The sequence below is a fragment of the Hyla sarda genome, chromosome 4, assembly GCF_029499605.1.
Source record: "Hyla sarda isolate aHylSar1 chromosome 4, aHylSar1.hap1, whole genome shotgun sequence".
NCBI classification, from domain to species: domain Eukaryota; kingdom Metazoa; phylum Chordata; class Amphibia; order Anura; family Hylidae; genus Hyla; species Hyla sarda.
The window spans coordinates 275,390,016-275,534,194 of record NC_079192.1 but is presented as its reverse complement, the minus strand read 5'-3'; the positions used below and the strand labels follow the sequence as shown (position 1 = coordinate 275,534,194).

The window sequence follows — 144,179 nt, the reverse complement described above, 5'->3', positions numbered from 1 at the left end:
GGACGTCTTTCCAGGCGGGGAGGACGGATAGGACAATCCTTCAGGAAGTGTTCGGTACTAGCACAGTACAGGCAGAGATTCTCCATGCGGCGTCGTGTCCTCTCTTGGGGTGTCAGGCGAGACCGGTCGACCTGCATAGCCTCCACGGCGGGAGGCACAGGAACAGATTGCAGGGGACCAGAGGAGAGAGGAGCCGGGGAGAAGAAACGCCTCGTGCGAACAGAGTCCATATCCTGGCGGAGCTCCTGACGCCGTTCGGAAAAACGCATGTCAATGCGAGTGGCAAGATGGATAAGTTCATGTAGGTTAGCAGGGATTTCTCGTGCGGCCAGAACATCTTTAATGTTGCTGGATAGGCCTTTTTTAAAGGTCGCGCAGAGTGCCTCATTATTCCAGGATAATTCTGAAGCAAGGGTACGGAACTGTACGGCATACTCGCCAACGGAAGAATTACCCTGGACCAGGTTCAACAGGGCAGTCTCAGCAGAAGAGGCTCGGGCAGGTTCCTCAAAGACACTTCGAATTTCCGAGAAGAAGGAGTGTACAGAGGCAGTGACGGGGTCATTGCGGTCCCAGAGCGGTGTGGCCCAAGCCAGGGCTTTTCCAGACAGCAGGCTGACTACGAAAGCCACCTTAGACCTTTCAGTGGGGAACTGGTCCGACATCATCTCCAAGTGTAATGAACATTGGGAAAGAAAGCCACGGCAAAACTTAGAGTCCCCATCAAATTTATCCGGCAAGGATAGTCGTATTCCAGAAGCGGCCACTCGCTGCGGAGGAGGTACAGGAGCTGGCGGAGGAGATGATTGCTGGAGCTGTGGTAGTAACTGTTGTAGCATAACAGTCAGTTGAGACAGCTGTTGGCCTTGTTGCGCAATCTGTTGTGACTGCTGGGCGACCACCGTGGTGAGGTCAGCGACAACTGGCAGAGGAACTTCAGCGGGATCCATGGCCGGATCTACTGTCACGATGCCGGCTGGCAGGTGGTGGATCCTCTGTGCCAGAGAGGGATTGGCGTGGACCGTGCTAGAGGATCGGTTCTAAGTCACTACTGGTTTTCACCAGAGCCCGCCGCAAAGCGGGATGGTCTTGCTGCGGCGGTAGTGACCAGGTCGTATCCCCTAGCAACGGCTCAACCTCTCTGGCTGCTGAAGATAGGCGCGGTACAAGGGAGTAGACAGAAGCAAGGTCGGACGTAGCAGAAGGTCGGGGCAGGCAGCAAGGATCGTAGTCAGGGGCAACGGCAGAAGGTCTGGAATCACAGGCAAGGAACACACAAGGAACGCTTTCACTGGCACTAGGGCAACAAGATCCGGCGAGGGAGTGAAGGGGAAGTGAGGTGATATAGGGAAGTGCACAGGTGTAAACACTAATTGGAACCACTGCACCAATCAGCGGTGCAGTGGCCCTTTAAATCGCAAAGACCCGGCGCGCGCGCGCCCTAGGGAGCGGGGCCGCGCGCGCCGGGACAGAACTGACGGGGAGCGAGTAAGGTACGGGAGCCGGGGTGCGCATCGCGAGCGGGCGCTACCCGCATCGCGAATCGCATCCCGGCCGGAGGTGGTAACGCAGCGCCCCGGGTCCGTGGAACCGACCGGGGCGCTGCAGTGAGGGAAGTGTAGCGAGCGCTCCGGGGAGGAGCGGGGACCCGGAGCGCTCGGCGTAACACAAATAAATGTAGGACAGGGCTTAATTTACCCGAGAAACCGTCTATTTCTGGGTTCATGCGACATTTTTGTGTCGTGTGTAAAAATCATGGAAATGTTTCTAAGGCTAAGTTTGCACTTGGTTTTTTTCTGACAGTTTTTGGAATACTGCCACTGCCAAAGCCAGAAATATATTCAAAAGGAATAGAACGTATAAAGGAAGAACTTACACTTCTCCTTCCTTATGGATCCACTTCTGACTTTGACTCAAAAACTGCAGTGGCAGTATTCCAAAAACTGCCAGAAAAAAAACCAAGTGGAAACTTAGCCTTAAGCAGTTGTCGCACAAAAAGTCACATGGACCCATTGTGCGACATTTTGTGTGACAAACATAAAGAAAAAAGCCAATTAAAAAGCTTTCTAAATGTCCCTCTGATCACTTACTGCTATTGCTGTTCGGGATTTCCTGATACCATTTTTTTAAGTACTCGCCGATACCAATTATAACACTGAAAAAAATAACACATTTATTTTGTGACCAACCATAAGTCCAGAGAACAGAACTATAACATATAGTTATAACATATATATATATATATATATATATATGCACAAGAGACAGTGTAGCAACTATTTTGGTAATATCAGTGGAAGGTTCTTTTTAGGAACAGAAGCATTTCAGCATAATCAGCTAAAAGTCTGTTTCTGCCTTCGGTCAGAAAGTGAGACACTGAGCTGAACAGTCTTTCACGTTCCACACTTCTACATGGGGATGAAAGATACCTTTGCACCATTGCAGCCAAAGCTGGAAAACGTATTTTATTCACTGCCCAGTATTTAAGTGGACTATCTAAGTGTGGCACAGTATTCTCTTCTAGGTACCCTAGCAGCTGAACAGTAACAGCTTTTGGAGTGGTGCTCTCAGATGTAGAGGGCCGCTCATCTGCTATTTCTTGAAAAAAACTGTCCAGGCTGGTGTGGTTTCTTTTGACAGCTGGTTCTTCCTCAAGCGAAGCTCTGTCTTCCGAAAGCTTTTAAAGTTCTGCAACAAACATTTCTTTGACACAGTCCAGTCTCAACGATGCCTGGCACTGCTATTCTACAAACTATAGTGCATCCGCTAGGCTGATACGGTTATGAGACCCTCCCGGTGCTATCATAAAACAGTTCAAGGTAGGTTCCAAGCAAGATATATAGAAATGATGCACTCACCAGGTCTTTAGGGAAGTCACTTGCTCTTTATTGCATGTAGGTGTACAACGATGGCATTAATGCAGGGAGAGCGGACAGATGGAACGAAGTGGGGAAAATGGATGGGCGATGGTCCGTTGTACACTTACATCGTTGCCATTGTTACACCTTTATGTACATCTACATACGTTGTACACCTAAATGCCATCGTTGTACACCTACATGCAATAAAGAGCAAGTGACTTCCCTAAAGACCTGGTGAGTGCATCATTTCTATATATCTTGCTTGGAACAAACATTTCTTTGACCTGTCTGGCACTGTCAGCATTGGAAAAGAATCGCTCTTTATACCTAGAATAGAAAAAAAAAAAGATACATAAACTACATCATCCCCCCCCCCCTCCCCAACATTTATGAGCAAATTAAAGCTTTATTTATTTTTTAATAATGATTTAACCCCCTAAGGACCAAGTGTTTTTCTGTTTTTGCACTTTGGTTTTTTCCTCCTTACCTTTTAAAAATCATAACCCTTTCAATTTTGCTCCTAAAAATCCATATGATTGCTAATTTTTTTGCGCCACCAATTCTACTTTGTAATGACATCAGTCATTTTACCAAAAAAATCTACGGCAAAACAGGAAAAAAATCATTGTGACAAAATTGAAGAAAAAACACCATTTTGTAAATTTTGGAGGCTTCCGTTTCTACACAGTAAATTTTTCGGTAAAAATGACACCTTAGGCTCCTTTCACACTATGAATTTTTCCGTTTACAAACTTCCGTCACATGTTCCGTCACTACAGCTGCAAAACCCGGCCATTACAAAACCCCTGACGGCAGTGACTAAATTGCATTGCAGCCTATGAGGGTTTGTAACTGCCCGTTTGCACCCGTATATGCCCGTAATTCATTACGGGCGTTATATAGTGACGGGACATCGTGGCGGAAAAATTACTGCATGCACGATGTCCCGTCACTGTATAACGCCCGTAATGAGTTACGGGCATATACGGGTGCAAACAGGCAGTTACAAAACCCCATAGGCTGCAATGCAATTTAGTCACGGCCGTCAGTGGTTTTGTAACGGCCGGGTTTTGCAGCTGTAGTGACGGAACATGTGACGGAAGTTTGTAAACGGAAAAATTCATAGTGTGAAAGGAGCCTTATCTTTATTCTGTAGGTCCATATGATTAAAATGATACCCTACTTATATAGGTTTGATTTTGTTGTACTTTTGGAAAAAATCATAACTACATGCACGAAAATTAATACATTTAAAATTGTCCTCTTCTAACCCCTATAACTTTTTTATTTTTACGCGAATGGGGTGGTAATTTTTTGCGCCGTGATCTGAAGTTTTAATTGGTACCATTTTTGTTTTGATCAGACTTTTTGATCGCTTTTTATTCCTTTTTTTATGGTATAAAAAGTGACCAAAATATGCTATTTTGGACTTTGGAATTTTTTTGGGCGTATGCCATTGACCGTACGTTTTAATCCCTTGTTGACCGAGCCCATTTTGACCCTAAGGATCAGAGCATTTTTTGAACATGTGACCACTGTCACTTTAAGCATTAATAACTCTGAGATGCTTGTACTTATGAATTTCATTCGGAGATAGTTTTTTCGTGACATATTCTACTTTATGTTAGTGGTAAATTTTCGTTGATACTTGCATAATTTCTTGGTGAAAAATTCCAAAATTTAATGAAAAATTTGAAAACTTAGCATTTTTATAACTTTGAAGCTCTCTGCTTGTAAGGAAAATATACATACCAAATAAATAATATATTGATTCACATATACAATATGTCTACTTTATATTTATATAAAGTTGACATGTTTTTACTTTTTGAAGACATCAGAGGGCTCCAAAGTTCGGCAGCAACTTTCCAATCTTTCAAGTAAATTTCAAAATCTGAATTTTTCAGGGACCAGTTCAGTTTGGAAATTAATTTGAGGGTCTTAATGTTAGAAATACCCCATAATGGACCCCATTATGAAAACTACACCCCTCAACGTATTCAAAATGACATTCAGAAGGTTTGTTAACCCTTTAGGTGTTTCACAGGAATAGCAGCAAAGTGGAGGCGAAAGTTCAAAATCTTCATTTTTTACACTAACATGTTCTTGTAGACCCATATTTTTTTTTTACAAGGGGTAAAAAGAGAAAAAGCCCCCCAAAATATGTAACCCAATTTCTCTTGAGTAAGGAAATACCTCATATGTGGATGTGAAGTGCTCTGTGGGTGCAGTAGAGGGCTCAGAAGGTAAAGAGCGACAATGGGATTTTGGAGAGCGAATTTTGCTGAAAAGGTTTTTGGGGGGCATGTTGCATTTAGGAAGCCCCTATGGTGCCAGAACAGCGAAAAACACCCCACATGGTATACTATTTGGGAAACTACACTCCTCAAGGAACGTAACAAGTGGTAAAGTGAGCCTTAACACCCCACAGGTGTTTGACAAATTTTCAATAAAGTTGGACATGAAAATGAAATTTTTTTTTTTTTTTTACTAAAATGCTGATGTTACCCCAAATTTTTCATTTTCACAAGGGGTAATAGATGAACATTTCCCCCAAAATTTTAAACCCAATTTCTCTCGAGTAAGGGAATACCTCATATGGGCATGTAAAGTGATCTGCGAGTGCACTAGAGGGCTCAGAAGGGAAGTAGCGACATTGGGCTTTTGGAAAGCGAATTTTGCTGAAATGGTTTTTGGTGGGCATGTCACATTTAGGAAGCCCCATGGTACCCGAACAACAAAAAACACCCCACATGGCACACTATTTGGGAAACTACACCCCTCAAGGAACGTAACTAAGGGTGCAGTGAGCATTTACACCCCACTAGCGTTTGACAGTTCTTTGTAACAGTGGGCTGTGCAAATGAAAAATTTTATTTTTCATTTTCCCGGACCACTGTTTCAAAAATGTGGGGTGTTAAGGCTCACTATACCCCTTGTTACGTTCCGTGAGGGGTGTAGTTTCCAAAATGGGGTCACATGTAGGTATTTTTTGCGTTTATGACTGAACCGCTGTAAAATCAGCCACCCCTGTGCATATCACCAATTTAGGCCTCAAATGTACATAGTACGCTCTCACTCCTGAGCTCTGTTGTGCACCCGCAGAGCATTTTACATCCACATATGGGGGTATTTCCGTACTTGGAAGAAATTGTGTTACAAATTTTGGGGGTCTTTATTTCCTTTTACCTCTTATGAAAATGAAAAGTATGTTAGTGTAAATTTTTTTTATTTTTTTACACTAACATGCTGGTGTAGACCCCAACTTTACCTTTTCATAAGGGGTAAAAGCCCCCCAAAATTTGTAGCGCAATTTCTTTCGAGTACGGAGATACCCCATATGTGGCCCTAAACTGTTGCCTTGAAATACGACAGGGCTCTGAAGTGAGAGAAAGCCATGCACATTTGAGGCCTAAATTAGGGATTTTCATAGGGGTGTACCCAGATGCAAGCGTTTCACTTGCCTCCTCTACCAAAAATACTGTACGTCAGTTTTCCCCAAACAAGGTGCCTCCAGCTGTTGCAAAACTCCTCCCAACATGCCTGGACAGTCAATGGCTGTCCGGCAATACTGGGGGATGTTATTTTGCAACAACTAAAGGCTCCGTTCTGGAAAAACTGACGTACAAGATGTTTTTAATTTTTATTGGGAGGTGGGGGTGGCGGCGACAGTGTAAGGATGTAGTGTATATGTAGTGTTTTACTCTTTAATGTAGTGTAGTGTTTTTAGGGTACATTCACACGGGCGGAGGCTTACAGTGAGTTTCCCGCTGCAGCAGAAAATTTGGCGCATCTCAAACTTGAAGCGGGAAACTTGCTGCAAACCCCCACCCATGTGAATATACCCTGTACATTCACGTGGGGAGAAGGGGCAAAACTACAACTCCCAGCATGCTGACAGACCGTGCATGCCGGGAGTTGTAGTTATGCAACAGCTAGAGGAACACTGGCTGGGATTGGGAAACACTGAGTTAGGTAACAGACTACCGCAGTGTTTTCACACCACTGTCTGTTTCCAAACTCAGTGTTTCCCAACCCATGTGCCTCCAGCTGTTGCAAAACTAAAACTCCCAGCATGCATGGTCTGTCAGTGCATGCTGGGAGTTATAGTTTTGCAACAGCAGGAGGCACACGGGTTGGGAAACTATGAGTTCGGAAACAGACAATGTTTCCCAACCAGTGTGCCTCCAGTTGTTGCAATACTACAACTCCCAGCATGCCCAGAAAGCCAAAGGGCATGTTGGGAGTTTTAGTTATGCAACAACTAGAGGAGAACAATTTGGAGACCACTGTGTAGTGGTCTCCAAACTGTAGCCCTCCAGAGGTTGCAAGACTTCAACTCCAAGCATGCCCAAGCAAGCTGGGAGTTGTAGTTCCTCAACATCTGAAGGGCAAGATGTTGTCGAACTACAACTCCAAGCATGCCTGGACAGTCTCGGCATGCTCTGAATTGACATCTGGAGCGCTACAGTTTGGACACCACTGTATAGATGTCTCCAAACAGTGCCCTTCCAGATGTTGTAAAACTACAAATCCCAGCATGCCGACTGTCCAGGCATGCTGGGATTTGTAGTTCTGCAACATCCGAAGGGCCAGATGTTACAGGCTGTCTGGGCATGCTGGGAGTTGTAGTTTTGAAACTCTTAGAAGCAGCAGTGAAGATCACTTTACGACAATCTTCACTGCTGCATCTGGGACACCGCGGCCGCTGCCTCAACTTGCCTGCCGCCTCCTGTCAGCCACCGGTCCCTGATCCCTGGTCCCCACGTGAACACGGGTAACCAACACCTCTCACATCGCCACCATCTTTCCCCCGCTCTGCCTCCACATCCAGGGGTGGGTAGAGCGGGGGGGAAATGAGCGTTCACCCCTGCCCTGCGATTCGCCGGTCAGTCCTGATCGGCCAATCGCAGGGGATAGGAGGAGGTGGCACCCCTGCCACCTTGCACCTATCCTTTAGGATGATCGGGGCTTTCTCTGACAGCTCCGATCATCCCTATTTACCAGGCCATCGGGTCATCAGAGACTCACTCAGCCCGTAATCGCCGCAAATCGCCGATCTAAATTGATCGCCGACAGGCATTTGCACGGGATGCCTGCTGAATGATTTCAGCAGACATTCCGTTCCGATCCCCGTCCGGCTAGCGCCGGGGATCGAAATTCCCACGGGAGTACAGGTACGCCCTTGGTCCTTAAGTACCAGGAAGCAAAGGTGTATCCATACGCCCGTGGTCCCCAACAGGTTAATCACTGATATATTTTTATAGTTTGGACATTTACGCACGTGGCGATACCACATATGTTTATTTTTATTATGTTTATATATTTTTTATATGGAATTTGGGAAAAGGGGGGTGAATTAAACTTTTAATAAGGAAGGGGTTAATGTTGGTGTTTTTAAACTTTTTTAAACTTTTTTTTTATACACTTTTAGTCCCCTTAGGGGAGTTTTAGGAGGAGTCATTTGATTCCTCATACAGATCAATGTGGTTCCATAGAACCACATCGATCTGCGTCCCCTGCGCTTGATAAAAGCCTGGTCCTGCTGGGCTTTATCACTCTGAGCGCCGGAGCTGGCACAGGAGCAGAGGTAAGCCCTCCGGCTACCTTCACAGTGGATCGGGTGGGGGGGGGTTCCACCACACTGGACTACCAGGGATTGGATAAAGGCACCTTTAGATGCCGCTGCCAGCTTTGACAGCAGCGATCTAAAGGGTTAATAGCCGCCCGCGGCGATCGCCGCATGACGGCTATTAACGCCGGCCCCCACTTGGGGGGCCGGCCGGTATGATGCGGGCTGGAGTCGGGAGCCCGCATCATACTCCCTTAATGGCACATGGACGAGCATAGACGTCCATGGTTGTTAACGGGTTAAATAACAAAAAGTTATTACTTTACCTTGGATCCATTATTGTTGCTATGCTGTAAAGTGGATTGTGCTCTGTATCAGAAAAGCGTTTCTGCAAAGCAGCAAACAAAGTGCTCTTCATTGTTTTAATACCATGGCCATCATCTTCTTTTGATAACAGCCTCTGCAGCACAGTCACAGCAGGAATAACACCTGAAATAAAAGCATCCGAAGGACTCACTTTATGTGTCAGCTCTTCAAAGGGAGCCAAGATGTGTAACACTTTCTCCATTAAATTCCACTGGTTTGCAGTGAAAGTGTCAGGAAGCTCATGCTCAGACACATATACTCCTAGTGCCCATCTCTGCTTATTCAATGACTGCCGCATGTAAAACGCGCTGTCCCAATGAGTCTGCATGTCTTATTGAAGTCTTTTACCTGGTTGATCAAGCTGCTTTTGGATATCTTGTAAGCGAGAGTATGCCAGGTTTGAATGTTTGAAGTGGCTGATTATTTTGCGCCCAATTTCCAGAGCATCAACAATGCTGTGCTGTGATAACAGACCCTCCGAGACAGCCAGCTGCAATGTATGTGCCACTCAGGAAGTACTGCAAAGTCCAGCTTCATCCATGCTTTTTATCATATTTTTGTCACTGTCACGGACCGCAACTTGAACAGAACTTTTAGGAATTGCCGAAGTCTCAAGCATTTCCTGAAGGATGTTTGCTATTGCTTGAAATGTCTTCGCATGGAGCATAAGTGTTAAGCCTAATTGGCTTTATTTGTGGGAGTGGCGTGGGGTATATAATCACCCCTCTCCCACATCTGGGGGCATGTGTTACGTTGGCGGTAGTTCTCTAGTAGTCTACCGTGTTAGTGCATACGTCCCCCCCCCCCTGGAGTGTCGTTGGTAGTGTGTAACGGTTCTATCCCCCGTCCTCGCAGAGGTTGGTTAGGTAAGTGCCAGTGTGGCTCTATGTTGTTCAGCCCGGGTTCGTAGTGCCGGAGCAGGCTCACCCCCAGCTGGGTCGCTTGCCTCCTCGCGCTCCCCCAGGTTTTTTGTACCCCGGTTTTTCTTGCATGTTTTCCCCTTCCCGTGTTCCCTCACCGCTCACCTGGCCCGCCCGGTTCCCGGTCCCGAGGGAGTGGAGTTGCGCCTGCTGCCGGGCTCGGGGATCCCGTCCCACGCTCCAGATTGCGGCGTGGGGCTGCGGGGGGCGGGGTCCCCATTCGCCCCGGCGGTCGGCGTCGCTTCCGGTCACTCCTTCCCACAATACAGAGGGCGAGAGTACGCGTCCCGGCGTCCCGCGTCATCACCCGGCGCCGCGTCGCCACGGGGGGGGGGGCTCCGTTCCTGCACCCAGCTCTGCGGCGACACGGGCTGCGGGGGCGGGGCCCCGCCGTTGAGGGGGGCGGCGCCACTCCCCGGAGCCACACCATCCCTGTCATGGGGGCCAGCCGGGACGTGCGCAGGGTGCCATCCCACAGTCGGGTCCGGGCGCTCTCCCCCCTTTCCTGCTAGCTCCCGGCGTGCTTATGCATGGTCGGGTGCCGCGAGGGGGGGAGGCGCCCGGGGTCTGGGCTGTCGGGCCGTGAGCGTCGGCATCACCCAGGTTCGGCCACCATGTCACACCTGCCCCCCCCCCCTTCCTTCTCAAAAAAAAAAAAAAAAAAAGGGGGGAACCAGCCCTATGGCCAGGCACATGCTGTCCCTCATCATTAATGACTATAGTATTTGTCTTACCCTTCAGGTTCCACTGTCGTTCCTAAGCCCCACAAGTGGCTTCGCCTCTCAGCTTTCAGCTCGAGGTATATAAAAAAAAAAAAAAAAAAAAACGCATATACTGATTTCACTTCTTCTCACATAGCCATCAGTTCTCACTTCTGCACGACATTCAATCATTTTGGCCAACACATTTCACGCGCTGGACCCGCCGCTGACGCGGCCCAGGGCCTCGGGCGGCCGACACCCCCGTTCAGCCTGGGCCGTTCGCGTCAGTGGGGGCCTTGGTGTAGCCCGTTGTTCCTGACTTGCTTCAGCACAACGCAACTCGACACACACGAACACTGGGTCATCCGTTATCTGACACACCCCAAAAAAAAAAAAAATATATATATATATATAGGGGGAAACTCATTTTTAGCCCACCACGTCACGCACTCATCACGTCAGGCACTCAGCTGCCACCCATTTTCACTATTTGTTGTCTGTCTCTGTGTATCCCCTCAGCCGTGAGCCGGATCGTGCCTATTCAGGCTCCCTCTATTCCCACAACTCAGGATACAGCAGGTCAGTGTTACAAGATAGCAGCCAGAGTTGTTCAGGTACCATCCCTGTTCTCACTAGCATCCAACTTTGTCTACCGGCACCCGTTACTGGCCCGGACAGGTTCCGACGCAGCATGTCGCAACCCTCTGACATTGAGGACACCCTCTCCGTCCCCGAGACCCCAGCAAGAGCTTCGGACCGGGGTAGCATGTCCTCCTACCGTACCTGGACAATCCCCAAACTGATGCAGGAACTCAGGAGGAGGGGCACCCCCTTTCCGGCCTCAGCCAAGAAAGGGGAGCTGTTCAACCTGCTGGGCACAGACCGGGCCCCCCCGGCGAGGCAGGCAGCAGCATCGGACCAAGCGTCCAGTGCTTCACTTTCGCAGCTCCACACCATGATGAGCCAGGTGCTCACATCAGTGTCCGGGCTACAGGATAGACTAGAGGACATGGAACGCGCCAGGGTCACGGACACAGCCCCAGGCCCCGCTGTTCCTGTTGCTTCTACCTCTCAGGCTCCGCCTTCAGGTATGCTTCAGCCTCCCCCGAATGTTACACCCGCACACTTTATCCCGGCAGCAATTAAAAAAGACATTCTGGAGGGCAAGAATGTCAACTTGGCTCTTCTGCTGATAGCCACCACGGACATCAATGACACCAAAACCGTTGCCTGTGGCGATCTCGCTGTCACCTTCAAAAGCAAAGATGCCAGGCTTAACAGGAAACTAACAATTAACGAGTTTGTCATAGCCTTTGGGCTATATAGAGACGTCATTTGCTCAGTTAGTCCCAGTCGCAGGGAGGAACTTGATTTGTACCTCCACAAGATCGCACAAATGGCGTACAAACACGGAGGGTCCACTTTCTACGAGTACCACAAATCTTTTGCTGCTAAGGCAGCTGCTTCTTTCGAGCAATTCAATTACACGACCAACTGGGGAGCCGTTGACACTGAACTTTACTGCGAGCATTTCGCAGGTCTAAAAGCCCCCTCCTGCAGCTGGTGCGGGGTCACTGCACACACCACTAATTGGTGCCCCCTGAGCAAAGATCAGGCGGATACAAGCACCAACAGGAGCCAAAATATCTCCTTAGGCCCCAGTCAGAGGAACTCTCCTGCTCTAGACAGGCTAGGTAGGCCGGTCAGGTTTCTGGGCAAGACTCAGATATGTAACAATTTCAACCTCTCTGCATGCACCTACAGCAACTGCAAGCTTCTCCATGTGTGTTTTCTCTGTTTCCGGGCCCACCCCAGCTCCATCTGTTCTCAAAAGGCAACCAGGCGTGACTAGGCGTGGTGCGGGTTGACGCCCTGGCCCGCATTCTAGCCAGCCACCCTGATCCCTGCTGGGTCAGATGGTTAGTTGGGGGGTTTCGCGAAGGCTTTCACACAGGGTTGGTCGCGTTGCCTCAAAGCACGTATGAATGCCTTAACCTTCAGTCAGCACTCGCTGAACCCACGGTGGTGTCAGAATTAATACAAACCGAACTTCTGAAAGGCTTTATGATCGGCCCTTTTGATGTACCCCCTTTTTCTGTCTGGAGGGTTAGTCCGTTGGGGCTAGCCACTGGGAAGTTTTCTAATAAAAGAAGGTTAATCTATGACCTCTCCGCGCCTTACTCTTCTAACATCCCTAGCATCAATGCACTGATCCCTTCCGATCAGTTCAGTATGAAATATTCCACTATCGATCAAGCCATACAGGCCATACTACAGCTGGGCAGGGGCACGTGGCTCTCCAAAGCTGACATTACCGACGCCTTCAAACTTCTCCCCATCAAGCAAGACCTGTGGCAGTGGCATGGTGTAAAATGGGCAGGCAAGTATTACTTTGCCACTAAACTCACCTTTGGAGCCAAAAGTAGCCCCTGGCTTTTTGATCAACTAGCCACGGCCTTACACTGGGCCTTACAACATGTCTCCAACTGTCACTACACTATCCACTATCTGGACGACTTCCTGTTGCTGGAACACCCTGGTCACAGTCCCTCTAATCTCAGGTCACTGCTGAGGCTGTTCAAGGAAGTTGGGGTCCCAATCGCACCCCATAAGACCGAAGGCCCGTCCACTCAGCTCACCTTCCTAGGCATCATCTTAGACACAGAGGAAATGCAAGCCAGGCTTCCCCAGGAGAAACTGGCTAGGATCCGTGAGGTTATCCAAAAAATTACAAAGTGCCACACAGTATCCAGGGTGGAGCTCCAAAGCCTCCTAGGCATGATGGCCTTTGCGATGAGGATCATTCCGCAAGGTAGGTCATTCATATCCAGACTCCTGGACTTACTTCCTTCAGTTTCCGGGCAGAGGCATGTCATTCGAATTGACAGCGAGGCAATGTCAGACCTGGCCATGTGGGGTCACTTCCTGAATAACTGGAACGGAATCTCGCTCTTTGTCCCCTCAGCCACGGAAACATCCCCCTCCGTGGTTTCTGACGCCTCAGCCGTCGGTTTCGCCGCTCTCCATGGCGCACACTGGCTGGCCAGTCCTTGGCCTCAGGACATACTGCTTATCCCGAATTTTCACGAAACTTTGGCCTTATTTGAGATCTATCCAATAGTAGCAGCCGCTGCCGTATGGGGTGATTCGTGGGTCAACTCCACTGTCCGCTTCAGATGCGATAACATGGCCACAGTAGACATCTTAAGGAAAGGGCGTTCTAAGTCCCCGCATATCATGCGTTTTGTCAGGAAGTTTGTCTTGATCGCTCTTCAGCACAATTTTCACTTTTGTGTTGAGCACATTGAGGGTACTAAAAACACAGCAGCTGACGCTCTGTCACGAGGTAACATGAAGCTGTTCTTTCAGGTACACCCAGAAGCAGACATCGTCGGGGTCCCAGTTCCTTCAACACAGTATCTCCAGATGGACTAACAGACTTCATCACAGTGGCAAATTCTTTAATCAGACAGTCCCTTGCACCCAGCACCAAACGGGCGTATGACGCAGCTCTAGCCTCTTTTTCCACGTTCATGCACAAACAAGGTCTCCCTGCCACAATTTCGGTTCGTTCCTCTCTTGCTTATGTCGGTTTCTGCCATTCTTCTCTTCACCTCTCCCACAACACCATCAAGCTTCACTTAGCAGGGTTACAACACCATAGATCCTTCTCACATCCCGACGCACTTTTTCTACTGTCCACTAACCCTATTAAGGCGGCACTCAAAGGCATCCTTGTCCTGTCACGTCCCAAACCACCCTCCCGTGCACCAGTCACTGGCGACCTTTTCCGATCCATGTCCTCACTCCTGGACACTCACCCGTTTGGTCCCAGACTCAGCACTGTCATCAAAGCAGCGATCTACTTGGCCTTCTACGGATTCTTGAGGCCGGGGGAGTTCACACGCTGCGGTCGAAGGTCACGGGGTCTTCTCCTGAGCCAACTATCACCGCACGGGGCAGGGTTTGCACTCACTCTGTCTTCCACCAAAACCTGTAGATGGGGAGCCACCATACGCTATTTCCCCACTTTTCACCAATGGTGTCCGGTCCTGGCCCTCACACAACTCCTTTCCACGTTCCCTGGACAGCCAGCGCACAGCCCTCTTCTGCCGGTCAATGGGTCAGCACTCTCCTCTTCACAGTTCACCAAACACGTGCGGTCCCTTGTCAGAGTCCTGGGACACGAGCCTAGTGGCATTTCAGGTCACTCGTTTAGGATCGGAGCAGCCTCTGCAGCGTCTAAACACAATGCCCCTGCACACGTCATCAAGAAGTTGGGGCGCTGGAATTCTGGCTGTTTCGAGCGCTACGTCCCTGACCCGTCCACCGAGATGGCGGGGGTGTTTAAAGTGTTGGCTCTGTAAATTCAAATAAAACTCAGTTGTACCCTACCTCCGACTCTTTGCCCTCTATCAGGCATACCCACGGTCGCGGTAATTGGGCACACCTCATCCGCTAGTTTTCCCTCTTAGGTCCTCTAGATGGTCTCCTGTTTCCAGGTCGGTAAGTACGGTCAGTATTATACAGTTTGTACAGTTCCCACTCTAGGCTCTTGGAGCCATGACCACAAGTGTTAAGCCTAATTGGCTTTATTTGTGGGAGTGGCGTGGGGTATATAATCACCCCTCTCCCACATCTGGGGGCGTGTGTTACGTTGGCGTCACCCACCCAGCCCTCCCTCATTTCTCATAATTCCCACTAGGGTATGCCCTCTATCAGGCATACCCACGGTCGCGGTAATTGGGCACACCTCATCCGCTAGTTTTCCCTCTTAGGTCCTCTAGATGGTCTCCTGTTTCCAGGTCGGTAAGTACGGTCAGTATTATACAGTTTGTACAGTTCCCACTCTAGGCTCTTGGAGCCATGACCACAACTTGTTTTAGAGAGAAATCATCTATGCACTGCGCTGTTAAGCTAATTAAAGACACTGGACTCACTGCAGCTCCATATGTCAGTAGGGAAGCTAATGGCATTCTTGTTCACCTGCAACATGCTGGTAACATGCTTTTTAACGGTGTCATGTGTTTGTGGCATAGTGGCGACTGGGAATCTCGTACTTCGGCTCTAAAACATTAACAAACCATTGAAACCCCATGTTATTCACTATTGACAGTGGTTGGTCATCAAGAATAATAAACTGAGTAAGCGCCTCTGTTATTTTGATAGCTCTTGGGTTATCTCTTGAAAATTTTTCTCGTCTTGCTAGGGTTTCCTCCAGTGTTGGCTGCCAAACACTGCTGCTAGAAACAGCAGCAAATTATCCATGCTCATTTTTATGTTTTATTTTTAGGTGTTTTATAAGATTGTTGGTATTATATGAGCTAACTTTTCCACCTCCTCTCGATATCTTTTCAGTGCGTTGCTATGGACAGCTGCTTTACTTTTCCTTTACACAAAGGTTAATAAATCTCCCTAATAATTCTTTGACTAAAATATTTTTTTTGTACAATACACAGCATATTCTGCTGACTTCAATGGGTAGCAGATACGCACCAAAACAAGCACATTTAGTGCATGCTTTCCACTCAATGGGTCGGGGGCCAAGCAATGGGCATATGCAATGAGGGGGGAATGGGCTTATGTGGGTGTATGGGCTATATGAGGGGGAATGGGCTATATGAGGGGGAATGGGCATATGAAACGAGGGGGGAATTGGCATATGTGGGGGGGCTATATGAGGGGGAATGGCCATATGAAATAAGGGGGAATGGGCATATAAGGGGAGGAATGTGCTATATGAGGGGGAATGGGCATATGAAATAAAAGGAATGGCCATATGAAATTAATATAGCCTTATCTTCCTGTGCCCATTCCCCTCATTTCATATCCCCATTTGCGATCCACTGCTGAGGTAGCCAGAGGGCTTACCACTCCTGTAGTGTGGTCCGTAGAGTTTTATGGAACTACATTGACCTGCATGAGGAATCTAAAAGCCCCCTAAGGGACTAATAAAGTAAAAAAACAAAAACAAAAAAAAACACACACACTTTAACCCCTTTCATATTAAAGGTTTAAATCACCCCCTTTCCCCAAATTCCATTTAAAAATATGTAAACATAATAAAAATAAACATATGTGGTATCGCCATGTGCGTAAATGTCCGAACTATAAAAATGTAATGTTAATTAAACTTTACGGTCAATGGCGTATACGTAAAAAAAATCCTACAGTCTTAAATTTTGCATATTTTAGGTCAATTTGTGTACCCTAAAAAAATTTATAAAAATCGATCAAAAATTCCCATGAAAACAAGCATGGTACCGATAAAAACTACAGACCATGGCACAAAAAATTTGCCCCCACACATCCCTGTATACGAAAAAAAAATGGATAGGGGTCAGGGGAGGACATTTTTAAACCTAATTTTTGTGCACAAATTGTAATTTAATTGAATGGACCTTCAGAATAAAGATAAGGAGTCTGTTTTACCAAGTAGTGCTCTGCGTAGAATCATAAGCACCCAGAAACTGCAAAATGCCATATTTTTTATTTATTTTTTTTTTTTTTATTTAGCCCCACAAATTTTTTTTTTCTAGTTTCGGTGTAGATTTTGTGGGGAAATTATTAATCTCATTACAAAGTAAAATTGGTAGCACAAAAAACAAGCCCTCAAATGGGTCTTTAGGTGTAAAATTGAAAGCATTATGACTATTAGAAGGTGAGGAGAAAAAAATGAAAGTTCAAAAATGAAAAAAAACAAAAAACTGGTCCTTAAGGGGTTGAATAAAATTATATATAAAAAAAATAAACATGAACATATGTAGTGTTGCCACATGCATTAAAGGGGTACTCCGCCCCTAGACATCTTATCCCGATCCAAAAGTGATGTCACGATGCTCCGGCCCCTCTATCGCCCGTCATTACACACAGAGCGAGTTTGCTCTGTGCTGTGATCACAGCGGGGTGCCGCAGCCGAGATCACGGGGTCCCCAGCGGCGGGAACCCCCGCGATCAGACATCTTATCCCCTATCCTTTGGATAAGGCATAAGATGTCTAGGGGCAGAGTACCCCTTTAATATTCAAACTATTGAAATATACTGTTAGGGTAGGGTCACGCATTTGTTACGCTGCGGATGCGCTGATGACCCGACCCGACCCTGTAGTGTGCCTCCAGCTGTTTTCCTAGGTATCCTGCTTGCAGCAGAAATCTGTGTGGCTGGTTGTAGGGGCGGATTGCTGCTGCCGGGAGCAGCACACGGGGAAAAACAGCTGAATGCACACTATAGGGTCGGGTCATCAGCAGATCTGCAGCGGAAAATATGCTGCAGATCCGTTACGTGTGACCCTAGCCTAATGTTAATCTGTACAAGATGATTTATGGTAATAAGTGGTTGCCACAATATATAGTTTTTTTTTCTATAAGTTAAGACATTTACAGTAAGTCAGTGTTTTCAAACTATGGAGCCTCCAGCTGTTGCAAAACTACAATTCCCAGCATGCCCAGACAGACTTTGGCTGTTCGGGCATGCTGGGAGTTATAGTTTTATGTCTCCTGCTGTTGCATAACTACAACTTCCAGCATGCCCGAACAACCTTTGGCTGTCCAGGCATGCTGAGAGTTGTAGTTTTACAACAGCTGAAGGCACCATGGTTGGAAAACACTGGCTCCTGAGGTCAGAGGATGTCACTTTGCAAAACTACTATGAAGTGAGCGCAGGAGCTCCTGCTCTCACTTCATAGTCATACTGCAAACGAACGGCGCTGCGCGCCGCAGCGCCGTACGCTTGTTATGCCCATTGTTTTAATCTTACCAGGCAAGATAGCGGGGTTGGCAGGCGGGCGGGCAGCCTGGCTCAGGGGTCCGGTTGCAATGGCGACTGTTGCGACCTCTATAGCTACGCCACTGTCCACGGCCACCCTGGTAACGTTAGGCTGGTGCTGTTTGGTTGGTATCTGGCTGAGAATAAAAATGCAGGGAACCCTATGCGTTTTTCTTTTATTATTTAATTATTTATTTAACCCCTAAAGGACGCAGCCCTTTTTCACCTTAAGGACTGAGGCCTTTTTCGCAATTCTGACCACCGTCGCTTTACGAATTAATAACTCGAAAATGCTTTTACCGAATATTCTGATTCTGAGATTGTTTTTTCTTGACATATTCTACTTTATTTTGGTGGTAAATTTTCGGCGTTACTTGCATACTTTTTTGGTGAAAAATCCCAAAATTTCATGAAAATTTTGAAAATTTTGCATTTTTCTAAATTTGAAGCTCTCTACTTGTAAGGAAAATGGATATTCCCAAAAAATTTTATTTTTATTCACAAATACAATATGTCCACTTTATGTTGGCATCATAAAATCAACATATTTTTGCTTTTTGAAAAAGTAGAGCAGCAAAAATGTCATGAAAATTGCAAAATCTGAAGGGACAGATGTTACAGAACTACAATTCCCAGCATGCCTGGGCAGTCTAGGCATGCCGAGAGTTGTAGTTTGGCAACATCTAGAGGTCTACCGTTTGGGCACCACTGTAATAGTGGTCTCCAAACTGTGACCCTCCAGATGTTGCAAAACTACAACTCCCAGCATGCCCAGGCAGCCTTTGGCTGTCTGGGCATGCTGGGAGTTGCAGTTTGGCCTTCCTAGTGGTTGCCACTTTACTTTCACTTTCATTAGCCAAATGTCACTGTCACTGACAGCTCCGATCATCCCTATTTTCCGGGTGATCGGGTCACCAGAGACCCGATCAGCCCGGAATAGCAGAAAATCGCATGTCTGAATTGACATGCGATTTTCTGCGACCACCCTCGGCGATGTGCCGGGATATGCCTGCTGAATGATTTCAGGAGCCATCCCGGTCTGGTCCCCAACCGGCTAGCGGCGGGGAGCGGAATTCCCACGGGCGTATGCATACGCCCCATGTCCTTAAGGACTCGGGATGCAGAGCGTATGCATACGCCCGGCATCCTGAAGAGGTTAAAAAAAAAATGCAAAGGCTTCCCCATATTTTCATTCTCCAAGCAGCAACAGCCTGACATTACCAGGCTGGGCAACAACCATTGTTACTGGCCTCCCCAGCATAAATAACGCCAGCCTGTTACCACCTAGGCCCAGGAGCACCATATTTGACACTTCGGGCTTGTTGGTAGCTGCTCTTCCTGGCACCCCTGTGGTGGTGGGTACCGGGGTAATAATTGGGGGTTAGTGCTAGATGTTTTTGGTGCTAATGCTAAGCCCTGGCTTAGTAATGGATTGTGTCTATAAGACGGCTTCCACTACTAAGCCTGTAAAGTAAAAAAAAAAAAAGCATGTTTAAAAAACTTTTATTCCAACAAAACACTGGTCATCGTCGTAGTCCACAGGATGCACGGATCTGAAATGAGAAGGTTAGTACATTTATTGTAACCCACCCGCACATTTCCTGCCCACACTGCACCGCATGACTACAACTCCCAGCATGCCCTTACAGTAGGGATATAATGGGAGTTGTAGACATGCAGCAGGGCTGGGAGAAGTTGTGCAAGCAGATGACAAGCTTGTCACCTGCCCTCACTGCATGACTACAACTTCCAGCATGCCCTTACAGTAAGGACATGCTGGGAGTTGTAGTCATGCGGCGCGGGCCGGTGACAAGCTTGTCATCTGCCCGCCTATCTAACACACTCCCCCCGTGCCGTAGAGTAAAGACATGCTGGGAGTTGTAGTAGTGTTGCGTGGGCGGGAGATGTGCGGGTGAGTGAAAAGCTTGCCACCCTCCTGTACATCTCCTACCCACTAGTCCCACCGTGCCTGTGAAAATGAATGTTAAAAAAGGTCGTACAAAAAGTCTCACGTGCGACTTTTTGAAAATGCTGTTGTAACGATGCTGGATGTGTATCCTCTGACCTGTGTGGCAGATGACGGGGGCCGTATCGGGGAGCGGAATCTAAGGTGCTGCTGGTCTTCACCAGAGCCTGCCGCAAGGCAGGATGGGCTTGCTGTGGCAGGCGACACCCAGGTCGCTACCCCTGATACGACTCGACCACACAGGTAGCTGGGCAAAGACGTGGTACAGAAGGATGAGGCAGAGGTGTAATCGGACTTAGCAGAAGGTCAAGGCAGGCGGCAAAGATGCGTAGTCAAATAACGTAGCGGAAGGGAAAATATACACGGGCAAGGCAACAGACAGTAAGGTACGCTTAATCTCAGGCCATGGGCACTGAAGATCCAGCAGGGAAGAGAGGGAGGTGCAGGAACTTATAGAATAGCCTCAGGTGTAACACATAATTATGGACGTACTGGCCTTTTAAATTTCAGAGCTCCAGTGTGTGCGCGCCCTAGGAGACGGGGACACGTGCGCCGGAGCTGAGAAGCAGAGGAGCGTGGTAAGTGACGGGCTGGGATTCACATGCGGGCGCGTCCCGCCATGCGAATCGCAGTCCTGCCAGCAGCAGGGGAGAGAGGGACAATGCACTTGTGGCCGGAGCGCAAGGTGTTACAGCTGTTATAGGCAAGTATGTAAGCCAGGTCTGACCTTGCTTACACTTGAGACTTTTTGAAGGGGTTTTGCGACTTTTATTTGCTTACATGCGACTTTTGCAGTGATAAATCCAGGACCACTGCAAAGAAAGAACTGAAAATTGCTTAGGTAGGCTAATTTTTAATTGGTATTTTTTGCTTACCCACAAAAGTCACACAAAAAATTGCTTAGGCGCACGTGCGACTTTTGTAAGCAAAAAAAAGCTGCTTAAAACCCTTGATAAATCTCCCTCATAGCTTTTAGAATGGGATCACTTTTGTACTGGTACCACAGAGGGCGCTATAACTGTGCATAGTGCCTGCAAAATCACATTCCTTCCCTTCTGGGCCCTTATATGTGTCCAAATAACTTATTATGACCACATATTGTGACCTGCCATTTTCAGAAGAAAGGCTGTAACATACCTTGGGATGCTTTTACCTCTGGTTTCTTTGTAAAAATTATGAGCTATTCTTTTTTTTATTGATATTTTCAGAACCATATGCTAAAAACTTTCCTCAAACATTTCTGGAGTCAGAATACTTGCTACTCCTCGATTATTTCTTTGAGATGTTTTGTTTTAAAAATTATGTCACTTCTGTGTGGTTTCTACTGTATTGGTACCATTAGGGCAGCTGCAACTGCGCATTGGGGACTAAAAATGGTTCTTGCAAAATAATGTTTCTTAACCCATCCCGAAAGTGATTGATTTCAACTGATTGCAGAATTCTGCTCCTATTACCTGTATATTTTTAAGAAGACCTGTATAAGATGCATTTATTTCTTAAAGAAGAAGTATCATGGAAAAAAACGTATCCCCTATCCAAAGGATAGGGGATAAGTTTTAGATTGCAAGAGGTCCGAGCGCTGGGGCCCCCCACGATCTCCTGTTTGGAGCCCCGGATCTCCTTCACAGTGGCACGTCACGACCCCTGCCACGCCCCCTCTATATAGCTCTATGGGAGAGCTTAAAGGAGATGTCCAGTGCTCACTTTTTTCATTTTATCCGTTCCAGGCTGAAAAATAAAAGAAAACAAATTTTCTCTTACCTGCCTAGGCTCCCCCGATGCTTCAGTACAGGTGTTCGGTCCCTGGGCTGTATTTTTCTTACTTCCTGTTAGCCCGCCACATCACACGGAGCTTCAACCTATCACCGGCTGCAGCGATATCCCGCCTCGGCCAGTGATAGGCTGAAGCTCCATGTGACGTGCCGGGCTAACAGGAAGTAAGAAGAATACAGCCCGAGGACCGAATGCCTGTACCAGAGCACCGGCTTTTGCCGGTCTCTGGTGACCCGGAAAAAAGGGTGAATGGGGCTGTCTGACAGCCCTATTCACCCTTACCCAGCAGGAGGGAGGTGGCACGGGTGCCGCCTCATGATCAATCATGACCTCGTTGGGCAGCGATCGGGAGGTTGAAGATGGCGGAGATCGGCACCGGCAGGAGTCTCCTACCTTGCCCTGGTTCGGCGGGGGTCCCCTCGGGATCGGTGGTGGTGACAGGAGCAGCAGGATCGGCGGCAGCAGCGGTGGCGGTCCCAGCAGAAGGATACAGCAGGAGGTGAGGCCTGTTCACTTCCTGCTATTGCTTAGCAACAACCTGCAGCATGCACAGCCAAAGGGCATGCTGGGAGTTGCAGTTTTGCAACAGTTGGAGTTCCAAATACAACTCCCTGCATGCCCTTTGGTAGTCAACAATCAGCATGCATTGACAGTTGAAGGGCATGCTGGGGGTTGTAGTTTTGCAACAGCTGGAGGCACTTTTTTCTATGAAAAAGTGTGCAGCCAGCTGTTGCAAAACTACAACTCCCAGCATGCCCTTCAACTGTCAATGCATGCTGATTGTTGCAGTTTTGCAACAGCTGGAGACACATTGTTTGCAAAACTGAGTTTGTTACCTAACTCAGTGTTTTGCAACTAGTGTGCCTCCAGCTGTTGCAAGAATACAACTCCAAGCATTCACTGAGAGACTGTACATGCTGGGAGTTCTAGTTTTGCAACAGCTGGAGGCACACTGGTTGTGAAACACTGAGTTAAGTAACAAACTCTGTGTTTTGTAACCAATGTGCCTCCAGCTGTTGCATAACTACAACTCCCAGCATGTATGGTCTGTCAGTGCATGCTGGGAGTTGTAGTTTTCCAACAGCTGGAGGTTCCCCCCCCCCCCCATGTGAATGTACAGGGTACATTCACACAGGTGAGTTTACAGCGAGTTCTGCTGCAAGTTTGACGTGCGGCTAATTTTCCGCCCGCAGCTCAAACTCCCAGCGAGAAACTCATTGTAAACCTCCGCCCGTGTGAATGTATCCTAAAAACACTACACTAACACATAATAAAGGGTAAAACACTACATATACACATACCCCTACACAGCCCCCCCCCCCACTCCAATTAAAGAAAAAATAAATAAATAAAAAAAACTCTGTGTTTCCAAAACAGAGCCTCCAGCTGTTGAAAAACAACAACTCCCAGTATTGCTGGACAGCCACTGACTGTCAAGGCCGGGAGTTTTGCAACAGCCGGAGACACCCTGTTTGGGAAACACTGCCGTAGGGTATTTTTGTGGCGGATTCAAATCCCCAATTTAGTCCTCAAATGCGCATGGCGCTCTCACTTTGGAGCCCTGTCGTATTTCAAGGAAACAGTTTAGGGCCACATATGGGGTATCTCCGTACTCGGGAGAAATTGCGTTACAAATTTTGGGGGGCTTTTTCTCCATTTACCCCTTATGAAAAAGTAAAGTTGGGGTCCACACCAGCATGTTAGTGTAAAAAAAAAAATTTGTTTTCACTAACATGCTGGTGTTGCCCCATACTTTTAATTTTCACAAGCGGTATAAGGAAAAAAAGACCCCCAAAATTTGTAACACAATTTCTCCTGAGTACAGAACTACCCCATATGTGGGCGTTAAGTGCTCTGTGACCGCACAACATGGCTCAGAAGTGAGAGCGTGCCATGTACATTCAAGGTCTAAATTGGTGATCCACCTGGCACTTTTCAGTTTGCTGTTTTTTTTTAATCCTTTAGCAGTTTTTTTAGCAATTTTAGGCTCAGAGGCTGGTTTTTCAAAATGCCCGACAAAACCTAGTTTGGCGTTTTTTGCACAGAAATCGTGGTGTTTTCCCTCCCATAGAAGTCTATGGGAGAGCAAAAACGCCAAGATAAACGCCATGTTAGTGTTACGCCGAGCGCTCCGGGTCCCCGCTCCTCCCCGGAGCGCTCGCAGCGTTCTCTCATTCGCAGCGCCCCGGTCAGACCTGCTGACCGGGTGCGCTGCGATATTACTCCCAGCCGGGATGCGATTCGCGATGCGGGACGCGCCCGCTCGCGATGCGCATCTCGGCTCCCGTACCTGACCCGTTCCCCGCCTGTGTTGTCCCGGCGCGTGCGGCCCCGCTCCTTAGGGCGCGCGCGCGCCGGGTCTCTGCCATTTAAAGGGCCGCTGCGCCACTGATTGGCGCAGCAGGCCTAATCAGTATTCTCACCTGTGCACTCCCTACTTATACCTCACTTCCCCTGCACTCCCTCGCCGGATCTTGTTGCCATTGTGCCAGTGAAAGCGTTCCCTTGTGTGTTCCTAGCCTGTGTTCCAGACCTCCTGCCGTTGCCCCTGACTACGATCCTTGCTGCCTGCCCTGACCTTCTGCTACGTCCGACCTTGCTCTTGTCTACTCCCTTGTACCGCGCCTATCTTCAGCAGTCAGAGAGGTTGAGCCGTTGCTGGTGGATACGACCTGGTTGCTACCGCCGCTGCAAGACCATCCCGCTTTGCGGCGGGCTCTGGTGAATACCAGTAGCAACTTAGAACCGGTCCACGCCAATCCCTCTCTGGCACAGAGGATCCACCTCCAGCCAGCCGAATCGTGACAGTAGATCCGGCCATGGATCCCGCTGAAGTCCCACTGCCAGTTGTCGCCGACCTCACCACGGTGGTCGCCCAGCAGTCGCAACAGAGGTCACCAGCTGTCTCAACTGACCGTGATGCTACAGCAGCTATTACCACAGCTCCAGCAACAATCTCCTCCGCCAGCTCCTGCACCTCCTCCGCAGCGAGTGGCCGCTTCCGGCTTACGATTATCCTTGCCGGATAAATTTGATGGGGACTCTAAGTTTTGCCGTGGCTTTCTTTCGCAATGTTCCCTGCACTTGGAGATGATGTCGGACCAGTTTCCAACTGAAAGGTCTAAGGTGGCTTTCGTAGTCAGCCTTCTGTCTGGGAAAGCTCTGTCATGGGCCACACCGCTCTGGGACCGCAATGACCCCGTCACTGCCTCTGTACACTCCTTCTTCACGGAGATCCGAAGTGTCTTTGAGGAACCTGCCCGAGCCTCTTCTGCTGAGACTGCCCTGCTGAACCTGGTCCAGGGTAATTCTTCTGTTGGCGAGTACACCATCCAATTCCGTACTCTTGCCTCCGAATTATCCTGGAATAATGAGGCCCTCTGCCTGACCTTTAAAAAAAGGCCTATCCAGCAACATTAAAGATGTGCTGGCCGCACGAGAAATTCCTGCTAACCTGCATGAACTTATTCATCTTGCCACCCGCATTGACATGCGTTTTTCCGAAAGGCGTCAGGAGCTCCGCCAGGATATGGACTTTGTTCGCACGAGGCGGTTTCTCTCCCCGGCTCCTCTCTCCTCTGGTCCTCTGCAATCCGTTCCTGTGCCTCCCGCCGTGGAGGCTATGCAAGTTGACCGGTCTCGCTTGACACCTCAAGAGAGGACACGACGCCGCATGGAGAACCTATGCCTGTACTGTGCCGGTACCGAACACTTCTTGAAAGTGTCCTCCCCGTCCTCCCCGCCTGGAAAGGAAGTGTCCTCCCCGTCCTATCCGTCCTCCCCGCCTGGAAAGACGTATGCTGACTCCGCACAAAGATGAGACAGTTCTTGATGTCTACTCTGCTTCTCCACGCCTTACTGTGCCTGTGCGGATATCTTCCTCTACCTTCTCCTTCTCTGCTACGGCCTTCTTGGATTCCGGATCTGCAGGAAATTTTATTTTGGCCTCTCTCATCAACAGGTTCAACATCCCGGTGACCAGTCTCGCCAGACCCCTCTACATCAATTCTGTTAACAATGAAAGATTGGACTGTACCGTGCGTTACCGCACGGAACCTATCCTAATGTGCATCGGACCTCATCATGAAAAAATTGAATTTTTGGTCCTCTCCAACTGCACTTCCGGCCATGGATCCCGCTGAAGTCCCACTGCCAGTTGTCGCCGACCTCACCACGGTGGTCGCCCAGCAGTCGCAACAGAGGTCACCAGCTGTCTCAACTGACCGTGATGCTACAGCAGCTATTACCACAGCTCCAGCAACAATCTCCTCCGCCAGCTCCTGCACCTCCTCCGCAGCGAGTGGCCGCTTCCGGCTTACGATTATCCTTGCCGGATAAATTTGATGGGGACTCTAAGTTTTGCCGTGGCTTTCTTTCGCAATGTTCCCTGCACTTGGAGATGATGTCGGACCAGTTTCCAACTGAAAGGTCTAAGGTGGCTTTCGTAGTCAGCCTTCTGTCTGGGAAAGCTCTGTCATGGGCCACACCGCTCTGGGACCGCAATGACCCCGTCACTGCCTCTGTACACTCCTTCTTCACGGAGATCCGAAGTGTCTTTGAGGAACCTGCCCGAGCCTCTTCTGCTGAGACTGCCCTGCTGAACCTGGTCCAGGGTAATTCTTCTGTTGGCGAGTACACCATCCAATTCCGTACTCTTGCCTCCGAATTATCCTGGAATAATGAGGCCCTCTGCCTGACCTTTAAAAAAAGGCCTATCCAGCAACATTAAAGATGTGCTGGCCGCACGAGAAATTCCTGCTAACCTGCATGAACTTATTCATCTTGCCACCCGCATTGACATGCGTTTTTCCGAAAGGCGTCAGGAGCTCCGCCAGGATATGGACTTTGTTCGCACGAGGCGGTTTCTCTCCCCGGCTCCTCTCTCCTCTGGTCCTCTGCAATCCGTTCCTGTGCCTCCCGCCGTGGAGGCTATGCAAGTTGACCGGTCTCGCTTGACACCTCAAGAGAGGACACGACGCCGCATGGAGAACCTATGCCTGTACTGTGCCGGTACCGAACACTTCTTGAAAGTGTCCTCCCCGTCCTCCCCGCCTGGAAAGGAAGTGTCCTCCCCGTCCTATCCGTCCTCCCCGCCTGGAAAGACGTATGCTGACTCCGCACAAAGATGAGACAGTTCTTGATGTCTACTCTGCTTCTCCACGCCTTACTGTGCCTGTGCGGATATCTTCCTCTACCTTCTCCTTCTCTGCTACGGCCTTCTTGGATTCCGGATCTGCAGGAAATTTTATTTTGGCCTCTCTCATCAACAGGTTCAACATCCCGGTGACCAGTCTCGCCAGACCCCTCTACATCAATTCTGTTAACAATGAAAGATTGGACTGTACCGTGCGTTACCGCACGGAACCTATCCTAATGTGCATCGGACCTCATCATGAAAAAATTGAATTTTTGGTCCTCTCCAACTGCACTTCTGAAATTCTTCTTGGATTACCGTGGCTTCAACGCCATTCCCCAACCCTTGATTGGTCCACAGGAGAAATCAAGAACTGGGGTACTTCTTGTCACAAGGACTGTCTTAAATCGGTGCCCAGTACTCCTTGCCGTGACCCTGTGGTCCCCCCTGTATCCGGTCTTCCTAAGGCTTATATGGACTATTCTGACGTTTTTTTGCAAAAAGCAAGCTGAGACTTTGCCTCCTTACAGGCCTTATGACTGTCCTATTGACCTCCTCCCGGGTACTACCCCACCCCGGGGCAGAATCTATCCTCTGTCTGCTCCAGAGACTCTTGCCATGTCGGAGTACATCCAGGAGAATTTAAAAAAGGGGTTTATCCGCAAGTCCTCCTCTCCTGCCGGAGCTGGATTTTTTTTTGTGTCCAAAAAAGATGGCTCCCTACGTCCTTGTATTGATTACCGCGGACTTAATAAAATCACGGTAAAAAAACGCTACCCCTTACCTCTTATCTCGGAACTCTTTGATCGCTTACAAGGTGCCCACATCTTTACCAAACAGGACTTAAGAGGTGCTTATAATCTCATCCGCATCAGGGAGGGGGACGAATGAAAGACCGCATTTAACACCAGAGATGGACACTTTGAGTATCTGGTCATGCCCTTTGGCCTATGCAACGCCCCTGCCGTCTTCCAAGACTTTGTTAATGAAATTTTTCGTGATCTCCTATATTCCTGTGTTGTGGTTTATCTGGACGATATTCTGATTTTTTCTGCCAACTTAGAAGAACAGCGCCAGCATGTCCGCATGGTTCTTCAGAGACTTCGTGACAATCAACTTTATGCCAAAATGGAGAAATGTCTCTTTGAATGTCAATCTCTTCCTTTCCTAGGATACTTGGTCTCTGGCCAGGGACTACAAATGGACCCAGATAAACTCTCTGCCATCTTAGATTGGCCACGCCCCTCCGGACTCCGTGCTATCCAACGTTTTTTGGGGTTCGCCAATTATTACAGACAGTTTATTCCACACTTTTCCACTATTGTGGCTCCTATCGTGGCTTTAACCAAGAAAAATGCCAATCCCAAGTCCTGGTCCCCCCAAGCGGAAGACGCATTTAAACATCTCAAGTCTGCCTTTTCTTCCGCTCCCGTGCTCTCCAGACCTGACCCATCTAAACCCTTCCTATTGGAGGTAGATGCCTCCTCAGTGGGAGCTGGAGCTGTCCTTCTACAAAAAAAATTCTTCCGGGCATGCTGTGACTTGTGGTTTTTTTTCTAGGACCTTCTCCCCGGCGGAGAGAAACTATTCCATCGGGGATCGAGAACTACTGGCCATTAAATTGGCGCTTGAGGAATGGAGGCACCTGCTGGAGGGATCAAAATTTCCAGTTATCATATACACTGATCACAAGAATCTCTCCTACCTCCAGTCTGCCCAACGACTGAACCCTCGCCAGGCTAGGTGGTCGTTGTTCTTTGCCCGTTTTAACTTTGAAATCCATTTTCGCCCTGCTGACAAGAACATTAGGGCCGATGCCCTCTCTCATTCTTCTGATGCTTCTGAAGTAGAGGTCTCTCCGCAACACATCATTCCTCCGGACTGTCTGATCTCCACTTCTCCAGCTTCCATCAGGCAAACTCCTCCAGGGAAGACCTTCGTTTCTCCACGCCAGCGTCTCGGGATTCTCAAATGGGGACACTCCTCCCACCTCGCAGGCCATGTGGGCATCAAAAAATCCTTGCAACTCATCTCTCGATTTTATTGGTGGCCGACTCTGGAGACTGATGTTATTGATTTCGTGCGGGCCTGTACTGTCTGTGCCCGGGATAAGACTCCTCGCCAGAAGCCTGCTGGTCTCCTTCATCCTCTGCCTGTTCCTGAACAGCCTTGGTCACAGATTGGTATGGACTTTATTACGGACTTGCCCTCATCCCGTGGCAACACAGTTGTTTGGGTGGTCGTTGATCGATTTTCCAAGATGGCACATTTTATTCCTCTTCCTGGTCTTCCTTCAGCGCCTCAGTTGGCAAAGCAATTTTTTATACACATTTTTCGCCTTCACGGTTTGCCCACGCATATCGTCTCAGATAGAGGCGTCCAATTCGTGTCTAAATTCTGGAGGGCCCTCTGTAAACAGCTCAAGATCAAATTAAACTTCTCTTCTTCTTATCATCCCCAATCCAATGGGCAAGTAGAAAGAGTTAATCAGGTCCTGGGTGACTATTTACGGCATTTTGTTTCCTCCCGCCAGGATGACTGGGCAGATCTTCTACCATGGGCCGAATTCTCATACAACTTCAGAGTCTCCGAATCTTCTGCTAAATCCCCATTTTTCGTGGTGTACGGCCGTCACCCTCTTCCTCCCCTCCCTACTCCCTTGCCCTCTGGTTTGCCCGCTGTGGATGAAGTGACTCGTGATCTTTCCACCATATGGAAAGAGACACAAAATTCTCTTTTACAGGCTTCATCCCGGATGAAAAGATTTGCTGATAAAAAAAGAAGAACTCCCCCCATTTTTGCTCCCGGAGACAAGGTATGGCTCTCCGCTAAATATGTCCGCTTTCGTGTCCCCAGTTACAAACTGGGACCACGCTATCTTGGTCCTTTCAAAATCAAGTGCCAGATCAACCCTGTCTCTTACAAACTCCTTCTTCCTCCTTCTCTCCGTATTCCCAATGCCTTCCATGTCTCTCTCCTTAAACCACTCATCCTTAACCGCTTCTCTCCCAAAGTTGTTTCTCCCACTCCAGTTTCCGGATCTTCTGACGTCTTTTCTGTGAAGGAGATTCTAGCATCCAAAACGGTCAGAGGTAAAAGATTCTTCTTGGTCGACTGGGAGAATTGCGGCCCTGAGGAGAGATCCTGGGAACCTGAGGACAACATCCTGGACAAAAGTCTTGTCCTCAGGTTCTCAGGCTCCAAAAAGAGGGGGAGACCCAAGGGGGGGGGGGGGTACTGTTACGCCGAGCGCTCCGGGTCCCCGCTCCTCCCCGGAGCGCTCGCAGCGTTCTCTCATTCGCAGCGCCCCGGTCAGACCTGCTGACCGGGTGCGCTGCGATATTACTCCCAGCCGGGATGCGATTCGCGATGCGGGACGCGCCCGCTCGCGATGCGCATCTCGGCTCCCGTACCTGACCCGTTCCCCGCCTGTGTTGTCCCGGCGCGCGCAGCCCCGCTCCTTAGGGCGCGCGCGCGCAGGGTCTCTGCCATTTAAAGGGCCGCTGCGCCACTGATTGGCGCAGCAGGCCTAATCAGTACTCTCACCTGTGCACTCCCTACTTATACCTCACTTCCCCTGCACTCCCTCGCCGGATCTTGTTGCCATTGTGCCAGTGAAAGCGTTCCCTTGTGTGTTCCTAGCCTGTGTTCCAGACCTCCTGCCGTTGCCCCTGACTACGATCCTTGCTGCCTGCCCTGACCTTCTGCTACGTCCGACCTTGCTCTTGTCTACTCCCTGGTACCGCACCTATCTTCAGCAGTCATAGAGGTTGAGCCGTTGCTGGTGGATACGACCTGGTTGCTACCGCCGCTGCAAGACCATCCCGCTTTGCGGCGGGCTCTGGTGAATACCAGTAGCAACTTAGAAGCGGTCCACCAGCACGGTCCACGCCAATCCCTCTCTGGCACAGAGGATCCACCTCCAGCCAGCCGAATCGTGACAGTTAGTTTTAACTTTGGCGTTTTTGCAAGAGGTTATTATTCTTTTTTGGACTTTAGCGAACCAAAAAAGTGATGGAGATACCTTTTTTTAATAAAATGGTCGTAGGGTATCATAAAAAAAAATAATAAAGATACAGTAGTGATGGAAAAAATTGTATTTAACGAAATGTATCTTTTTTATTACGAAATTTTTAAACAGGGATCAATTTATGTGGGCGGGTAAAGCATAAAAAATGTATCCGACAATAATAAAAATGTAGTGTGTGTGTGAGTGTTTTTTCACTCCCCCCCCCCAACGTTTTTAGGTAGTACTACTACTCCCAGCATGGAACACACAGTTCCATGATGGGAGCAGTAGTACCTGTACTAATAGACAGATCGCCTGTTACGATCCTTCTTTATAATTTATAGATGCGGCCAGCCGCTCTTCTATGGTCCCCTGCACTGCCGTATATATATATACACCTATTTATATTTCCTGCAGAGAGCTGTGATTGGCCAGATGGTTACATCCATTCACAACTCTCTGTGGGAAATATGAATATGTGTATATATACGTCAGTGCAGGGGACCATAGAAGAGCGGCCGCCCGCATCTATACATTATACAGGAGGGTCACAGCGGGTGTGAGGAGTGATACCCGCTGTGATCTGTTCTTAACTACAAGTACTACTACTCCCAACATGGAAAACACTCTGCTCCTTGCTGGGAGTTTTAGTACCTGCATTAATAGTCAGATCGCATTATGTGTCAGAAATTATACTCGCTGCGATCTGTCTATTAATGCAGGTACTACAGCTCCCAGCATGGAGAATAGTGTGCTCCATGTTAGGAGTAGTAGTACCTGCAGGTAAGAACAGATCACAGAGGGTATCACTACTGATACCCGCTGCGATCGTCCTGTCTATCGCAGAGATGCAGAGCGGCTCTATACAGCGCTTGCATCTCTGCACTATACTCCGGCCGGCCACTCATTCATATTTCCCTCTGAGAGTGGTGATAGGACAGTTCCCCCGTTCTGCCGGGACTATCGTGGGTGGACAGAGCGGGGAAACTGAACTTTAGCCCCCCCCTGCTATTGGTCGGTTGCTTCTGACCAACCAATAGCAGGGATAGGAGGGGTGGCACCGCTGCCACCTCACTCCTATCCCTACAGGGGATCGGGGTGTCCTGGACAGCTCCGATCGCCCTTATTTTCCTGGTTACCGGAGACCACTATGACCCGGAGTCGCTGCAGATCACCAGTCTGAAATGACATGGGGGGGGGGGGGGGGGGTCTCAGGACCCCCCCAGGGGTTTGCACGGGGTGCCTGCTGAATGATTTCAGAAGCTATCCCGTCTGGTCCCTGCCTGGTAAGTGGTACGCCCTGGGTCCCTAAGTGATTAACTCACAAAGGGGCAGATCTGGTTAACTGGTCTACGGAGGCAGCTTTTGAACATCTCAAAGGATGTTTAATCTCAGTTCCGATATTGGTCCAACCATATCAGACCAAGCCCTTTATTGTTGAAGTTGATGCTTCTGAATTTGGTGTTGGAGCAGTTTTGTCACAGAGAACTGTTTCTTTAACTAATTTATGTCCTTGTGCATTTTTATCTCGAAAATTTTCCTCAGCTGAACAAAACTATGATGTAGGTAATCGAGAACTTGGCAATCAAGTGGGCTTTTGAGGAGTGGAGACATTTTCTTAAGGGGGCAATTCATCAGGTTACAGTAATCACTGACCACAAAAAATTAACCTTCCTTAAATCTGCCAAACGTCTCAATCCTCGTCAAGCTTGTTGGGCCTTTTTCTTTACTCGGCTTTGTTATTACTTACCGACTGGGTACTAAGAATGTCAAGGCTGATGCCTTATCTCGGAGTTTCAGTGCTTCTCAGCCTATTGATTCTAATCCAGAGACTATTTTCCCAGAAGGTGTGGATATTTCTGCAGTGTCTCAGATCTAACTTCTGAGATATTGAACAATCAAGGCTTAGTTCCTCCAGAGACTCCTAGAGGCAAGATCTTTGTACCTAATCAGTTTCGCCTCCGAATTATTGAGGAGTGTCATTGTTCCCCATTGGCAGGTCATCCTGGTATTCGGGGTACAAAGAAATTGCTTGTAACACTTGCGCTCCAGTCAGACACGCCGGCCGTGAGCGCTCTCTGCTTATGTCCCAGTTGCCGGCGGACCCCAGCCCGTCACTCACCTCTCTCACCTTCCACCTCTCCGTGTCCTGGCAGCCCCGACGCGCGTGCTCCCGCCTCCTAGGGCGCAGGCGCGCTGTAGCTCTTTCACTTAAAGGGCCAGTGCTCTATTAACCCATACAGGACCCATGATGTACCGCTACTTCATGACACCCTGGGTCTTAAGGACGTGCCGGTACATACGTGTGAATTCCGGTCCCCACCGCGCGGGGACCGGAGTGACTGCTGATATCGATCAGCAGGCACCCCGCGCAAATGCCCAGGGGCTATGTCGGCGATCGCTGCAAATCGCCGGTGAATTCACACCGGTGATTTGCGGCTATTCTGGGTCATACGGGTCTATGGTCATACATCGGGGGGGGGGGGGGGGGGGTTAACTTTCGGTTTCCTGGTTCTGCCCACCCACAATAGGCGGGGCAGAACGGGGAAACCGAGGAGGACCGGTGATCCACGGCGGTGATCGGCGGCAGCAGAGGTCGGCGATGCGGCTTCCTGGATCCTACGGAAGCCAGTGAGTTGCCTAGCAACATCTGGAGTGCAACAGTTTAGAGATCACTGCACAGTGGTCTCTAAACTGTAGCCCTCCAGATGTTGCAAAACTGCAAATCCCAGCATGCCCAAACAGCTGTCTCGGCATGCTGGGAGTTGTAGTTGTGTACCTCCAGCTGTTGAATAACTACATCTCCCAGTATGCCCTTCGGCGATCAGTACATGCTGGGAGTTGTAGTTTTGCAGCAGCTAGAGGCACACTGGTTGAAAAATAATGAGTTAGGTAACAGAACCTAACTGAAGGTTTTTAACCAGTGTGCCTCCAGCTGTTGCAAAAGTACAACTCCCAGCATGCACGGTCTGTCAGTACACGCTGGGAGTTGTGGTTTTGCAACAACTGGAGGTTTGCCCCCCCCCCATGTGAATGTACAGGGTACATTCACACTGGTGGGTTTACAGTAAGTTTCCTGCTTGAAGTTTGAGCTGCGGCAAATTTTTCATAATAAAGGGTAAAACACTACATATACACCCCCTTACACTGTCCCCCCACCCCAATAAAAATGAAAAACGTATTGTACAGCAGTGTTTCCAAAACAGAGCCTCCAGCTGTTGCAAAACAACAACTCCCAGCATTTCCGGACAGCCACTGACTCTCCAGGCATGCTGGGAGTTTAGCAACAGCTGGAGGCACCCTGTTTGGGAATCACTGGCATAGAATACCCCTATGTCCACCCCTATGCAAACCCTAATTTAGTCCTCAAATGCGCATGGTGCCCTCTCACTTCGGAGCCCTGTCGTATTTCAAGGAAACAGTTTAGGGCCACATATGGGATATTTCCGTACTCGGGAGAAATTGCACTTCAATTCAATTGAAATGCAATTTCTCCTGAGTACGGAAATACCCCATATGTGGGTGTAAAATGCTCTGTGGATGCACAACAAGGCTCAGGAGTGAGAGCGCACTATGTACATTTGAGGCCTAAATTGGTGATTTGCCCAGGGGTGGCTGATTTTACAGCGGTTCTGACATAAACACAAAAAAATAAATACCCACATGTGACCCCATTTTGGAAACTACACCCCTCACGGAATGTAACAAGGGGTATAGTGCACCTTAACAACCCACAGGTGTTTAATGAAAATTCTTCAAAGTTGTATGGAAAAATGAAAAAAAAAATATATGTTTTCACTAAAATGCTGGCGTCAGCCCAAATTTTTCATTTTCACAAGGGAAAATAGGAAAAAAAACAAAACTACATTTGTAACCCCATTTCTTCTGAGTAAGAACATACCCCATATGTGGATGTAAAGTGCTCTGCGGGTGCACTACAATGCTCAGAAGAGAAGGAGCTCTATTGGGATTTTGAAGAGACAATTTGTCCGGAATTGAAGGCATGTGTGTTTACAAAGCCCCCATAGTGCCAGAACAGTGGACCCCCCCCCCCCCCACATGTAACCTCATTTTGGAAACTACACCCCTCATGTAATGTAATAAGGGGTACAGTGAGCATTTACACGCCACGGGTGTCTGACAGATTTTTGGAACAGTGGTCCGTGAAAATGAAAAATGTAATTTTTCATTTGCACAGCCCAAAATGGGGTCACATGTGGGGGTCCACTGTTCTGCCACCACGGGGGGCTTTGTAAACGTACATGGCCCGACTTCCATTCCAAACAGATTCTCTTTCCAAAAGCTCAATGGCGCTTCTCTTTTGAGCATTGTAGTGCGCCAGCAGAGCACTTGTCGTCCACACATGGGGTATTTCCACACTCAGAAGAGATGGGGGTTACAAATTTTGGGGGGCATTTTCTCCTATTACCTCTTGTAAAAATGTATATATATTTTTTTTTCATTTACACATCCAACTTTAACAAAAAGTCGTCAAACACCTGTGAGGTAGGCTCACTGTATCCCTTGTTACGTTCCTTGAGGGGTGTAGTTTCCAAAATAGTATGCCATGCGTTTGTTTTTTTTGCTGTTCTGGCACCATCGGGGCTTCCTAAATCTGACATGCCCCCCAAAAACCAATTTTTAGCAAAATTTGCTTTCCTAAAGCCAAATGTGACTCCTTCTCTTCTGAGTATTGTAGTTCCCCTGCAGAGCACTTGACGTCCACACATGGGGTATTTCCATACTCAGAAGAGATGGGGTTGCACATTTTGAGGGGCATTTTTTCCTATTACCCCTTGTAAAATTTTAAATGTGGGGGAAAACTAGCATTTTAGTGAAAAAAATTAAATCATTTTACACATCCAACTTTAACGAAAAGTTGTCAAACACCTGTGGGGTGTTAAGGCTCACTGGACCACTTGTTACGTTCCTTGAGGGGTGTAGTTTCCAAAATAGTATGCCATTTTTTTTTTTTTTTTTTTTGCTGTTCTGGCACCATAGGGGCTTCCTAAATGTGACATGCCCCCCAAAAACTATTTCATAAAAACTCACTCTCCAAAATCCCACTGTCGCTCCTTCCGTTCTGAGCCCTCTAGTGCACCCACAGAGCACTTGACATACACATATAAGGTATTTCCTTACTCAAGAGAAATTGGGTTACACATTTTAGGAAGATTTCTATCCTTATACCCCTTGTAAAAATTCAAAAACTGGGTTTACAAGAACATGCCAGTGTAAAAAATGAAGATTTTGAATTTTCTTCTTCAATTTGCTGCTATTCCTGTGAAACACCTAAAGGGTTATCAAACCTTTTGAATGTAATTTTGTCGTTTTTACAATGGGGTCATTTATGGGGTATTTCTAATATGAAGGCCCTTCAAATCCACTTTAAAACTGAACTGGTCCCTGAAAAATTTCAATTTTGAAAATTTTGTGAAAATTGCTGCTATACTTTGAAGCCCTCTGATGTCTTCTAAAAGTAAAAACATGTCAACTTTATGATGCAAACAAAGTAGACATATTGTATATGTGAATCAATATATAATTTATTTGGAATATTCATTTTCCTTATAAGCAAAGAGCTTCAAAGTAAAAAATTTTTTACATTTTTTCATAACATTTTTGAATTTTTCACCAAGAATTGATGCATATATTGACAAAATTTTACCACTAACATAAAGCAGAATATGTCAAAAATATAATAATCTAGGAATCAGAATGAAAGCATCCCAGAGTTTTTAATGCTTAAAGTGACAGTGGTCAGATGTGCAAAAAATGACCGGGTCGTACACTGAAAATTGGCTGGGTCCTTAAGGGGTTAATCAAGTGTCTACACCTGTCCCCTGTCCTTAAAGGGTAGCTCCCACCATCACTTTTTTCTGTCCCTGTCTATTACCCATCTATCCCTAACCCCCTCCCTGCCTTTAATTTATTTTTTTTTACATATTAAAAATGACTTTTTGTCTGCCTGGTAGCGTGCTCACTACTAGGCAGACTTCCCCAGCAGGCACCACGTCACTGATGCCTGCTGGGGCCGATACTTCCGTCCGTAGTTCACCTATACAGGGTGCTTCCAGCTCTTTCCCCACTGCAACTCCCAGCTTGCCCTGACATCTATTGGCTGTCAGGGCATGCTGGGAGTTGTAGTGGGGAAACAACTGGAGGCACCCTGTATAGGTGAACACCGGATCTGTGATGGCTGCACATACCGATCTCCTGCCCCGCAGCCCGCAACCCCCCCGCCCCGTCGCGCCGCTCAACTCCCTCCCCCTCTCCCTTAGTTCACCCATTCAGAGTACCCCCTCCCTGCCGCGCAGCCAGCAACCCCCCCCCCCCCCCCCCGGCCCCGCCGCTCAACCCACTCCCCCTCCCCACCCCCCTTAGTTCACCTATTCAGTGTCCCTCCAGCTGTTTCCCCACTACAACTCCCAGCTTGCCCTGACATCTATTGGCTGTCAGGGCATGCTGGGAGTTGTAGTGGGGAAACTGGAGTCATACTGTATAGGTGAACACGCAACACCCCCCCCCCCCCGGCATAATACTTTACCTTGTCCCCGGGAGCCTGCGCGCATCCACTTCCTTCAAAGCGCTCGCTCCCGCCTGTCTGATTGAGCGAGCACCGAAGTGACTGAATTTTGACTCATTGCCAGGCTTAAATGAGTCGAAATTCTGTAGGGACGTATCTGCCGAATGCATTCGGCCATTAGGAGGGCGACCCCTAGTGGCCGAATGTAAAAGTGATTTTAAACTGGTTTAAAATCACTTTTTTTAATTAAAGTATATTAGAGATATGTTGTAGTACTTAAGTACTACAACATATCAATTTTTTTATTTCATGACAGTGCCCATTTAAATATCAGCTCCTCCCTTGTTTCCCTGCCTGATCTTTGGTTGCCTAGTGCCATAGTGAAAGTCCTGTGTCCCTGTTACTGTGTACCTGTTCCTTGTTACCTTACCTACCCTGCACCTGTGTTACCTGCCCTGACCTTCTGCTACTTCCTGCCAGTCTCCTTCTGTGCAACGATACCTCCCAGCTACCTGTTTGCACGAGTCGTGCCAGGAGTAGCAACCTGGGTGCCGCCTGCCGCTGCAAGACCATACCGCTTTGCGGTGGGCTCTGGTGTAAACCAGCGACACCTTAGACTCTGCTCCCTGGCACGGCTCATGTCATCATCTACACAGGCCCAGATGATCCACCACCTGCCGTAACCCGTTACAGTAAGATCCGGCCATGGATCTCGCTGGGGTGCCTTTGCCAGATGTCTCGGATCTTCCCACCTTAGTGGCTCAACTCAACTCACAATCTGTAGGAAATCTGCATCTAAACTCATGGGGGAGATTTATCAAAACCTGTCCAGAGGAAAAGTTGCCCAGTTGCCCATAGCAACCAATCAGATCGCGTTTTTTTATTTTTAATAAGGCCTCTGCAAAATGAAAGAAGCGATCTGATTGGTTGCTATGGGCAACTGGGCAACTTTTCCTCTGGACAGGTTTTGATAAATCTCCCCCCATGTGTGTATGGATATTGTTGTTACCCCAATTCTTCTATAAAAATTCTTGTAATGAGAAGAAAAAAAATATTTTTGGGGAAATTTTCTTGAAAATTTAAATAATTGTTGCCCCACCAAAAAGCAGAGGTGAGCAAATTAACCATAACGTCCTTTATATCTGGTTACTCATAGAAGTCTACTATGACAATTTTGGACTGTTTCCATCTGTTCCATTCAACTGGAGCACTCATTTTGCCAGATTATAATTCAGATCTGGGTGAAGTTACTGTGAACTTGCTTTCCTCTGGCTTATGAGACTTTACTACTGTCGATTAGGGGTGTGAATCGCCAAGAATTTGGCGATTCGATTCGAATCGCGATACCAGTGTGGCGATTCGATATATCCCGATATATCGCGATACCGTCTAGGTGACGATACATTGCGATATATCCCGATACATCGCCCACCTGGGAGCATTCATAGATCCCAATAGACGCCGCTGTCAGCTTTGACAGCGGCGATCTAGTACTCCGGTGCTCACTTTTCTCATTTTATCCCGTCCGGGCTGCAAAATAAAGGAAAACGCACTTTATCTTACCTGCCAACGAGCCCCCGGAGCTCCAGTACAGATGTTGGGTCCCGGGGCTGTATTCTTCTTACTTCCTGTTAGCCCGGCACGTCACATGGAGCTTCAGCCTATCACCAGCAGAGGCGGGACATCGCTGCGGCCAGTGATAGGCTGAAGCTCCGTGTGACGTGCCGGGCTAACAGGAAGTAAAAAGAATACAGCCCGGGGACCGAACACCTGTACCGGAGCTCCGGGGGCTTGTTGGCAGGTAAGATAAAGTGCGTTTTCTTTTATTTTGCAGCCCGGACGGGATAACATGAGAAAAGTGAGCACCGGAGTACTCCTTTAATAGCCAGCCGCTGGCTATTAGCGGCGGCCCCCGGCTACTGAAATCAGCCGGGGGTCGCATAGTATGGAGCGGGCACGAGTCGGAGCCCGCTCCATACACCCAGAGCGACGCCGTGTCAGATCCGGCCTGCCCGGCTCCACAAATGTGGAACTTTTATCTCCTGATGCCCAGGACATGCTGTTCCGGGCGTCAGGAGATAAAAATTCCACATCCCTAAAAGAATCGATTCAAAAATATTTTGAATCGATTCAGTATCGGCAAATGAAAAAATCGCGATTATCGCGAGAATCGTTTTTTTCTTACATCCCTACTGTCGATAAAACAACATTTAAGAAAATACCAACATAAAGCAGATATAATGTAAATGTGAATTATTATCTATTTTGTGCGATTTAACAATCTTTCTTACAAGGAAGAAAAACTAAATTTAGAAAATTACAATTTTCTTTAAATTTTCCTCAAATAAACACAATTCATTTATCAATGCTTACACCAGAAACTGGTAAAAAAAAAAAAAGTTGATCAATTTCACCCAACTTATCAATCAAAATTTACCACCAACATAAAAACTGTTTCATCTCAGGCTCCTTTCACACTATGAATTTTTCCGTTTACAAACTTCCGTCACATGTTCCGTCAATACAGCTGCAAAACCCGGCCGTGACTAAATTGCATTGCAGCCTATGGGGTTTTGTAACAGCCCGTTTGCACCCGTATATGCCCGTAACTCATTACGGGCGTTATGCAGTGACGGGACATCGTGCATGCAGTAATTTTTCCGCCACGATGTCCCGTCACTATATAACGCCCGTAATGAGTTACGGGCATATACGGGTGCAAACGGGCAGTTACAAAACCCCATAGGCTGCAATGCAATTTAGTCACTGCCGTCAGGGGTTTTGTAACGGCCGGGTTTTGCAGCTGTAGTGACGGAACATGTGACGGAAGTTTGTAAACGGAAAAATTCATAGTGTGAAAGGAGCCTCATAAAGACTTAAATAAGCTTTTGAAAGTTTTCCCACATAAAGTGACATATTGGATTTTAAAAAAATTTAAAAAAAAAATAAAAAAAAGAGGAGGTTGTCAGAAAAGTTAAAACTAGTTATGGCAGGGAGGGTTCGAAGGGATGGCCATTTGCCGTTTCTGACACATTTGATAACATAATTGTACAGTGCTTTCCTTGCACTATACCAAGCTCCCATAATAAACATGGCTGTTAATAGAGAGGCAGGTAACCAGACCAAATACAGTGCAGGTGCTAGTTTCCCATGGACAGCATTTATGCAATGAAGGTTGATGGATGTGTCTGTTCTGGCCATGTTTAGGAAGGGAGCACTGTGCAGTCTGTGAAAAAGACTGTTTAAACAAGGGGGTGCTTCTTTAACCCCTTAAGGACTCAGCCCATTTGGACCTTAAGGACTCAGACAATTTTATTTTTACGCTTTCGTTTTTTCCTCCTCGCCTTCAAAAAATCATAACTCTTTTATATTTTCATCCACAGACTAGTATGAGGGCTTGTTTTTTGCACGACCAGTTGTCCGTTGTAATGCCATCACTCACTTTACCATAAAAATGTATGGCGCAACCAAAAAAATACTATTTGTGTGGGGAAATTAAAAAGAAAACCGCAATTTTGCTAATTTTGGAAGGTTTTGTTTTCACGCCGTACAATTTATGGTAAAAATGACATGTGTTTTTTATTCTCTGGGTCAATATGATTAAAATGATACCCATGATTATATACTTTTCTATTACTGTTGCGCTTAAAACAAATCGCAAACTTTTTAACCAAATTAGTACGTTTAAAATCCCCCTATTTTGAAGACCTATAACTTTTTAATTTTTCCGTATAAGCGGCAGTATGGGGCTCATTTTTTGCGCCGTGATCTGTACTTTTTATTAATACCATATTTGCTGATACAAAACTTTTATTACATTTTTTATAAAATTTTTTGGAATAAAATGTTAGAAAAAAAGCAGCTATTTTGGACTTTTTTTTTACGTTCACGCCGTTCACCGTACGGGATCATTTACATTTTATTTTAATAGTTCGGATATTTACGCACGCGGCGATACCAAATATGTATATAAAATATTTTTTTTACACTTATTGGGGGTAAAATAGGGAAAATGGGACAATTTACGTTTTTATTGGGGGAGGGGGTTTTTCACATTTTTTTTACTTTATGTTTTTACTTTTATTTTTACACTCTTATAGTCCCCATAGGGGACTATTTATAGCAACCATTCGATTGCTAATCCTGTTCAGTGCTATGTATAGGACATAGCACTGATCAGGGTTATCGGTCATCTTCTGCTCTGGTCTGCGGGAAGGCAGATCAGAGCAGAAGACTCCCGGAAGAGAGCAGGCAGCACTGCAGGCAATCCGATCATTCTGTTAAGTGACCGCGATGCTGCAGATGCCGTGGTCTGTATTGATCACGGCATCTGAGGGGTTAATGGCGGACATCCGCTGCGATCCACAGCCGGGACCTGCCGCACATGATGCCGGCATCGCTCCGATGCCTGCGGTTATGCTCAGGACGTAAATGTACGTCCTGGTGCGTTAAGTACCACATCACCAGGACGTACCTTTACGTCCTGCGTCGTTAAGGGGTTAAAGGGGTACTCCCGTGGAAAACTTTTTTTTTATAAACTAGTGCCAGAAAGTTAAACAGATTTGTTAATCACTTCTATAAAAAAAATCTTAATCCTTCCAGTACTTTTTAGGGGCTGTATACTAAAGAGAAATCCAAAAAAGAAATGCATTTCCTCTGATGTCATGACCACAGTGCTCTCTGCTGACCTCTGCTGTCCATTTTAGGAACTGTCCAGCACAGGAGAAAATCCCCATAGCAAACATATGCTGCTCTGTACAGTTCCTAAAATGGACAGCAGAGGTCAGCAGAGAGCACTGTGGTCATGACATCAGAGGAAATGCATTTCTTTTTTGGATTTCTCTTTAGTATACAGCCCCTAAAAAGTACTGGAAGGATTAAGATTTTTTAATAGAAAATCTGTTTAACTTTCTGGCACCAGTTGATTTAAAAAAAAAAAAAAAAAAGTTATCCACGGGAGTACCCCTTTAAGAAAGGAATTGGCATTGATCTTCTAACAACAGAGAGATATGGCACTCACCATCCACGAGTTTTATTCACAGAAGTACAGGCATCTGTAGCGGAGGCAGGGGCACAAACGGGACAAATTGTTTTGCGCGGTTGGCGCTTCTTCGAGCCAATGTGTGTGTAGCCTCCGCTACAGATGCCTGTACTTCTGTTAATAAAACTTGTGGATGGTGAGTGCAATATCTCTCTGTTTTCTTTTCGTGCTACACTTGCTACTTGCTTTGAGCTGCACCACCAAGATCCACTTCTATGCCACACTTGCACCGACATTAACCTGCATTCCTACAACACACCCTAGTTCTGCAGTGTCGGCTCCACCACACTCCAGTCTATGATCTTATAACAACTGTTATAAGAAACAGCATTTTATACTGTTAACGCATTTGTGAAAATAAACAGAGGGACCCATTTAAAGTGTACATGTTACTTTCAAAATTTTTTAAATGTCCTGGAGACATGTCAAAAGTTGTGATCTGTCAAGGTCTGAGTGTTCCGACCCTGACCAATTGTTAGAACAAGTGGGGAGAAAAGTGCAGTTCACCAATACAATTCCATAGACTTGCATTGTAAGTTGTAAATTGTAAGCAAACTCTTTTCCCAGCTAGTTCTAGCTATTAGTCGTGGTCTAAACTGTAACGGAGCTGGATGTGGATCCTCTTACCTGTGTGGCTGATAACTCTTACCGATGGTCTTCACCAGAGCCCGCCGTAAGGCAGGATGGGCTTGCTGCGGCAGGCAACACCCAAGTCACTACCCCCGACACGGCTCGACCATACAGGTAGCTGGCCAAGGCAAGGTACCGAAGGATAAGGCAGTAGCGTAGTCAAACGTAGCAGAAGGTCAAAGCAAGCAGCAAAGGTGCAGAGTCTAGTAACGTAGCGGAAGGTCTAGGTACACAGGAAAGACAACAGGCAATAGGCAACGCCTAATCTCAGGCTAGGGGCACTGAAGATCCGGAAGGGAAGTGTGGGAGGTGCAGGGATTTATAATGTGGTGTCCGATGCAAACACTAATTATGGGTGAACTGGCCCTTTAAATTTCAGAGCTCCTGAGCTAAGAAAGAGGGACAGCGGAGCGTGGTGAGTGACGGGCTGGGATTCGCATGCGGGAACGTCCCGCAATGCGAATCCCAGCCCCACCGGCAGACGGGGACACAGGGACACTGCGCTCACGGCCAGAACTTGCGGCCGGAGCGCAGTGTGTAACATAAACATTAAGACCCCGACCAAATCAAACTTTTAACATGTTTCTACAACATGTCATACGATTGCTTTTAAGTGATAGTGCCCATTTAAGTGGTCACAATTTGTAATAACAGAAAGCAGTTACCGAACGCTGACCTGAAGCTATTAATACTATTAGTGGAGATTAGTGAACATTGGCTTGACAATGCACAAAAACAGTGGTGGAGATTTATCATTATGTGGCTGTGTATAGTTATTCCTCTTGCCTTTTTTTTTTTTGCTATGTTTTTGCCTTATTTGCACCAAACTTATCAACAGGGCACAAAGACTTTGATCATTTTTGCACAAATGAAAAATCCCCTCAGAACTTGCTGCAGGATGTCACTTTTCACTAAAGCAAGGCAAAAGGTGGTAGAAATTAGCATTTTGCCCTTTGCGCATTATAATTTGCGCCTTTAAAAATGATGCAGTTAATAAATCTCATTCACTGCATAGTCCAGAATGAAGCACTGCATTTCACAGTCACTTTTTACCAAAGGTGTCTATTTATTGCGCAAAGACTCACAAAAAAAGTGGCAGAAATGCATTGATAAATCTCCCCTAGTATGTTTAAATAAAACATATTAAAGAATTTATAGAGGTATCTGGCAGCGGTTTCTCTCTTTTGCTGTTAAAATATAAGGATGTACAGAAATATAGGCATGTGAGCCAACCATCTTTTTGGGCAGCTCTAGTCTGGTATTGGATGTGATACCAGAGAGTCCACAAGGCTTGTTACTTTGCATAGACCATCATATATTTGTTTGCAGGGAGGATCAGCACTATTTATTTTTGTCTTTCTAGGGAAAGCAACAACTTTTCATAGTAATAAAAAAAAGTACACGAGTTCTTCAGACATTTATGTAAAATATGTATAAAAAATTAACAGTACAATAAAATATATTTATAAATGTACAAATAATGTCTGTCAGTCTCACGTGTATCTGATCTGGAGGCAGAATCTGTGATTTAATAAATAATATGTACACAAGGTTGAAGAAGAATTGTACAAAATAATCCCAAAAAAATGATAGCTGTCTGTAGTGTTCATGTCAAGATATCCTATATCTTACAATACTGTTCCCTCTTGAAATGCTTCAATCCACCTAGGGGACAACAAAAATAGAAAAGGTCACACTCAGTGTCATTATGTAAAATTGTCCAATTTTCTCATTACTGAAATTGATGTCAGTGCCAATCCCATGATCAGTTGTCCAACATCTATGTATCTTATGTGCAGATCACTAAGCTCTTAGAACGACAGCTAAAGGTTTATCCATCCGGAGTGTTAAGGGGTTAATCTATTTATTTATCAGACATAGAAAGTCTCTTTTGAGAACACATTTTTACAGATAAGGTAAGCCTGAATAGTAACCTCATCATTTGATATATGCACATAGATGTATTACAGTGTCTATGTGTATTACCTGTATACTTAGTGGCATGGATGGGATCAGATTAGAATGTCCCACTGTTGACACTAAATACACCGCTCCTGCATGGAGCAGTAATGTGACCATTAGCATGAGCTGTGTGAGACACTGACAGAAATGGTGGTCAGAGATCGTCGCTTTGGTTCCCCTAGGTACCTCTCCTATATAGACACTAGGTTTCAGAAAGCAAATATCCCATCCAGGCAAAGCTGGCTGACAAATGGGGAATCCAGGAAAGAGTTGAATCTCGGGCAAAACATAACAAGTTATTCAGGTTTACTTGCAAACTGTGCTTACTTTAACCCTTCTGTTGTCTATTTTAAATATTTTCATAAATAAAATATAAATTCTGCCACAGATCTATGCTTATTTCTCTACGGTCAGAACTATATCAGCTATGCTTGAGGTCTTCTTACACATGATGGAACTGGCAATAGTTCCTGAATTGAGGGTACCAAAAGGACATCTTCAGCGTTACAAACACTTATCCCCTATCCTCAAGATAGGGGATAAGTGTTTGATCGCGGGGGTCCGACCGCTGGGAACCCTGTGATCTCCTGTACGGGGCCGCGGCTCTCCCGTGCAGGGGGCGTGCCAGCCGCAGCATGACGTTGCGGCCGGCACGCCTCCTCCATACATCTCTATGGGAGAGGCGGGGAGGCAGTATTCGTGCCTCCCCGCATCCCCCATAGAACTGTTTGGGGATGGGGATGAGACAGGGCGTCACCGTCGACCTCTAGGTCGACGCTACGCGCTTATGGCGGAGCCCCGTTAGGGAGATCGGGGGGGGGGGGTCCCAGCGGTCGGACCCCCCGCGATCAAACACTTATCCCCTGTGGATAGGGGATAAGTGTAATGCCGCTGCAGTTGTCCTTTAAGCAGTGGCAAGTCCAGGTGCATAATTAGATGCGCATTGCCCCAGAATTTTCGCCAGAATAGAAAAAACCTGACTAACTCCATTTTACTAAGAAAACCCGAAAAAGGGGCGTGGCCATTGGGAAAGTGGCTGTGGCTTCCGAAAAGGGATCGTGTCCCCGACATTTTCACAAAAACCCAACATATTTACTAAGGTTTTCAAAGAAAATGTAGTGATCTGAGCTGAGGAAATTCCGACAGATCAGAGCATGTGTAAAAAAAAGCAAAATGTAGGGAAACCTTTGTAAATACTGTGGATAAAAAATTGTAGGGAATTAAAACCCACAAAGAAAACTCCACTCCACTCTTGGTAAATCAGGGTCATTGTGTAGGTAGAGGAATCAGGGATTTATTTAGGGTCATAAACAGGGTCACCCTTTTAAGAATGAAAGCTAACCTCAGGGTGAGCTGGATTAGGGCTGAATTTAAGGAAGGCACTCTCTGTTAGCTTCTGTATCCCTTCTTTTAAAGCAACTGCCCTAAGGTGACCATCACTAGACTGAATGAGTACATCTCAGTGGCAGAGTTCCTCACCTGGAGAAAGGACTCATCAGGACCCAATGACACTATGAAATAGTTCCGTTTAGGAACTTCCGTCACAAGTTCCGTCACTATATCAGGGAAAACCAGCCATTACAAAACCCCTGACGGCCGTGACTAAATCGCATTGCAGCCTATGGGGTTTTGTAACTGCCCGTTTGCAGTAATTTTTCCGCCACGATGTCCCGTCACTGTATCACGTCTGTAATGAATAACGGGCATATACGGGTGCAAACGGGCAGTTACAAAACCCCATAGGCTGCAATGCGATTTAGTCACGGCCGTCAGGGGTTTTGTAACGTCCGGTTTTCCCCGATATAGTGACTGAACTTGTGACGGAAGTTCCTAAACGGAACTATTTCATAGTGTGAAAGAGGCCTTAGAAATGTTATACTTATGATGACACAGTGAGTGCAACCTATAAAATGTTTCAGCTTACTCACGGTATCAATAGTTGAGTTGCATAACACTGGTTTAGGGAACATTCTGCTTTGTTATGTACTTGGGTGCTCCTATGTTTGAACTGGGTTTTAATGGAATTTAATAAATGTTTTATAGGGTGGTATTTGTAGCTGGAGTTATCTAATTGACAAGTCCAGATGCAGCCTGGTTCCACTGCCTTTAAAGGGGTATTCCGGGCAAAAACATCTTATCCCCTATCGAAAGGATAGGGGATAAGATGTCAGATCGCGGGGGGCCCGCCGCTGGGACCCCCCGCGATCTCCCTGCAGCAGCCCGCATTCTATGCGTAGCTGCGTCTGAAATTTTGGAAACCGCCGGGCTTCCGAGACGGGGACGTGACGTCACGCCACGCCCCCTCCATTAATTTCTATGGGAGGGGGCGTAACGGCCACAACGCCCCCTCCCATAGACATGAATGGAGGGCGCGTGGCGTGACGTCATGTCTCCGTCTCGGAAGCCCGGCGGTTTCCGAAACTTCAGACGCAGCTACGCATAGAATGCGGGCTGCTGCAGGGAGATCGTGGGGGTCCCAGCGGCAGGCCCCCCTGTGATCAGACATCTTATCCCCTATCCTTTCGATAGGGGATAAGATGTTTTTGCCCGGAATACCCCTTTAAGAGCGTCCTTAACAGTCACCAAGCTGATGATTGCCATTTAGGGCTAATCAAATATACTATATTTTTGATGGGATACACACAAAAATACTAAGAGAGCTTACCGGTAAACTAGCAAAACCATTAACAGATTTATTTAACCAATCACTGGTAGGAGTTGTCCCAGAAGGTTGGGAGTGCTATGAATGAAAAGTACATCTATTAGCAGCCGGCTGCTGACACTATGCGCTACTAATAGAAATACTTTTCATTCATAGCACTGCAGGGGTATATGTATATAGATGAGCTGGGGGGGGGCAGACATATAGCATTATCTGCCCCCTACAGCGCATCTATATACATATGCCGCCGCAGCGCTATCTATGAAGAGTATTTCTATCAGCAGCATCGGGCCGACCGATGCTGCTGCTAGAATGCTTTTCACATATAGCGCTGCGGTGGTATATGTATATAGATGCACTGCGGAGGGTATATTATACATGCGCTGCGGAGGGTACATCATACATGCGCTGCAGAGGGTATATATTTATTAGTGTGCCGGCGTGGGGTATATATTTGCACAATGTACATTTTAAAAAGCCTTCCGGGAGCCCTGAATGGCTCCTCAGTACTGGCCATTCAGGGCTCCCCGCGGGGGATTCAAAAATGAAAGTTAAAACACACCATACATCGCAGGGTTACGGAGCTTGCCGCCGGCTCCCCTGCTTAATAACTTTGGATCGCATCGGGTCTCAGAAGTGAAACCTGGTGCGATCAATCCCTCAGCCCCTGTACTACAACCCCCATTATGGAACAGACTCTGTTCCATGATGGGGGTAGTAGTACAAACACTAATGTAGCCTCCCCAGCTGTCTGCAGACTCCCGCTACCAGGGAATTACTACTCCCATCATGGAAACAAGTCTGTTCCATGATGGGAGTAGTAGTAGTCCCTCAGCACTGCAGGAGTCTGCTGATGTCACCTCTTCTGAGTATGCTCAGAAGTAATAATGGATATTATAAACCAGGTGCAAATGGATGACATAAAGGCTCATCCGTTTGCCATAGACTTCAATGTTAAAAATAACGGCCGTTAATTTACCCGTTTCTTGTAACGGAAGAAAAATTAGTGCATGTTCCGTTAATTCTTCAGTCACAAATAACGTCCGTTAGTCATGACGGACTATAACAGGTCATAACGGATAATCAAAAAATCCCATAGACTTTAATGGGATTTTGTTACGGACATTTAACATCCTTTTTTAAAGCTTTTCTAACGGATGTTTATAACGGATCTTTTAATGGATGAATTTTATAGTGAAAAAGCAGCCTAACAGGGTTGATATTCCTGGAGGGATCTGCCAATTGGAAAAGGATTTGGGTAAACTAGAGAAATGATCAGAACTCTGGCAACTAAAGTTTAATGTGGATAAGTACAAGATAATTCACCTGGGACCTAATAACCCTTGGGCAGAATATAGACTGAATATAGATGTGATGCAGTCCTAACCTCAGCATCTGAGGAAAGGGATTTAGGATTAATTATTTCAGAAGACTTAAAGGTAGGAAGACAATGTAATAGAGCAGAAAGGAAATGCTGGCAGAATGCTTGGATGTATAGGGAGAGGTATAAGCAGTAGAAAGAGAGAGGTGCTCATGCCACTGTACAGAACACTGGTGAGACCTCACTTGGAGTATTGTGCGCAGTACTGGAGGCCGTATCTCCAGAAGAATATAGATACTCTAGAGAGAGTTCAGAGAAGAGCTACTAAACTAGTACATGGATTGCAGGATAAAACGTACCAGGAAAGGTTAAAGGACCTTAACATGTATAGCTGGGAAGAACAACGAGACAGAGGGGATAAACATGAAAAAGGAGAAGAGGATATTTGAAGAAAACAATTACCACAAGAGGACATTTCATTTTGTCCACAAGAGGACAGTTTTATATTAGAGGGGCAAAAGTTTATGCAGTAATATGAGGAAGTATTACTTTACTGAGAAAGTAGTGGATGCATGGAATAGCCTTCCTACAGAAGTGGTTAATGCAAATAGAGTGAAGGATTTTAAGCATGCATGGGATAGGTATAAGGATATTCTTTTATAAGATAGGGAGAAGGACAATTGATAGTATTCAGATTATTGGGCAGACTAGATGGGCCAAATGGCTCTTATCTGCTGACACATTCTATGTTTCTATATATCTTACACATACATTTCCAAATATCTAAGAATCTCCTGGTTCTAGTCTGCTTTTAGGTAAACAGAGGAATAAGTTAACATACCTTTCAGTAGTATGCACATCATCCGCTCTGAAAGCATAAAACAAAGTGTTTTTGTGCAGTAGATGAATTACTTTATTTTCATTGGCATCTTCATTTACTACTTGAACTGTAAATCCCAGAAGAGGTTGGCTCTCCAGTGCTGCAATGTCCTAGAATTATACAAAAAGCATATCCATTTGAGAATACACGTCAATATATGTGTTTGTCCACAATGTCTTTATAGAGGTTAAAAGGGTTAGGGCTTGTTCACATGGCGTCTGTCTCCGTTATTTCATACCTGTTCTTAAATCTGTATGAGCCTTTTGCAAATGGTTGTAAATGGATCTTATTGATGTCAATGGGATTGTTTTACAATCCTTTGTCCTCCGTTTGCACCCACTTGGTTACTATTCCGTTTTTTTTACAGGAAAAAAAGACATGCAGTATTTTTTTCCAACCAAAAAACCAGAAGAGGAACAGATACACTCATGGCCGTAAATGTTGGCACCCCTGAATTTTTTCAGGAAAATTAAGTATTTCTCACAGAAAAGGATTGCCGTAACACGTTTTGCAATACACATGTTTATTCCCTTTGTGTGTATTGGAACTAAACCAAAAAACTAAACTAAACCAAAAAAGGGAGGAAAAAAAGCAAATTGGACATAATGTCACACCAAACTCCAAAAATGGGCTGGACAAAATAATTGTCACCCTTTCAAAATTGTGGAAAAATAAGATTGTTTCAAGCATGTGATGCTCCTTTAAACTAACAAGGGCAAGTAACAGGTGCGGGCAATATAAAAATCACACCTGAAAGCAGATAAAAAGGAGAGAAGTTCACTTAGTCTTTGCATTGTGTGTCTGTGTGTGCCACACTAAGCATGGACAACAGAAAGAGGAGAAGAGAACTGTCTGAGGACTTGAGAACCAAAATTGTGGGAAAATATCAACAATCTCAAGGTTACAAGTCCATCTCCAGAGATCTAGATTTGCCTTTGTCCACAGTGCGCAACAATATCAAGAATTTTGCAACCCATGGCACTGTAGCTAATCTCCCTGGACGTGGACGGAACAGAAAAATTTATGAAAGGTGTGTCAACACAGGATAGTCCGGATGGTGGATAAGCAGCCCCAAACAAGTTCCAAAGATATTCAAGCTGTCATGCAAGCTCAGGGAGAATCAGTGTCAGTGCGAGCTATCCGTAGACATTTAAATGAAATGAAACGCTATGGCAGGAGACCCAGGAGGACCCCACTGCTGACACAGAGATATAAAAAAACAAGACTACATTTTGCCAAAATAACCTTGAGTAAGCCAAAATCCTTCTGAGAAAACATCGTGTGGACAGATGAGACCAAGATAGACCTTTTTGGTAAAGCACATCATTCTACTGTTTACTGAAAACGGAATGAGGCCTACAAGAAAAGAACACAGTACCTACAGTGAAATATGGTGGAGGTTCAATGATGTTTTGGGGTTGTTTTGCTGCCTCTGGGTGCCTTGAATATGTGCAAGGCATCATGAAATCTGAGGATTACCAACAGATTTTGGGTCACACTGTACAGCCCAGTGTCAGAAAGCGGGGTTTGCTTCGAGATCTTGGGTCTTCTAGCAGGACATTGACCCCAAACATACGTCAAAAAGCACCCACAAATTGATGGCAACAAAGCACTGGAGAGTTCTGAAGTGGCAGCAATGAGTCCAGATCTAAATCCCTTTGAACACCTGTGGAGAGATCTTAAAATTGCTGTTGGGAAAAGGCACCCTTCCAATAAGAGAGATCTGGAGCAGTTTGCAAAGGAAGAGTGTTCCAACATTCCGGCTGAGAGGTGTAAGAAGCTTATTGATGGTTATAGGAAGCGACTGATTTCAGTTATTTTTCCAAAGGGTGTGCAACCAAATATTAAGTTAAGGGTAGGGATCGACCCATATAGATTTTTTAGAGCAGATACCGATAACCTGTGAACTTTCAGGCCAAAAGCAGATAACTTATACCGATATTCCGTGCATTTTAATTTCGCCATCCCGAATCACCGTCGCACAATGACAGCTCAGGACGCAGCCGGATCAAGAAGTAGTCTGGACCCCCGGAACAGGTAATTATAAAACCAGGGATCGGGGAGGCAATGGGGCAGCGGCGGCGGCAGTCTCTGGCAAGAGGGGAGGCAATCGGGCAGCGGCGGTGATTGGACTCAGGACAGGCAGGGGGAGAGAAGCGGGTGGCGGCGGTCTCTGGCCCCGCAAAAGCCGCTGCAGTTCATTGATTTAAAGTGCCCGCATTATCGGCATTATCGGCAAGGTAACTGCCGATACCGATAGCTTAGAAAATCGTGAATATCGGCCGATAATATCGTCCAAACCGATAATCGGTCGATCCCTAGCTAAGGGTGCCAATAATTTTGTACATACCATTTTTGGAGTTTGGTGTGACATTATGTCCAATTTGCTTTTTTTCCTCCTTTTTTTGGTTTAGTTCAAATACACACAAGGGAATAAATATGTGTATACTGGAATCCTTTTCTGAGAAATACTTCATTTTCTTGAAAAATTTCAGGGGTGCCAACATTTACGGCCATGACTGTATAGTAAATTTAATATTGAAGTCAATGAGCCTCTAATTTCATCAATTTGCATCAGTTTTTTTTCCAATCCATTTTGATCAGTTATTACTTCTGAGCATGCTCGGAAAAGGTGTGAACAACCAGGAAGTAGCCAAAAAAAAAAAATAATACAATTAAGGATACAAACGGATGAAAAACGGATACAAATGGATGTCACTTAAATGGCATCCCTTTGCATCCTCTTGTTAGTATTGTCCGTTTAGCAGCAATGACGGGAGAATAACGGGATGGGAGAGAACGGGCATGTGAACCTAGCCTTAGGTGGCAGAAAGTAAACAAAGTCTTTAATACCTATAGCATAATGTCACCTTTTGGAATGCTGCAAGGTATTTTTTTTTTTTTACTTTCTTAGGCCCCTTTCACGCTACAAAATTACTCTGTTTTAAAGATCCGTATGAAGTTCCGTCTGAAAATCAGCTGTAAAACGGCAGTTACAAAATCCTATACGGCCGTTAGAAAATCCCATTATAGTGCATGCACTATTTCTCCCGTTACTATCTTCCGTCACAAAATAACTACCGTTATTAATAACGGGTTTAAACGGCTATTAGAAAAATCCCATAGACTATAATGGGATTTTCTAACGGCCGTATAGGATTTTGTAGGATTTTCAGACAGAACTTCGTACGGATCTTTAAAATAAAGTAATTTTGTAGTGTGAAACAAGCCTTAGTCATTTTCTTTTATTCAAATCACATAGCGATTTCTTATTATTAAAAAATGAATCATATACCGTATTAAAATTATTTATTATAAAGATCTTAATTAAAGAAATGGTGAAAAAGAAGAAAGATACAGTTTTCCTTAATTTGTCCCTGGACAGCTTTAACCCCTTAAGGACCAAGCCCATTTTAACCTTAAGGACCAGGCCAATTTTATTTTTGCGTTTTTGTTTTTTCTCCCTCGCCTTCTAAAATCCATACCTCTTTTATATTTCCATCTACAGACCCATATAAGGACTTGTTTTTTACATGACCAATTGTGCTTTGTAATGAAACCTCTCATTTTACCATAAATTGTACGGCGAACCCAAAAAATTATAATTTTAGGGAGGAAATTTAAATGAAAACCACAATTTTGCACATTTTGGAGGGTTTCGTTTTCACACTGTACACTTTACGGTAAAAGAAAATGATGTGTTCTTTATTCTGTGGGTCAATATGATTAAAATGATACCTATGGCTAGATACCTTTAACTTTTTGTACAAAATCAGTAATCTAAAATTGTCCTATTTTGACCACCTATAACTTTTTCATTTTTCTGTATCTAGGGCAGTATGAGGGCTCATTTTTTGCGCTGTCATCTGTACTTTTTATCGATACCACATATGCGTATATATAACTTTTATATCATTTTTTATTATTTTGGAATAAAATGTGACTAAAAGCAGCATTTTTGGCCTTTTTTTTTACCTTTCACGTTTACGCCGTTCGACATACGGGATCATTAACATTATATTTTGATTGTTTGGACATTTACGCACACGGCGATACCAAATATGTTTAAAAAAATACAATTTTACACTTTTTGTGGGTAAAATGGGAAAAACGGACAATTTTCATTTTTATTGGGGGAGGGGATTTTTTCACTTTTTTTTTTTTTTTACATTGCTCAACCTTTCTTTTTACACTTTTTATGTCCCCATAGGGGACTATCTATAGCCAGCATAGGGCATAGCACTGATCAGTATTATCAGTGATCTTCTGCTCTGGTCTGCTCGATCTCAGACCAGAATAGGAGACGACGGGAGACGGACGGAGGCAGGGGAGGGGACCTCCATCTGCCATTACAGATGATCGGATCCCCGTGGCAGCGCTGCGGGCAATCCGATCATCCATTTTAACATGCGCACTGCCGCAGATGCCATGATCTGTACTGATCACGGCATCTGAGGGGTTAATGGCGGAAATCCACACAATCGTGGATGTCGGCCATTACCGGCGGGTCCCCGGCTGCTGCTAGAAGCCGGAATCTGCCGTATAAGTCGCGAGCACGGCTCCGATGCTCGCGGTCATACACAGGACGTAAATGTACGTCCTGGTACGCTAAGTACCGCTGCACCAGGACGTACATTTAAGTCTGTGGTTGTTAAGGGGTTAAAAGGAACTTGTCATTATTTTCATACAGCCTAAACTAAGATGCACTGGATGTAAAAAGCCACTAGAGTGGTCCAAGCCGGCTTCTCCATGCTCTGCGGGACAGGATTGATCGTTCTCTCCTGGTACACAAATAGGGAGAGATCTATTGCCGAATGGGGTATTCCAGTTTCCAGAAACTTATTATATGTTGCTGGTGCCTCAATGACAATAAAAAAAAGAGCACATAATTACCTATCTTGCTCTCTCTGTAAAGATTTTGGTCCCCCCCAAACATTTCGGCTGCTATTTCCAAGACTGACCATCTCAGCAGCCCACTCAGCCAATTGCCAACTGAGGCAGGACACCACAGCACCCGGTGATTGGCTGAGCAGGCAGTTACTGCAAGAAGAGTCAATTTCAGAAGCAGCAGTCAAAGCATTCAGCAGCAACTGGAAGACTTCACTAAGGATATATGAGGGAGTGAGTTAGGTAGGTAAGCATTAGCTCTTTTTAAATTGTCATTTTGGCTTAAGCCACATATAAAATATTTCTGAAATGTCCTAGTGACCCGTACACTTGGGGCAGTGTTGCAGTACCTTGCACGGCCTTGGTCTCTGTTTAGGTACCGTTTAAATGTATCTCCGGCATACTTCTGGGGTATAGATATGAACCAGCCCTTAGTACAGCAAACACATCGCACAGTATATTTACATCCCCGTCCCTCTGATTACGAGATCATTAGAGTGTTCCCCAACTTGTGGCTCTTTAGGTGTTACAAAACTATAACTCTCATCATGCCCCAACGTTGTTCTAGTACTCCACTGCTTTCTAAATAATAAGTGAACTGCATCATATTACCTCACTAGCAGCATATGTGTATAAGACTTTGTTCTTTATGACAAACCACAGTTGTTTCCAAGGCTTTTTGCTGCCCTTTGATCTATGTAAGTAACCACTCATTGTTGAATCTTCTGTGCTGGCAGACACCTGAGAATAAATATGCTTGAATTAGAACAGCGCAGAGCTTTTACTTTATGCAATACACATGTAGAATTCAGTTAGGCTAAGTATATGGTGTACTTGCTTTAATTTTGTTCATTGTACTCTAAGGAGGTAAACTGATTTTTACTGCAACTTATCTTATCTTTTAAAGTGTACCTGTCGTTTGCAACAAATTTTTATATTATGTAGATAATACCATGTAGATAATTTGTAATATACATTGGTAATATACAATGGTTACATTTTTTTATATTTTTGGGTGTGTCCCTGCAGCTATTGCCCGTGTGTTTCTGTGCAGAGACAAAACACAGGAAGTGTGGGCGGGACGTTATTTTCTTTTTGAATTTATTTTCTGTCTGATCACACTCCTCTCTGATGACACCTCTTTCCGTGTCAGGAACTGTCCAGAGCAGCATAGGTTTGCTATGGGGATTTTCTCCTGCTCGGGACAGTTCCTGATACGGGCATCAAGTGTCAGCAGAGAGCACTGTGGACAAGACAAAAAAGAAATTCAAAAAGAAAAGAATTTCCTCTGTAGCATACAGCTGCTACTAAGTACTGGAAGGGTAAAGATTTTTTTATAGAAGTAATACCCCTTTAAGTATGACAATTGACATTATAGAGTACATTTCAGTAAGTTCAGGACTATAAAAAAAGAACATTACCGATTTTGAAGTAATTTGCAATACATTTGAGGGAGTTGCATAAAAGCCATTCTCATCATGATATATTGTTAGCAGTAATACAGGTGTCCTGCTTTTTCATTGAGATCCTGTCACAAACTGCAAATCTCTTTCTAGGAGGTTACAAATAGAATGCAGACAACATACTGCTGTAAAATAGCTTGATAATGGACTGGTAGAAAAGTTGCCCTGCTGTACTTGGATATCACTCCAGCTTCTATTGGTCCCCAGTAGATTTTGCTGAGTATACAGTACGCCTATGTTGTATACTGCTCTTTTCCCCTGCATTGGCTACCACAGGGAAAATGTAGCACTATGTGCCAAAAAGTCAAATAAACAGTTATACTTGGTATAAAAGAAAGAAAACCTCTCAGTGGGGCACTGAGGACCTCCACTGTGACATCCATAAAGCCTAACAGGGCACATGGAAAGGTTTTTTCAGAACAACCCCTTTAATTACAATGAATTTTTAAATAGCTTTTTATATGCTTCCCTAAAATTTTATTCAAACTAGGTTCAATTTTTGACATTATTCTATAGAAAAAAAAACTCTTATCTCAAAGATAAAACTAGTGGGGTCTCTACAATGAGATTTACATTTTTCCAAAGGATAAATTAACTTACTTTAAGAGCTGCAGGGATTTTTTTCTGCTTCCTTCCCGAGGGAATACTGTGCAACACTGAAGAAAGTGCACTAGAAGGGGACTTGTGGTTAGCAGGTGAGCCTGTCTTGGCAATGCATTGGCTATCTATGTAGAAAAAAATAACAGAAAATAAAAAACAAACTCCAGAGATGCAGTGTTTCATACTGAAAAGGTGTAAAGGGATTTTCCAGACATAAGAAATATTTTAAAATGCAGTGAAAACACTTTGAGAGAAAAAAATGTCACTACCCCTGCTTCTGGTGACCTTAAAGGGGTACTCCGGTGCTTACACATCTTATCCCCTATCCAAAGGATAGGGGATAAGATGCCTGATCGCGGGAGTCCCGCAGCTGGGGACGCCCGTGATCATGCACACGGCACCCTGTTTGTAATCAGTCCCCGCCTCCGCTCCGGGTGACGTCACGCTCCGCCCCTCAATGCAAGCCTACGGGAGGGGGCGTGAGGGGGATAAGATGTGTAAGCACTGGAGTACCCCTTTAAAGAGTACCTGTCATCAAAAAAACTTTGTATACATGGTGTATAAATGTATGGCAAATAACTTCCTAATTGAATGTAATAAAAAAAAAAAATGTTTATTTCTAAATGTATTTACTGTTTGAAAAAGTCACCACTAGGGGGTCTCCCTACATGTCCTGGCCGCATAGATTTCAGACTCCTGCTGGCCTGGCATGAGTCTGAAATCCCAGACTGCAGCCGGGACAAGAGATGAGCACAGCGCTGCTCCCTGCCTGTCAATCAGACACCACGAAGAGTCACCTCACACGCGACTGGCTGCCTCACTCGAACCCAGCACCCAACACCCCCCCGCTGCCTCAAAAAAGCAAAGGGAGATCGCTGACACCCATGCTGCCTTCAGCTACACGGCTCTGCTCTAACAGCTGTCAGCCCTGCATGCCACGCTGTTAGCTGACAGTCCCTGCGGCTGTAACCCCTGCTCTCTGCTCGCAGCCGTGGGCACTTTGAGCAGACAGCGGGGCTGTGCGGCTGGAGGCAACACATATGACAGCCGACAGCAGGAGCGGTCTTACCTTCTCCTGGCCGGTGTAGTGAACAGGCCTGCAGTTTCTTATTCTGCTGCTCTCCTCGGCTAAGTGAGGGTGAAAGCAGTCCCCCAAGAAGGCTTCAGTGATGTCGTGCCTGCTGGGGTACGCCCACATCCCCCTCCCAGCAGCTAACACTATGTGAGCAAGAAGAAAGGTAAGATACAGAAAAATTTTAAAGGGCAGGGGACATACCCTGAGTTAGTTTAGAAAAATGTATTTAATGACAGGTACTCTTTAAGTTTGTGCAGGAAATGCCTACTCAGCCAATCCCTGGCTGAGAGGAGTCACAACTGTAGGCAGTGATTGGCTGAGCAGGTATTTTCTGCACAAACAAAATGTCACCAGAATTGGGGAGAGAGGGGGAGGTAAGCATGCCTATTTATTATTTTTACTTCATTTTTCTAATATTTTTTGTTCTTGGAATAACCTTATAAGTTCCGTTTCACATGGGTATAATGCAGACACAATTTTGCATCCGTATTGCCCTCCAAGTCCTGACCACAGATCTATTGACCCGAACAGACAGCTATCATTTCAAGACTTACACCTTTTTTTTGCAATTTTGTGAGTGCAAAAATGTGGCTGTAATATGCCTGTGAGTGGGGCCCCTAAATTGAGGTCTCATTGCATCATAACTGATATTTTTGGAAATTCATTGTCAGGCTGTGGAAAATGTGAGAAAATCATGACCTGTGAATATACCCTAAGGCTATTTTCACAAATATTTTTTGGCGGTATTTTGAGGTGTGAAATGGCTGTTTTATGCTTCAAAATAGGTCAATTTAAAAATAATAGATAAGTTAATGACTCTAAAGAGTCCTGTGAAACATGTTCACACTTCATACAGTTGGTGAAATAAGTATTGAACACGTCACCATTTTTCTCACTTAATATATTTCCAAAGGTGCTAGTGACATGAAATGTTCACCAGATGTTGGTAACAATCCAAATAATCCAAAGAAACCAATACAAATAAGCTAAGAAATTAAGTTGTGTAATACTGTGAAATAGGGAAAAAGTATTGAGCACATGAAGAAAGGGAGATTCAAAAAGGCATGAAGAGCCAAGACAACAGCTCAAATATATCAGTAATTAAAAAGCAATCCAGCCTCGTCACTACAAATTAATATCAGCTGGTTCAGTGACAACTGATTAGATGCAGCAAGGAATAAATGACCTACAAAGAGGTGCCCGGGTATCCATGGAAAGGTCACAACCAGGTCATGGAAGTGGACTAAAGCTTCAGGATAACACATAAAATAGTTCATACACTATAAAAAGGTGTGGTTTTTGTTAAAGGGGTTATCCAGCATAAGGTGATTTTAGTACGTACCTGGCAGACAGTAACGGACATGCTTAGGAAGGATCTGTGCTTGTTTTGGGCTAAATGGCTATGTTGTGAAATTACCATAACACTGTGGCTAGCTTTCTCTGAACTTGTATTTACTGTTTTCTGTTTTCTTGTTTGCCTACAAATCCCATGATTCCATTTTTCTCCCTCCCACACATCAGCCACCCCACCCATTGAAACATAAATGAGCTGCAGACCTGTGGTTTTCAATCAGGGTGCCTACAGCTGTTGCATTAGTTGCAGATTGATCGCTCCACCCATTGAACAGACAGGCTCCCTGTCATCAGCTGACTAGTGAGTCAGGTCTCGACCGCATTGCAAGCTGGGAAAATTCCAAGACAGCAGTCATTTTGTATGCTGGGAAAAGTAAATATTGGGATGAAAATCCCATAAGAATTGTGAGAAAACCGTCACACACAGGTATAGACACTATATTATGAACTACACTAACTTTACAGCCCCTGTAGCATAGTCAAATAAAAAAAAATCCTGGAATACCCCTTTAACATCAGACCAGGTTTACCTATGAGACTGCAAAAACACAGCTTTTTGGAGTTAAAACCTGCATACTGTTTCTAACTATACTGAAGATGAAATTCAACTACTTTAAGGGGCCATATCATAAGGCAGGCTTGCTATAACTGGCTTCATCATAGCTGATCATTTTCATATTATGACTACCTTCTCAATGAAATCATAGTGACACTTTTTTTTCTTGCAGTTATGTATGCAAAAATTGTACAGACATACTTGGCACATTTTCCCTCCCCTTGCAGCAGACTTTGACATCTACTCCAGCACTGGCATCATAGAAGGTTAAAAAAAAAAATCATATCTTTATGAAAAAAGCGGCAAACACACTTTTGTTGCACAAAAATAAAAAAAAAACCTGGCAAACAAGAACAGTAAATTAGAAATGTGAGGAAGAAAATAGGAAGTAACGATTTCCTGACAACAATACCTTGTTTCTGAAGTTTTTCAAAGCAGTGATCACACACACGTGCTAAATGATTCTTAAGATATTCCAGGCTGTACTTGTTTGTTGAGCAGGCTTGACACACAATCTAAAAGTCAAACATATCACATTATACATAGAACCCTAGGAACAATTTATATGTTAACCTGGTCAGTTATATCCTACAATAAAATATTGCATAGAGCCAACTAATAGATTCTTGAGTTCTGGCTGCTATCATTAATATTAATAGTCCCCAATGGGGACCTAAAAAGTGTAAAACAAAAATAAAAAAAATGTGTTTTTTTCCCCTCAATAATATATAAGCCCACGGGGGACAGAGCAGGGGGACAGAGCTCTGAGATGAAAGAGAATGGGGCTGCATAAAAGCCTCGCAGTATCTGTAATTCATAGAGTCATAGTTTATAATCACAACAGTGATTTATTAAAAAACATGTAAACATGTACTTATACTTCTGTATATTTGATCTATGATAGTTAAAGGGGTGCTCTAGGGAAGTAAAGAAAAAAAAATGCCCCAAAGCCACCACAATTCCTGTTCTGTGTCCCCTGTACTTTATCCTTGCGATTCTACCAGCTCCTGTGGCCCCTGTTATCTCCTGAATATTATTTTCCTATGCTTGCAGCCCAGACTACAACTCCCAGCAGTCAGAGCAGCTCTGTATAATGGCTGCTGGCCAATTGCTATTACTGAGCAGTACACACTGTACAAGTCTTTTCTTTCAAACTATCCCTCCCAAGTCTGGCCCCTAATTCATCCTTCTTGGCTAGTATTTCATCAACTTGAAAAAGGCGGCCCCACACAGGAACCTGTCCCTAGAAAGGTCCTAGGGATGCAACACGATGCAACACTAGCCAAGAAGGGTGAATTTGGGGCCAGACTAGGGTCAGGCTATTCGACTCCAACCCCCCACCTATACCTTTGGCCCCCAATATGCCATCTTGGCATTTGGTGTGTGTATATTGATTTTCTCACTTTTTGTGTGTAATTACTCACTTAGTGTTTTATAGGGTCAATATTGCATTATAATATTTTATCTTATCTTATCATTAAAAGTTACGTTTTATATGCTTTTTCCTAAAATTTTTGATATTTGTTTTCATGCGGAGGAAACTTACAATTCCATTTTGGTTACAGCACCCCATTTTATTGATGCTGTTGATATTGGTAACTATCCCTCCCCCTGCAATAAATAATGCTATTCTCTGACTGGCTGCAGTCAGCAATTAGATCTACAGCAGGCATAGAGCAGCATTCTGTGCTGAGAGCTCTCTGTATCTCTCTGCCTGCTGCGATCATGTGACTGAGAATATACACAGGAGCTGTTTCTCTGCCAGTAAGATTATCACACAGGGAGGAAAGGGGTAGGGGTTTATGGCTTTGAACAAGACACTGTGAAGCAGGACCCCTAGACAAGACAGAAACCTGCCATGATTAGGTGGCAGGGAGCAGAGAGTTAGTGAGCCCTAAAGCTGTCCCTAAGACTACTCTCCCTGCCTACTTGCCTAGACACCCTAGCGGTGAATGACAACTGGGTGCCGGTCCCCTCCTACGCTAAAATGCAAGGGCGTCAATACAAACGAAACAGACCAAACTGTACATGTCAGGAAACAAGTCAGGAACATAACGGGAATACTACAAAGCTACAAACAGATCTACCAGGCAGGATATAGCATGCTAAAACCCGTCAAATGTACTAAAACAAGGAAAGCTAAAATCTAGATATCAAACAGGACAGATAACCATGGTTTAAACTCAGGACATGTGTTCAGACAGACAAAGTGAACATAATGCAAACATGGTCAGAGTAACCAGTTACCAGGCCAGAGCAGCACCTGAAGAGGCCTTATATATCCTGCCAGTACTGAATACGGAAGCATTAACTCTTCCCAAACCAGGGAGAATAAACACAGAAACTGTTCAGAAATAAACATAATGTCTGAACAGGGCCCAAAGCAGAAAAATGCAAAATACAGATAAACGGACATTACAGAAACCACGTGGTCTTTGTTTTTCAGGAGGGTGGGGGCTGCTCTTAGTAAGGCCTTCGAACAGAGACAAGGTGGATCTGATTGTGACATTTTTCTCTCACTTTCATGCATGTAAGTGACAGCTGAAAGAGGGGAAACTGCTTTATAGCTAATGAATGATATTTAGACAAATAAATAGGTTGGTAAAAGGGAAAGGATGGGCTATGGGTTTAGTTCTCTGGAGTACCACTTTAATGGTTTTTAGGTACCACTTAAAAGGTTTTTAGAAAACTTTTGACATTTCCTAGCAACAAAAAGTGCAGCTCACAATCTAAAATTTTGTAGGTGACCAGGATTAACTAACAGAGGCACCTTCACACGATGTGCCTGGAATGCAAAAGAATAGTATATGTAGAAAAGGGATGTCTTATCATGTATACTGGATGTCTTATTGTGTACAGAGGTCCCTCAACATACAATATTAATTGGTTCAAGATGACCATTGTATGTTGAAACCATCATATGTTGAGTACATATGCCTATGGAAAACTGGTAATTGGTTCTGGAGCCCGGGAACCATTGTATGTTGAGTACATATCTCTATGGAAAACTGGTAATTGGTTCTGGAGCCCCGGAACCATTGTATGTTAAGAACATATCTCTATGGAAAACTGGTAATTGGTTCTGGGACGACCATTGTATGTTGAGTGTGTGTAGGTGAATACGAACAAAATGATACCCAACTTATATAGGTTTGATTTTAATTTTATTTCTGTTAAGAAAATTATAACTGTTTGCATGAAAATTTGTATGTTTAAAAATGTCCTCCTCTGATCCCTATAAATTTTTTTTTTTTTCCGTATATGGGGATGTGTGAGGGCTAATTTTTTTTGTGCCGTAGTCTGTAGTTTTTATCAGTACCATTTTTGTTTTGATGGGACTTTTTGATCGCTTTTTCTATGTTTTTTTTTAGGGTATACAAAGTGAACAAAAAATATGAAATTTTGAACTTTGGTATTTTTTTTTTTATGTATACGCCATTGACTGCGCGGTTTAATTATTATATTTTTATAGTTCAGACATTTGTGCACACGGCAATACCACATATGTTAATTTTTTATGTTTACATAATTTTTTATATGGAATTTAGGAAAAAGTGGGTGATTTGAACTATTAATATGGAAGGGGCTAATGGGTTAATGTGTTTTAAACTGTTAATGTGTTTTTTCCCTTAGGGGCCTTTTAGGAAGAATCATTAGATTCCTCACACATATCAATGGAGTTCCATGGAATTCCATTGATCTGTCTGATCTGTGCTCATTTCGTTGAGCCTGGTCCAGCCAGGCTAAGTCAAATGAAGAGCCACGGACAGAAGGAGGCAGAGCTAAGCCCTCCGGCTACCTCCATAGTGAATTGCCCCCCCCCCCCCCCCCCCGCAATTGCGCTGGGGGGGAATCCACTCCACTGGACCACCAAGGAGCATTTAGACGCTGCTGTCAACTTTGACAGAAGCGATCTAAAGGGTAATTAACCCCGGCCCCCAGCTACAAGAATCAGCTGGGAGCTGGCAGTGAATGATTTGCAAGTATGGTCTCGAGTCAGGAGCCCGCACCATACACTGGTTGCCGACTCCTTAGACGGCAACCGGTTAAACGGCTATCTGGTGGCTGCTGAAGCAGTCAGCGCTGCTGAATAGCCATTTTTGCGATGGCCAAGACACTCAGCAGCATCGTATGTTGAAGCTGCCTTTAACATACGATGGGATCTGAGAGACCATTGTATGTTGAAAGTATCGTACGTCGGGGGACCACTGTATATGAAAAAAGTGTTCAATATATACTGTTTGGGTAAATAAATAGATCGTACTAAATAATATCACTTGTACCTCTAATCACTGTTAAAAATATGAATTAAAGGATTTTGTAAAACATTCACAAATTTAATGAAGGAATAAAATATACAAAAATACACATGCAAAGTTGGTCACAGGGCCCTTGCTGCTCTCTGATAGTAATCTAAATATATATGGATGTAAAACAGAACAGAACAGAATAAAACAGAACAAACTGTACAAAAGAAAAAACAAAGATTTATGTTACACACAAACATGAGGACGTGTAGATAGGGGCCTAACATACGAAAAAATGGGTTCTGATTCCCACTGGGGTTTCGATACTGTTTAATCTTTGTATAGTACAGTGCAGTGGAATATATTGGCACTATACAAGCAACATCAAATAAACAATGATCAAAAGTTTCCAACAACACTGTACCAAAGAGCCAATTTTCTTAATAGTACAATGAGCAGTTACCCTGACACCATCCATCTCACATAGTGTAGACTCTTGTTTATACTGAAGGAACCACAGACGCATTGCTGCAGACAGCAGAAAATCCAGCTCCTTATATGATGCGTGCACATGTAGGTGCCTCAGACTGATTTGCCATGGAGTACATGTGGTTGTGGCTGCAACCCAGAAGCACTTTCATATACATACAGCATGTCCTTTGAAATGACAACTTTAATAGGATTGCAGGATGCAACAGTAGATGCTGTTTTGATTTTTTTTTTTTTTTTTTTAAGATTCTGTTTAGTAGCAAATCCTCTAAGTATTTTGTTCCATTTAGAATTAGGATTTTCTGTTATTTTCCATCATGCCAAATATTGTCTCCTGATATTTCATTAATATTCTAAGCAGTGGCATTAACTTCATAGTTTTAACTATTAAGCATTAAGATAATAGGGCATTGCCTAAAATAAGGACAAACCTTTCCACATGCTCTGCAGTGATGTCTTCTCCAGGTGAGAGTGAATTCACTAGTACAGATCATGCACATAGTGGCTCTGCCATCAGGGATCCAGATAGGTGCCTTTGATCCAAGAGTATTATCTCCTTCCTCTTCAGGATCAGTCTGAACAAGTAATAAAATATGTTGGGTTATTGCATAAATAAATATATATATATATATATATATATATATATATATATATATATATATTAAAGTAACGCTAAGGCTAAGTTTTCACTTGGTTTTTTTTCTGGCAGTTTTTGGAAAACTACCACTGCAGCACTGCAGTTTTTGAGCCAAAGTCAGAAGTGGATCCATAAGGGAGGAGAAGTGTAAGTCCTTCCATTATATGGCCTATTCCTTTTGAATACACTTCTGGCTTTGGCTCAAAAACTGCAGTGGCAGTATTCCAAAAACTGCAAGAAAAAAACCAAGTGTAAACTTAGCCTTACGCTATGTTCCTGGTCTATGGACCTGATGTGTATATTAAAGTCTATGTCCTAGGGCTTCACAGTATTAACAACCTCCACTGTCTACTTGACAGCTAAATTGAGACATAAGAAGATCATGATTTTTGTGCACCTCCTACACAATATACAGTTTATTTATAGTCTGCATACTATATATTATAATCAAAACAAAGCTAAATAATAATAATCAAACAAATGTTTCTTTTATTGGACATACCTCTTCCTGACTTTTAGCAGGATTGAAGGTAGTTTTCTTTTTGGCATAAGCCTCTATGGCAGCAGAAATTGCATCAAGCCAGTCATCTCTTTCAGAGGCCGAGCTGTAAGAACATAATACAGCTCCATTAGAAATTCATATTTGCTTGAAATAGAAAATTACCTTCTAGACTTTCGCAACAAGTCAAATACAGTTGGATTAGTAATAGATGCAAAATTGTCCTCATACTATAGCTGTATTCAACATAATATATTTTAATTGTATAGGAATATGAGATAATAATCTGTATTGACCACTCCTAATTCATTCCCTGCTTTAGTCTATGCAGTGAATGATTTGTCCAGAGCCGCCAGTTCCTTGTTCTGTGTTAGCAGGAGTAAGTGGTTGGCACTATACCGAGTGGTCCGCGTGGATCAAATGAATCCAAATGTAGGTAATTAAAATCCCGGAACTCAAAAGTTTCTTCAGAAGTTGTAGGTTTATTCAGGTTTATTCATGACTAAAGCCCGTTTGTAGGGCCATAACACTACCCCTTTGCTCATGTTTATCGTGTACCTGTATTCTTATATGCAATAAAGTATCCTGTTCCTCACCTACCTACGCTGGACAACCTCTTCTTGTTTGCATAAACTGCATATGTCTTAAACAGCACGAGTTTCGGCTCATAATGGCCTTTGTCAACTGCAGTTGAGTGCCGGGATTTCTCTTACCTACGTCTGTTTCTGTTTTTAGGGGCCCTGTTCGGAGCAGTGTCGCACGTCACTGCGTAACAGACCCGATTAGCCCAGGAGAGGACAGTGCCGTTCAAATCAGCACCTCCTGATGAGGGATATTTAAAGGGGTGCTCCTGTGGAAAACTTTTTTTAACCCCTTAACGACCACAAACCTATATTTATGTCCGTGACTGGCTCCCGGTCTGTGAAGCGCGCTCAGAAGCTGTGCTATAACGTGCTGAGTGTGCTATAACACTGCAAAAAAAAAAAGTTAAAAAAAAAGCTAATAAATGTGATTTAACCCCTTCTCTAATAAAAATCAGAATCACCCCCTTTTCCCATAAAAAAAGTGTAAATAAAAATAAAAACAAACATATGTGGTATTGCCGTGTGTGTAAATGTCAGAACTATAAAAATATATAGTTAATTAAATCGCACGGTCAATGGTGTACGTGCAAAAAAAAAATTCCAAAGTCCAAAATAGCGTATTTTTGGTAACTTTTTACACCATAAAAAATTTTATAAAAAGCGATCTAAAAGTCCAATCAAAACAAAAAATGGAACCGATTAAAACTTCAGATTATGGCCCAAAAAAAATTTGCCCTCATACTGCCCCATACACGTAAAAATAAAAAAGTTATAGCGGTCAGAATATGACAATTTTAAACTTATTAATTTTCATGCATGTAGTTATGATTTTTTCCAGAAGTACGACAAAATCAAAATGTGTCGTTTTTACAGAAAACTGTACTGTGAAAGTTACAAAATGGCGTTATTTCTTCAATTTTGTCGCACAATTATTATTTTTTTCTGTTTTGCCTTCGATTTTTGGATACAATTATTGATGTCATTACAAAGTAGAATTGGTGGGGCAAAAAAAAAGCCATCATATGGATTTTTAGGTGCAAAAGAAAGGGTTATGATATTTAAAGGAAAACTGTCACTTATTTTCTCCCGCACTATCCACAGGTACTGGTGCGGGAGACGCTGATTAAAATGAGCCCTACCTTGTCCGGATCTGCGCCGCCGTTCTCCTGCAATTGTAGTTTTATGTGTTGAAATCTTCCTGAAACTGGCACTGTCGGGGCTTCGGCGCTTAACTGGCACTGATGTCAGCGCCGCTTATGAATATTCATCCCTCCTCCCCCCAGTTAGGAGCGGCAAAGAAAGGGAGAACTGGAGGGAGGGGGATGAATATTCATAAGCGGCGCTGACGTCAGTGCCAGTTAATTGCCAAAGCCCCGCCCTTTAAAGTTGCAGGAAGATTTCAAAAGATAATAAAACTACAATTGCGGGAGAACGGCGGCGCAGATCCGGACAAGGTAGGGCTCATTTTAATCAGCGTCTCCCGCACTATCCACCAGTACCTGTGGATAGTGCGGGAGAAAACAAGTGACAGTTTTTCTTTAAAATGTAAGAAGGAAAAACGAAAGTGCAAAAACTGAAAAATGCTCCGTCCTTAAGAGGTTAAACGAACTGGTGCAAGAAAGTTAAACAGATTTGTAAATGACTTCTATTTAAAAATCTTAATCCTTCCAGTACTTATTAGCAGCTGTATACTACAGAGGAAATTTTTTTTTTTTTGGATTTCTTTTTTTCTTGTCCACAGTGATCTCTGCTGACACCTCTGTCCGTGTCAGGAACTGTCCAGAGCAGCATAGGTTTGCTTTGGGGATTTTCTCCTGCTTTGGACAGTTCCTGAAATGGGCATCAGGTGACAGCAGAGAGCACTGTGGACAAGACAAAATAGAAATTAAAAAAGAAAAGAATTTCTTCTGTAGCATACAACTGCTAATAAGTACTGGAAGGAAAAACATTTTTTAATAGTAGTAATTTACAAATCTGTTTAGCTTTCTGGCACCAGTTGATTAAAACATTTTTTTTTCCACTAGAGTACCCCTTTAAACTGGAAGCTGCTTTGCTTTGTTGCCCATGATTGGTCTTTCTATAGCCTTGACCAGTTCTTGCTTGCTTCTCAGCTTTCCTAGGATCCTGACAGTTTGCCTGTTCCCTGACCGTGCTTTTGCCTGCTTGTCTGACTTCCGTTATATCCCTAAACACATAGTCCAGCATAAGGACTGTGTTTGCTAGATTTAATTTTATGTACCATAATGTACCTGCAACTTGCATTCGGGGATGTGCAGAAGCGTGAGACTACAGACATATCTGGTGGACCTGCCTGATATTCTGTAACCTTTAAACACAGGTTTTTAGGATGTTGGGGGCAAATTTCTCTTTAAAACATTGTGTCTTTCTGCTTAGCAATAGATTTCTGAGCATTAGAAATACAACTAAGACTTATTCAATTTTTCCCTAACAGTTAAAATCCATATTGCTGCGCGGTGGATGACCCCCTATTTTTAGTCCATCATATTGCAATATGAAAAGACGAATTCTACCCTCTTAAACACACAGGAGCACTTTGAAGTTCTATGGCTCCCATGGTCCACCATATATCCAGTCCATGGTGTCTCACTTCTCATGCAAGTTTCTACATAATACCTCTGGGGCACTGTTATCCAGTTACTAATTTTCCTTTGGTGTACTTGGTTCTTTTGTTTTAAAAGAAGTCGTTGGGACATAGCTGTTCTTCTTAAGTCTATGCTCTTGTTTATGTTGGTTCTTTATTGCTTTTCTTACTGATTGCCTTTTACTCTTGCAGCACGGGACTCCCCTGTAAGGGTTGATCCTGATGCTGTTGGCATGGTATATATTTTCTTGTGAGGCCTGTAATATTGAACTTTGAAACCAATCAGGCCTAAGAAATGAAAGAGGTGATCTGATTGGTTGCTATAGCCAACTGCTTCACTTTTCCTCTACACAGCTTTTGATAAATCTTCCCCAATATGTTTAATAAAACAGCAACATTGTGTAATACCTGGCAGACAAAATGAAGGATCTCTCCACACTTTCTATATTCAGCTCATTCTGATAGGCCTCTTGGGTTGGCTTCCTTACCTTGAAAAGCAAAATTCAGAAATAAACTATAGTGCCCCACTATATCAAAATATATCTTAAAATACACTAATTAACCATAACATTAAAGCCTAATATTGTGCAGGTTTGCCTCATGCTGCCAAAAAATTTTTAAAAGAGAACTCCCGAGTATAAAAATTGTCCCACATACTGCCGGCAGTAAAAAAATAAAGATGTACATACCTTCCTCCGCTCCCCCAGGGCCTCCGGTAACCGACTCCGGTCTCTGCCGCGATCCTCTTCCTGGTTGCCGGTGGTCGGCGAGTCATTCTGCACTCAGCCAATCACCGGCCACAGTGAAGTCCCGGCTCGGGCGGTGATAGGCTGATCGGCAGTGTGACGTTTTCGGCCCCGGCAGCAGGTGCCGGTGTAGTGAAGAATTTTGTGTCTTGAAGCGTTCTCACACTGCCACTCAGCCTATTGCCAGCCGAGTCGGGGCTTCACTGCGGCCGCTGATTGGCTGAGTGTAGTATGACTCGACGACCACCAGCAACCAGGAGGAGGATCGCGGCGGAGACCGGAGTCGGTTACCGGAGGCCCCGGGGGAGCGGAGGAAGATATGTACACCTTTATTTTTTTTTACTGCCGGCAGTATGGGGGACAATTTTTATATTCTGGAGTTCTCTTTTAAGGTTATGTACACTTTTAAAAAGCATTTTATTATATTTTTTTCTACTATAATAGTGCAAGAAACATTTTCTTTTAGGTGGTTTTCCTTCTACAGGCTCTACAGTTTTATGTGCAAGCTCTTTTTTTCTCTATACTTGTACAGTCTATGTGATTCTCCCCGGCAAACTGCCTTTTTGAGTGCTTTACTTTATCTACAGCCTATGCTTGTTGTCTTTCAAGGATTCTCTACCTTCTGTGCATACTCTCAAGCTGGTGTGTATACCTTGCTGCTTTCCCTAATACTGAAAGAGCAGAAAGTCCATCTGACAGATACATTCTATTGTTCTTAGCAGCAGCTGCATGGTAGTACATTTTTAATAAAGACTATTTAGAATGTTGCTTCATTTTGATTACAGGAAACAAATTAGCAATGAAAACACAAAATATACATAGTCTTTAAGCCCTGAATTTTGTGATCGGACAGCCACCATGGATTAGGCTTATTTTTCTAGCATATGCCAAAGATGCTGAATAAGACTGAGATCTGGGAAATCTGGAGTCAAAGTCAAGACCTTGAAATGTGTGTTGTGTTCCTCAAATCATTCTGGAACAATTTTGTTTAGTATAGTAGAGCACAATTTCTTGCTGAAAGAGGCCATTGACAAGAATACTGTTGTCATTAAGAGGTGTACTTGGTCTTCATGACCCATTTGCTGGTTCACCAGTTCTTCTTCCATTAACCACCTTTGGTCGGTGCTATCCAATCCATACCGGGAATAATATCCTATAAGACCTATTTCTCTAGAGATGCTTTGGCACAGTCTTCTAGCATTCAGAATTTAGCTCTTTTCATATCCTTACGCTTGCCCATTTTTCCTGCTTCCAACAAATCAGTTTCAAGAACTGACTATTAGCTTGCTGCATAAAAGTCAATGTAATTTACTTTGCCTGTCAATGCAATAATGTCATGGCCGACTGGTGTATATAGCTAGACAATAGAATATAAACACCTACCTTCATCCCAGCCAGAGAAAGCATGTTGTTAAGTTTATACATTCCTGACTGGACAGGAGTCGTGTATAGTAAAGCATCATTAAACTGAGGAAACAAATTATATTCTATTAGTAATGTTTCCATTGTTAATGTCACCTAAGTATGTAAAAGTTCTGTTTAATAGTAATAATAATAATTCTATAACAAATGTGTTTAGAGACTGGGGTTGTATATAAATAGTTGGAACATTTTGCAATTCGATATAGCCTGTATAACAAGTTATATGTCTTTAAAGAGGAACTCCAGTGGAAACAAGTGGAAAACTAAGGTTTTCAAATCAACTGGTGCCAGAAAGTAAAACAGATTTGTAGATTACTTCTATTTCAAAATATGAAGCCTTCCAGTACCTATCAGCTGCTGTATAATACAGAGACATTTGGGAAGTTCTTTCCAGTCTGACAACAGTGCTCTCTATTGACACCTCTTGTCCATGTCAGGAACTGTCCAGATTAGAAGCAAATCCCAATAGTAAACCTATCCTGCTTTGGACAGTTCCTGACATGGACAGAGGTGCACAGCAGAGAGCACTGTGGACAGACAGAAAAGAAATTCACAAATTTCTCTGTAGTATATGTGTAGTATACAGCAGCTGATAAGTACTGGAAGGGTTAAGATTTTTAAATAGAAGTGATTTACAAATCTGTTTAAATTTCTGGTACCAGTTGATCTGAATACATTTCTTTTCCACCGGAGTTCCCCTTTAATCCATCCTATGGTGGGAGAGGGGGTATAGTAACCCACATAAAATGTTAATAAAAGGTTAATAAACACAAGTGAAATACATAAGCAGCAGAAAAGTTGTTTTGCTATGTATAGAGCTTCCTCGGCATGTTTTCACTAGTCTGGCAACTTACCAAAAAAAACATTCGCGGCTGCATGACCTTCCTGGAAAGCTTCATCAAAGTCCCTTCTTTCAGAAAAACCTGAACAAGGAAAATAAAACAATAAGACCAAAAGCAAAAAGAAGTAGCACAGTGCTCACTAATAACAAGATCATGTTGTTAAAGGGGTACTCCAGTGTTTAATAACTTATCCTCTAAGTATGTATGTGATCGAAGTGGGTGGGGGAGGTTTAACTTTTTGGACCCCTACGATCTTCAGAATAGGGCCACAAGTTGGAAGTGAAGGGTTCGACACATGCTTAATGCATTTTCTATGGAAGTGCTGAAGATACTTGAGCGCTGTACTCGTGTGTCTTCAGCGCTACCATGGAGAATGCACGGAGCATGTGACTACCTCGTGCTCCATACTGCTGGGAGATTCAGAGCCTGTTCTGGAGATCATGGGGGGTTCCCACAAGTCGGACCTCCTGCGATCAGATCAGACGCTGGAGTGCCCCTGAGCATTCCAAAGCCACACTTCAACCAATGGTAAGCTCCTTTGCAATCAGATGTGGCAGATATGTACAACACAATACATGTGAACTGTGTCTTTGAAACCTTGTTTCACATGTAGTAAATTTTTCCTACAACTTTCAGATTTGAGAACAAGAAGCTGATTTTAAAATCTGCAGCATTAGCAAAAAAATCTGCATCAGAAAAAATCTGCTATGTCTGAACACTTTACATGGAACAATTTAAGAGTGGCTGTGCCGGGCTTCATAAGGTGGGATGGGCTGTAGTAAGAACAGAATGATTATTTCCTGTTATGGCTGAGTAACCTATCAATACAAGAACCTCTCAGGCAAATCATTTACATATGGAAAGGCAGATGCTTTCTCAAATTGCTTTAGCTGGTTGCAGTTACCACTTTATGAGTGTTTACAAAAGATTTGCTTTTACAGCTGAAACTACACAGCAATGCTTCTAAACCTGCTCTAACCTATTAAAGGCCTACCCACTTCAATAAGGGGTCACATAGATCAACAGGGGAATTATCATAAATCTCCTTAAAGAATCTCCTTCATATGTTTACTTCACAACATTTTTGATAACTGCGTTAAGCAATATAGAAAAGTCTGGTTTAAGTCTGGCTTGGACTGCAGATGACTGAGGTAAAGTAATTTGGTCTAATGAAGTTACCATGAGCCTATGTCATGCCAACAGTAATGCATCTTAAAGGGGTAGTCCAGTGGTGAAAAACTTATCCCCTATCCTAAGGATAGGGGATAAGTTTGAGATCGCGGGGGGTCCGACCGCTGGGGCCCCCTGCGATCTCTCTGTACGGGGCCCCGGCTCTCCGCTGAGATAGCGGGTGTCGACCCCCGCACGAAGCGGCGGCCGACACGCCCCCTCAATACATCTCTATGGCAGAGCCGGAGATTGCCGAAGGCAGCGCTTCGGCTCTGCCATAGAGTTGTATTGAGGGGGCGTGTCGGCCGCCGCCTCGTGCGGAGGTCGACACGCCCCCTTCCCGCGGGCTGTCGGGGCTCCGTACAGGAGATCGCAGGGGGCCCCAGCGGTCGGACCCCCCGCGATCTGCAACTTATCCCCTATCCTTAGGATAGGGGATAAGTTGCTCACCACTGAATCACCACTGGACTACTCCTTTAAAGGGGTATTCTAGGAAAAAACTTTTTTATATCAACTGGCTCCGGAAAGTTAAACAGATTTGTAAATTACTTCTATTAAAAAAAATCTTAATCCTTCCAATAATTATCAGATACTGAAGTTGTTCTTTTCTTTCTGACAACAGTGATCTCTGTTGAGATCTCTGTCTGTCTCAGGAACTGCACAGAGTAGAAGAGGTTTGCTAAGGGATTTGCTTCTAAACTGGGCAGTTCCTGAGACAGGTGTCATCAGAGAGCACTTAGACAGAAAAGAACAACTCAACTTCAGCAGCTCATAAGTACTGAAAGGATTAAGATTTTTAAATAGAAGTAATTTACAAATCTGTTTAACTTTCTGCAGCCAGTTTATATATATATATATATATATATATATATATATATATATATAGTTTTTTCCTGGATAACCCCTTTAAGACATTTATGTGTGGGCTTGCTTTACATCCAAGAGTGTAAACTAACTTAATATTTTACCTAAGAACACTGCTATGTATAAAGAGTATCTAATCATCCTCAGAGAGCAGCTTCTCTTATGATCCAGCATTTTGGTAATTAAAAATGCTTTTTCCAGGATGATTGAGCACCATGTCACAAGGCAAAAATGATAACTAAGTGGCTTAGTGAAGAAAATATTGAAATGTTGGGTCCATGGCCAGGAATCCCCCCCCCCCCCCTCCCCCAGATCTAAATTCCTTAGATAAACAAAAACACAGAAACTGTCATACTCAAAGCACTGTTAAGTCAAGAATGATTTTCCATCAGTCAGGATTTGGCCCAAAAACTGATATCTAGCATGTCAGGGGGAATTGCAGAAGTCTTGGAAAACAAGGGCCAATGCTGAGACTATTGAGTCTATGCATAAACTTGGTGTAATTGTCAATAAAAGTTTAAAAACATATGTAATGCTTTTCATTGTACTTCAGTATACAACAGAAACACCTGACTAAAAGATCAAAAAACACTCAATTAGCAACCAAAATCTGTGTCAGTCTGAAAATATTTGCCCACATCTGTACATTTCAGCTAGAAATATCACTAAGAAAATGCTAAATATGCACTATTAATGGGGTATTCTAGAGACATATATTTTTATGTCTAAAACAGCTCAGGGTGGAAGAAAAAATAAAGAAACCTATTCACCTGTCGCCAATGTCATTTTGTGGTGCTATTCCCGGCAGTCACTGCTTCCTGTTTTCCATCCCGACACATGGCGGTGTAGGTATTTCCTATCACTACATGTTGGTGACCTGCCTAGCCAGGGATTGGCTGAGTGGGTATTTCCTGTATGTCAAGAGGACAGCAGGAAGTACTTGGCTGTTGGAAACGGCACTTGCTGGAGATCAGTAGCAGGCAAATACAGGTTTCTGTTTAATCCTCATCCTGAGCAGTTTAAACATACATCGTCTGTAGTTTGTAAGACCCAAAAAAAAAAGATTTCCAGAATATCCTTTTAATTAATATTAAGAATATTCATAAAATAAAACATGCAAGAGAATTTAATACATACCCTTCCTGGCTGGACAATTTCATGATGACCATTAAGGCTGTACTGAATCTGCATAAGCTTTTGAAAATTGTCCTTACAAATAGAAAAAAAAATTAAATATGCAAAATAAACCAGCAGCATATTTTAAATTTAACAATTAAAGGAGAACTATCTTGCCGAAAAACTTACCCCTTATTCAAAGGATAGGGGATAAACTTAAGACCATGGGTAATCTCCTGCACAGGACTAGGATAGGGGATAAACTTAAGACCGTGGGTAATCTCCTGCACAGGACTGGGATAGGGGATAAGTTGTCCTGCTTGATAGTTCTCCTTTAAATAAACTATTTGGGGGAAATTTATGACTCCCTGCCCCAGCACAGAGTAGCTAATTATATTTGTGTAATCCCCATTTTTGTGCAAAATGTTTCTGCAAAGCGGGAATTTGTACAATATGTTTTGAACAAAGAAAGGGGCATGCTCAAAAAAATTGCACAATTTTGCCACTCTGTGCTGGAGCGGAAAATTATGAATTCTATCCTACATATCCCATATCTAATCAATCCTAATGATGCTACATTGGGTACCTACCCCGTGCTTTAAGATGTCGTTGGCATGATTGGCAACTTCAATGACTACGCTCAAGGCAGCTACAAAAGTGAAAAAAATATATAAGTTATGACCCTAAAAAGGCCCATTAGCAAGGATGCCCATTTTCAGACAACTCCATTTAAAAAAACTATTTTAAAATGAGGTTTGCGGAGGCAGTCAGTCAAGCCTGCACACAGCATGATGATCAGTGGTAACCTACTTTAACCAGCTCAAAACAGGAGCAGACATTTTTTGATTAGTGCACCATGTGTATGTAGAAGTGAATAGATGCCCTTTCTAAGCTTGTGATGACATGACAGGTACCCTGTAAGGACACTGGATTCACTCAAAAACATCTTATAAAAAATTATTCATAAGGTGGTGAAAATGTTCTATTTATGTAAAGTAAATGAAATACAGAAGGAATCCGCAGCAGAATAAAGTAGGTTTCAGCTTGGAAAATCCAGAGTGTGTCATAAATGTAGTCTTTTTGTAAAGCCCAATTCTCTTGCAATGCACTGTAAGTTCTCATTGGGTTTTTGATATGAAATTTGAAGCAAAAATCATATGTTTGAATGTTTAAATATAGTATAATGAACAGTATAATGAACTGTGTTGAATATGTTGGCACTGAGGTGATCTGCTGATAGTAGTGGCTTCCTCTAATGGTAAACAACTCATTTTGCTAGGGAAAGCCATGGCTACCATGGAGGAAACAAATGAATTAGGGTAAATGGCCAACAATGTAATAAAAGGATAGTTCCAGTCCAACAAAGCCACTCTGGCTAATAGATGGAGGTTCCAAACAGGTGAACTTACTCTATAATATCCATATACCTAATATGAAATATGGATAAAGGATCTTGATGAGACAACTGTTCATGCAACTCCCATTAAAGTCAGTGGGAGCTACACAAATTGTATAATACAGCCGGCTTGGCTGATTATGGCTTCCCAACCACAAAAAAGGCCAGAGGGGGCTGATGAGTCCCTATTACCAGGTTGGAATACCTCTGTAATGATACGCCTATGACAATATATATATATGCACACATTACCCTGTGTGTCATTGTAGTCCGAAGATTCCTGTGAGAGATTCTGGAGGTAATCTGAAAAAAAAAATTTTTTTTTTTATAAAAACATGTAACTATCAAACCTATAAAGAAAGCTTTTTAACACTAAAATCTATTTTACAATATCCTACTGCCCAGTACACATTAAAGGGGTACTCCGGTGGAAAACTTTTTTTTTTTTTTTTTTTTAAATCAACTGGTGCCAGAAAGTTAAATAGATTTGTAAATTACTTCTATTATTAAATCTTAATCCTTCTAGTACTTATTAGCTGCTGAATACTACAGAGGAAATTCTTTCCTTTTTGGAACACAGAGCACTCTGCTGAATCATGAGCACAGTGCTCTCTGCTGACATCTCTGTCCGTTTCAGGAACTGTCCAGAGTAGGAGAAAATCCCCATAGCAAACATATGCTGCTCTGAACAGTTCCTAAAATGGACAGAGATGTCAGCAGAGAGCACTGTGGTCATGATTCAGCAGAGTGCTCTGTGTTCCAAAAAGAAAATTATTTCCTCTGTAGTATTCAACAGCTAATAAGTACAGGAAAGATTAAGATTTTTAATAGAAGTAATTTACAAATCTGTTTAACTTTCTGGCACCAGTTGATTAAAAAAAAAAAAAAAAAAGTTTTCCACCGGAGTACCCCTTTAATAACAGTCACTCAAATATTTTTTGGAGAAACACACACAGAATTTTAAAGGTTTCGGAAAAATGATTATACAGTGTTATCACCACTAGGTGGCCAGTAAAACAAAACAGAAGCAGTGCAAGTTTTTTGGATTATGTATGTTCCATAGTACATGTCCAGGAATCTTACTATCACTCTATGGTTTAATCAATTAATCACCAAAGCAAAAAAAAAAAAAATAGAGTAAAAAAAATAAACATATCACTTATTACAGAACATATTACTGCGAGGTATTATACATAAAGACATAAACATCTTTATACAAATGCTCAAATTCCCTTGGAGAGCTGTCAGTTCCTACTCAGTCACTTCTCTGTTGAGAAAATGCCAAGAAATATACAGTAGGAGAAGGACAATAAATCTATCATCAGTTTAACAACAAAACAAAGCAGAGGAGACTTTCATTAATATAAAGAGCATGTCTGTGGTGAAGCCATCTGCTTTGATGTGGCACAGAGGTGAACACATGAAGTCAATACACAAAGAAAAGCTACATAGTTTAGCACTAACCGGGAGGCCCCCTCTCCTGCAGTCACTGAAATGCTTTGCTTTGATGTGGAGTGCTGGACTTAATATTTCAAAAGGAGCCTAAACAAACGAATCTCTTATTTCACAGGCAATAATATACATTCACCTCTAAGGTGTCATTAAAGGGGCAACTACAAGAGGGAAGGCCCTTGTACCATATAGAGCAGAGTGCTTAAAGAGTTACCAGCATTTTCCCATTTCGTGAAAAGCTTTTACAACGATTTCTCACACCAGAACAGTTTGGCCCTTGTAAAAGTCAATTATTATAATTGGTTATTCTTCCGGCTTCCAAAACATCAACTTCCAATGTCTGACTGTTCATTTGATGCCCCATATAACACATCCCATGGCAGGTGACAATGTCACAATATAATCAATGTTATTAAAGGCATCCAACTTGTGGGACCCACTGTGTTCCCCAGAACAGAGCCATTCTCTCTTCCTGTGCATGGAGCAGCATGTCAGCATGCCCTCCATTCACTGTCTATGGGAGCACTGGAGATACAAGAGTACATTGTTTGTGTATCTCCAATGCTCCCATAGAGAATGCATGGAGCACATGCCTAAACACCGTCCCATGCACAGTGAGAGACTGCTGGGATAGGAGATATGTTTTAAAGCAGTACCCTTTAACCTCGTCACCATCTTCTTCCCATGTGCACCTCCAGTGGGGATCGACCGATATCGTTTTTTTAGGGCCGATACCGATAATCGGTGGAGGTTAGGGCCGATAGCCGATAACTTATACCGATATTCCAGTATAAGTTATCGGCTATTTATCCCCCGCGACACCGCTGTAGATCACCGATTTAAAGCGGGCGCTTTAAATCAATGCACTGCAGTGGCTTTTGTGGTGCCATAGGCCGCCGCCGCCACCCGCTTCTCTCCCCCTGCCTGTACAGGGGTCCTGAGACCTATCACCACCACAGCTCCCCCCGCCGCGCCTAGGGGTGCCTCCAGCTGTTGCAAAACTACTACTTCCAGCATGCCCGGACAGCCGTTGGCTGTCCGGGCATGCTGGGAGTTGTAGTTTTGCAACAGCTGGAGGGCCTCAACAGCTGGAGGGCCTACTGTAGGCATAGTATATTATACAGACCCTTGTCTATCCCAGAACCCTGACTCACCTTCCCAGTTGCTGCAGGGACCGTCCGGGGAGGGTGGTCCGGCCATCCATCCTTCCTGTAGTGTCCGGCGGCATTCCTGGTGGAGGGTGAACCAGTCCGGGCTGTCCTTCTTCTCCGGGGGTCCTCTTCTCCACTCCGGGCAGGCTCCGGCCTAGTAGCGCTGCATAGACGCCGCTGCGCAGCGACGCACCTGACGTCACGGCGTCTATGCAGCGTACAAGGCCGGAGCCTGCCCGGAGTGGAGAAGAGGACCCCCGGAGAAGGACAGCCCGGACCGGTTCACCCTCAACCCGGAATGCCGCCGGACACTACAGGAAGGATGGATGGCCCGGACCACCCCCATTACGGGTAAGTTTAATTTTTTTTTTATTGACTCGGAGGGTGGGGGAGGGGCCCGACCGGTATAGCGGTATGGGCAAAAATCCATACCGTGAGAGAAAAAAAAAAAACGGTATCCGGTTCATACCGGTATACCGCCCAGCACTACGGTGGGGGGTGCGACACGGTGCGGTGGGTCGGGGAGGCGGTACGGTGGGGGCGGTACGGGGCATTATCGGCAAGGTAATTGCCGATACCGATAATGCCCAAAATCGTGATTATCGGCCGATAATATCGGCCATACCGATAATCGGTCGATCACTAACCTCCAGCCCTTTTTTCTTCATGTAAGTGACAACATGGGATCTACACAAGAGCATACAGGTCCAGTATCAGGATTTATGAGTGGTTACCAAGAATCATCCCCCTTTTGCTTACAGGCTGGTCAGGACAACTCCTTAACCAATACTTACAATTGGAAACTCTAGTTTTTCTATTGTAATTTACCTCATAACTTTTACCTTATCAGAAATCTATTTATACTTTAAACATTCTTAGAAACTTAACTTAATTGCCACAAATCAAGCAATACAAAGAAGTTTTTTTTCACAGAAACGTGTTCATTTACCTGTTAAGAGCAATCGGTATTGAGGAATCCTTTGAACCGGTTTGAGTAAATAATGCTTCAAAGCCAAGTTAGCACAACGAGGGCTCACCTGAAAGAATACGATGCATTACATTAGAACATTGCAATACTGCACAATCCCTAGACACATACAGACTAACACTTAGCCTAGAGTCCAAAAAACAAATGTAAAAATCTTATTCATACAACAGTATTTCCTTCTGTATTTTGCATCAGTATTGTAAGCATAAACAGGAGTGCAGAAAAGGAGCAGTCCACCAACCAGAGTTAAGTTTCACGATATTTTAGCTTCACATGGTATATCACCTTTACATGTTAGCAGATTATTATAACACAAATCTTGAGACATTTTCTTACCTCAAAATCTTTCACTACCCCAGCAAAAGCAGCATTTTTCTTGCATTGTTCATCAAGTAATGCCACATTCCTATCAAATTCTCGAATGTACGTAGAATACATCTTAAGGTATGGACCTTTCTTCAAAAAAATATCAGCAATTTTCTGTTGTTCACTCCTATAAAGAAAAGTTGTTTTTAGAATATGGACAAATACAGCCAATTGTGTAAGGGTGGGGTCACATATCTCCGGCATCCGTGAATTCAGCTTAGATCTCGATGCAATTGATACCATAACTAATGACAACTTACACATTAGTTGCATGGCATCTGGTGTCCATTGTTTTTGGGAGACTGGCAGGGAAAAGCAGCAAACCGAGTTCCCCTGTCCGGTGCCCTCTGCCGTGTCCAATCATCCGGCATCAAAATGGAGACTCTGGATGATTGTTAACTCAGGGATGTGGAAATTCTATTGCCAAATGCCCGGGACATGCAGTTCCGGGCAGGTGAATCTTTCAGGCCCTTAGCGCTGCTTTGGGCAAGCAGGGCCAGACATGGAACCCCCGACAAGCGCGGCGGCGCTCAGAGGGGTATATGGAGCGGGCTCCCACTCCAGCCCACTCCATATTCTGCAGCCCCCCAAGCTGTTTTCAGTAGCTGGGGGCTGCCGCTAATAGGCCCCTGCAGCACGATGGGGGGGGGGGGGGGGGGGATCCACTGTAGAGGTAGCCGGAGGGATTACCTCTGCTTCCCTGGTGTCCGAGCATTGTCATTGATAGAGCCTGGCTGGACTAGGCTCTATCAATGGATCGCAGAGCACACAGATCTATGGAGTTCAATAGAACTCTATTGATCTGTATGAGGAATTGAATGATTCCTCCTAAAAGTCCCTTAAGGGACTAATAAAGTATAAAAAAAGAAAATGTTTAAGTAAAAGTTTAAAAGACACACATCCCTTCCATATTTTTTGTTCAAATCACCCACTTTTCCTATATAAAAACATGTAAACATAATAAAAATAAACCTATTTGGTATCAATGCGTGCGTAGTTGTACGAATAATTAACCCCTTCCCTCTCGGGCCATTTTTCCGTTTTTGCACTTTCGTTTTTTCCTTCTTACCTTTTAAAAATCAAAACCCTTTTGCGACAAAATGGAAGAAAAAAAACGCCATTTTGTAATTTGGGGGGCTTCTGTTTCTACGCAGTACATTTTTCGGTGAAAATGACACCTTATTATTCTGTAGATCCATACGATTAAAATTATACCCTACTTATATAGGTTTGATTTTGTCGTACTTCTGGAAAAAATCATAACTACATGCAGGAAAATTTATACATTTAAAATTGTCCTCTTCTGACCCCCATAACTTTTTCCATGTATGGGGCAGTATGAAGGCTCATTTTTTGCGCCGAGATCTGAAGTTTTTATCAATATAATTTTTGTTTTGATTAGACTTTCTTTATCGGTTTTTATACATTTTTTTATGGTATAAAAAGTGACAAAAAATATGCTATTTTGGACTCTGGAATTTTTTAGCACGTACGCCATTGACTGTGCGGTTTAATTAACTATATATTTTTATAGTTCGGAAATTTACGCACGCGGCCATACCACATATGTTTATTTTTATTTACACAGGTTTTTTTTTTTTTTTAATGGGAAATGGGGGTGATTCAAACTTTTATTAGGAAAGGGGTTAAACCATCTTTATTAACTTTGTTTTTTCACTTTTTTGCAATGTTATAGCCCCCATAGAGGACTATAACATGCAGTACATTGATTCAATACACTGATCAATGCCATTGCATTGCAATGCATTGATCAGTGTTATCAGCGGCTGATTGCTCAAGCCTGGATTTCAGGCTTGGAGCAATCATTTCCCGATCGGACGCGCAGGAGGCAGGTAAGCCCCCCTCCTGATGCATCCTAGCTGATCGGCACATCGCGATTTTACTGACGGAGCTGCTGGGACGCTTTCACTTTCACTTTAGACACGGCAATTAACTTTGCTGGCCACGTCTAAAAAGTTAATGCCGGGCATCTGCCTGAACGGCGATGTCCAGCATTAGCCACAGGTCCTGGCTGCTGATAGCAGCCAGGACCATGTGGGTATGATGCGAGCTCAGCTCCTGAGCTCGCTTCATAACCCTTCTGTGCTGCAGGGCATTTAAAAACGGTGTTTTGTGGCAAGGTGTTAAAATATAACATTATATATATATTATGTAAAATATGTAAATGTAAAAAAAAATACCAAACCACAGAAATGCTATTTTTAAAATATCCCAGAAAAAAAAGTTAAAAGCGATTAAAAAGTAAAATAAATACCAAAATGGTACTGATACAAAAAAAAAAGGATTATGGCGCAAAAAAATAGCCCTCATACAGCCTTGTATGCAAAAGAAAATAAACAAAAAGCTACAGGGGTCAGTAAATGGCAATTTAAAAAAATTCCAAAAAGTTCAGATTTTTTTTTTTAATTACTAAAGCATGACAGAAACTATACAAATCTGGTATTGCTGTAATCAGGCGGCCTACAGTATCAAAATAACATGTTATCTCAACCACAAGGTAAATGGCGTAGAAAAGAAAACCACCAAATTTGCCAAATTATCTTTTACTATTTCAATTTCACTTCACCAATATTATAATTTTTTTTTGTTTTGGAAAAATGGAAACATTTTAAGGTATCATTATAGTAGTTAGTTATGGCTATTATAGGGAAAGGAGGAAAAAAAATATATAAAAGTATAAAAGCAAAAATTGGCCCGGACAAGTGGATCGTCATGAGGGATAAGTAGATTTTGCTCTGTTTTACTCCCGTGGACAAGTAGTTTTTTTATTAAATTTCCACACCCCTGTAACTGTCCCATTCAAATGAATGGGATCAGTTCTGCCATCAGTTTCTATCAGAAATTATGACCGACGCCTGATATATGTAAACCCAGCCTTACAGAACAGTCAAAGTCACAATGGAACTGATCTCAATGTTACCAAGGAATTATTAAAGTAAAACAGGCATTTTTATTCTTCATTCATGTGTTGATTAATCTATAGATAGACAACAATGTGTATTTGTTCTTTATGTCAGTAAAGGAACAATACATGCTCAGCTAACACAGCGTTCTGCCTAATGCAATGCCTGGAGGGGCACTCCTCACACCAGCGTTCCCTCTTTCATGTTCTTTGAATCTTTGTCAGTCTATCCAAAGTATAAGTTTTGCCCCAATTCAATAAGAAATAACATAAAATGTGGATGCTTGTTTCTACTAAAATTGATGGCCATTTGTATTTGTTTTACAAACTATAAATAATTAAAATAAAATAATAACAAAAAAAAAAAACTCCAGAAGCCTGATATGTTGTTAAAACTTTTTATGTAAATTACTAAAATTTTTGTGGGTTTATTCAAAACATGTGAACATACCACTGAGACATCCTTTCCTTTAGCTCTCTCAGCACATCTCGGTTCAGCTCATACAGCTGTGGCAGGTAGTACAGGATCTGATTTAGGATCTTGTCTTCAATCACTGGCTTCCCGAGATGTTTGGAAGCTTGAGCCACAGCATAGCGGAAATCCTGCCAAAGTAAGGATAACAAACCCTGGTCTGAGCAAAGCCATTTCCTCTACGTAGACACAGTACATGCTGAGCATTAATAGAACATACTAGAGCACTGAGACACTTCTATGGGGTGAAGAAAAGGAAAGAAATTAGGTAGAAAAAAGTGAAACAAGTGTAAATGTGTGAAAAAAATGTCTGTGCATTAGGTTAGGTGATGTTTATAACCTATACATTTATATTCAAAACTTTATAAATGCTTCAATTTTACATATTTTCCCATATGTTTGTAAAGGACAAACTACATGAAATGCATATTAAATCTGCTTTATACCTACCTTAATAGTTTTAAAAAATAAACACACAAATCATGCCTCCTCCCATAGACTTGCATTGAGGGGGCAGGGCATGACACCATGAGGGGCGGAGCCATGATGTCATGATACTCTGTCCCCTGCACGACCCGTCATCAGCCACCGAGCGACCTGCAGCTGAAAAACGGGGGTTCCCAGCGGCGGGATCCCAGTGATCTAACATCTTATCCGCTATCCTTTTGATAGGTGATAAGATGTTTATCACCGGAGTACCCATTTAACTATGCATGTATCCTAGGACACTATTGATAAGTCACCCCTGATGTATAATTTGCTCCAATTTCAACATTTGATGACTATAGGCATCCTATGACATCCTGTCAGTTCATAAAAAATACAGTTTAATAAAAATTAAGCTCTACTGACTGATAATAATTTGCCATCTTTACTTTATTTGACCCATATGAAGCCGAGTCGCATTCAGATGACTAAAATGACACAAGAAAATGACACAAGAAAAGACCTACTTTCAATGTTGGCTAAGTCAGCTCATGTACAAAGAAAGCAGTGTGCTATGACTTTCCAGACACCAATTTCATTCCTGGACATTTTTTTTTTTACTTGCGGACACTTCAGGACAGCCATAATTTAGCCAATGTTCCCTCAGGCTGCTGTATGCAGTTACTTTACTACTCAACAAATATAAAACCAAAACATAAGCAACCTTGCAACATAATGTTACTTCTAAATTGTGCTCAGACAGGTGCTAGAAAGAAAAATAATAAAAGCTAGTCCTACCTTCCTCTCACCCCTGCTACCACTATCACAGAGCTTCAGGCCTGTTGCAAAATGCTTCCTGGCATCAGGGTTGGCACATGCATATGCCTTCTTAGCCAATTAGTGGCAATTCATTCCACTCAAACTCCGATTGTGCTGCACAGCGGGCCCAGAGCCGTGAGAGCAGAGGTGGCAGGGGAGTGAGGAAAGTAAGTATAGCTTTTTTCTCTTTCTCTTCATAGACTAGGGGGCCATTCATTTTACTTTAATGACTGGTATTTTATTTCCTGGAGTAAAAAGTTACACCAGCTGTCATAGACATGAATGGAGGGGGCATGGAGGGGGCCATGGCAACCCAGCTGCACAGAGATTGACGGGGTTCCAAGCAAAGGCAGACATCTTATCCCCTATGCCTGGCATAGGCAACCTTTGGCACTGCAGATGTTTTGGACTACATCTCCCATAATGCTCTCACAGCCAAAATACTGACAAAGCATTATGGGAGATGTAGTCCAAAACATCTGCAGTGCCGAAGGTTGCCTATGCCTGCCCTATGCTTTGGATAGGGGAGAAGATGTCTGTGCATTTGTTCCCAACGGGGGGTCGTAACGTCACAACCATGCCCCCTCAATGCAAGTCTATAGGAGGGGGCGTGGCGGCTGCCATGCCCCCTCCCATAGACTTGCATTGAGGGGCCGTGACGTCACGACCCCAGCAGCTCACACCCCGCGTTCCGAACACTGGGACAGTGGAGTACCCCTTTAAGGGAACAATTACAGTGATGGCAAACAATGTCGTCACTGTAAATGTACTTAAAGGCGGTTTTAACACAATTTTGTCAAGGTTTTCAACAATTTTTGCAGTCTTGTATTACCTTGAAGTCTATAGATTTATTACCAATTCCAACTTTGCCACTGAAGTCAATATGGAAAATCAATAAGTGTCCTGTGTCAAGTATCACATGTACAGGGGAAACAGTTAACAGCTTACAGTACAGTTAGCAGCTGCTTTGGCTGGTCATAACAGCTTTATACAATGAGCACATATCAAATCAAATGTATCCCTAAACTTTAAAAATGATCACGTAATACAATATAACATTTAAAATCTGTAAAGGTATAAGCTGTACATGTTAATTTTCACTAGAGGTTTTCTGTATGAAAACATTAACAGACGTTGACTGAAATTTACCAGGTCCTCATCATGCCTTGACTCGCCTACACTCTACTGCACCCCTTCTATTCTCCAGAATGCTGACAACCTCATAACACTGGGGCCTTTATTCAGTGCTTTTCCTAGAACGCACTCAGGTTTCACAATATGCATTAACGTCTATTCCACCATGTTTTCTTTTATTTTAATAGTGACTTGTGGGACATAAAATAAGATTGTTGTATTTGTGGTTACTGCAGGAGAAGAAGAAAAAAACCTCTAGCGTTTCCTGAAAAACAGGAAAGTTGAATGGCGAGCCGCTCATTACTTCGTGTTTCCTGCTAGGATTTATTGCTGCTAATCAAGCATTAAATAGATTCACCACAAAGCCACCAAATAGAATACCTACACACTGCTAGGGGGCCGGATCAATGGAGCGCTGTCTTACATTATACCCTCATTTATATATCTTCTTATTTTAGGTATTATACATAATATTGTCTGATCCTGTATGGGACTATACATGGATCCGATTATATGCCCCAACTAAAACAATGAAATTCCTTTAATCTAGCATTTGATAATCCAGGAAATTATTTCTCAGCAGCAACAGCAAAAGACAGAAGAGAGAAAATCTGTAAAGGCCCGAGTTTATGTTTTTACTACATTCCCAGCTTTGCATTTTATTATGGCCTTTCTTACAAAATACTCTATACTTCTACTAGTTTTATGTTTTTATGACTGACTGATAATCCAAAATATCTGACTAATCAAGTATCAACAGAAATGTTACTGTGTTTAAAATAGCCATATGCTATGTAAAGACGGCCATCCAACTTCAACATCTGTCAGCCTAACACATAAAACACAATTGGTCGACAGCTATTACTCTCATCCTTACCATACACATGCATGCTCGGTTTAGTTCAGCATACAAGTATTCTTTATGGGAAGAGGGCAATAAAAGTGCTTTCAGTGGTTAATTCCCTTGAGAACAAAATGATTGGGTGTTGAAATGTGTTGAAATTCAATGCACACAATTCTTTTACACCCCCAAAACATTGTCTGTTGTGGAAGAATCGGCAAACCACAAATACATATTACTAGTATTAGTCATGCCAAATAAGGGTCAATTCACGTGGCAGAATTTCCACTTGCGTAATTCCGCCTCAAGTTAAAGCCCATAGACTTCTATGGGATTCCGCACTCCCATTTACACTTTGGAATTTCCGCTTGCGTAATTCTGCTAGCGAAAGTCCACAAGCAGAAATTCAGATGTGTGAATGGGAGTGCGCAATCCCATAGAAGTCTATGGGCTTTAACTTGAGGCGGAATTACGCAAGTGGAAATTCTGCCGCGTGAATAGACCCTTATTTGGCATGACTAATACTAGTAATATGTATTTGTGGTTTGCCGATTCTTCCACAACAGACAATGTTTTGGGGGTGTAAAAGAATTGTGTGCATTGAATTTCAACACATTTCAACACCCAATCATTTTGTTCTCAAGGGAATTAACCACTGAAAGCACTTTTATTGCCCTCTTCCCATAAAGAATACTTGTATGCTGAACTAAACCGAGCATGCATGTGTATGGTAAGGATGAGAGTAATAGCTGTCGACCAATTGTGTTTTATGTGTTAGGCTGACAGATGTTGAAGTTGGATGGCCGTCTTTACATAGCATATGGCTATTTTAAACACAGTAACATTTCTGTTGATACTTGATTAGTCAGATATTTTGGATTATCAGTCAGTCATAAAAACATAAAACTAGTAAGAGTATAGAGTATTTTGTAAGAAAGGCCATAATAAAATGCCATTTCTATTGTTCCTTTATGTGACAGATGGCACCAGGACCCCGGACTGCCTAACTTCCAACTAAAACCAGAGTCAATCCCAATATAAGTCTAAGTATATACATGTATTTTTTTGTTATATTTTTTTAATGCATTAAAACTGGATTGCAATCTGATAAACTATAAATAGTTTTCAGCCCTCCTATTTTTTTAATAAGAGTAGCATAAATTACATTATTAGATTTTTTACATTACAGTCATTAGAATAATGAATGAATGAAATACATCAAAGAAAGATGATCACATAGATTGTAAACCATCTTCCCCTAGACTGTTATTGAGCATTACATCATCACTTCACTGAAATAAATGGGATTTCCTATTACCTGTTTTTAATAAATACACATAGAACATTTACAGGAAAAACACCAGCGTGCCCCAGACAGACTGCCTCCAGTCTTGTATGTAAAGGTGGTTGCTGGTCTGTATTTTTGTAATCTCCATAATAGCATCAGCGTGACACCTTTTGCAGCTGTTGTGATGGATTTAAAGCTTTATATAAACTTTATTATATATTTACAAGCACTCAGCTTCCTCTGCAGTCCTGGATTTCCTCCTGATGTAATACTAGTGATAAGCCAACAGGCTCAGCAAACTCAAAAACAGCTGTCCCTGCACAGACTGCGCAGCAGACTGAAATGACATCTTTTATTCAGCATACAAGGGTCTTTTTTTTCTCGCTTATTGCCATTGCCCTGGGATCCCTAGTGTTCTTTATGGGGGGGGGGGGGGAAACATTGTTCATTTGAATTTGTAATATACTCACTATATGCAGGAGCTTAAGGACATCAACAAACCTGTTCAAAAGAAAGAATAATGGATTAAACTTGGAAAAAGATAAAACAGACAAAAAAAAAAAGAAAGAAAGAAAAATGTCTACAGGGGAGGTTATACTTACACTTTTTCCGAGCTCATGATCTCCTTGGCAATGTAATAAATCTTGGTCTTCTGTTTTGGCCTATTTTCCTGTTTAGTAAATGAAGTGTCAGTTTGTTATAAAGTTACAATTTCCCTATGGATGGAGATGTTTGCATCACTATGAATATTAAAAAATATAAAAAAAATTTTTTTTATTAGGCAGGGTTCACACTAGCCTTATACACACGTTTTTTAAATACATATTATGCAAGTCCCGTCAAATTACGGCAGTTTGGGTCATCAGGCCTACAGGCTGTGACCTGCTGCCTTAAAGGGGTACTCCGGCCCTAAGACATCTTATCCCCTATCCAAAGGATAGGGGATAAGATGTCTTATCTCGGGGGTCCCACTGCTGGGGGACCCTGCAATCTCTCATGCAGCACCCACCTGTGTGAGCTCCATGCAGTGCTGGAGGCTCCGAGTCTTAAGCGTTACGGCCACAGGGCCGGAGTATTGCAACGTCACAACTCCGCCCCCGTGTGACGTCACACCCCACCCCCTCAATGCAAGTCTATGGGAGGGGGAGTGACGGCTGCGTGGGGTTCACACAGGTGGGTGCTGCATGAGAGATTGCAGGGGGTCCCCAGCGGCAGGACCCCCACGATCAGACCTCTTATCCCCTATCCTTTTGATAGGGGATAAGATGTCTTAGGGCAGGAGTACCCCTTTAATGTACAAAAAAAAAATACATCTCTATTAGGCTAGTGTGAACTAGCCTCAAGGTTTACAAATGTAGCAATGTATGTATCTATATACAGTCATGGCCGTAAATATTGGCACCCCTGAAATTTTTCAAGAAAATGAAGCATTTCTCACAGAAAAGGATTGCAGTAACACATGTTTTGCTATACACGTTTATTCGCTTTGTGTGTATTGTAACTAAACCAAAAAAAGGAGGAAAAAATGCAAATTGGACATAATGTCACACCAAACTCCAAAAATGGGCTGGACAAAATAATTGGCACCCTTAACTTAATATTTGGTTGCACACCCTTTGGAAAAAATAACTGAAATCAGTTGCTTCCTATAACCATCAATAAGCTTCTTACACCTCTCAGCCGGAGTGTTGGACGACTCTCACTTTGCAAACTGCTCCAGGTCTCTCTTATTGGAAGGGCGCATTTTCCCAACAGCAGTTTTAAGATCTCTCCATAGGGATTTAGGTCTGGACTCATTGCTGGCCACTTCAGAACTCTCCAGCACTTCTGGGTGCTTTTTGACATATGTTTGGGGTCATTGTCCTGCTGGAAGACCCAAGATCTCAGATGCAAACCCCAGCTTTCTGACACTGGGCTGTACAGCGCGACCCAAAAACGGTTGGTAATCCTCAGATTTCATGATGCATTGCACACATTCAAGGCACCCAGTGCCAGAGGCAGCAAAACAACCCCAAAACATCATTGAACCTCCACCATATTTCACTGTAGGTACTGTGTTCTTTTCTTTGTAGGCCTCATTCCCTTTTTGGTAAACAGTAGAATGATGTGCTTTACCAAAAAGGTCTATTTTGGTCTCATCTGTCCAAAAGACGTTTTCCCTGAAGGATTTTGGCTTACTCAAGTTCATTTTAACAAAATGCAGTATTGCTTTTTTATGTCTCTATGAACCGACATAGAAAGCAGTCTGTGTCCCCTGCATACCACAATACATATAACCTCTCTCAAGCAAAGGACACACAAAAAGAGTATGAAAATAAACAAATCTTTATTGATATACACATTAACATATATATTAAAAGGACCAGCAGCAGTTAGAAAAAAATCACAATTCCTGATGACCAAAGAATAATATAGTCAACACTATAAAAATATCCTAGAAATATGTACACGTATATAATACCCAAAGGATATTCCCTGAAGGAGATCTTATATAATCAAGCTATAATAGCATATATGCAAAGGGTATCCAGTGGGACCCAAATATAGTAAACGAATATTGCATAAAAAGTAATTGTACCACCAAGTTGTCTGCTCAAGGTATATATAGGATAAAAAATTTGGACAGGTGTGCTCAGAGACCAAGCTGTAAAGAGCCTCATCCAGATCACAGAAATTTCTAAACAATTACTAATAAGAGACTCTTGGTCTATGAGCACACCTATCCACATTTTTTATCCTATATATTCCTTGAGCAGACAACTCCACAATTACTTTTTATGCAATATTCGTTTACTATAGTTGGGTCCCACTGTATACCCTATGGCATATATGCTATTATAGCTTGATTATATAAGATCCCCTTCAGAGGGATTATTGTTTGGGCATTATATATGTGTACATATTTCTAGTATATTTATATAGTGATGACTTTATAATTCTTTGGTCATCTGGAATTGCGACTTTTTTCTAACTGCTGCTGGTCCTTTTAATATTTATTTTAATGTGTATATCAATAAAGAGTTGTTTATTTTCTTCATCTTTTTCTGTGTCCTTTGCTTTAGATAGGTTATATTTTTATGTCTTTGTGTTAGCATTGGGGTCCTCCTGGGTCTCATGCCATAGCATTTCATTTCATTTAAATGTTGACAGTTTGCGCTGACACTGATGTTCCCTGAGCCTGCAGGACAGCTTGAATATCTTTGGAACTTGTTTGGGGCTGCTTATCCACCATCCGGACTATCCTGCGTTGACACCTTTCATCAATTTTTCTCTTCTGTCCACGCCCAGGGAGATTAGCTACAGTGCCATGGGTTGCAAACCTCTTGATAATGTTGCGCACTGTGAACAAAGGCAAATCTAGATCTCTGGAGATGGACTTGTAACCTTGAGATTGTTGATATTTTTCCACAATTTTGGTTCTCAAGTCCTCAGACAGTTCTCTTCTCCTCTTTCTGTTGTCCATGCTTAGTGTGGCACACACAGACACACAATGCAAAGATTAAGTGAACTTCTCTCCTTTTTATCTGCTTTCAGGTGTGATTTTTATATTGCCCACACCTTACTTGCCTTATGTGAATTTGAAGGAGCATCACATGCTTGAAACAATCTTATTTTTCCACAATTTTGAAAGGGTGCCAATAATTTTGTCCAGCCCATTTTTGGAGTTTGGTGTGACATTATGTCCAATTTGCTTTTTTTCCTCCCTTTTTTGGTTTAGTTCTGATACACACAAAGGGTAAAAACATGTGTATAGCAAAACATATGTTACTGCAATCCTTTTCTGTGAGAAATACTTCATTTTCTAGAAAAATTTTAGGAGTGCCAACATTTACGGCCAAGACTGTATATATATTTAGAAAATAATTCCTACAGCGTAATACAAACATTGCTAGATGGCTACAAAAAATATTCAAAGTTTGTAATTTTTACTATAGAAATAATTTTGAATAAAAAAAAAAAAAAAAAATGTACACTATCTATAAAAGTTAAATGGCGCAGCACTGCAATATAGTGAAATAAACTGTAGTGGTTCATTTCCTCATATCCACATGGAACGTTTGAGTTCCTTGTGGAACCTCTTTGAAGCACAAAGTACCAGGAGGAACTGAAACGTTGTATGTGGGTCTGAGGAAATAAAACACACCATTTAACTTTTTAATTACTATATAATTTTTTTTTCAATATTTTAATCTGTGGACATTTGGCTCTGGGAAACTGGCACCATGGTATCATATCTTCTATCTACGGTAAGTAGTGCTCTATTCATTTTGTGACATGTAAAATATATAAATATATCTTAGGGAAATTCCTGGACTAAATGGTGAAAAAAAGGGAATAGAATTGATTGTAAATTTTCTGGGCCAGTGGTATAGATTACACAGCTGTCAGCTGTGCTTTTATTTGCTAGTTTCATGTATTTGAACGGAATTTATTTTCTTAATTTGTATTTTGACTCCTAGATTTATATGTAGGGAACAAATAAGCAAGTTTTATAAATATTCTATTCAGTAAAAACAAACAGATTCTGAAATAATTTTAACTACAGGGAATTAGCTATACTGATTTTTTTCAACCAATATTTAAGAAGAATTAGTTCTGGTTTTTAAACAGGATTTAAAGAAATATAAACAAAAACAAAGCAACCATGAGATTATTACTTTTTCTATACAAGTAATAATTTCATTCACATAATACATTTTTAGACTCCTGCTTTTACTTTGCTAGGACACTTAACAGGGCTTTGCTGGAGAATGGGTAATGTTTTGTCATAACAGCTAGCAGTTTGAGTACTATACCATGTCCGAGCATTTATAAAGATTATAAACCAGTTATCATATAGATACCAAAATAGATCTTACAAATGCAGTTCAAAAGAGATCCAGCAGCGGTTTAATGCTGCCTGAAACACAGGAAGCATGACACGGACAGGGAGCAGGATTACGATATATTATGATTCACATTAAAACAGTGTTTTAAAAGCTGCCGGGAACGGGGTAAATAGCCATGGGACAGTCAATGCAGCCTCTCTCCATCAGCCTTAAAGGGGTATTCCGGAGGGGGTGTGGCGTGACGTCACGTCCCCAGTCCCGGAAACCTGGAGGTTTCCGAAACTGGAGATTCAGCACCTGCATAGAATGCGGGTGCTGCAGGGAGATCGCCCCCCCCCCCCCCAATCAGACACCTTATCCCCTATCCTTTGAATAGGGGATAAAATGTTTTTGGCCGGAATACCCCTTTAAGTGAAACCTCTCTCCCTATATTCACAAAGGGAGAGATACGTCAGAGACTGTCCTGATGACTAGTTAACCCATTCCCAGTGGCTCCTAAAACTATGAATTCTATGAAATGCCCAAGCATTTCATAATGAATTATAGTATACCAACCTACAACTTCTAGCAGTTACACCACCTAAAAAATGAGTGTCGGTACAGAACAATACTAAACCTATAAACCTACACTACAAAAAATACCAAAAACATCAAAAAGATATCCAAAATGTACAAACCCTTTGATAGCAACATGAATATACAATTACGACAGGAACCTCCCACTAAAATCAACCCACCCTTAAAATGCACCCACAAAAAGGTGAGGGGCAGCCGACCAGAACAGTCCTAGCCTGATATAGAGTACACTTGAGTCTATGTGTAATGAAATCATAAATTACTTGGTCACATGGTATTACCTGAACTGGTCATGCTGGACTTAAACAGGATCGGCTGCTCCCCACCACCACCTCGACACGTGTTTCGCTGTCTTCCTCAGGAGGTGGGGGACAATAATAAGCAGCGTCCTTTTATATCCCCGTACCGCTATTGGCGCATGCGGGAGGCGTCACGAGAATGCCCACGTCACATCCTGTGATGCATTGCATCCCTTCTGACAGCCAGCCGGAACTCCCAGCTCCACTGGTGGGGAGCAGCCGATCCTGTTTAAAGGGATTCTCCGGTGGAAACTTTTTTTTTTTTTTTATGAACTGATGCCAGAAAGTTAAACAGATTTGGAAAATACTTCTATTACAAAATCTTTAACCTTCCAGTACTTTTTAGCAGCTGTGTGCTACAGAGGAAATTATTTTCTTTCAGAATGTGTTTTTTGTCTTGTCCACAGTGTTCTCTGCTGACACCTCTGTCCGTGTCAGGAACTGTCCAGAGCAGCATAGGTTTGCTATGGGGATTTTCTCATGCTCTGGACAGTTCCTGATATGGGCATCAGGTGTCAGCAGATAGCACAGTGGACAATACAAAAAGAAATTCAAAAAGAAAATAATTAGCCGATTAACATTAAGTTACCTCTGCGATCCCAAGCATCTCTTTCAAGCTCCATTTTGCACCCTGGTCTCCTTTCTGGAAAGGATGTCAGGTGATCGCCACAGCCAATCAGTGCGGTCTTGGGTATCAGGGCAACTATGACTGAGAAGTGATGCCCAGAATACAGCCAATAAATGTAGAGGCAGCTCACCGCCTGCGATGGTCACACAATGTCCTCTCCAGAAAAAAAAAAAAGTCTAAACAAGGGATCAGCATGGGGTCGTAGAGTTAACTGTTAGTTTGATATTTTAATGTCATTGGGACCATAAAAAAAAAAAATAATAATAATACCCCTTTAAAGGGAATCTGTCACCTCTATTTGCTGCTAAGAGCTGCAGACACTGTTGGATAGCTGTTAGTGAAAAATGTTCTGTAAGGGTACGTTCCCACACGGCGTATTTTGCAGCGTATTTGCTGCGTATTTGGTGCTGCGTATTTTCCTACCCATTGACTTCAACAGAGAAAATAAAATACGCAGCAGCAAATACGCAGCAAATACGCAGTGTGGGAATGTGCCCTAAGGGAAAAAAAAGTATTGGTTCTGGGGCTGATGGTGGTTGCCAAAATTCTATTTGAAAATCTTATGCCTTTCATTACCTATCAGCTGCTATATATTGCAAAGACAGTTGTGTAGTTCTTTCCAGTCTGAACCCACTGCTCTCTGCTGCCACCTCTGTTCAAGTCAGGAACTGTCAAGAGCAGGAGAGGTTTGCTATAGTGATTTACTCCTACTCTGGACAGTTCCTGACACGGACAGAGGTGTCAGCAGAGAGCACTGTGGACAGACTGGAGAGAACGACACAACTTCCTATGTTGTATACAGCAGCTGATAAGTTCTGGAAGGATTACGATTTTTAACTACAGGGTGGGCCATTTATATGGATACACCTTAATAAAATGGGAATGGTTGGTGATATTAACTTACTGTTTGTGGCACATTAGTATATGTGAGGGGGGAAACTTTTCAAGATGGGGGGTGACCATGGAGGCCATTTTGAAGTCGGACATTTTGAATCCAACTTTTGTTTTTTCAACAGGAAGAGGGTCATGTGACACATCAAACTTATTGGGAATTTCACAAGAAAAACAATGATGTGCTTGGTTTTAATGTAACTTTATTCTTTCATGAGTTATTTACAAGTTTCTCTTTGTTTACAGCCATTGACATGTCGTCGAGGTTAACATGTGAGGAGCAGATAGAAATTGTGTTGATGTCTGGTGATTGCAGTAACCGGGTCATTGCAGCAGATTTCAATGCAAGACACCCTACAAGACCACCTATCTCCCATGCTACAGTTAGCAAACTGCTTGCTAAGTTTCGTGAAACTGGTTCAGTGGTTGATTTGCCAAAATGTGGACGCATGAAATCTGTCACTAATGAAGAAACATCAGTGGCTGTCCTAGCTTCATTCAGCAAGAGCCCACAGAGTAGCACTCGCCGCATGTCACTGGAGAGTGGCATTAGTCAAACATCCCTTCGGCGGATATTAGCTACTCACAAATGGCACCCTTACAAACTCCAGCTACTGCAGCATCTCAACGAGGATGACCCAGATCGGCGCACTGAATTTGCAGAATGGGCAAAACAAAAACAGTTTCCGCAGAAGATTTTGGTCAGTGATGAGGCAAACTTTTATGTGAATGGTGAAGTTAACAAACAAAACCACCGCTATTGGTCTGACACTAACCCACATTGGATAGATCCCTCCAAGACTGTTGGAACACAAATTGATGGAATGGTGTGGTATATGGGGTACAAAGATAGTGGGCCATTCTTCATCAATGGAAACTTCAAGGCCACTGGATACGCGAAATTGCTACATGATGATGTGTTTCCCTCTTTATGCACTGAAGCTGGCACGTTCCCTGAGTTTTTCCAGCAAGATGGTGCAACACCACATTATGGGTGTCAGGTCCGAGCATTCCTAGATAAACAGTTTCCTGGAAAGTGTATTGGTCATCATGGGCCAGTAGAATGGCCCCCAAGTTCTCCCGATCTGACCCCCTTAGACTTTTATCTTTGGGGTCATCTGAAGGCAATTGTCTATGCTGTGAAGATACGAGATGTGCAGCACCTGAAACTACGGATACTGGAAGTCTGTGCTAGCATTTCTCCTGCGGTGTTGCTATCAGTGTGTGAAGAGTGGGACCACACAATGGGAAGCAACACAATGGGAAGCACATTGAACACATTTTATAAGTAATCAGAAACTTGTAAATAACTCATGAAAGAACAAAGTTACGTTAAAACCAAGCACATCATTGTTTTTCTTGTTCCCAATAGGTTTGATGTGTCACATGACCCTCTTCCTATTGGATTCAAAGTTGGATTCAAAATGTCCCACTTCAAAATGGCTACCATGGTCACCACCCATCTTGAAAAGTTTCCCCCCTCACATATACTAATGTGCCACAAACAGGAAGTTAATATCACCAACCATTCCCATTTTATTAAGGTGTATTCATATAAATGGCCCACCCCGTATAAGTAATCTACAAATCTGGCACCAGTTGATATGTAAACATTTTCCACCTGAGTTCCCCTTAAACTCTTTTTTATAAATGAAGATCAGTGCTGCAGTTTTTCTTCTTTACTAGACATTGTGAAGTGTCCATGGAGTTTAGGAACTGACATTGTATGCACACACAAGTAATTCCTAATTTGAGAATGCGCTATTCTTTTTTATGGTACTGCAGACCTCTGTAGTAAATTAAAGATTTGCATAGCAGAACATACTTCTAATTCGACTAATACACAAAAGAGTCAAACGTCTGGTGCCAAGCATTTTCTTTGTCAGCATGCAGGTTATGGCAGTAAGGGATACGGTATTAGGTATAGAAAGGAGTAAGAAACCTCCAAGAGTGGATGATTGGTGTAGAGTTTCACTTAAATGGGCACTGTTAGATTAAAAAACTTTATCTATGTTGTTCATCTTGGAAAACCATTAACCTTTCTAATATACTTCATCAGAAAATTTTATTTTTATAGAAATCATGGCTTATAAAATCATGACTGTCCAAGATGAAGCACAGGCATCGACAAAGTCCAGTAAGTTAGGATGGGGTTGGCACTCCTCTGTGCTCTCTCTCCTGTCTGATAGTACTCCTCTGTGCTATCTCCTGTCTGATAGCATGCCTCTGTGCTGTCTCTTGTCTGATAGGACTCATCTGTCCTCTCTCCTGTTCTATTAGACAGAGGAGTGCTATCCCACCCTCACATACTGGACTTTGTCCATACCTGTGCTTCAGCTTGGACAAAACCATGAATTTAAAAGCCATGGTTTCTATAAAAAAGGAAACATTTTCTTATAAAGTATACTATAAAGGTTAAAGGGGTGCTCCACTGGAAAACATTTTCTTTTACATAAACTGGTGCCAGAAAGTTAAACAGATTTGTAAATTACTTCTATTAAAAAATGTTAATCCTGCCAGTACTTATCAACTGCTGTTTACTACAGAGGAAGTTCTTTTATTTTTGAATTTCCTTTCTGTCTGACCACAAGTGCTCTCTGATGACACCTCTGTTCATGTCAGGAACTGTCCAGAGCAGGATAAGTTTTCTATGGGGATTTGCTCCTACTCTGGATAGTTCCTAAAATGGACAGAGGTGTCAGCAGAGAGCATTGTGGTCAGACAGAAAGGAAATTCAAAAGAACTTCCTCTGTAGCATACAGCAGCTGATAGGTAGTGGAAGGATTAAGAATTTACAAATCTGTTTAACTTTCTGGCACCAGTTGATTAAAAAAAATTTTTTCCAGCAGAGTGCTCCTATAATGTTTTGTCAAGATGTACAACATATAAAAAGTTTTAACACTGCCTATTTAACCAGTAGGCACACCAAATGGTATGGATTTTAGGACCATTTTTATGGAGATCTTTGCTTCATTACACTTTGTATTAGTGTTCTTTTTATTCACCCAACCCAATTTTTTTTTGTTGATTCAATTGGCATATTCATGAATATTCATTATACCATAAACAAACTTGCTTATTTACGGTGGTTTGGGAGTGCGGGTGAAATTACCAATAGGAACTGTTTTGTAGAGTCTAAACTGCTATCTAGACATAAACAAGTTCACCTAAGGCTCAGAAATCAGATGAGAGATCTAGTGAGGCTTCAAAGCAGTTTATTACAGAGACTAGATGAATGCTCTATATTGATGTATTAGGTGCTAGCATTATCAGGAAAAGCTAAAACTACATGAGATACAGTTTCCGACAGGACACAGGAAACATTAGTCACAAGAGGTTTTAAATCGTTAGTCATAGCCAATACTTTTGGTCACATGTAAAGATTTAGATATCACCAATGGTTCACTATGAATCATAAGTCTACCCACCAAATTCTCTTCCAGGTTATCAAGGTCAGTTTTGCTGGAGTCTGAGCTAAAGTCATCTTCATCTGAACTATTGAGAATTTCCTCTTCATCCGAGTGAAGGCCCAAGTCATCATCAGGATCTTCTTGTGATGGATGACTGCAAGTGTCAAAATGTAAAAAAATGTAAATATAATGCTAATTTACTCACAGAAAAATTGCAGAAAAGAGACTCATTGTTTTCTAAAATGATAACCCTTCAGAAGTAATAAAAAATATAACACAATACTGGATTTGGTAGCCATAGGTCAATGCATCCAGAAATGCCCTACTGGCATCTAACATTTAGTACTGCAGTTTTTTTTGTTGTTTTTTTTAAACGACAAACCCACTTGGTGTTTTTTCACTCTTCATTGGCATTTTTTGGCTCAGTAGCAGTTTTCCGAAATCGCAGCATGCTGAGGCTATTGTTTTTTTTTTCCTGCAAATCTTGTTTTTCCAAACCCCCCCCCATATATTTCTATGGGAGGCAAAAAGCAAAAGCCAAGAAAAATGCAATTAACATTGGCATTTTTTGACAATTTTTCTACTCTTGATTACTTTTATCTGTGTGGAAAATGCCATTCTGAAAGCAGTGGAAAAACTGCTAAATGATCAAAAAAGCAATTTTCACTAAAATGAGAAAGTTGGCAGAAAAAAACCCGGCAAAAGCAGGAAAAAGCATTGGCAGTTTTTTTTTTTTTGTTTTTTTTTTGCAGATTAAAAAATAAAAAACAGAAATAACATTGTCTGGAAACAAAGCCTGTTCAGAGTTTAATGCGTTCACGAATGGCAGGCTTCCCCCACCAACCCACTGCTTATTGACAGCTTACTGTGCATAGGACGAAATCTGTCAGCAGTGGGCGGGGCCTGCATCTCAAGAATACATCAGATTTCCGCATCCCACTTCTGGTATTATGCTGCAAAAATGAAGCCGAGTTCTCCAACACTAATGCATAAGCCCTCACAAGAAACAGACTGCTGAAGTGTCCCACAGGTCCACATTAATACCACTGACAGATGAAATTGTTATCATCTAACAATGGTATTTATCAAGGTGGGGGGGGGGCTGTTCCATATTAAGATGCATTTTACATGCTAGTCTTAAGGGGGAACTCTGGTACTTAATAACTTATCCCCTATGTGTCTGATTGTGGGGGCTCAGACAGCTGGGACCCCCTGCGATTTCCTGCCCTGTGCCCCGGGATATAGCGCGAGAGCCTGAGATACAGCTTGTGTGATGCATAGAGGGGGCTCCATGCCGTGGGCAACACAGCTCCGTGCACGTAGTAGTGGCTGCTCAATTAATAGGGAGAACTGGGGCACAGGGCAGGAGATCACGGGCAGGGAGTGGGGTCCCGACGTTCAGACTCCCCCCGCGACCACTACCCTGTGGATAGAATATAAGTTGTTAAGTACCAGAGTTCCCCTTTAAGGGTCTATTCACACAGGCGGAATTTCTGCCATCGGAATTCCGCCTGAAATGAAAGCCCATACACTTCCATGGGTTTCCGCACTCCGCTGACAGAATACCACTAGCAATAGTATGATAAATATGTCGCTTATAAGCAAAACCAAACCAAATGACTTTAAAACTCACTTTCGTTTACTTTTGTTTAAATCTCAGTTTTGTTTGGCTTTTCAGGCTGCATTACCACCAGAGCTTTCAGACAGGAGCACATGAAAAGGATTAGCAAAGTGCTAGGAGCGCAAGAAGCTCAGATGAATAATAAGCAAAGAGAAGCAAACTGCAAAGAAGGAATCAATGAAGCAAAAACAGTGCATCAGAATATAAACTGCTCAGACAAAAAATAAAAGTTATATCTTTTTTTTATTATTATTATTATTGAAATATAAGTCTCTACTACTACTCAGGGGCTAGCTGCAGCCAGTGGGTATGTTTGGGTATGTTCACATGGCGGAATGTCCAAGCGAAATTCTGCTGGAATATTCTGCATGGACATTTCGCTGCAGCAGAGTCCCATTGATTTCAATTGGGTTCTGCTGCACTGTGCACACAGTGGAATTTCCCAATTCCAGCATCCGCAGAAAGACTAGACATGTCTTTTCATTCTGGGGAATTCGCTCGGAAATGCATTGCCGTCTATGAGATGCCGCATTTCCGAGCGGTCTAGTGCCCGCCAGATTGTTCAAATGTGCGTAATGTGTTTTCCAGGTGGACATTTTGCACATTTTACGCCATGTGAACATAGCCAATGTAAGAGCACCCTAGTACAGTCAGACACCTGTGAGGACAGAGCCTCATCCCCTGACAGCAAGGATTGAAGATTCCTATTAAATGACTGCAAGCAGATAAATACAATGAATGAACTCTATTTGCCAAAACCTACTTCCTAGTCATTCAAGTGTTTCTATGTTCTAAATGTTTGCCTGATATGTTTTATATCAAGTTATAAAATTGAGAACATTTCCTGACCTGTCATGGGTACAAAGGCCTTCTGTAACCCAACTATTTGGAGTCACTAATGTATTTGCCTAATTTGGTTTGCTGCAGATAACATAGTTAGCGCACGGAAACTCTTTGTACGTACATCTAATAAGGAACCATTACCCGTCCCAAAAAGAATTAGTTCACCATCAGCAGGTCACAGTCACTGGGAAAATGCATAGCACAGCTGAAAATGTAGCAGATGTTTCCTTTCCCTAGACCAGCTCACGGACCATGAACTTGGGTCACTAAAGAATTGCCAAATTTATCTTTTGCCAAGAACAAATGCCAGAGAAAAGGCAGGTTATACACCAATGTATTGAAGACAGAAAACATTTTCTAAGCTCATAAAGAAGTTGTTTAGTTTGGTGAGGCAGCCATCTCTAGAAATAGTCCCGTTTGTTCCAAACTTCTTCCATTTAAGATAGAAGGAGGCCACCGTGCTCTTTGTAACCTTTAGGAACACACGTTTCCAATACACTGCAGATTTTCTGCAGCTAAAAATGTGCCAGAGACAGAAGTAGATCTAGTTGGAATGCGGAAGTATTACACCTTAATATCTCCCCTGATGTTAGATCCACTTCTGCCTTTGATACCGTATCTGCAACTTGTGTTCCTACCCTAAGGTAGCGGAAATGGTTTTGTTTTCTCCTCCAGATCTGTGCATTCATACAATCCTGTCTCTGAGCTCTTCAGGCAGTTTTACCCCTCATGGCTTGGTTTTTGCACTGATATACATTGTCAGCTGTGAAACCTTATATAGACAGGACTGTGTGTCTTTCCATATCCTGTCCGAACATCTGAATTTATCACAGGTGACTCCAATCACAGTGTAGAAACATCTCAGAGATGATCAAGAGAAATTGGAGGCCCCAGAGCTATATTTAAAGGGGTATTCCCTTGACTATGCTACAGGGGCTGTAAAGTTAGTGTAGTTCATAATATAGTGTCTGTACCTGTGTGTAACGGTTTTCTCACAATTCTTCTGTGATTTTCACCCCAATATTTATTTTTAACAGCATACAAAATGACTTTTGTCTCAGATTTTTCCCAGGCTGCAATGCGGACGAGACCTGACTCACTAGTCAGCTGATGACAGGAAACCTGTCTGATTCAATGGGTGGAGGGATCAATCTGCAACTAATGCAACAGCTGTAGGCACCCTGATTGAAAACTACAGGTCTTTTGAATGGATGCAGCTCATTTATGTTTCAATGGGTGGGGTGGCTGATGAGTGGGAGGGAGGAACATGGAATTGTGGGATTTGTAGTCAAAAAAAGAAAAATCAAACAGGAAATACAAGTTCACAAAAAGCTAGCCACAGTGTTATGGTAATCTCACAGCATAGCCATTTATCCCCAAGACAAGCGCAGATCCTTCCTAAGCATGTCTATTACTGTCTGCCAGGTACATACTAAAATCACCTTATGGTGGATAACCCCTTTAAAGTGTCATAGCAAAGAGTCTGAATACTTATGTCCATACAACATTTTTTTTTGTATTTTTTGTATTAATTTTTTTTATAAATTGGCAAAAAGTTCTGTCTCAACATGCTGATCATGCGGTATTGAGTGCAGAAAAATGGGGGGAAACTTTTTTTTTTCTTTTATATTAGAACAAGGAAGCAATATAAAATGTGAAGAAAGTTAAAGGATCTGAAGAATTTCTGAAAGCACTGTATATAATAATGTGAAATATTCATAACTGGTGGTAATAACAATGCTAAATACTTGAAAAATGGGGGCTCAGCTTCTAGTTTTCTTATGGTGGGGGTGTATCTGCCCTGAAATATCTAGTACTGATCACCATCTTTGGTGCAAAGTAACTGTATATTTAAAGATAAAGCTGTAAATTTTAAGATTTATCTTGCTGAAAAAATAAAATATTGTGCAGTTTTCTCATAGCATTATACACTAGAAGTACTGTAAATGTACCAATTTGTGCAAAAGCTCATATACAGGCAAGGCTGGGTTCACACCACGTTTTTGCAATACACTTCCCGTATACATTTTCAATTTGAAAACCGTACGGAACCGTATTGCAAACCATATGCATTGATTCTCCATTGAAAACCGTATGCCAAAAGATGCCTCCGGTTGTGTCCGTTTTGCATCCTGTAAGGTTTTGCCAGTTTTTTTCCCGTACCCTAAACCATAGCCTACCACGGTTTTTGGTCCGGGTGAAAAACTGTATTGAAACGTATAAGTTTTTTTTAACATGAGAGTCAATGGGAACCGTACAGAACCGTAAGGTTCCATATGGTTTTCACCATACGGTTTTTGACATTGCAGTTTTTTTTCTTGCAGTTTCAATCAAACAAGTGAAACTTTATTCATAATGGAATGAAAAGAAAAAAAACTTATACATTACTTATTCTTAAAAAACAGATGCAACCGGCTATCATTTTTCAAACCGTATATGGATTAACATTTGTACACACATTTTGATACAGTTTTGTCAGGTTTTAAGGAATATATATATATATTTTTTTTAAATCAAAAACCTGATACGGGAACTGTATTGCAAAAACGTGGTGTGAACCCAGCCTAACACGTTGGGTTAACAGTCAAAGAGAAGCTTGAGAAAAAAGAACCCAAACATACCCTGTGGAAAACAGTTATCTTTGGAATAATGTCAGCTGACACAGCTTCCTGAATGGCACAGCAGAGAATTGGCAGAGGAGGGAAACTTACACAGAATGCAAAAAAGTCAAGGACAGGAAAAAGGAGCAGGCTAGACAAGGCAAAGATAAGAAAGTAAACAGGTCATAGACAGGGGATAGCTGTTAGCCAAATGATCACCTGTCCATCCATACATCAGCCAAGCATGCATGTATTCTTAATGGGGAGAGGAGGGGTAAGCCTCAGCCAGACTCCTCAGGAGGCTCCCTTACACATTAGAGTGACAGCTGGTCCCATCAATGACCACGTAATTTGTTTTTCTCATCCAAACAGCCAAGCTAAGTGAAGCAAACAATATATGTGTATAAGATTTATCTAAACATGTGAAGAGGAAAAGTTGCCCAGTTGCCCATAGCAACCAATCAGATCACTTCTTTCATTTTTCAGAGGCCTTTTTAAAAATAAAAGAAGCAATCTGATTGGTTGCTATGGGCAACTGGTCAACTTTTCCTCTGCACAGGTTTTGATAAATCTCCCCCATATTGTACATACACAAGTAACAGTGTGTAGACAGACTCTGCACATCATGTTGACCTGCATGAATAGAACCTCTAGTATATTTTGGCTGATACTCTTCTATATACTGTTTATTTAAAACAATATCATCAAATGCTACTAAATAACAGATTACAAACTGGATTTGCTACAGAAAATCCACAGCAAACTACAGTACAATGGTTTTAAACTAAAGTTGCATTTTAAAGGAAACTGTCAGCTTGCTCCCTCTGCACTAACTAGCAGTACTGGCTAAGTGCTGGGGATGCCTACTGTGCCTGGATCTGGTTCGGCCGAAATCTTTGTTTTTCCGTATATGCTAATTAGGTGCTAACTGGCATAGGCAGGCTAACTGGCACTATGACGTCAGTGGCCGCAGCCCCGCCCAGATCATCAATATTCCTCCACTCGCTCCGCCTTTCCCTCTTTTCCCCACTCTGTAATGAAGAGGGAGAGGCGGAGGGAGGGGAGGAATATTGATGAGCTGGGCGGCGCTGCGGCCATTGATGCCAGAGTGCCAGTTATACCGCATGTGCCAGTTAGCACCTAATTAGCATATAAGGAAAAACAAAGATTTCTGCCAGGCGGGTCCGGGTATATTAGGCATCAAAGTGATCAGCGTCCCCCGCAGCCAGTAATGCTGTTTAGTGCAGGGGGAGCAAGCGGACAGTTTTCCTTTAAAGCTTCTGGTGGGTTTCCAAGTTTCAAGCATGCTCTGCTGTGGAAATGTTAAGGCAGTGGAGTACCCCTTTAAAGGGGTACTCCACCCCTAGACATCTTATCCCCTATCCAAAGGATAGGGGATAAGATGTCTGATCGCGGGGGTCCCGTCCTAAATGGCCGGATAAGGCTATGTTCAGACGGCGTAATTTGGGCAGAAAACATGTGTGGACATTCCACACACTTGAATAATCAGGCGGGCACTATGACTGCTCAAAAATGGCAATGCATTTCTGAGTGAAATCCAGAGAAAAAAAATTGACAATTCAATTCTTTCTGCTGATGCCGGAAACTCGATTTCCGTGGTAGAAATATCTACTGTGCAACAGAATGCCATTAAAATCAATGGGGCTCTGCTGCAGCAGAATGTCTGTGCGGAATATTCCTGTGTTAACATATCCTTCCAATGCGTATACGTGCTGAGACAGAACAGTGACATCTACTGTCATAGATAGCTGACAGTTAAGACATCCACCGCAGTCCAATTGTGACTGTGCCCGCCCGATTATTGCTATGATCAACTGACCAGTAGTTTTGCTACTCATTGACTTGAATGGGTAGGAAAATATGCAGCAACAAATACGCAGCAAAATCATAGCGCATGCGCCAGGGGTGTTCCGCTGGTTTTTACAACCAATCACTTCCTCTGTGTGACGTGCTATGTCTGAGTCACAGCACTACAGGGGAGGTCCATGTATCAACAGTCACCTCTGACCTAGCGTTGGGACATGTGCTGTGACGGGCTCGCCAAGCCATGATCCGCCATTATGGACACCTGACAGGTATTTGCCTTGATTATGGGGGGTATTTATGATATGATCTTGTCACACATACACTACACCCCGATGAAGTCACATCGTTGACGGAACGCGTGGGGTCTGTTCTCATGGACATGGGCTAACTGGGATATCCCCTCCTTCCTCAGTCTGTGGTTTGCATTATTCATTTCACCATCACTTGTTTTTTCGTTTCAGCCTTGTAGGTCTCCCTCAATATATATGTTTGATTTATTGTTTACCATCTACTAGCCATATTAGGCGTGTTCATGCTTACTTCTGTTGCTTTCCACATTATTATTGTGATTGATTATCATTTTGTGCGGTTGCAAGGAGGGATTTGTATATCCAGCTCATGTCCTGTAGTGGCCACTACGTGCCTCACTGTTGTAGTGTGGCTCTTAGGAGCCTTTTAAGTGTTTTTAATTCTGTTTACCCTTGCCACATTGTTTGATATGCGTTAATAAAATTATTGTCTTTTCATTACATAATTTTGGGTGTGCATCCTCCTTGGCATTGCAGTCTGGTAGCCTTTTTTCATTTCAATGTTTTGTATGCCAGAGAGCACCCCTGATTTTCGAGTATATTTCTCACATTTAGCTTGAGCCCCCCCTCTTTTCCTTTGTTCTAAAATCTGGGATGTGTGATGCTACCCTTACAGCTCCAATCTCTGAATTTCAGTGACTGTTGTAAGGAGATCAGGGCTTGGTGACTGTGACTTTTTTTTTTCTCCTGTGAAAGTAATAAAACACTATATATTAGTTAATATAGGTTATAGGGTTAGATAGTATACAGTATATATCACACACAGATGTTCAGAAACATGTGAACCTCTGCGCTTACACTTTAGGAATAGCTTCCTATTTTGCTTTATTCATAATATAAAAAAAAAAAAAATTTTAGTTTAGGTTTTATATGCATACTAGCTGAGTTCCCGGCATTGCCCGGTTTTTCCTTCCTAATCCTTGTTGTGGAGGAAAATCAACAGAGGAGGAAGCTTTTGACTTCATATCCCGTCCTTATATATTGTTGTCATATCCCAACCCCATATCTCGTCCTCATATCCCGACCTCCTATCCTGTCCTCCTATCTCGACCTCCCAACCCGAACTCCTATCCCAACTTCCTATCCTGTCCTCATATCCCGTCCTCCTATCCCGCCCTCCCAACCAGACCTCCTATCCCGTCCTAATATCTCAACCTCCTATCTACAGAGCAGGGTGATCTGGCTTAGCTGGGGTAAGAGGCCTGAGAGCAGCTAAAGGGGGTGAGTATTTACCTCAAGGCGAGGCCACCACTCCTGGTGTAACGGAGCTTCAGAAGGCCATTAAGCACTCTGCAGGCATTCTGTGTAGTGGAATATGCAAAGTAGCTCATTACATCACCTTTTCAGGTAATGTTCCCTGGTATCAGCTTGGCTCCTGTTAAGGAATATAAAAAGCTGATCGGGATTTATGCCAAGCCAGACTATTCCCCAAAAGGGAAGTTTCTACCCATCTGCAGACAGCTGTTTCGTGGTTTTTGCCACTCATCAGTTATATATATATATATATATATATATATATATATATATATATATATATATAGTATTGCAAGTTATATACATGTATTATTATAATTTAGGTAGGTTACACATATGTACACGCCACTATAAAAGTGTGTGCCTGTTTTTTGTGCTGGCGTTTCAGGGGCTGTTTATAGGTCTAAAAAAATACTATTTTTCTGTTTTAGTACAGCTAGACAGATGTACACCATGAAGAAGGCCAAGCTGTGTTCAGACACAGTCAGTAAGGATAGGTAGCATTTCCTAACAGCATCCTCAGTGATCTTAAAAAAAAAAAAAGGTGTAGTAAGCAGACTGACAGTCAGTCCAGAATATATATATATATATATATATATATATATATAAAATATATAAAACTCAACGTGTGTGTATGTATGTGTGTATGTATGCATGTTCCACAAAAACTTTCAAACGGCTAAAGATATTAACATGAAACTTGGCACACGTTACTTATATGTCAAAACAAACATAGGATAGGTAATTTAACCCTTAATCACCCCCATTTGCCAGGGGCGGGGCTTATGTTTAAAGTCCCATGCAAGTCAATGGGAAATATATGTTACTGCATAACTTCCAAACGGCTGGAGATATTTCGATAATACTTGGTCACATGTTACTTATATGTCCACTTAAAATATAGGATAGTTAATTTAACCCTTAACTACCCCCCATTTGTGAGGGTCAGGGTTTTTTGTTTTTTTAAAGTCCCATGCAAATCAATGGGAAATGTATGTTCCCATCTAATTTCCGTTAGGCTGGAGCTATTTCATTACCTGGTACACATATTACAGGTCAGGATATGAGGACGGGATGGGAGGTCGGGATAGGAGGACGGGATTTGAGGACGAGATATGAGGTCGGGTAGGAGGTCGGGATAGGATGTCGGGATAGGAGGACAAGATAGGAGGACGGGATAGGAGGTCTGGATAGGAGGTTGGGATAGGAGGTCGAGATAGGAGGATGGGATAGGAGGTCAAGATAGGAGGTCAAGATATGAGGACGGGAAAGGAGGTCGGGATAGGAGGACGGGATAGGAGGTCAGGATAGGAGGTCGAGATAGGAGGAAGGGAAAGGAGGTCGGGATAGGAGGACGGGATAGGAGGTCGAGATATGAGGACGGAAAAGGATGTCGGGATAGGATGACGGAATAGGAGGAATGAGATAGGAGGTCAAGATAGGAGGTCGAAATATGAGGACGGGAAAGGAGGTCGGGATAGGAGGTCTGGATAGGAGGTCAGGATAGGAGGTCAGGATAGGAGGTCGAGATATGAAGACGGGAAAGGAGGTCGGGATAGGAGGTCGGGATAGGAGGTCGGGATAGGAGGACGGGATAGGAGGACGGGATAGGAGGACGGGATAGGAGGACGGGATAGGAGGACGGGATAGGAGGTCGGGATAGGAGGTCAGGATAGGAGGTCAGGATAGGAGGTCAGGATAGGAGGTAGGGATAGGAGCTCGAGATTGGAGGACGGGATAGGAGGTCGAGGACGGGATAGCAGGATGGGATAGGAGGACGGGATAGGAGGACGGGACAGGAGGTCAAGATAGGAGGTCGGGATGTGGGGTTGGGATATGACAACAATATATGAGGACTGCATATGAAGTCAAAAGCTTCCTCCTTTGTTTATTTTCCTCCACAAAAAGGATTAGGAAGGAAAAACCGGGCAACGACGGGTACTCATCTAGTACAGTATAAAATCCTCTCTCACCCACAAAGCTCTCCACAGTGCTGCACCTCCCTACATCTCCTCCCTCATATCTGTCTACTATCCTACACCTGCTCTCCACTCTGCTAATGATATAAAACTAACAAACATCTCATTCCTGTCTCCAAGACTTTGCTTGTGCTGCACCAGTTCTCTGGAATGGATACAGAAAATGATCTGGGTGCAGATCTGTGTGAAATTTATCATGTTCACTGCAACAATATGATAAATTTGGAGCAGCACCGCCAAAAAAAACACATCTAGACAAACAACAAAAATGATATAACCAAGACCATTATTGATAAATAACCCCCACAATTCTCATGTGATTTTCACCCCAATATTTATTTTTAACAGCATACAAAATGTCTCGGGATTTCCCAGGTTGCAGTGCGTCAAGACCTGACACTACTAGTCAGTTGTGCAAAGGGAGCCTGTCCTGCTTCAATGGGTGGAGCAACAGAGAGATAATTTATCAACAGCTGTAGGCACCCTGATTAGAAAACACTGATCTTTTGAGCTTATTTGTGCTGCAATGGGTGGGGTGGCTGATGTGTGGGAGGGAAGAATGTAGTATGGGATGTGTAGTTTAAAAGACCAAACTCCAACAGGAAATACCCATATAGCCTGGCAGGTATGTACTAAAATCACCTTATGGTGAATAACACCTTTAACCCCTCAACGACATAGGACATAAATGTACGTCCTGGTGCCCTGGTACTTAACATACCAGTATGTACATTTACGTCCTATACATGACCGCGAGCACTGGAGCGGTGCTCGTGTCATGCTTAGCCGGTCCCGGCTGCTATCAGCAGCCAGGGACCCGCCGGTAATGGCGCACATCAACGATCGCACTGATATGTACAATTAACCCCTCAGATGCCGTGATCAGTACAGATCACGACGTCTGCAGCAGCGCTGCCAAGCGGATCCGATCATCCAGCATGGCGGCCGGAGGTCCCCTCACCTGCCTCTGGCCGTCTCCCGGCATCTCCTGCTCTGTTCTGAGATCGAGCAGACCACAGCAGAAGATAGCCGATAATACTGATCAGTGCTATGCCCTATGCATAGCACTGAACAGTATTAGCAATCAAATGATTGCTATAAATATTCCCCTATGGGGACTAATAAAGTATTAAAAAAAAAAAAAAAAAGGTAAAAAAAGGTAAAAAAAGGTAAAAGAAATAAAAAAAAGGAAAAAAAAAAAAAGGGAAACAAATAAAAAAAAAGTGAAAGCATTTAGAAAAATCCCCTCCCCCAATAAAAATGTAAATCATCCGTTTTTCCCATTTTGGCCCCAGAAAGTGTAAAAACAAAAAAAATGTATAAACATATTTGGTATCGCCGCGTGTGTAAAAGTCAGTGGTCGCGCAGTTGTATTTTGGATAGGGGATAAGATGTATTAGGGCTGGAGTACCCCTTTAAGTACCAGGACGCAAGGGCGTACCTGTATGCCCTTCATCCTTAGCACGCTAAATGCTACCATCAATAGTGAAATTGTGAAAAGGCGTCACTTCAAAGTACAGGGTGGGCCATTTATATGGATACACCTTAATAAAATGGGAATGGTTGGTGATATTAACTTCCTGTTTGTGGCACATTAGTATATGTGAGGGGGGGAAACTTTTCAAGATGGGTGGTGACCATGGAGGCCATTTTGAAGTCGGCCATTTTGAATCCAACTTTTGTTTTTTCAATAGGAAGAGGGTCATGTGACATCAAACTTATTGGGAATTTCACAAGAAAAACAATGAGATTGGTTTTAACATAACTTTATTCTTTCATGACTTATTTACAAGTTTCTGACCACTTATAAAATGTGTTCAATGTGCTGCCCATTGTGTTGGATTGTCAATGCAACCCTCTTCTCCCACTCTACACACACTGATAGCAACACCGCAGGAGAAATGCTAGCACAGGCTTCCAGTATCCGTAGTTTCAGATGCTGCACATCTCATATCTTCACAGCATAGACAATTGCCTTCAGATGACCCCAAAGATAAAAGTCTAAGGGGGTCAGTACGGGAGACCTTGGGGGCCATTCAACTGGACCACGACGACCAATCCACTTTCAAGGAAACTGTTCATCTAGGAATGCTCGGACCTGACACCCATAATGTGGTGGTGCACCATCTTGCTGGAAAAACTCAAGGAACGTGTCAGCTTCAGTGCATAAAGAGGGAAACACATCATCATGTAGCAATTTCGCATATCCAGTTGCCTACATGATGATGTGTTTCCCTCTTTATGCACTGAAGCTGGCACGTTCCCTGAGTTTTTCCAGCAAGATGGTGCACCACCACATTATCGGTGTCAGGTCCGAGCATTCCTAGATGAACAGTTTCCTGGAAAGTGGATTGGTCGTCGTGGGCCAGATGAATGGCCCCCAAGGTCTCCCGATCTGACCCCCTTAGACTTTTATCTTTGGGGTCATCTGAAGGCAATTGTCTATGCTGTGAAGATAGATGTGCAGCACCTGAAACTACGGATACTGGAAGCCTGTGCTAGCATTTCTCCTGCAGTGTTGCTATCAGTGTGTGAAGAGTGGGAGAAGAGGGTTGCATTGACAATCCAACACAATGGGCAGTACATTGAACACATGAAACTTGTAAATAACTCATGAAAGAATAAAGTTATGTTAAAACCAAGCACATCATTGTTTTTCTTGTGAAATTCCCAATAAGTTTGATGTGTCACATGACCCTCTTCCTATTGAAAAAACAAAAGTTGGATTCAAAATGGCCGCCATGGTCACCACCCATCTTGAAAAGTTTCCCCCCCCCCTCACATATACTAATGTGCCACAAACAGGAAGTTAATATCACCAACCATTCCCATTTTATTAAGGTGTATCCTTATAAATGGCCCACCCTGTACAACTGACCCTGCAAGCATCCAAACAAGCTCGAATATGGCTTTTAGAAGATAAAAAGGAAAAAAGGAAAACGCAAAAACAAAAATTAGCCTGGTCTTTAAGGGGTTAATGAGCATTCTCTGGTCTTTCAGTACCTAGAGAAGAATAAACAGAAGCATGACTGTACCTGTTGGTGACTTTCCTAGGCACTGAAGAACTAGCTTCCTCAGGGTCATCCACTTCATAAACTGTTGCATCATATTCATCGACATCTGGAACTAGAGTGAACGGCAAGTTTTCATATTCTGGGATTTCTTCATAGTGACAAATATTTTCATATTCAGGTATATCCAGGTCTGAATTCTCCACTGAAGAGGACACCTGAGGTCTGTGTATTAAGAGCAAATTTTCATCTAAAGACACAGAGGCTGGGTTGTTTCCAATGTTAACATCATTCTTAAGTTTCTGTCCTTTCTTTGATGAAGGACTGAATGAATCCGCAGACTGTGCTTTTGCAGGCTTCATCTTTTTTTCTAAAGTTGGGGATGTAGAGTGCCCAGTACAAGAAAAAATATCAGATGTGACATTGTCTGCCAGAAGATTGCCTCGAGATAGAAATTTCTGAAAGTCACTTTTTATAATAGATACAGATAACTTCAGGTTGAGCAACTTCTTTAAGGAATTTTTTTTAGGACTATCAGGTAAGGGTTTATCTATTCTATCCATATCAACAGAAGATAAAGACTTAGCTCTAGGCTTGGTTAGTGGATATGGAGGTTCACTACTTGATGAACTCTTTATTGTCTCTGGGCTACCTAAGAAAGGTAATATGGGGTGTTGCAACTTCCATACTGGCTTCTCAGAAGTTGGTAGGTGTTTTGTGCATAGTCCTGTAGGATCCTCATTGCTGGAACTAAGAAGTTTCTCCTCGGACACAGCTTTTTTGAGCAGGCCAGCTGCAGGTAAGCTGTATCTTTGAGGCTTCTTAGGAGCAACTTTTGGTGAACTTACATTTGATGCATTTTTCTCTGTGGCAGTAGACTTTACATGCAATTGCTGTTCATAAATAAGTTTCATCTGCTTTGGTAAACTCATTGATAGAGTACTACACCTTTTAAAGTTGCTGTTTTCTGCAGAGTATGGGAGTTCTTCAACATATTTCCCAATAGTTTCTCTTTCTGTATCATTTGGAGTCACTACAATGCCTGAGCTCTGTTGATCTTTACTACCTTTGCAGTTTGGATCCTCTTCCCTGTCTGCAATGGGATTATCAGAGTTCACGTTTATTGTAGAATGGTCCACATCATTCTGTACCTGTTCAATATGTGTTTGAATGGAGTTCTCACCAGTTTCCACTGTTTTATCTACGCAATCCTGTCGCACTAAACGTGGTGTATGCAGCTTCCTTGGTTTTGGAACTGGAAGTTTTTTATGGGGAGGAGTCGTCCGCGGTAAAAGGCTAGACTTTGTATTGTCCTCTGTATTCAATGATTCCTTGTCAGGTAATAAACCATTGCATAGTTTTACATTATCCGTAGATTCAGTAACTAAATGAAACTGAGAAGCTCCATTATAAAAAGTAGCAGTAGGTGGATGGTGGGACTTGAGACAGTTTTCTGTATTACCACCAGAACCTGTAGTAACATTGCTACTGACAGTCTTCATGTCCTCCTCAGCATTCTCTTCCTTGCAGGTATAACCATTGACAAGGACAGTATGTGTTAATACATCTTTGACCTTATCTTCTATAATGCTGGTCTTCACAATGCCTTGGTTTAGTTTTGAAGGTTTTGCCTGTTGACTACAAGGTTTCCGTCTTGTTCTTGCAGATGGAATAGGTTGCCCACACATTTTTTTATTTTCTAAATTTTCTAGCTGATCTATTGCTTTTTGATTTTTCTGTAAGTACTCCCCATTTTCAATCTTGTGACTGCAGTCACTGTTACAGGAGCATGGTGAAATAATAAATGTGGTACTTTCATTACTGGCTGGTGCTTCTAGTTTACCGGTGAGGTTTTCAGATATTGTGTGCTCCTCCCTGCTTTCAGGACTTGACTTGATGGCATTATGTGGTCTGTCTTCTATAACAGATGACCTATTGATGACCTTTGGCTTGGGCGCAATTGTCGGCTTTGATTTCCTTGGTACCACTTTAGGCTGGATTACATCTGGCTTGGGTGCAATAGGTGGTGGGCTAGGTTTCTGGCCCACAGAACTTTTAGGTTTAGGGGCTACTGGAGGCTTCTTAATGTCTGTCATGAAATATACATAAAAAATATCATTACTAACTTTATTATTGTTATTAACAGTGATATTATTCTTATGATTCTATACAGTCTGGTCCATAGTAAAACCAGAGGGAAAAAAAGTTAGACATGTTAAAAGTTATATGTTCTGTATAGGTCACTTCAAAGCAATGCCCTACTTATCATCACATACAGAATTACAGGTAAATGTGACAATGGTGAAAGGATAACAAAGGTCCACACAATAGCTGATGCTCACAGCTTAACCTCCCCCTCTCTATGGAAATACCTGTGTGAATGACCTCTGTAAAGGCCATTGAGCATGCAAAGACAAATTTTCCATTCATGCCAACCAGGGGCGGCCCAAGACATTGTGTTGTCCTGAGTTAAATTATGCCTGAGTGAAATGCTGACTATGCCCACTGCATATCTGAAGGAGATGATAAAAAAAAAAACTACGGTAAATTCTGGGGTTTTTGTATTTCTTTTACTTTTACACCATTTACCGTAGAGGATAAAAAAAAATATTTTTATCATGTTTACACGTTTTTTATATGTAAAATGGGAAATAGGGTTGATTTGAACTTTTAATATGGAAGGGGTTAATGTGTGTTTTTTTTAATCTTTATTAAAGTTTTTTTTTTTTTTTTACACTTTATTTTAGGAGGAATCCGTAGATTCCTCATACAGCTCATTGAAGTTCTATAGAACTTCATTGATGTATACTCTGCGATCATTTGGTAGAGCCACAGACAGCAGAGGAAGACAGGTAAGCCCTCCAGCTACCTCTACAGTGGATCCCCCCGCAAGCATGCTGCAGTGGGGCGATCCACCCCACTAGACCACCAGGGATGGTTTAAAGCTACCTATCAGCTTTGACAACGGTGATCTAAAGGGTTATTAGCCGGCTGCGATGATTGCTGCATGCCGGCTATTAGCGTCAGCCGCTAGCTACTAAAAACAGCTGGGGGTCACCATGTATGGGGCGGGCTTGAGTCAGGAGCCCACTCCATACACCCTGAGTGACACCACAACAGATTAGGTCCGTCATGGGTCGCGAAGGGGTCAAATTTGCCGCCCCTGTGACGGTGCCGCCTGGGTCCAATGGACCCAGAGCGACCCATTGTAGGTCTGGCCCTGATGCCAACGAGATAGCTTCAGTCTATTGTCATCTATGTCCATGGAGCTTGCTGTAAAGCATATCTTTCAATGTTGTTTTCAATGTTGTTATAATCAGAATGGCTGCTCTCATACTAATGAAAAAATCAACAACTTTTATTTTATTAAATATAAGCATATTTGAAAAAAAGAACATGTTTCAGTATGTCTTTTATCATTAAAAAAAAATTAAGAATAATATGTAATAGCTTTTTGTTTCACAAAGTGGTTTTTAAGATTTCCTAATATCTAAGAGTGCTCTTAGTGTTACATTGTTTTCATTTTAATAATACCCCTTCCCTGACTTCAAGTTATTAGCGTTTTGCGCCCATTTGACGATTCAGGTAATCAGTCAGAGGGGCAGACACTTCAGAATAAGACTGTGGGCTGAGGTATTAATAAAATATAAAGCGCACTTCATTTATGGAACCTTAAAGGCCCCCTTCACATATGTAGAAAAAACACTGGTGGTAAACTGACTGTAGACCTGATCCCTTCCATTTGAATGGGACAGTTCACAAAATATGCAGTGTTTCAAGATGGACACTGGAACACGCAGCATGGGTGCTAGACAGGGAAACACATCTTGCTGTGTGACATCACATCCCCTTCATTCATGTCTATGGGAGGGGTGAGACGGCTCAATAAGTTGTCTGATCACTGGGATCTCCCGTTATCAGACATCCTATCCCCTATCCTTTAGATAGGGATAAGATGTCTAGGGGCAGAGTACCCCTTTAAGGGTGTATTCACACATACATTATCGTGCGCAAACTAAAAGACTGAACACAGCATTAAATCTGCAGGTTCAAATCCCACACATCAAATATGCGCAGAATACTGTACAAGTGAATACACCCTAAAGTATTAAAATGAAGTTAAAGAAAAAAATCTGATTTACGATAGGGATTAAAACTCTCACACGCTTATGAGTAGAAAAGGTTTTATAGATACCTAACAGTAAGCGGATATGTAAAAAGGATGTGAGTCAAATAATCCTACAAGTTACTGTAGTAAAAATAGCACTTGTGTGCTGTGAAAAGACAAGGATAACTGGTCTTCCTGTGCAGCCTTTATACCATATAGGTACAAGCAACCTTCAATAGCTAAGACTTGTAAGACATAAATTACTATCACACTTTGCTTTTATGTATACAGTTGTTATCATCACAACTACTTTAATGCAATGCGAATGGCTATGTCTGGTTATGCACGGCTTGTTCAGAATGTTATTGATGCTTACAATGGAGTAAAGTGTGGTCAAACACGTGGAAGATATGTTACGCCTTTCGAGATGTCACATGTGACCAAATAGTTAATATGATTTTATATCCAGCATGTGACAATTTTACATGTGTATTAGAAGTACATTACCAAATTAAAAATAATTGGTCAAATTCCCCTGATTTTTTTTTAAAGGAATATTTAAATGAGGTTATTTAAAGGTAATTGACAAGCCATTACAGGCTTTTTACACAAGAAAAAAAAAATCTTCAAATCTGAAGCTAGAAGATGGCTACTAAATAAAGGCTAGGGGGTCTGAAAATGAATGAAGAGAAGAAGTCTGAAGACTGAAACTTAGTGGTTACCTTTAGATAGAAACTAGCTGAGTACCCGTCGTTGCCCAGTTTTTCCTTCCTAATCCTTGTTGGGGAGGAAAATAAACAAAGGAGGAAGCTTTTGACTTCATATCCCGTCCTCATATATTGTTGTCATATCCCGTCCTCCTATCCCGACCTCCTATCCCGTCCTAGTATCCCGACCTCCTATCCCGACCTCCTATCCCGACCTCCTATCCAGTCCATCTATCCCAACCTCCTATCTCAACCTCCTCTCCTGTCCCGTCCTCCTATGCCATCGTCCTATCCTGTCCTCCTATCCCGACCTCCTATCCCGGCCCTCCTATCCCTCCCTCCTATCCCGACCTCCTGTTCCGACCTCCTGTTCCGACCTCCTGTTCCGACCTCCTGTTCCGACCTCCTGTTCCGACCTCCTGTTCCGACCTCCTGTCCAGTCCTCCTGTCCCGTCCCTCCTATCCCCTCCCTCCTATCCCTCCCTCATATCTCGACCTCCTATCCCAACCTCCTATCCTGTCCTCATATCTCGACCTCCTATCCCGTCCTCCTATCTTGACCTCCTATCTCGAACTCCAATCCCAACCCGAAATATGTGTACCAGGTATTGAAATATCTCCAGCCGTACGGAAGTTATGTGGGAACATACATTTCCCATTGATTTGCATGGGACTTTAAACTAAAAACCCTGACCCTCACAAATGGGAGTAGTTAAGGGTTAAATTAACTATCCTATATTTTAAGTGGACATATAAGTAACATGTGACCAAGTATTATTGAAATATCTCCAGCCGTTTGGAAGTTATGCAGTAACATATATTTCCCATTGACTTGTATGGGACTTTAAACAAAAACCCCACCCCTGGCAAATGGGGGTGAGTAAGGGTTAAAAAACCTATCCTATGTTTGTTGTTGACATATAAGTAACATGTGTGCCAAGTTTCATGTTAATATCTTTAGCCGTTTGGACGTGATGCTGGAACATACACACATACATACATACACACACACACGTTGAGTTTTATATATATATATATATATATATATATATATATATATATATATATATATATATATATAGATGTTGCACTAACATATGAAAAAATCATTTTGTCCATGTAAAAGGTGTCTGTAGGCTTTAATTAGGTTATTCAGGCTGAATTTATTGATGACCTAACCTTAGGATAAGCCAGTGCTTCTCAATTATTTTCTGTCATGCGCCCCCCCCCCCCCCCCCCCCCCTAGGAAGAAGAAAACATTTTGGGCCCCCCGCGCGACTGTAAATAGTATCATTTGTCTATAAAGTTGTTATAAGTACACCTCTGCATATTAATAACCCCGGTGACGTGACCTCACGTCTGAATGTAGCAGCGCGCCACGCTGGAGTTCAAAGCGCCTCTCCCAGGCAGCCACACTGACAACCCAGGGCCGTAAGTAAGATCCAGCCGTAGAGTTGCTAGGCAACCGACACCGTGTGGGACGCCGCTTGCGAGTGAGTCGGGCCCCCCTTTACGGAGTCCGCCGCCCTGCCTGCGCTCTCTTTCGTACAGAGCCCGCTTGTCCTCAGTGTACAGAGCCCCGCTTGTCCTCAGTGTACAGAGCCCCGCTTGTCCTCAGTGTACAGAGCCCTGCTTGTCCTCAGTGTACAGAGCCCAGCTTGTCCTCAGTGTACAGAGCCCAGCTTGTCCTCAGTGTACAGAGCCCCGCTTGTCCTCAGTGTACAGATCCCTGCTTGTCCTCAGTGACTGCACCTAATGTGAGGAACTATACTGCACCTAATGTGGGGGAACTATACTGCACCTAATGTGAGGGAACTATACTGCACCTAATGTGGGGGGAACTGTACTGCACCTAATGTGGGGAAACTAATATGCTTTAAAATGCATGATTTTACCTTTTATGAACAAGAAAATGACTACGTGCTGGTATAATGATGCAACACTATGGGGCTGGTATGTAATTTTTTCCAGGGCTGGTTTTCACACCCAGTCTGGCCCTGCCTGGTACCCATCTGACCAGCTGTTTGCCAGAACTGCCTGTTCCATATACACAGTGAACAAAGCCTGAAGCAAATGGCTCCATGCGTTATGTAATGGCCGTGCTGGATTGCTGCAGGTAAGTTGTCATGGAGGTTAATGGTAACTAAAAATGAATAGTCCAGAAGAGATACAACCCTACATATTCTTGTTGATGCTATAAAATTTACAGCCTAAAGTCCCTATTACATGGGGTGAATGAGCTTACAATCCCAAGAATTGTGCTGTGTAATGGACCCAGCAACCAGGTTATGAACAAGCAAACTCACGTTGTTGGCCGACTGCAGGGTTTTGACACATTTAAATCCTCTTTCCAGGGCTGCAAATCTCCTGGTATAATAGGGGATGTGCGACCAATGAACAATAGATGTTTAGGGCAGAACAAATGACAGAGCCACGGAGAGCAGGGAAGCAGTGGTAAGCCCTCCGGCTACCTCCACAGTGGATCGCCCCCTCGCGATCGCGCTGCTGGGGGGCGATCCACCCCACTAGCCCACCAGGGAGCATTCACAGATCCCTTTAGACTCCGCTGTCAGCTTTGACAGCGGCGATCTAAAGGGTTAATAGCCAGCCACGTCGATCGCCGCATGCTGACTATTAGCGGCGGCCCCCGGCTACTGAAATCAGCCGGGGGCCGCAGAGTACAGAGCGGGCACAAGTCGGAGCACGCTCCATACACCCAGAGCGACGCCGCGTCAGATACGGCCTGCCCAGCTCCACAAATGTGGAATTTGTATCTCCTGATGCCCGGGACATGCTGTTCCGGGCATCAGGAGATACAAATTTCACATCCCTAAAAGGATCAATTCAAAAATATTTTGAATCGATTCAGTATCGCGAAGTGAAAAATCACGATAATTGCGCAAATCGATTTTTTTCTTACATCCCTAATATATATATTATAATTTTTTTTTTATATGTTTGGTTTTAAGCAGCAAACCATGAAAAAACTGCATTAAAAGGGGTTATCCAGGGAAAAAACTTTTTTTTTATATATCAACTGGCTCCAGAAAGTTAAACTGATTTGTAAATTACTTCTATTAAAAAATCTTAATCCTTTCAGTACTTATGAGCTTCTGAAGTTAAGGTTGTTGTTTTCTGTCTAGGTGCTCTCTGATGACACGTGTCTCGGGAACTGCCCAGTTTAGAAGCAAATCCCCAAGCAAACCTCTTCTAAACTGGGCGGTTCCCGAGACACGTGTCATCAGAGAGCACCTAGACAGAAAAGAACAACCTTAACTTCAGAAGCTCATAAGTACTGAAAGGATTAAGATTTTTTAATAGAAGTAATTTACAAATCAGTTTAACTTTCTGGAGCCAGTTGATATATATATATATATATATATATATATATATATATATATATATATATAAAACGTTTTTTCCTGGATAACCCCTTTAAAGGACACATGTACTTTGGGGTATTATGACAGGGCAATGATTTGTGGTTAAGAATGGGTGTGCAGAATGTTCCATAAAGCACAAAATAAAGGGGGCTGTTGAGTAGATTATTTATAGATCGATAGTGTATAATAAATATCAAATCCTATTGTATAATAAATATCAAATATAATAATATTTATTGACTTAAATGCAGGAAACACAGAATCCTTACACAAAAGGAACAAATTGCTGGCCTTGAGTGTCCTCTGCATGAATGTGTGCCATTTCCTTTCACTAAAGTCCTGTAAAAGAGACCCCCAATCTTTAAGAAAAGAGACTAAATTGTCTCTCAGCTGTCAGGGTCCTGCACTCAACAGCAGGGGGTATTGAGTGAGGTATCTGTTGTAAGCAGCATGTTAAATATAGATTTAGATATATATAGGTCATTCCCTCCTTACTTTATCACATTGTTTAGCCCATATACTACAATGGGCCCAATGCAAGGTCATTATGTTATACGTCAGCATACCTTACTGCAGATATGCTAATGTACTGAACATGAACTGGGCCTTAGGCACTACCTGAACTATCACAAAACAAACTTGCAACAATGTTTTTTCTCCTATACTGAGAAATACTGAAGTTATAAAGTCCTTTTTACACATTGTTATTTTTATTCTAAGCCTGTGTTTGTTTTTGTTTTGTTTTTTTTTGGGGGGGGGGGGGGAGTTTCAATTCTAGTTTTCAAGTACGGTGCCTCCAACAGGTTATGTTTGAGGGTAAGGGTTGCCCATATACCCAATCACTAGCCTCAGACGTCTTGTGCCATATACCACTTAGGTCAGGGACTGACTGTTGTGCAGATGCTCTGGACACAGCAAGAATTAATTGGCTGAGAAAGGTGTTTTAGTTATTTTTTTTAACAAAATCCCAAGCACTTAAAATATATTGAACAACTTTTTACTTATGAATAGTCAATGAAGGAGACTGAATACCGGAGCGCACACACACACACACACACACACACACACACACACACCACTCCTTTGGGCTTCCAGTGAGATTTTTATTTCATTACCATCATCGGGAGGCTGGTGTGGACTTGCGGGGGGTGCTCAGAGACAAACGACCTCTTACTTATAACTGGTTGCATTTAGGTACCAAATGAGTTCTGAGGCTTCCTTCACCACCACCATGCAGTTATATATTCTGAAGATACTTCTATATAAACATGTAACATTGTACGCTGTATGTAAATTACCAGTGAACAGTCATCTGTGTGCAGTGTGATGCTGAAGGGTCATGCTGTCTGACCCCTAAGCACACCTTTCATGACATGACTGATATCCCATGGGCTGGGCTATTGGTGGCTTACAATAATGTAGCAGCATGACCTGAAACTGTGGTTTCAGGTCATGCTGACTACAGGTAAGATTTAGTAAGATTTAAGTAAAATGAAAATACAGACGCGTTGCCCATACAAGCCAAAACAATACTACAGGGCAAGACTATACGGATCTAAAATGACTCACATCACAGACTCTGTGCACAACCATGTACAAAACAGGACAAGCGAGTTCTAATTCCAGTAATATGTCCGGTCAGGTGCTTTAGTGTAACATGGCTTTGCCTTCATAGTGGTACTGCTCTGTAATGGGTGCCCAAAGTTGTCTTATGGACACCATTTGTTATCATTATAGTATTCTTCCACTTATAGGCAGAAGAACAAGAACATGTTGCTAGTCATTATAATGTATCATAACAGAACAAAGACAGCAAAGCAACTTCTTTCTAGACCAATGTAATATGGACTCACTCCAAAAAATGATACTAAGTCTGATGATGCTCATTTGCCTGATGATTGGTGTCTGTAAAAGGGCTTTAATTCTTAGCCTGGGTTCACATAATGGAATCTTCAGCTGCAATTCCAGCCAGAGATCAGCAGGGCAGCAAGTGGCAACAAGTAGTCAGCGTTTGGACCGTGTGGACTTCATTTCTGTCCCCATTGTCAACAATGTATTTTTGAGCGGATCTGCCAAAAGATGGGATCAGCTAACGAACAAATGATGGGATCAGCTGACAAACAAGCGGATCTGCACAAAAGATGGGATCAGCTGACGAACAAGTGGATCCGAACAAAAAAAATGGGATCAGTTGACGAACAAGTTGATCCACAAAAAAGATGGGATTAGCTGACAAACAAGCGGATCTGCACAAAAGATGGGATTAGCTGACAAACAAGCGGATCTGCACAAAAGATGGGATTAGCTGACAAACAAGCAGATCTGCACAAAAGATGGGATCAGCTGACGAACAAGTGGATCCCACACAAAAGATGGGATCAACTGATAAACAAGTGGATCCACACAAAAGACGGGATCAGCTGACGAACAAGCAGATCCGCACAAAAGATGGGATTAGCTGACGAACAAATGGATCCACACAAAAGAAGGGATCAGCTGACGAACAAGCGTTTTCTTCATAAGCTGATCGCTTGCAGTTTTACATGACCCAATTATCGGGAACACTCATTTGCCCAATAATTGGCCTGTGTAAAAAAGCCTTGTACAGTCTCTGCAAATAAGTGACAATCTTGCTGATCGCCACTCCTTTGCTGCCTTTGGATGGGCCATTTAAAAAGGGCCCTAAGTTACAAGTTATGATGCTTCTCTTATAAGTCCCCTAGTACTCACAAACTTCACCCAGAAGGTAGCGTTATGCTATACTGTATCCCTGTCCAATGAGAACAGACGTGTCCACTGACAAATAAATATCTAGAGAAAACAGAAAATGTTAAAAAGAAAAAAAAAACACTAAAAAAAGGATATGGACATGGCAATAAAGCAATGCTACAATCTATCCTCCCCCACCAGCCATTCATAGTCTGTATGCCTTAGGGCTATATAGACGAGTCTTCAGCTACTCATCTATTTCAAAGGAAACAATTACTTCTCCAGGAAATTACCAGAAATCACTGACTTTCTTTAGAACTAAGATTCATTCTGCTTAGGATTTCCCATGTCTATAAAAAGATCAGACCTTTTTTATATAGACACAGAGAGCTCTATAGAGTCACACAGTTAACCGACCAGAAAAAGCTTGAATAAGTATGGTCCTAAAGAAGTAGCAGGGGCGGCTACAATCCTATAAAACATGAATGGTCTGGTTATTAGCCAAAAAGTGGACATACACCTTTGTTAGCATTTGCATAAGACACTCACTGAATGCTTTGCTAAAGAGACAACTATGCCAGTCTGTGTGTCCTTTGTAGGGTTGATGTGCCATTTTAAGAAAAGCACTGCTCATTTATAGACTTGTAAGTACTAAAATCTCTCTATACTGCTGACTATATGGAGAAACCATATAGTTAGAATACACTCACTGTAGTATACTTGTTGCACCATGTTGCTCCCTTTTGAAAAGCCTTTAGATGTACAGTTATTTTTAGAGATGTAAGGAAGTAACCTACATCTACCATGAAAATAGCCTGATCTTTTAATGAACCCGATACTGGAGAGAACAATGGCTTTCTTTTACCAGAAGCAATAGCCTCAAGGAAATTGTTGATGATGATGATGATTAAATGGCTTTCACTACCGTAGGTCAAATAGCAACCACTATATGCTCTTTTCTTTTATGGTCACAGGAGTCTTCTATATTAGACATGGTGGATGCTTAGCTGCACTTCTAAAGTTCTTACAGCTGTACAGAATGTTATCTCCCCTATCCTGCATGTTATACGTGTTATATTCTCCTCTAATCTTGTCATTTTAGAGCCATAGTAAAACAGCTAAAAGCTTATTCCACCTGCAAAACAGCTATGACCACAGGACACCTCGCTCCCTGCTGCTGTAACTTTACCCCACTATTTCTTCTGATCCCACATTCAGAACCAGCTGACTAGTGGGGGTCTGGCTGCAGAGACCCCACTGATGATGAAAACAGTGGTCGATTGTCCCCCATGTAAAGGGTGAAATAGTGCACATGCTTAAAGGGATACTCCACTGACCAGCGTTCGGAACATTTAGTTCGGAACGCTGTGTGCGTGCTGCGGGGGTTGGCCACGTACCTTGTGATGTCAACGCCACACCCCCTCAATGCAAGTCTATGGGAGGGGGCATGGCAGCAGCCTGTAATATAATCCCATTGATGTCAATGGGATTTTTTTTTTTTATAACCCTTTCACATTCATTTGCACCCGTCTGCGATCGTTTCCTGCTTTTTTTGACGGAAGAAAAGACGGTGCATGCAGTATTTTTTCTCCCATCACAAAACGGAAAAAAAATTGGATACAGGAAATTTAACACTGAAGTCTATGGAAAACGCATGAGCCTTTAATGTCATCCGTTTGCATCCGTTTTTTTTCAATCCGTTTTTACTTCTGAGCATGCTCAGAACAAAAAAAAATTTGGGGGGGGGGGGGGGGGGGGGTTTATTAACTGAACAATAACGGATCCAAACGGATGATAACATCCGTTTGCATCCCGTTATTGTCCTTTTTTTGGCGGGAGAAGAACGAAACGGGTCTAGACGGCTGTGCGAACGCAGCCTAAGTGACAAGCTGAGGATTTTTTTCTGCAACCCTCCCCCCCAGCAGTATATGAAAAAGTTTAACATACTGGAATACCCATGTTGAAATATGTGCTTCCTAATGCTATGGTTGCATAAAGCACACCTAGGCTAGTTTTACACTTTGGAACTTCAGGCCAGACAAAATCCATCCGGAGATTCTGAGTGCGGCCAGCACCAACTGAATCAGTCAGTGCGTGCTAGGACCACACAGACATTGCCATCTCCATAATCTGCGGAGCTGATTCCACCTGAAGAATGAACAAGTTCATTTTTTTGGCATTGGTATTGTGCACTGTGCAGCAGAATCCTATTGACAGCAATGGGATTCTGCTGCATCGGAATTCCCGACTGAAATTCCGCTCAGAAATTCTGTAGTGTGAACTTAGTCTTAGGGTATGTTCACACTACATAATCACGTAATTGTCGGATTCCATATTTAAATCCACATGAAAAAAAAAGCCCCATTGATTTTAATGAGACATCTGTGACCATGTTGGTTATGAGGAAGATGATGATCCACAAGGATACAGAAGGTAAGAAAGTTTTTTTTCGGCAGGCGCTCTCTGGCTTGGTGCTACAAATTACTGCGGACACCCAATAAAATAAATAACAAGCTTTATTTGGGTGTGCTTCAGAGTTACCTACTCCCTTTGTCAGGTCGATACCTGACCTGAGAAAGGAAGCAGGTATCTCCCAAAACGAGTTGTCCAAATAAAGTACATTATTTATTTCTTTTATTCTGTGTCCGCAGTAATTTGTAGCGCCAAACCAGCTAGCACCTCTGACATTCTGCTCCAAATCTGTTTGATGTGGATTTTGATAAGTACAGTATCTCCTTGTTAAATCTGCATGAAATTTTTACTCACTTATACAATGTGTAAACATACCCTACAAATACCCGCACAGCCTATATACCACAACATAACCATGTGCTTAGCAGTTGGGTCTTATGGGTATTTATCATAAAGATGCATAAGATAGATTATCACCCTATGAATTCACATGTCAGAGTGGGGATATAAGTGTCCTTGGAAGTACAGCTGGTTGAATTAGGTGAAAGGGTCAACCCATATTTTTAGCTCTTGCAAGGGTCACAAGGAGTCCACTGTCTAAATGTAATCTGGGCTATTAAGAAATTCCTAAAGCTACATGTAAATATAATGTTAGTTATATTGTAGCTGAACTCAGTGATAGAACCTGTGAAGTTATTCAAAAACAAAACTGTGCGTTCATCCCCAGTCCCTTCAGTGATCACAGCAACTTTGACAGTACATTTATGGTCTTCTTGATACTATACTATTATTTATAGTGTCCTACCAGCTTTCACGTTGTTTTGATGAATGTACAGTCATGGGCAAATGTTTTGAGACTGACAGTCATGGGTTTTCACAAAGTTTGCTGCTTAAGTGTTTTCAGATATTTTAGGGTATGTTCACACTGAGCAAAAATAAATAAAAAATACGTGCAATTTCAGTGCAAGTTCCGCGCGAAAAAATGAATGGAAATTCCACAACGGAATTTTTAAGCGGGAATTCCTCGCCAATTCTTCAGTGTGAACATACACTTAGTCAGATGTTTCTATGGTATATTGAAATACAATTATAAGCATTTTATAGTTTTTAAAATTTTATTGACAAATATGTTAAGTTTATGCAAAAACTAAATAATTCTTTTTCAAGACTTCTGCACACTTTTTTTGAGAATTAACCACAGGTACTGGAGATCTGAAGAGTTTCCCTGCCTTGAACCCAGAATTTCAGTTTGTTCACAGAGCCACTCACTTTTGCTGGAAAATGCTAATTGCTCTTGGATTGTTGGAAAAGGCTGCTCTTGGATTATGTTTAGGGTGCGTTCCCACAGGGCGTATACGCAGCGTATTTGACGCTGCGCAAAATTTACGGCAGCAGCGGGAAATACGCTGCGTATCCCTTGCTCACTATACACACAGGGCTTTCCGGCGGCAGCCCTATGTGTGTAGTGAGTTTTGGAGGCGGAGCCGCGCGTCACAGATACGCCGGCACACGGCCCCGCCTCCAAAACTCCCTACACACATAGGGCTGCCGCCGGAAAGCCCTGTGTGTATAGTGAGCAAGGGATACGCAGCGTATTTCCCGCTGCTGCCATAAATTTTGCGCAGCGTCAAATACGCTGCGTATACGCCCTGTGGGAATGCACCCTTAGATACGATTCTTTAAAGTGATACTCTAGAGGAAATTTTTTTTTTTTTTAAATGAACTGGTGCCAGAAAGTTAAACTGATTTGTAAATTACTTCTATTTGAAAATTATTAACCTTTCCAGTACTTATCAGCTGCTGTATCCTGACCACAGTTCTCTCTGCTGACGTTATAATAATAATTATAATAATAACGCTTTATTTATTGTCCTTAGTGGGATTTGAACCCAAGTCCCCAGCACTGCAATGCAGCAGTGCTAACCACTGAGCCACCATGCTGCCCTTAGCATACATCTGCTATGCATGGTTGCTAAAATGGACAGAGATGTCAGCAGAGAGCACTGTGCTCGTGATGTCATCAGTGTTCCAAAAAGAAAGGAATTTCCTCTGTAGCATTCAGCAGCTAATAAGTACTGGAAGGATAAAGATTTTTTTATAGAAGTAATTTACAAATATGTTTAACTTTCTGGCACCAGTTGATTTAAAAGAAGAAAGGTTTTCACCGGAGTACCCCTTTAAGATTGCCATATATTTACAATAACTGTTGGTCAATAGTTTTTCGGCCTACAATTATATCTACCGACCTTGCCATACACATAAGTGTTCAGCACAGCTGGATGTTCATGTGTCCTCTATGAAGAAGGGAGGGGTAAGCTGCAGCCAGAAAGCTGAGGTGGTCACTTATCTCTCCCAGAACAATAGATCGGACCGTTGAAATCCAACATGCATGACCATCCTCTCCACCAACATCCTCTGTCGATGTGAAGTTGGAAGGCCGCCATACACTTTAGACAGTGGGCCAAACCTGTTGAAGTTGGCGGGTTCAGATGACTTTTGTTTGAAGTGAATAGACACCTTTATACGCAAATCATAAAAATAATTGGTCTGTATAAACTGAAGGGTACATTCATAAAATAGATTTTGCATGCAGTTTTTTTTTCCACAGACATCTATGTAAAATCCACTACCCATTGATTCCAATTGGAATCTGTACAGTAGCTCACAGTATATTAAAATCTGCATTACAGAAAAAAGGTATAAACTGAACATGGCAGATTCTCAGATTTCTGATGTGGAATCTCTTCCAAAGCTGCAACAGATTTTTTTTGTTCTTCTAACTGCGAATTTCACGTCAATTTTAATGGGTATCTTGGCATGGATATCATATACACAGGTTAAATCTGAGGTGTAAACATCTGCTACAGAGTAAAAACCACAGCATGCTGTCAATTCTGCACCAAATGTTTCCATTGCATGTGCACCAGGTTTTAAGAATCCCAACCATATGTATTATGCAGTAAGGCTACAGTCACATCACGATTTTGCAATACAGTTTTTTTATCAGGTTTTTTTTCCCCCAAAACGGTATACAAAAACACCTGACAAAATCGTATGGATTATATGCTCAATGCGGCTTGCATTGTCTACAATGTTACAAAAACGGATGAAATACGGTTTTTATAGACCATTGCAGACCCATAAACAGAACAGAACAGCGAACAAAACTTTGGTTGACAAAAGCTTACACAAACGGATACATCTTTAGGGTACGGCAAGCAATAAAGTTGCAGATGGTTTTCAAATACAAAACAGTATTGCAAAAACGTGATGTGAATGCTCCCTAAATTTGATTGGAGTCGAATCCAAACTTATAATCTGCAACTTATCATAACTGATAGCTAAAGATCTGTTGTGAAACATACCCAGAAAGACCTCAATGATATATAACAGGTCCATCAGGATTTCATTTGTTTTTTTTACAAGAAAAAAAAAAAAAGAATTGCGCAGCATATTAGGAAAAACAGCGGAAAGCTGACCGATCTTAGACAAGCACTGGTGTGAACCTAAAAGCCTGGATGCTTTCTGATGTACAGACTGGGACAGCTCTCCAGGGAACAGAGCAGTCTGCTTTCAAGCTGGTAAAAAGGTTTCTTTGGCTTTCCATCAGCTGTGATTCATGGCTATCCAATACAACCGTACTGGGTCTCAATAGTGTACGGTTGAATAACTTCCATTTACAGGCTGACCACTCTTAACTGCCTTCATTGACAATGTGGACTTGTGAGCAGGGAGGAAAACTGTCCCTGGAAAGAACATCCATCTCTGAACCAACATCTCTCTCAGGGGATGCCCGCGTTTTACGCCCCGTTTGAGGTATACTTCAGCAAACCAGCAGAACGATATGCCAATAAATACGGTCTCGTACCTGCGCCTGAACCATTTATTTTTATGGACCGAACATAGTATAAAATGAACTATGTTTGATCCATTTCTAAGTGTAGGATTATAGTAGGACTCAAAATGTGATTTTTTTCCCCAAGCTTCCTTCTCTGAACATGACTTTTCTTACAATTTGTTCAGCAATTGCCCACTGAAATTACATCGGCTAACATACATTAAAGGGGTACTCCACTGGAAAAATTATTATTGGTGCCAGAAAGTTAAAAAGATTTGTAAATTACTTCTATTAAAAAAATGTTAATCCTTCCATTACTTATCAGCTGCTGTATGATTCACAGGAAGTTCTTTTCTTTTTGAATTTCCTTTCTGTCTGACCACAGTGCTCTCTGCTGACACCTCTGTCTATTTTAGGAACTGTCCAGAACTGGAGAAAATCTCCATAGAAAACCTCTCCTGCTCCAGACAGTTCCTGACATGGACAGAGGTGTCAGCAGAGAGCACTATGGTCAGACAGAAAGGAAATTCAAAAAGAAAAGAACTTCCTGTGAATCATACAGCAGCTCATAAGTACTGGAAGGATTAACATTTTTTTAATAGAAGTAAGGAAAGGAAATTCAAAAATAAAAGAACTTTCTCTGGAGTATACAGCAGCTGATAAATACTGGAAGGATTAAGATTTTTAAATAGAAGTAATTTACAAATCTGTTTAACTTTCTGGCACCAGCTGATTAAAAAAATAAAAAAATGTTTTCCAGCGGCGTCCCCCTTTAAAAAGGTTGACGTTTAAAATGTCCCATTCGCACTACGGAATCTCCACCCAAAGATATTCTAGATAGAGAGTCTGTCTGAAGCGAGCATCGGCAAAACATGCCGACACAAGACCCATTCGGAAATGTGCTGAGTCAATAGACCGCAATGCATTTCACAGCTGATTCCGCCGAAAGATGAAACCTGTTCATTCTTTCGTGAGGGTCAAGAATTTCCGCAGCAGAACATCTGCCATGGAAATTCCGTAGTGTAAATGGTGCAGCAGAATTCCATTAAGAACAATGGAAGGCTGCTGTACCCTATTTTCGTAAGCAGAATTTCGCTCAAAGAATCCGTAGTGTGAATGGGCCCTAAGAGGGGTTCAGACTAAGGAAATTCTGAGCATAATTCTGCTTAGGAATTGCTCTCGGAAATTCCTGTTGGATTCTGCTGCAAAGTCCGCACTTCGGAACTTCAGCGGTGGAGCGTTCCGACGCTAAACTTCATCCGTCGAAGTAACGAACATGTTCATTCATCTGGCAGAATACCGCGCTGAATGCATTGCTGGTTATGGGGACTGGCAATGTCCATGTTGTTCTAGCACAAACTGATTTAACTGGCGTCGGCTGACAGAAACTCCCGGTGGAAATTCCGTAGTGTGCATAGACTTAGTCTTCATGAGATGTTCCTGTCTAAGCTCAGTATAAACCAGTGTTTCCTAACCAGGTTGCCTCCAGCTGTTGCAAAACTACAACTCCCAGCATGCCCGGACAGCCGAAGGCTGTCCGGACATGCTGGGAGTTGTAGTTTTGCAACAGCTGGAGGTACCTGGTTTGGAACCACTGCTATAAACTATATTAGCGTCTGAACACTCATTTCGCAATGCTGTCAGGTTCCCCAGCCATCTGCTCTACTGATGTACAGTAAGGAGCGCACACATTTTTTTCAATGTTTTGCAGGAACATGTGGAAATGACTCCAGTTGGAAGAAAACTACAGTCTGGAATATGTACAGTAAACATCCTGTCCGCAGAGCACAAGCTGCATACAGGGGGAAGCACTTCACCTCTCTAGATCATGATATAGACAGACAGTGACACTAAACATTTCCTTCCCGAGGACACTGGATGGCTTATAGTGCTCCTCACTCACTACCAACAGGACCGAGTCAGGAACATGACAAAAAGGGATTCCGGATAGTGTGACCAGGGAAGCATAATGGCCCAGATTTATCAAACTGTGTGAGAGAAAAAGTGGAGAGATTTCACCACAGCAACCAATCACAGCTCAGCTAACAAGCTGTGGTAAAGTGAAAGCTGAGCTGTGATTGGTTACTGTGGGAAAATTCCTCCATATTTTCTCTCACACAGTTTGATAAATCTGGGCCAATATATTGGTTGTTTCTCCTTACCAGACTCATATAGCCAGGGTAAGACAGGGCAACCAAGCAGAATTTTTAACAACTTGACAGAAGAGGACAACATGAGGACTGTTGCTGTTTTTAGTATTTGTGGTGTGTGTATATATATATATATATATATATATTATAAAAGAGGATTGCAGCAGCACAGATTGGTCAAAAATTGAGGCTCTTAGCGCACTTTTCGATCAAAACGTGTCCCCCATCCACCACGAGGAGGTGGCCTCATTTAGGATGGGACCCTAGCACAAATTCTGAGCCTAACACTCAAATATCCACTCACCTCTGCTGGGCATATAGCCTCTGACTATATATATATATATATATATATATATATATATATGTATATACAGTGCTGCCGCCAGGTACAAGGACGGCACGGAGATAAGTTTAGGAGATGAGGCCATGTCATTGCCAGCGGTTTATTACTGTGGCAACTAAGCGTGCATTCACATCACGGTTTCACTCTCCGCCAGCCAGATCCAGCGAGTGAATTTCAAACCTGTCTCCTGCCGTTACCCTGCCATACCTAATTCATTTCAATGAGCAGAACGGAGTCAGCTTGTGACTCAGGATGACCGTAACCAATTTTGAACCAGACTGAAAACCATGTGCTTTTCAGTCTGATTTAAAAATAAGCAGACTGGAGTCACTAGCAGACTCCGGTCGGCTCATTGAAATGAATGGGGTATATGGCAAGGATACGGCAGGAGGTGGTTTAGGAGTTCTCCCTCTGAGAGTGAAAATGTCATGAACGCACTCTAAGGGTACATTCAGATGAGTGGACCCACAGCGTATCCGCCGATAGACCCCCTACAGGGTGCCCTTAGGTGTGCCTGCTTGGAGCAGCAATATGCCGCTATGAGCAGACACACTGAAGCGATGTGCAAGTCGCCGCGCATGCGCGGTATACTCACACACATTGCGACTGCTCCCCCTGCTCCACGAGCTAGGCCGAGAGCTGCCGCAGTGTGCGAGTATACTGAGCATGTGCACGGCTACTCACACATCGCTTCAGTGTGTCTTGGAGCTCCGAGCAGGCACATGTAAAGGCACCAAGCAGCGATCCTTCAGCGATGGATCCGCAGCGTAAAATACACTGTGGATCCGCTCGTGTGAACGTACCCTAAGGGTGTATTCGCACTTACAGTACAGTGGTCCCCCAACATACGATAGCCCCAACATACAATCGTTTCAATGTACGATGGCCTCTCAAAGGCCATCGTATGTTGAAGGCAGCATCAACATACGATGCTTCTGTGTGTCGGGGACATCGCAAAAACGGCTATCCGGCAGCGCAGACTTCTTCAGCTGCTGCCGGATAGCTGTTTAATGTGTCTTATGTGTCCCGCTCAATGATACTCACATGTCCCTGCCGTTCCGTCCTGTCAGTTTGCCGTTCCTCTGCTGCCGCATCACTAAGTTGCCGCTGCCCAGCGCCGTCTCTCCCCATCGCTGTCATCACATCTATTGGGGCGGCATGAGCGGCGACATGATGATGGCGATGGAGAGAGACAGCGCAGGGCAGTGATGATGAAGTGATACGGCAGCAGAGGAACAGTGAACTGACGTGCTGGAGCGGCGAACTGACGGGCACGGAGCGGCAGGGACATGTGAGTATCATTGAGCATCCATGTACTCAACATACGATGGTTTCAACATACGATGGTCTGCCTGGAACCAATTACCATCGTATGTTGAGGGACCACTGTATTATGCGCAGGATTTAAAGAGGTACTCTGGCCGTCACACCCCTCCCATAGACTTGCATAGCAGGGGCGGGTCGTGATGTCACACGGGGGCGGAGTCATGATGTCATGATACTCAGGCCCAGTGGTCGTCACACGGCAGATTCTGATCTGGCAGCTTGGCGTGCAGCTCCCCGAGGTGGGTGCTGAATGCAAGATTGCGGGGTTCCCCAGCGGCGGGACCCCAGCCTTAGGATGCCTTAGGATCGAAGCACCCCTTTAAAGTTGCAGAATTTATGCTGCAGATATCAATCTACACAAAATGATTGAGTGCAGCATCCAATATGCGCAGGACACTATACGTGTGAATACACCCTAAGGCCATGTTCACGCGGCAGATTTTCCACGGAAATATTCCGCTGCAATAGAGTCCTGCTGATTTCAGCCGCAGATGTTTCTGCGGCAGAAATCCGAATTCATGTTTATAGCTTCTGCAGATTCTGTTAAGAAATGCATTGCGGTCTATGAAGACGGCGCATTTCTAGGCGGTCCTAGCACCGGCGGAACATGCAAATGCGTACACATTCTGCACATTTTCAGGCTGTCTGTGTTTTTTTCCCAAACAGAGTGCCCCTGGTTGTTGCAAAACTACAACTCCAAGAATGCCCTTTGGCTGCCAAGCATGCTGGGAGTCTTGCAACAGCTGGATGCACCTGATTGGGAAACACTGTTTTAAGTGATAAGAGCCCCTATTGACACCTCTTCAGCCCAACCATGATCACTGTGTGCCACTGGGTCACCACGGCAGTCAGGGGTTTGAGTCACAGAATAAAGTCACTTCCTACCAAGGTGAAAGAGGTTGGAAATTCCCTTCTTCGTATTCAGAATGTGGAGCCGCTGTCAGGTAAGAAGGACCTCTATTTGCATAGGACTGCCTAGATTAAATCTTAGGCTGGGTTCAAATCTGCATTGTTTTTCTATGTTCCTTTGGAAGAAAAAAAAAAGGTGCTGGCGGATCCGCTGCACCCCAGACCCCAATATCACTCAAAAGACCTCGCTACCTTCTAATGGGGTCCATTGGGTTTCCGGCATTGTCTCTATCATCTGACCAGCAACAACAACAAAAATTCTGCATGCTGTATTTTATTTTGTCTGGTATTTTGGACGGAATCTGAAACAGCCCATTTGTAGCAAACCCCCAGCTGGAAATGAAAGTAGTCTGCACAGTTTTCATCCAGTGGATTCCATTCACTGACAGCACACATGGTAGTATATAGTCCCATGGATGAAGACTGCAGGGAAGTGAAGTTCTTTTCCCATCAGGATGACATGTAATGTATGTAGGCAGACGTGTGTATATATATGTGTATACAGTAGATCAGTGCTTCCCAACCAGGATGCCTCCAGCTGTTGCAAAACTACTACTCCCAGCATGCCTGGACAGCCAAAGGCTGTCCAGGCATGCTGGGAGTTGTAGTTTTGCAACAGCTGGAGGCACCCTGGTTGGTAGCTATACTCCGGCACGTCCGGACACACACACAGCCGTCCATCCCGAGCAGTAAGAATAGAACCACTCCGCCGGATTCCAGAGAACTTCTCCTAGCGCCACAACTCACCACAACTCATGTTCTCCGCTGGAGGGTCCCTCTAATCCATAGTAACGTGTGCCGAGCGATCTACACCCGCAGCTTACCGGGCACCCAACTCCGCCCTGTGCCCCACTGTCCGGACCGGGGCCGCCTGGAGAAGATGCCGATCCCCCTATACCATAGAGGCAGGCGGAGGGGAGTGCCCGAGTGACGTCAGAGAAGACGCTTCTCTACCGCCTCAATTCTCACTGACTAGATAACGCGCACACTGCTGCTGAATGTTAGCCCCGGGTATCACATGACACATGTACAGTAATTGGTAGCTTCACTGACAGACTTTATCCACTGCCACATAATGTTACGCTGGGTTCACACATTTAGGTCAAGATTTTTAGCCAAAACCAGGAGTGAGTCCAAAACACAGAAGAGTTGCTTTCTATTATCGTTTTTCCCCCTGTAAAGTTCCACTCTTGGTTTTTCATCCCTTTAGGGTGCATTCACACCATGTTTTCGCTATATAATTCCCGTATTCGGTTTCAAGTTAAAAACCATATGGAACCGTATAGAAAACCGTATGCATTGACTTAACATTGTAAACCGTATGTCATCCAGTTTAGGGTGCTTGCACACTACGATTGTAGTGTACGGTTGCTGCATCCGGTTGGGAGGGGCGAAAACCGGCCGCTCCCGTCTCCCAGCCGTTAAAAACTGTATATGGTTTGAAAAATTATGTCCGATTGCATCCGTTTTTTTAAGAAAAAACCTATAAGTTTTTAACTTTTCACTCCATTTTGAATAAAGTTTCATTTGTTTGATTGAAATTCCAAGAAAAAAAAAACTGCAAAGTCAAAAGCCGTTTGGTGCAAACCTGATGGAACGTACGCACATACAGTTCTGATAGAGAAACAGCAGTGCTTCAGCTCACCACAGGTGCGCACGGACAGGGCGCGGACCTCGCCCAAATGAACAGCAGAAGAAAGAGGAGTCCAGCGTCCAGAAACTCGGAGGATAATATTTATTCACCAGATGGTCATAACAGGAACACAGGGTACAGTGACACGTTTCGGCTTTACAACAAAGCCTTAGTCATACACGAGTTTTGTCCCGTGGACTTTCTTTTGCCCCCACATGTAGATTTGATTTATTCCGGACTTTACTTGATTTAAACCGTTTTGTTCGTAACATCACTTTACGTAAGCATTTTGTCAATATTGAGAAGAATACTGTATCTGATGTTACTAATACTTATTCTAGTGATGCTGTTGTATCGGATGTGTCCAACACAAACATCTCCTTGCATTCATCTCATGTCGCTGGGTTCGCACATACATCCCCATTGAGCTCCACGGCTAGCTTTAGCTTTTCTGAACTTGCCCTGGCGTCCAATTTACAGGATCAGTGTGATACCAGTTTTTCAACTGATATCCCTGACTTTGTCACTTCCAATAGGGACTTTTACCCCATCATGTCCCGTACCCCAGCACTAGATAATTTTCAAGATGCTTTGGAGTCAGATTTGACTATGCTGTCCATGCAAAACCATTCTGTTAAATATAATTTATCATTTAAACAAAGGAATGCTCTCAAAGAATTGGAAAACATGGACAGCATAGTCATAAAACAAGCAGATAAAGGAGGAGCGGTGGTCATATTGGATAGGGGACTCTATAGCAAGTTAAATATGGAGATGTTAAATGACCTAGACACATACAGACCCCTTCCAAGTGACCCGACTCCGAAATTTAAGAAGATCTTAGAGTTCCTTGTGCATCTTGGTGCAGTGAATGGACATATCACAGAAAGTATTGCAAAATATTTAATTATTGATAGCCCTGTTATACCCATATTCCATTCGCTGCCCAAGGTGCACAAGGGGGTATTTCCCCCTCCACTTAGGCCTATCGTGGCGGGGATATCTTCTCTCAATGAACGGTTGTGCGAGTGGATTGATTCACTTTTACAGCCACTCATTCCCACTATCCCAGGCTACATAAGAGACACAAAACATGTGTTAGAAATGTTGGACTTGATACAATGGCATGAGGGGTATCAGTGGGTGACGGCTGATGTCACCTCACTGTACTCTGTCATACCACATCATCTTGCTTTATCAGCCTTATCCTGGTTTCTGGAAACCTACTCTCGATACCCCGGTGGTCTCCGGGAATACATGCTATTGGTAGTAGATTATTTGTTAAAACATAACTTTTTTATGTTCAATGGCGTGTTCTTCCTGCAGACCACCGGTGCTTCGATGGGGGCGAAGTTCTCCCCCTCTCTCGCCAACATCTACATGTGTTGGTGGGAGAGGGGGATTCTCTTCGCCCCCAACAATCCCCACAGTCACGCTTTGGTGTGGTATGGCCGCTATATTGACGATCTCCTCTTTATTTGGAGGTCTGATGTAGCGGCCATACATGAATTTTCAGAATATCTCAATCAGAATGAGTTGAATTTAAAATTCACTGTGACTGTGGAGAAAGAGGTGATCAATTTTTTGGATTTGCGTCTGTGGTGTGACAGAGAAGTCGGCCAGGTCATAACATCTACCTATAGGAAACATACTGCAGTGAATTCCATCCTGCATGCCGATTCCTGTCACCCCAGACATGTCATAGAGAACCTTTCAACTGGTGAGCTCATTAGAGCTCGGCGTAACTGTACCCGAGAGGTTGATTTTAGTGGGGAGGCAGGTCTCCATAGGCAACCGCCTTAGAGCAAGGAATTATCCACAGTGGACCATTGATAAAGCCCTTGCGGTTGCCAATGGTAAAGATCGCAAGTCTCTGATGGGCACTACTTCTGACATGCACGGTGAAACACATAATGGTGATGATAGAAATGTTACTCATAGCTATAGTGATAACAAAAATATTAAGTTTGATAACAGAAGTAATTCACCAGTAGTGTTTTCCACCCAGTATAGCATAGAGTTTCATAAAATTAAGAAGGTCATCAATAAGTACATGCCGATCTTAAGTAGTGATCCAGACTTTAAACAGGCTTTGATAGGGGGCCATAGATGTGTGTCTAAGAAAGCACCCACTATTGGCCAACGTCTCTCTCCCAGCCTGTTCCAGGATAAGGCTTCTACTAAACCCACTTGGCTGACATACATTGGATCATTCAAGTGTGGGGCTAAAAGGTGCATTTGTTGCAGCTATATTTCTAATTCTACTACATTTGTGTCTACAGTTAACCACACTCGTTTTCCAATTAAACAGTATGTAAACTGTAACACCACTGGTGTCGTATACCTGTTTACATGCACTAGCTGTCAGGTACAATACGTTGGCTGCACCACAAGTTCTCTGAAAATGAGGATTCGGAAGCATATTTCCGATGTACCACATTTCCTATCTAGGAATGTCTCAATGGTATCCAAGCACTGCGCGGAGGCGCATGCTGGGGATACCTCTGGCCTCCGGCTTCAGGGGATCGAAAGGGTCACGGTTCCAACTAGAGGTGGTAATCTTAGACATAAGATTCTAGACCGTGAGATCTTTTGGATCCTGAAGTTGGGGTCTAGACATCCTCAAGGTTTGAACAAAAGAATGGATACGATCCTACATTACTGATAAAAAATTTTTTTTGAATTTTTTGAAGTTTCTTTCTTCTTCTTTCTTCTTCTTTTTTCCTCTTCTCTGGGTCACTGCCCCTTCCCAAACCCCCCCCCCCTTCTTTTCCTTCCTTCCCCCCCCCCTTTCCCCCCCCCCTTTTTTTCCCCCCCTTTCCCCTTTCTTACCTGTTTGTTTTCCAACGATTATTATGGTTCTAGCTGTTACATCTGTAGTGCGATAGCATAATTCCGCGAGGTGTATGACTAAGGCTTTGTTGTAAAGCCGAAACGCGTCACTGTACCCTGTGTTCCTGTTATGACCATCTGGTGAATAAATATTATCCTCAGAGTTTCTGGACGCTGGACTCCTCTTTCTTCTGCTGCACATACAGTTCTGTACGGTTCCCATTGACTCCCATGTTTTAAAAAAACGTATACGGTTTCAATACAGTTTATCACCCGGACCAAAAACCGCGGTAGGCTACGGTTTTGGGTACGGGAAAAAAAACTGACAAAACCTTACAGGATGCAAAACGGACACAACCTGATGCATCGTTTGTCATACGGTTTACAATATTAAGTCAATGCATACGTTTTTTAATACGGTTCCGTACGGTTTTCAAATTGAAAGCGTATACGGGAACTGTATTGCAAAAACGTGTTGTGAATGCAGCCTTACGCTGGGTTCACACATAGCATTTAGGTCAAGATTTTTAGCGAAAACCAGGAGTGAGTCCAAAACACAGAAGAGTTGCTTTCTATTATCTTTTTTCCACTGTAAAGTTCCACTCTTGGTTTTTCATCCCTTTAGGGTGCATGCACACCATGTTTTTGCTATACAATTCCTGTATACGGCTTCAAGTTAAAAACTGTATGGAACCGTATAGAAAACCGTATGCATTGACTTAATATTGTAAACCGTATGTCAAACGCATCATCCAATTTAGTCCATTTTGCGTCTGCGTTCACACCACGATTTTGCTATATGGTTTCGGCATACGGTTTCATAAAAAAAAACATATGCAACCGTACACAAAACCATCCCCATAGACTTCCCATTTCAAACCGTATGCACCATAATGTATACGGTTGTCTCCGTTTTTCAAACCATCCGTTTTTTACTTTTTTTTTTGGGCCGGGTGAAAAACCGTATTAGGGCTGGTTCACATCACGTTTTCTCCCATACGGGAGCGCATACGGCAGGGGGGAGCTAAAACCTCGCGCTCCCGTATGCTTTTGTATGCGCTCCGTATGTAATTCATTTCAATGAGCCGACCGCAGTGAAACGTTCGGTCCGGTCGGCTCATTTTTGCGCCGTATGCGCTTTTACAACCTGACCTAAAACCGTGGCTGATCACAGTTTTAGGTCCGGGGAAAAAGCGCATACGGGGCAAAAATGAGCCGACCGGACCGAACGTTTCACTCCGGCCGGCTCATTGAAATGAATTACATACGGGAGCGCATACGAAAGCATATGGGAGTGCAAGGTTTTAGCTCCCCCCTGCCGTATGCGCTCCCGTATGGGAGAAAACGTGATGTGAACCCAGCCTTAAACCGTATACGTTTTTTTTAAGGGTGCATTCACACCACGTTTTTGCAATACAGTTCCCGTATACGTTTTCTATGTGAAAACCATATGCATTGACTCTCCATTGAAAACCGTATGCCAAAAGATGCATCTCGTTGTGTCTGTTTTGCATCCTGTAAGGTTTTGTCAGTTTTTTTCCCGTACCCAAAGCCGTAGTCTACCACGGTTTTTGGTCCGGGTGAAAAACTGTATTAAACCATATATGTTTTTTGTACACACGTTTTGATACAGTTTAGTCAGGTTTTGAGGAATCCATTTTTGCAATCAAAAACCTGATACGGGAGCTATATTGCAAAAACGTGGTGTGAACTCAGCCTTAGGGTGCATTCACACCTTGTTTTTGCAATACACTTCCCGTATACGTTTTCAAGGTGAAAACCGTACAGAACCGTATTGAAAACCGTATGCATTGACTCTCCATTGAAAACCATATGCCAAAAGATGCAGATGGTTGTGTCCATTTTGCATCCTGTACGGTTTTGTCAGGTTTTTTCCCGTACCCAAAACCATAGCCTACCACGTTTTTTGGTCCGGGTGAAAAACTGTATTAAACCGTATACGTTTTTTTAACATGAGAGTCAATGGGAACCGTACAGAACCGTATGTGCATACGGTTCCATCCGGTTTTCACCATCTGGTTTTTGACTTTGCACAGTTTTTTTTCTTGGAATTTCAATCAAACAAGTGTAACTTTATTCAAAATGGAGTGAAAAGTTAAAAACGTATACTTTTTTTCTTACAAAACGGATGCAACCGGACATCATTTTGCAAACCGTATACGGTCTTTAACTGTATATGGGTTGAAATTTGTACACACATTTTGATACAGTCAGGTTTTGAGGAATCCGTTTTTCATCAAAAACCTGATACGGGAACTGTATTGCAAAAACATGGTATGAACGGGCGCCGAGATTAAGCCCTGCCCCCCCTCCTCCCGGCCGTATACGGGAACCGTAAGTACAAAACGTAGTGTGAACCCAGCCTTATACGGTTTTGTCCGCTTTTTTTACCGGTACCCAAAACCGTAAACTACCACGTTTTTTGGTCCGGTAAAAAACGTAATTAACCGTATACGTTTTTTAAAAACACGAGAGTCAATGGGAACCGTACAGAACCGTATGTGCGTACGATTCCATCTGGTTTGCACCATACGGTTTTTGACTTTGCACAGTATTTTTTCTTGGAATTTCAATCAAACAAGTGAAACTTTATTCAAAATGGAGTGAAAAGTTAAAAACTTGTAATTTTTTTTTCTTAAAAAACGGATGCAACCGGACATAATTTTTCAAACCCTATACGGGTTAAAATTTGTACATGTTTTGATACAGTTGAGTCAGGTTTTGAGGAATCTGTGTTTTTTTACCTCCTTGATGCAGTATTTGTGGTGTCCCCCCCCCCCCCCCCACCACCACCACCAAATAGTCTATAATAAAGGAGAACTCCAGGATACAAAACTTATCTCTTGTACGGGGCCCCAACTCTTCTCCTAAATGGGGCGTGTTGACAACCACGCAAAGCGGCAGCCGACACGCCCCCTCTATGGGAAATCCGTAGATTGCCGAGTCCTTTTTTCCTATTCCTGTGTTCGCCACAAAGAGAGAAACACTAGTTGGGTATTACGTTTTACAATTTTCTATTGACTTGTAGCTAACATCTGGCTGCATGGGTTTGTTGCAAAAAAACAAAACAACAAAAAAACTGCTGTGTGGCAGTTTGTGCATTTTGGGAGAAAACCTAGCCTAAAAACATCACTGATAACACCGTTGTAGGTGTCGTACTCAAACGGTAATGGGCTGAGCAGTAATGTGAGATATTGGCCCCTGGTCTTCTTCTTGGTGCCCGGGCCCAATATATCACATTGCTCCTCAGCCTATGACTGGCCGAGGCGGGACATCTCTATCTCCAGCAATTCCCTGAGCTGCAGCGTGACATAATGGGCCCGAAAAGCAGGAAGAAGATCGCACTGGTGACTGAAGCAGGACACCGGACGTACCACAGGAGCACTGAAAACGAGTAGCTGAAAAGGTTTATATTTTATATATTACAGAATGACCATAGTTAAAGGGGTTATCCACCATAAGGTGATTTTAGTACGTACCTGGCAGGCAGTAATGGACATGCTAAGGAAGGATCTGCTCTTGTCTTGGGGCTAAATGGCTGTGTTGTGAGATTGCCATAACATTGTGGCTAGCTTTTTGTGAACTGGTATTTCCTGTTTTACTTTTCTTTTTTTGACTACAAATCCCATAATTCCATTTTCCTCCCTCCCACACATCAGCCACCCCACCCATTGAAACATAAATGAGCTGCATCCATTCAGAAGACCTGTGGTTTTCAATCAGGGTGCCTACAGCTGTTGCATTAGTTGCAGATTGATCGCTCCACCCATTGAAGCAGACAGGCTCCCTGTCATCAGCTGACTAGTGAGTCAGGTCTCGGCCACATTGCAAGCTGGGAAAAATCTGAGACAACAGTCATTTTGTATGCTGATAAAAATAAATATTGGGGTGAAAATCACAGAAGAATTGTGAGAAAACCGTCACACACAGGTACAGACACTATATTATGAACTACACTAACTTTACAGCCCCTGTAGCATAGTCAAATAAAAAAAAATTCCTGGAATATCCCTTTAAACACCCTTCAAGTGGATAACCCCTTTTAATCTGATTCCACAAATATAAACTCTGAAAATAATACCACCACATACTGGCGCTACTCACTAGGCCCCTGGAATTATGTAATGATGTACACCAATCCCTAAAAATACATAATAGCCCCTAAAATGAGTAATACATACCGTGCCATCTGAATTCATTTATATATATATATATATATATATATATAAAATCCAAAAATAAGCAGCACATCAAGAAAAATGAGGGTCTGTAGGTAGGGTGCACGCATGCTGGAGCCACGGTCCTCTGGTTCCTTGGTAATAGTCGTAGTAATATGCAGCACACCGAAATCTTAGTGCAAAGTGCTTTTTATTCCATGTAGTACAAAAGCGATGTTTCGCCGGCCTCACGCCAGCATTCTTGAGAATGCTGGCGTGAGGCCGGCGAAACGTCGCTTTGGACTACATGGAATAAAAAGCACTTTTCACTAAGATTTCGGTGTGCTGCATATTACTACGACTATATATATATATATATATATATATATATATATATATATATATATATATGAAGAATGAATATACTGTATATGCTGTACCTGTCCCCTTACCTGTGCTTTTATGCAGGGATGCCACCCTGGCCTCTTCTGGCCAAGCCAGGCTCCTGAGAAAGGATGAATTTGACATTATAATGTAATCATGCTGCTGGCATCTCACAGGGAGTGATGGCAGATGATTTTTATCAGTTGTATGTGTGTTGTATGGATGCTTTTACAATAAAATTGGGTCTGGATCTTACTTTCTCCTTGGTTCCCTGAACTTGCGACTATTTTAACTGGTTTAAAAGAACCAGAAAAAAACAGCCTTCTCTATCTCCTGCATATAACCACCTAAACATTGCTGCAGACAAATCCATCGCTTTATGACAATAGTATTCCATTAAGGCAATGGCTTTTTATAGCAGCATTATGTGCCCTGCCACACTGCACAAACTGTTCCGATACTGCCCGTCTGCTCAAAATCTGCCAGATAAAACATTTTAGGATCCTGACTTTTCCCCGTGATTTCCTCAACTGCAATAGTGCCCTTTTTGTGCCTCACACAGTAAGAGTGGGTAGATAGATAAGTTAGGTTGAAGTAAGTAAAATTATCCAAGTAGGTAGGTCCCTTAGTAATAAAGTAGCCCCATTAATATTTAGGTAGGTCCCTCCGTAGGTAAGTAGCAATCCTTATTAAGT

The 144,179-nt window shown here is 43.1% G+C and overlaps 1 protein-coding gene across 1 annotated transcript; it reads right to left on the bottom strand.

Moving 5' to 3' along the window:
• Positions 1 to 43,911: 43,911 nt before the first annotated feature.
• On the bottom strand, positions 43,912 to 135,344 carry FGD6 (FYVE, RhoGEF and PH domain containing 6). Its single transcript, XM_056574319.1, has 21 exons — positions 135,205 to 135,344; positions 112,597 to 114,661; positions 99,148 to 99,283; positions 89,099 to 89,166; positions 88,967 to 88,997; positions 83,968 to 84,119; positions 80,564 to 80,720; positions 80,189 to 80,276; positions 76,889 to 76,939; positions 75,831 to 75,889; positions 75,262 to 75,333; positions 72,103 to 72,171; positions 71,210 to 71,293; positions 69,489 to 69,568; positions 65,898 to 66,000; positions 65,190 to 65,333; positions 60,435 to 60,537; positions 57,039 to 57,163; positions 55,588 to 55,716; positions 50,050 to 50,198; positions 43,912 to 44,928 (listed from the first exon to the last, which is right to left on the bottom strand). The coding sequence occupies exons 1-21, from the start codon at positions 135,212 to 135,214 to the stop codon at positions 44,892 to 44,894; spliced, it is 3,912 nt and encodes a 1,303-aa protein (XP_056430294.1). The 5' UTR covers positions 135,215 to 135,344; the 3' UTR covers positions 43,912 to 44,891.
• Between the last annotated feature and the right edge of the window lie 8,835 nt (positions 135,345 to 144,179).

What these genes read in the sequence shown, in the direction of transcription:
- FGD6 (XM_056574319.1), bottom strand. An exon ending in ATAACCTGGAAGAGAATTTG is followed by an intron (nt 89,167 to 99,147) that starts GTGGGTAGACTT and finishes TTTACTAAACAG; the next exon opens with GAAAATAGGCCAAAACAGAA. An exon ending in AAATCCCTGCAGCTCTTAAA is followed by an intron (nt 55,717 to 57,038) that starts GTAAGTTAATTT and finishes ATTTATTCTCAG; the next exon opens with GTGTCTGCCAGCACAGAAGA.